The 144,179-nt window shown below is 39.2% G+C and overlaps 3 protein-coding genes across 6 annotated transcripts in view; 1 reads left to right on the forward strand and 2 right to left on the reverse strand.

Moving 5' to 3' along the window:
• Nucleotides 1-6,544: 6,544 nt before the first annotated feature.
• On the reverse strand, nt 6,545-45,580 carry PTPN21 (protein tyrosine phosphatase non-receptor type 21). Of its 2 annotated transcripts, XM_074150014.1 has the most exons (20): nt 45,154-45,543; nt 41,227-41,600; nt 30,251-30,420; nt 28,495-28,592; nt 25,963-26,030; nt 25,450-25,520; nt 24,283-24,370; nt 24,016-24,104; nt 21,626-21,713; nt 21,251-21,330; nt 19,974-20,075; nt 19,275-19,335; nt 18,674-18,758; nt 15,699-17,164; nt 13,263-13,400; nt 10,665-10,886; nt 9,405-9,533; nt 8,662-8,896; nt 7,982-8,142; nt 6,545-7,156 (listed from the first exon to the last, which is right to left on the reverse strand). In XM_074150014.1, exons 2-20 carry the CDS (start codon nt 41,404-41,406, stop codon nt 7,028-7,030), a joined length of 3,660 nt encoding a protein of 1,219 aa, XP_074006115.1. In that variant the 5' UTR covers nt 41,407-41,600; nt 45,154-45,543; the 3' UTR covers nt 6,545-7,027. The 2 variants fall into 2 exon arrangements, with proteins under 2 accessions (XP_074006115.1, XP_074006116.1); XM_074150015.1 differs by lacking the exon at nt 19,974-20,075 and having other exon boundaries at nt 45,154-45,580.
• Nucleotides 45,581-50,176: 4,596 nt separating this feature from the next.
• On the forward strand, nt 50,177-75,093 carry ZC3H14 (zinc finger CCCH-type containing 14). 3 transcript variants are annotated; one of them, XM_074149938.1, is made up of 17 exons: nt 50,177-50,307; nt 51,198-51,240; nt 54,490-54,604; nt 58,587-58,627; nt 58,979-59,174; nt 59,529-59,949; nt 61,793-61,953; nt 63,028-63,128; nt 64,180-64,335; nt 66,363-66,437; nt 66,883-67,039; nt 69,377-69,600; nt 71,161-71,281; nt 72,125-72,261; nt 73,277-73,371; nt 74,098-74,204; nt 74,771-75,093. In XM_074149938.1, the coding sequence occupies exons 1-17, from the start codon at nt 50,272-50,274 to the stop codon at nt 74,775-74,777; spliced, it is 2,193 nt and encodes a 730-aa protein (XP_074006039.1). In that variant the 5' UTR covers nt 50,177-50,271; the 3' UTR covers nt 74,778-75,093. The 3 variants fall into 3 exon arrangements, with proteins under 3 accessions (XP_074006039.1, XP_074006041.1, XP_074006040.1); XM_074149940.1 differs by having other exon boundaries at nt 59,529-59,697; XM_074149939.1 differs by having other exon boundaries at nt 50,186-50,307; nt 59,529-59,703.
• A 10,724-nt stretch (nt 75,094-85,817) lies between these two features.
• Nucleotides 85,818-144,179, reverse strand: part of EML5 (EMAP like 5) — a 97,736-nt gene continuing 39,374 nt past the window's right edge. Inside the window, exons 10-44 of the mRNA XM_074149590.1 lie at nt 142,079-142,291; nt 140,099-140,266; nt 139,460-139,566; nt 138,953-139,071; nt 132,201-132,387; nt 130,116-130,221; nt 128,625-128,718; nt 126,923-127,023; nt 124,771-124,973; nt 123,749-123,860; nt 122,557-122,684; nt 120,655-120,796; nt 118,720-118,872; nt 117,707-117,838; nt 116,610-116,698; nt 115,634-115,810; nt 114,514-114,715; nt 113,681-113,807; nt 113,522-113,536; nt 109,751-109,759; nt 104,546-104,624; nt 103,337-103,466; nt 102,644-102,742; nt 100,577-100,597; nt 97,524-97,697; nt 95,746-95,954; nt 94,044-94,201; nt 93,196-93,310; nt 92,528-92,716; nt 92,154-92,326; nt 90,713-90,875; nt 89,789-89,892; nt 87,930-88,083; nt 86,611-86,711; nt 85,818-86,285 (exon numbers count right to left, since the gene is read on the reverse strand). Coding sequence (XP_074005691.1) covers nt 86,249-86,285; nt 86,611-86,711; nt 87,930-88,083; nt 89,789-89,892; nt 90,713-90,875; nt 92,154-92,326; nt 92,528-92,716; nt 93,196-93,310; nt 94,044-94,201; nt 95,746-95,954; nt 97,524-97,697; nt 100,577-100,597; nt 102,644-102,742; nt 103,337-103,466; nt 104,546-104,624; nt 109,751-109,759; nt 113,522-113,536; nt 113,681-113,807; nt 114,514-114,715; nt 115,634-115,810; nt 116,610-116,698; nt 117,707-117,838; nt 118,720-118,872; nt 120,655-120,796; nt 122,557-122,684; nt 123,749-123,860; nt 124,771-124,973; nt 126,923-127,023; nt 128,625-128,718; nt 130,116-130,221; nt 132,201-132,387; nt 138,953-139,071; nt 139,460-139,566; nt 140,099-140,266; nt 142,079-142,291 — 4,490 coding nt within the window. The 3' untranslated portion in view covers nt 85,818-86,248. The remainder of the gene's footprint in view (nt 86,286-86,610; nt 86,712-87,929; nt 88,084-89,788; nt 89,893-90,712; nt 90,876-92,153; nt 92,327-92,527; nt 92,717-93,195; nt 93,311-94,043; nt 94,202-95,745; nt 95,955-97,523; nt 97,698-100,576; nt 100,598-102,643; nt 102,743-103,336; nt 103,467-104,545; nt 104,625-109,750; nt 109,760-113,521; nt 113,537-113,680; nt 113,808-114,513; nt 114,716-115,633; nt 115,811-116,609; nt 116,699-117,706; nt 117,839-118,719; nt 118,873-120,654; nt 120,797-122,556; nt 122,685-123,748; nt 123,861-124,770; nt 124,974-126,922; nt 127,024-128,624; nt 128,719-130,115; nt 130,222-132,200; nt 132,388-138,952; nt 139,072-139,459; nt 139,567-140,098; nt 140,267-142,078; nt 142,292-144,179) is intronic.

A 144,179-nucleotide genomic window follows, 5' to 3' on the forward strand; every position in this document is an offset into this window, starting at 1 on the left:
GTGGCTGGAAAAAAACAGCTACAGTTTAGAGCGATTTAGATTTAGGGGAAATTTAGGTCTCTCAAGAGACCTTTGCCCCAGGTCTAAAACCAGTATAAATAAGAAGTCTGATCAGAACTGCTGGGTGGTTTTACCATGTGCTTAGGATCCCAAGAATCACATTTCCCTCTTCTGATTTTGAACCCATGTCAGATAAGAGAGCTTTGCCCACACTGAACACCGCACAGTACATTCCCCAGGATTTGGGAACTGATCAGACAAGTACATAGACAGCTGGTCTGTCACTATCTTACCTTAAGCTGATTAATGCCATCAAATTGAGCATACCTAGAAGACAAATTTTAGTTAAAAGCTCTAACTATGAGAAGTAAGTCTACAACCAACTCTTTCCTCTCTCACATGCTTTTGAAAAGGGTTTTTCAACTTTCAGAATCTTTTCACCCCTCCTCCACTTAAAGGTTACAGGGAAAATTGAACGTTCAATAACAAAAATAGCTTCAGAAAATGCAAAACATTGTAAACAAAATGATAGGGCAGAAGGGGCAAGACTTTCCTGCCACAAAGATGACAGGTATTGGTATTTGACAGCAAAAGTTTTATCTTCATACTGAGATTCAGGACAGTACCTGCAGTGCTTCAGAAGAGGAACAGCCCCTTTGTGTACAGAAGGTAGAGTCCCAACCTAGGACTACACATGGAAACTACGTTCGCTGCTTTTTCTTTTAATAATGGAACAATAAAAACTCAACAGTTGCTTCAAATATTTATTTCCATGGCAAAAATAGACTATAATATATTCATTTCACATATATTACATTCAGTAATACAAGCTTTTCTGTCTATGAAACACAATTTGTACATTGTTTTACAAACCAATTTAAGTTTTACAAGAATTAAAGCTGCTTTGATTATACATTTTTACAGTATTGGTGGCAAGACAGCAAAAATAGACATGTTAACCACTAGCTTAGTACTAGAAAATAATACTTCACGTTTGCTACTGTTTAAACAAAGTCCCATTTAAATCCTTGCAAACTGGCTCAAAACAAAAACGAAGCCAGACCCTGCGTTCCTCTGACATTAAGGACTCAATCCTACAAAACTGCTGAAAGGACTTCGAACGCCCACTGGCTTTAACCGAAGGAAGAGATTTCAGCGATGCGCAGGAGGTGACACACTCACTGATTTGCCAGGTCAAGCCTCCCAAATTTCCATCAGAGTCCCCCCAGACCAGCCATACAGAGGAGAGGGACGTTGGGGATTTCAAAGCCATTTAAGACAGTATCTTTGCAAAGAGCACATACACCGGCCTGACAGACTGGAGGATTTTACATGGGTTTTCCTCATCAAGTTTCCCACCATTCTAAAAAGCGATGGCATTTGCAAAGTCTTTAAAGTATTTTAAGAGCCTCCATATTTTACCTAAATATTTCCAAATGGAAAAACAGCATTTAAATTCCCTTTATAAAAGTCAGGCACCTTCTGAAACTGTGCTCATAAAATTAAGATTTTGGTAGTTCGGATTGCCATGTATCTGATCCAAAATAACTTTATGTTATCTACAGCCTTGCTCTCTCACTTGCCCCAAGCTGGATCTATTGGAAACTCTATTCATTAGATTCTTTGCATTTGATTTCCATCTTCGTTCCCTAATTAGAGCTGAAGAATAGTCTTCCAAAGAACAAATACACTGGAGGTTATTCTTCACCACTGAACGCAGCATCACGTGGAAAATTGCAGAGAATAGAACCAAAGGCCATTTAGCAACTGGTTTTTGAAATGGTCATTGAAGTTAACAAAGCCTTTTTTTTTTTTTTCAGCCCCTGTAGACCTTAAAGGAACATATGTGATGCCAACAGAATGCACCAAGTTAGATGGTCCCCAACAGGATCTTATTAAGAAATATTTATTGGGTTTTAATTATTTCTTTTTTACGCGCTTGCAACAGCTGTTTGAAGTTCAAGATTCTTCCCTTACCCTAGCACAGTATTATATTAATATCACTGTATTGCAAACGCTGCGCTCCAATGTAACTTCTAAGCACGTGTTAAATTCCACATTTCAAGGACCTAAATTTCAGCCCAGCCTTAACCTGGTGCAATTCACACCTACTGTAAACTGGCTGCATTCACAAAGTATTTAGACTTTCAAATCATCTCACCTGCATCCACTCGAAATTATCACTACAAAACTGCACGTATGCCTATTCCCCCTGCACTTTCCATGTGTAAAACCAGAGACCATGCTTTGAAAGCTCTGACCTTTAATAAATAGAGACTGAGCTGACAGATTGCATTAAATACATTTGGAAAGGATATGTAAAAATAACAGAGCCTCTGAAAAAAATATTTGGAGTTTCAAAAAATCACATTTTAAAAAGCCAGTAAAAATAACACCTATGACTACATATTCACTTACCCTACCATGCCATGAAAAACATACCATATGAATCAAACCCTTCTAGCAGCTCAACTGTGGATACAAAATGTTCCAAATCCTCCTCCAAATGCCTTCAGCCTTTCCTCAAATCCTCAACTCTCCACTTCCAACATTTTGTCCTTTCACAAGAAAATTTCTTCTGAACTATCTCAGCTACTTCTCCTTTGAATGCTGTAGCTCCATGTGTGCACATTCCTGCTGCATTCTTTTGGTTAATTCTTGTAATCTGTATTTAAATTTAAAGCAGATATGTGAGTATTCACGCTTTAAGGGCTCAAGCTTTCATTGGCAATCAGCCCGTTTTAATTTCTACAATATCAGGAAGAACTGCAGGAATTCTGTATCTTGGAGGACTGGACTCTGGCTTTACATGACTTCGCAGTATTGAAAAAAACACAAAACCAAACCCTAAAGCGTGGGGTTCTTAACAATTCAAGTGTTGCTTCTTTTAAATTAATAATTTAAACTAGCTACTGAATTATAGTAAGGAGTTCGCTACTTTTAGGTCCAGGGTTTACTGATAGTAAAAATGAGGTCTGGTTACACAGCCAGCTCGTATGATAACCAACCCTGCAGTGCCCAAGTTTGGTCCAGAGGCCATTGAAATCTATGAGCCGCCCCTCTAACAGCTGCTCCAACAAGGAAAATGTAGCAGCAGCCTCAGGTAGTCTTACTTATTAAATTCAAGAAGGTATTTTTGGAGAAAACTGCTCCAGATGTCATCCGCTTCAAAAAAAAAAAAAAAAATAAAATACACAGCATTACAAGAGGAGCCAAAAATACATTTCTCAGAATGCCAAGATTTTTTTTCCATTTTAGTACGCATTTAGTTTAAATTTACTTTTATTGCTTTACTTTTTTTTCTAAATGTTGATGGGAAGTCAGAGCAGCTTGTCATCCCAAGAAGCCATAGGAACTCTGCCTTGCTCACCTACTTTGAATTAAATGTATTTCTAGATAAAAAACATAGCACCCTGCACTTGTAGTTTTCACCATTCACGTGTGCAAAAGGCATCAGTCTGAGCAATACTGAGGCGTAAAACTCTTCCTGCTTTTCACGGGGGACAGCAGAAAAGGGAGAGCGCTCCTGTGCGGGCTGCAGGAAAGCTGAGCAAAACTCCCCTCTGTGCCACAGCTTCTCTGCCACAGAACAGGGCTCTGATTTACATTCCTAGAGAAGAGCTACTCGCCCGGGACTACAAAGGTTCCTGGGCCAAAAAATCTCTCATTAGACCAACCAAGACAGAAATCAAATGTGCAGAAGCCCTTACTACACTTTGTGGGTTCTTCTCCTGACTCTTCATAGAATTTGATTCTAGAAAGCGTTTTCCACCTCGCCCACAAAAGACAGTCCAACCTGTCTCTTGACAGTATATAGCACCTTTATTTATCCCTGAGAGCTCTGATATCCCTAGAGATCAGCATCATCTTTGCCATTTACTGCAAGAATGTCTTCATACAACTTTTCTTACTAAAAAAAGCCAGTTCAAATCTTGCATAATAATCTGGTTGCATCCCCATAAAAACAGAAGCACATTTGGCAAAATGGACAGGCTTACCGTGGAGTTTTAAGCTTTTGACAAATAAATCCACCTCTGACTCACACTGTGGCTGGATTTGGACAGTGGATGTTCTTATAATGTCCAACACCTCAAGAAGCACTGAGCACAACTACAGGTAAAAAAGCATCCCTTTTCAAGGCTCAGGACAAAGTGCTAAAACCTGAATTTTCTTTTAAAAGTTAACTGAAAATCTAAACAATGGTTTTTAAAATTAGCTTTGTTACAGGATGTTGTGAAGTTTCTTTTCATTTGGTATTTTTAGAAGAGAAACTGCTCGTTTTCAATGCTGACTTGGAGCCATAGGCTTCCATATAAAAGCAACCCTGCTGTCTGCAGTGGGAAAACTCACAGGAAGTCAGCGCGATTAAGGTCAAGTCTATTAATGCAAAACCAGACCGCTGATGGACAGAACTGAAAGCTGAAGTGGAGGAGGTAGCAATGTTACGCTTAAAAAAATAAATCTAGAGTGTGACTACCAGATTAGAGAGCAAGCGCCTCAAACTAAACACAGCTTCTTTCAGCAAAACAGAAAAGAAAGCCAAAAGACACATTTCCTCACCCACCTCAAATAATTCCATAAATTTTGGATTAAATGGTTTGCTTTAACTGTTCCTTTTAATGCTTCACAGCTGACGTTCTGCCCCGGTAACTGATGAACAGCTAAAAATTGTTGCTTGAAGTTGTGGTTGAATCTAAGTTCTTTAAAAGCTGCTTGTGTCAGGTTATGAAGATCACAGTCCAAAGTTCAGAAATGGAAATGCTACAAACTGCATTTTAGAGCCTACTGTCCCATTCAAAAATATCGCTGTGAACGGTGGCAAAAAGTAGCAACGTTTCCAAAACACAGCAGGATACAAATAGCTAAGAATACGTTTGTTTCTTTCAATACCTCTGCTAAAACAGATGTGTCAAACTGGTTTTTACATCTGGTGGTTAACATTTCCTATGCATTTTATAGTTACAAAAAGAGCCTTCCCTCCTCCCCCCCCCCCCCAAATCTGAAATATTCAATCTTACTTTTATTGAGAGTAGAACAATTCAGACTGCCTGCAACCAGACCAAATGCAGTAGATTAATAGAATGTACTTTCAAGTAATACATTTTGTACAGAATGACGTATTAGCACAACATCATTTGGACCGTGGGTTTTTTTTTTGTGAAGTGGAGGAAATTGAGGCAACCTATTTATTATTCTTAATTAATGTTTTGGGAGACGATTATTGTTTTGAAGGGGCTTTAATTATCCATAATAGCTTCCAAACCCTTCTTACAGCTCAGAAAAAAATGGCATGATTTCACCAGTGATAAAAATGACTTTCAGTCTCATTTCATTTCGCTAAGCAGGTATCAAGGGAAACGGACATTTAAAAACATGCTTGCAGACTGGTCTACCATAGGGCCTTCTTGAAATTAAACTGGAGATCTAGAAATTAACAGCTCGCTTTCGAATAGGGATTTTCAACCCAGCATCTCAGAACACTTGTAAAGGCAGGTAAAACCACACTGTCCCCATTTGAAAACCACAGACAGAGGATTATTTAGGGATACTGTCATTAGACCAGACCCAGGGGCCAAAATGGAAACTAGCAAAGGTAGGACTCATCTTCCGGTCTGTGCCACAGCCACCTACACAGCTACGAACATACCCACATCTCCAGTGTCACCTCTAAGAGCTCTGACATTCTGCAGGTAAACAGCTTCTGGGGATATTCTTCACTGCAACACTGCACGGCATTAGCCAAATCTGTTCTAGTACTGACAAAATAATCTGAAGGATTCTCCAGAGACTTCCAGTGGTTTAAAGGCTTTCTTGACTGGGAACAGAAACATTTTTAATGGTCACCTTTGCACTGTGTAAACCAGCAATCATAGCTGCCACACTCCTCCATTATGTTTCATACCATCATTTCCGCTTTGCCACTATGCACCTTCTCACTCCAATTTTGGTTCTCTCACTTCATCAACTTAAAACTCTTCCTAAAATAACAGGTTAGTAATGGTATATTACTATATGAAACAATGCATGATTATAGCTTCTATGTTTAACTACATAAATAAAAGAGCAAAAAAAAAGTGCTTAAAACTTTTGCATCCACTTTGATTTCAGCCAGTAAAATCAAACTGTCCTCTAAATATATGAATAATACTGAATATGTACTTTCTCTCATCCATTTGTTTCCAAGAACCTTGCAAATAATTAGAATATTTTCCTCCTGCTTTTTGCAGGTAAGCATGCCTCCGCTCAAATGGAAGTTATCAGCAGTTAACATCACCTTTCACTTGTCAGTTCCTTTACATGGCACTGCAACTAACTACCAACAGCTTCCCCTAGTACTCTCTGCATGATTTTTGAAAAGTTAGTTCAAACATTGCCAGTCTTCTCTGAACACATTATGCTGTTCAAAAAGTTTTGGGGTTTGGTGTTTTGGGGTTTTTTTAATTAAAAATGAGTATAAAAATAACTGTCCTTAAAGCAACAGCTTAAAATATCTAAGAGCTGCTAATTTTGCTGAGTAAACCAGAGGAAACCGGAAGTTCATTTTAAAAAATATAGATGTATTGTTCTAAATATAAAATTGAAAGCAGAACAAAACTGCATGAGACCTTTACATTCCCAAGGAGCAGGTTTCTCACCCCACGTGCACCGAGAGATTTTAGCTTTCGCACAGTTAACAATTATGCTTTACAACATAACATTAGTAAAATTGTGCCGTGTACTTCCATTCCGTAAGACACTTATTTTTCCCAGAGTAACACCACCCTAAGGAACGTATGCAAGTACTACAGACCAATACAAGTAAAACCATTCCCTACGACTGCAGCTGAACATGGGAAGAATTTAGTCCAGTGAAGATCCTGCTTTGCAGGGACTGTTACACTGACTCACATTTAACAGTCACATACCAGCCCTAAAAGGTAACTGTGTGATTCATCGTATGAAGAAAACACCAGTGAGAGCAGATCTGCCTGGACAACTGATTTTCTTTCTGTAAACTCTTGCAGGGTCCCTCAGGAAGTGGCAGGGATTAAATAAGTCTAGAACTTTTGAGAAACTGAATGAGAACTCCATAGACGAAAGTGTACTGTGAAAGAGTCTGCACCATCATCATTCTCTGCTGCCTCAACTTGTCCAGCACTCGTGGGATGTCCAGCATCTGGAGGAAGAGAATAAACCATTACAAGTGACTGGTGAGCAAGAAGACTGGTTGGCACTTTCTCAGCGGAAGGTTCAGAGCGGTACCAGTGATCTAAGGGCAGAACCAGCTGCTCCAGTTTCAGCTCTGACAATTCATTGCCTGCACCTGCACTACACCACAGACCATGCCTCCTCCTCCGCTGTGAAACACACATCACATTATCACGGGGTCTTCACATTTTTAAAGGCTGCAAAAGTCTGTCACAGTGTTAGGACAGGGATGCACAACAAAAGTTTGTTGAGTCTCAGCTGGCATATGTTATATTATAAACAAACACGTTACAGCTATTCATTTCTGGCTAAAAGCTGATAGGACCAGGTTTTATTCTATTAAACTTCCGCCTTGTCCTCTGCTGAGACTGATACTGCAAATACACTCACTGAGAAACAAAATATTTAATAACAAGCACAGAGACTGGCCAAAAGCACGTTCTTGAATATTATCCATTAAAACTAAGGCATAAGCAAAAGTGGTAAATCAGGGCGAAATCCTGAAATATGCTCAGTAGCCCAGGGCACAGCTTGTTCCACTCAGTGACTCAACATCTTATGGAGTCAAGACTCCAAATGAGCATTCCAGTAGCCAGTGTGTAAGTGGGCAACTCTAGAAGATTATTCACTTCTGTTGAATTGCCAAGAGCTTTTTCAGCCATAGTTCTAAGGGCTCTGCCAAAGGACACATCTTGGGAACACTCAGATGAACAGCCATAATATTTATTAGGCAGGTTATTTACTCTTCCACTACCTCACATTATTTAAAGCACAAGGAAGAAAAAGAGATCACCTCATTGTGTTCCAAACAAGCAATCATGATTTCTGACAGAATGACCACTCCTGTTCGTCCCACACCTGCGCTGCAATGCACCAGTACGGGTGGATTGGAGTTCTTAGGATCCGCGGTGCTGTTCGTGTGGCGCCTCACTGACTGTATCTCTTCCAAGTAGGCTGTTAAGTTCAACAAGATAAGAATTATAAATTCAGGGGGTGAAGCCACATAAGCCATGCTGTATGACCACCAGAAAAGTAGTATTTAACATAAGCCATCCCACAGAAAAATGATGCACTCACAAGTCATATCCCAAGCAAAGCAGTATGTTAGATAATCTTTATTGCTCTGTTTGGCTTTCTTTGCCTTGTTCCCCTGCTCCCCACCAAAGGTAGCTTGTGGCCATCTTGGTGCTTCTGGAACACACTCAAATGTGTCGTGTGTGACGCAATTATGTTTTAATCCATATGAGCTTTTAGTAAATTATATATTTGGCTTTAGACAAAAACAGTCACTTTAACAAACTGGCAGGTGTATTCCTGCCAAAAATGTAATTCAGTATCTCTTGTTGGTGTGCAGGAACCTCTTACAGCAGAATGCTTGGCATAATTACCAAAAGCTAATTCCCGTGTAGCATTTTAGGAGGTATTAAAAAAAACAGAAACAACCCCAAACCAAAGCTATTAAATACAACTTACAGAGAAATCCCTTTAAATCCTCCGGGCAACCATGCTCTGGCCAGTCAGTGTACTGCAGGTGCCAAACTGTTCTCTCCTGTCCTGTGAGAAGATGCTTAATCTTCAAACCCGTTGTTGCATAGCAGCCTGAGTCCGTACGGAATCGTGTGGTGATCTTAAATCTTCCATACGTTACAGTGTTGTGTCTTGAACCAAGACGTGGCCAGTATCTGAAGCTTTTTTCTCGTCCACTTTCCTTAAAAGTAAAACACTTGCTGAACAAGAAGCATAAGAATACTAATACAACTAATGGTCCTATAACGAATGTATCTCTCCTCTATTAAGTCCTACTATGGTATTAAGGCTTCTCACTGAGTAAACCAATCCTAGAATCATAGAATGGTTTGGGTTGGAAGGGACCTTAAAGATCATCTAGTTCCAACCCCCCTGCCATGGGCAGGGACACCTCCCACCAAGGCAGGTTGCTCAAAGCCCCATCCAGCCTGGCCTTGAACACCTCCAGGGACAGAGCATCCACAACTTCCCTGGGCAACCTGTTCCAGTGCCTCACCACCCTCACAGTAAAGAAGAGTTTTCAAATTTACATCTTTCTGCCAAGGAAAGCAAGACAGAATGGCAAAGGGGTCACTAGAAATTTATCTTTGATTGGTCATCTTGTTGGAGGAAAGATCCCCTTCCTCTAACAGACCATAACAAAATCATTGGGGAATTTCTGGGAGAAACCTGAGTCAGTTTATACTCACTTCCTCTGCTGTCACCATAGCTATGATGGCAATCCCTTGTTCCCAGATCATCTGCCAGAAATCCTGACACGTGTTCTGCAAAGGGCCCTGCGTAGCAATGTAATCCCACTCTATGCCACCAACAGAGATCTGTAAAAAGAAAGGCATTAGATGAGTAATTACTGAAAACTTCCTTTCCCTGATTCTTAAGTCAGCCATTTGAAGATGCACAAACTGACAAAAGACAGTAACGCTCCAGGAGTAGGAGCCCATTGTGAGTATTGTATCTCCCTCCCATTTTTTAGCTGCATCTTGTCACACTAGATGCAGAAGAGACACGATGTTTAAAACTGTATAGGCACATAGCTAAAAAATGTATTTTATATCATGAGCATAATGTAAAAATGAGTAAATAAAATTGTATTTCTTTTTTATAAATTTAAGGTATTCTAGCCAATTCAGGTTTAGAGAAGCTTTCATATCCTAATACTGTAAATGCTATTATAAGCACTAAAAAGCCAGAATTAGCTGATGTTTCCTCAAAAAATAGTATCTTACTTGCTTGAGAAGGGTCAGAAGAGTTACTCAACCTTTGTGAATGAGCCGAAGTATAGAAACTATGGTACCACGTCAGTGTACAAACAGATTTATTAAATAAAAGACAGCAACACAACTACAACCACTGCTTGGACAATCTCAACTCTTTTCAGAGAAAGCACGAAGCCAACTGGAGTTGCACTTTAAGTAAGTAAATGCATTGAAAATGAATGAACTGCCTTGAAGGTTCTTGAAGTCACCCTGCAAGTTCTTCACTTTTTTCAAGAGACTTGAAAGAGCTACAGCTGGGGAAAGGACGTAACTGAAGATTATAAAAGAGCAGATTTCCCCTGGCTCCCATTCCTCTGCCACTGCAGTTCAAAAATCACAATCATTGCAAAGCATCCCAGTTCGTTATAAAGCTATTTGCCTTCTTAACTCTGGGAAGAATGGGTGCGCCTTCTGTTAGCACCAATCCGGAGATATGAGACAGAGAGAGAAAGAAGACAGCCAATCAATACAGAAGCAAAATGCAGAAAACCTCTCCAATAATTAACCCTCCATTATTTTAGATAATGAGGAAAAATAGGTTCCCCCTCTCCCCAAAGAAACCTCTGCAGAGGAAGGGAAAGAGACAGATGAAAAGATTCTCTCACTTGTCTGACCAAAGTAAAACTGATAACTAAATCCATTTTTAGTTACCGCATGAACTGGAAAATACTTCTCCAACGGTATTTCTCTCACCTTGATATGAGACGCATTGATGTAACCCGTGTTATTTTCTTTGGTTGGGACTAGCTCTACTCTGGTATCATCATAAGGAAGGACGTCCTGGAACCGGTTTCTTTCAGCATTTTCAGGAAGCCGAGCTATTGAGCACTCACCATCTATAAGTCTTTTTTTCTGAATGCGCTCATATTCAGTAAACACCATCCCCTGCTCTAACCGTTGCTCCAGAACTCTACACTGAAAGACAGAAGACAGATAACCATACACCGTCACATTCTAAGGCGAGTCTATTTTAATAGAGAATTCATGAAGGAAAAAATGTATGTATTTTCCTCTCCGACATACTTTTTCAATGCTTTTCTAGCTATTAATGTTTTCACACACATACCAGAATAAATTAGAAGCAACCCTAACCCGCAGGAATTTTGTTCAAGTGAAAACTAAGAAGTCTGTTATACCTCATTAGGTCACAAAGACTATGAATACCACTGGTGAAAGAAAAATTATGTCATAGTTTCTATAAAGACAACCCAGTTGGGCAAAGAAATATTTCACCAAACCAGACAGCTATGCTATGCTACGACCACCTTAAATACCTCGGAACAAGAAATACTCATTAATCCTCCTGCTCAATATAGCATGTTAGATTACATCATTTGCAAAGGTCTCCTTTAACCTTGTAATTAAAAAAAAAAATAATAAAATAAGTCAACTTTGTCATTTGGATGGAGAAAAACTCTGAAAATGTAAAACAAAACACTTGCCTCAGGCAATGAGCTAATAATTTACCACCAATATTCCATTTTCTTAGGCTGAAGATACTAAACTTTGCATACAGCAGCAAAGCTGTCTTAGAACCTCTGGCTGCAGCCGAGGTATATACCTAGGATTTTTTCTACTAGTATATTTGAATCTGGTTTATTTAATAAGCTGCTCCCCACCCCGATTTATTCTTTCAAAACTGAGTTCTTTCAAAATCATAAGACACTTCTGGAATTTCAGCATATCTTTGCCAACAATAATTAGAGGAATAGTATGTAAGATTTCAGCCAGAAAATTTCATCTATGTCACATGTCCCCAGCCTCTCACAGCAACTGCTCCGCGGTATCAGGTCAGAACAGTGTCTTGTATCAAATAACCTCAATGCCAAATGTTACAGAGGAAGGGGTAAAACCTCAATCATACGCAATTTGCACGTCAATACATCAACTGTACAAACTCCTTTATTATCTTTAGGCTAAATTCCCTCATAATAACATGAAGCTGAGCAATGAAAGAGGCACTGAATAAACTTTGAAGTCATCTTCTAAAACAATATCTGCAATTTAGACTTCCTTTCATGCCTCCCATCTGCTTTGCATTGCCTCTCCTCAACTGTTTTAGGAATTAATCCCATTTCATGGTATCTATTCTGATGTCTGTAAGTAAGAGGAAATAACCAACACAGGTACTAAATGTACAACTGTATCTCAATAACACAATTTTTGTCCCTTAGCATCTTTAAGGGATGTATACATAGTTCAAAAAGAACTTCAACTCTGTTGAAATCAACAGTAAGATCTCCCTGCTATGGATCTCACTCCAAGCCTTCAAACTCCAAGACTGAATTTCTACTGTGTGACTTGCAATTACTCTTCTTGGCCTGTTCCTTAAAACTGCAGCGGGAGAGCAGGACTGTTCCTTTAGGTTCTAATCCCTGCCCAGTGACTGCCAGCAAACTGAGCTAGAGGGGGATCTGCAGTTGAAGACACCCAACCATGCTCAGAACCAGATTCTAAAGAGACCACTGGTCGCAGGATGTACAGTAACCACAACAGCCCTTGGTGCACCTCATTGCGCCCTGGTCAGACGTGTGATGACAGCACTGTTCTACATTAGCCTTCACAGGCTGGACACTGACTGTATTTCACGTTCCTGTACCTATTTAACGACGTACAAGGCACACTGAAGTATATTTACTGATGTTGTTTACCCTGACACAAGCAGATGGAGTCTTCTATTTCTCAAAAAATGAGCCTCAAATTCTAGAACCTGATGTCCTCTGAGTGATCTGAGATCTTTTACTGAATTTAAAATTTCTGCAGATCACACAAGTTCCATCTATATTTTCAGGGATCCATCTGAGGAAAACAGATAAACACAATCTCCACAACCTGTACCCTGGTGATGCACTTTAACCACAAAATTTATTGTAAAAATTGGAGGAATTACTAATAATTACAAAGAAGTTCAATCTCACACTCAGAATTTTAATTTTCATACGTTTTCAGTGTGGAAAACCCCAAAATTCAGAGAGAAAACAAAGATCCGGCACAAAAATGTATCAGTATCAGTAGATACTAGTTAATTTGTTTCCTTTATGTTCCAAGGGTAAACTATTATCTGAATCAGTCATCTAAAATCTTAAAGAAAAATCTGAGTTACACCCAATACTTCTAGGAATGTCCTATGCATCAGAAGTTTCATTCTTCATTCTGTTTCTATTCTTGGTGTTTGAGTTACTTTGAACCCAACGTGTTTTGAAGTCAACACAAAGCACGACTCACATGCATTTCATTTTGAAAAGTAAATAGTGTAAAAGAGAAATCAAGCATTAAAAAACTTCAACATACCCGTTCATCATTTGTTGCTCTTGTTGATTCCTCCTTCCCCTCATCTGTCAGAGGCATTCTAGTCAAAGCTAGTCCATTTAGGGCAGCCAGCTTTAGAGGCCCTATTTTTTTTGCATCGTTTTTATTCTTTTTCATACCCTGCAAAAGAAAAGTTAAAACATGTAAATATTCTTTAATATCTAATGAAGTTATAAAGCAGAAACAAGACAAGTTCAACTAAGGAAAGGATACTTCTTTGACCCCTTCTGCAAACAGCTTTGACCTTTTTTTTTCTTTTTTGATAAGCAGCAGAGTGAGAGATTAGGGTGGTGGGACTACATTCCTCCAAGGACACAACACAAGTCTGTCTTCATTCCAGACAGGTTAATGAAACTGCACGAGAATGACAAATATTGCTCCCTACAAAGCTCACAACTGAGGGTGAGGTGACGATTCTGGATAACTAACATTCTTGGACAGAATTAAAATCACTTTCCAGGGCCAAAAACACATAAAAATGACTCCCTACTAGACTATTTAGTTTGCAGGGACTTTTCTTCCCTGCAAGCAGGCACTACGATGAGCATACACATTTCAGATATTTGGACAGTTAAACGTTTGTCTAAATTTGCAACAAACTGCACATGCAAAATATGAACACAGAACTGCAGACGGATACGAGCCCTGAACCAGATCATGAATCTAAATTATTGAAGTTACCATTCACTATTTGAGAAAAATAACAAAGGGGGATTTTTATGAAAGAATAAATTCAAATGATTCTTTTAAGAAGTGCAAGACAAAACTTCATCATTCCTGCAGTTGCTAAGTTTGGTTGTGAACAAAAATATACCAAAAATGTGAGTGTATATGCTGCTTGAATGATAATCAATGCTTTCCAAAGCTAAATGATAGTAAGGAATAGGAAGACAAAGCTAAGAGGATGAGACCACATTTGAAAGTGAACACAAACACAACAGTAAGAGTTCATTGAAAAGCAAAATATGCAAACATTGCTAGGGGCCGTCTTCCTTACCAGGATATTCGTCTCAATATGGTATCCAGAAAGGTGATATTCTCAATTATGGAATGGCACTTTTAAATGTTACTGAACTAGAAAGTATTTTACTGGACACTTACAGTGGAAAGTTTTAATATCAATTTCATTTCAAAGGTTGCTTTGAACATTTACAATAGCTATCAGCAGGAAAAGGCTGGGTATGATTTTGGTAGACACATCAGTGTCTGAAAATGTGTCTTTTGGAGATAAAAGCACTAAGTGACTAAATGTGAACAAGAAGGAGAAAGGTATCACCTTTTTTTCCTATATCCACACAACAAATAGGAGGAAGGAGATCTAAAAAAACATACACAATTATAAAAAGAATTGAAGCTGATGAAGGTTCATTTCATTGTGTTCAGCTCCATGTATAGCAACTCTAACAGACAAAAAAATTGTGAGAGCAGTAACTATTTAAATACACAGCTTTTGAATCATAAGGTGTAAGTTACTACAGCAGTAGAATATAGATGGTAGTTCCACTGCAGTCCAATTTGTGCAGAAAACTTTGACACTAACTCAGCCAGGTAAAGTTAAGAACAATCAAGTTTAAAAAGCAAAATAATAATAAAAATGGTCTTCCTCCATTAGCAACTGAAACATGCCACAGACTATGTAATACTGAGAAAAAGTTTCAAACAAAACGAGTGGTAAAGACTGCCAGGGAAACTGTACAGTCCCACACAGACCTTGATGTTTCTGTGAGGTGGGAATTACAGGGAAGGTGAAGAAACTTGCAGTTGTTAACTATTTACTGCTTCCTAAGATTGGAGTAGGAGAAAGAGACGTGGCAAGCAAGAAGTACCTTTAGTGGGATAAAAACAGCTTGAAGAGAAGGCAAAAAGGAAAGGATATGAAAAGGGGAAGGGATGGAGGAAAGAAGAGAATGCAAAGAAAGAATTTCTCGCGTAATGTGTCAGGTCTCCCTCTTAGGTCAGAAGAAGAAAGCAAACGAATCAAAAAAAGTAAAAAAAAAATCAGCTTTTTCAGAAAATTTTTCAGTGCGAGGAAGATTAGAAAGCTGGCAGTGGAATGGAAAGAGTTGCTTCTGTTCCAGGTAAGAATAGGTAGGGCAGAATTTGGGATCTAGAACTGACTTTAAATTCACTCACTCTACAGTTGCCAGCCAGGTTAGGTGCGTTGATGGATGGAGGCTGCAGAGCTGGGTTTGTGTGGGAGGACTATACAAACAGAATTCAGACACGGCAGAGGAGTGGATAAAAGATAGCTAAGCAAAGTTATTTAGGGAAAACCAGAAAAATAAAGATCGAGCTTAAGGTAGCTTTTAATTCACGTGTTTTAAAAGCATCTCAGGTTGATTAAAAAAAACCCCAACTTCAAACAAATTCCCCCACGCAACTCCCACTACAGAAACAAGAGGAACAGTATCCACTTACACCTAACGGAGGAAGGCCTTCCACAATATTCTTCTTCCCAGACAAAAGATCGGACACGGGTCTCTTCTTTACTGAATCTTTCCTTACTCTGTATCTCCCTGATGTTGTAAGATCAGATTCTGACATGGATGGAGTAAGCAGTCCTTCCCCTCTTCTCTGTACCTGGCTTTCTACTAGTAAATGAACAGGGCTCATATCTTTCATTCTCTTTTCTGTCTCTGTAATATGTAATTTAGGCTCAAGAATATGCAAAGGGCCAGCAGATGAAGCAACAGAGCTATAAGGGTAGTTCAGCACTGAATCATGAGAATAACCACCCATAACAGATGAAAGCTGGGTTTGATCTTCAGGGAGAGGAGAAAGACTTGTACCAGCCTTGTTTTCTTCTTCAAATTCTTCTTCTTCCTCGCTACTGTGAATCAGCATAGTGGCATCCGAAAGGGTTTTCTTATGATCACAATTCATACTTTCTTCTTGCTCGCTTTCTTTTTGCTTTGTCCTCTCCATCAGAATGTTGGGCTGTGACCCTTCTGAGATAACTCTTGGAAGAGCCACATCTGCTGCCGAAGCCGACATGGTCCTCTCTTTAATTCTTATCCCTTCAAAGCTGGGAGTCAAGCCCGCAATTTCAATGCTGTTCCTCTTCTGCAGCTGAGCGTGGCGTGCCGAGGTTAGAGGCTCGCTGACTTCCTGTAGAGAATGTGCCACCGGCAGGCTGTCTTCTTGAAATGTCTGGACAGAATGGTGCACTCGCCTTGTGATTAGATCTGGATTGCTGCTGCTAATGTAGATATGTCGGGAAAGGTCCGGAGTACTATTTGCAGGTCTTGGGTACGGGTACGGGGGAGGCGGGCGATACACTTGGGTCTTCATTATATTTGGCGCTGGATAGTCCTGAGCCTGGAGCTGCACATTTGTCAGCTCAGGGACACTCACTGCCCCAACAACTGGGCGCTTTTCAGCAGGATAGGGGTAGGGGGACTGGCTGTGAAAGCTGTAGTTCAGGTTAAATGGGTAATGGTTAGATTGTGGGGAAGCAAAGTGAGCGTGTTCTCGTATTTCAGGTTGGCTGTAAACTAAGGCATCAGGCCTGCTGTAAGCATACGAATTGCCGATGTTAAGATTTCTCATAGAATGGCTCTGCCTATCCGTGTGCACCATTCCCCTGTTGAGCTGCCTCATCACAGTTTCGTAGTCTGGCGTAGGGCGATAAGAAGGTGGTATTAGTGCGCTGTGTCTGTGTGATGGGACGTAATCAGTTCTGAGGACATCGCTTCCAGTAATGCTCGGGTTGGAGGACATGGGGGATGGCTGCAAGTAATGCTGCGGATTGTTCAAGGAGTTTGTGCTGTGTGCGCTGTAGACACTCCCATTACGGATCCGACCGCTGTAGTCGTGAGGGGCTCTATCCAGGCTAGTCTGAGAGTGGCAGTAGTATCCATTCTGATTGCTCACAAAGAGGTTATCTGAAAGTAAAGTTTAAGAACAACCTTTATGTCCAATATACCAAACAAAGATACCTCTATTAAGACATAGTTAATCAATGTTTGAGACTATCAAAATCCCAGTGTCCTGGGATGAGAGACAAAGGACTAACTTTTCTTCTAATGCTAGGGAAAATTGCACTTTTAGAAGACTCTAGTGTCTGAATTTGTGAAAATATTTACATTATAGCCAGCCAGGCTCTGTGGGATTCAAGGTTAGTGTTTTCGAGCCTTGCCAGGGGCAGGGACAAGGAGGAGCAAGGCCTGGGCATTTGACCCAGGCTGGTCAACAGGATTATTTCATACCATGAACGTCACATTCAATATAAATTAGAAAAGTTTGCTGCGTAGCTGGCTCTCTCCCTGATGGCGGCGATCCAGACAACTCCTTGCCCCGGTGCCGGAACCCCGAGGCCTTCCCTTCCTCCTGAAGCCATTGCGCTCCCAGTGTCCGACATTTGCTGTCCCCTGCTGGGAGTGCACAGCTTCCTACTGATAAAATTGGCTGAGTATAATTCCTGTATATCCTATATCAGTATCGGAATTAATACTGGTTCTTTAGTATTATTGTTAATTATTTAGTCTTAGTCTATTAAATCTATTTATATTTCAACCCTTGTGTTTCTTTGTGTTCCCCAATTCCCCTTTCTGGGTGGGGAGGTGTCATCAGGTGATAGAATAATTGTCTAACGACAATAGATTGTTATGGGTTCTCTCAAACCATAACACCCAGTTATTCATTCTTAGCTATGTATTAAAATGGGAAGGAAAAAAAACCCACCCCAGCTTTTTTGTTGTTGACACTCAAGGTATGTACACCAAAATAACCTACTATGCTCATTTAGATGATGCAAATTCCTATTGGAAAACATCGTCTCAGTTTAAGAATTATTTTCTTCTGTTTGGGATAGGTTTGCTAAGTTTCAGTCCAAGTTAGACAAAATCCATATCAATCTTAAATCACACTAATTGAAAGAACAAACGTCACACCGGGGTTTGCACTAATCTAATGATCAGTTTGAACAGCCAGCAAGAAGAAAAAGCAAACAAAAAAGCACAAAAAACCTAAAACCACCCCCACAACAACCAAACAAAACCCCCCTCACTCCTCTTCTCTCCCTCCAGGTAATAACTAGATATAGTACCGCAAGACCTTAATAAAAAAAAAAAAAAGAAATCAAATTAACTTAATTAACTTCTCTTCAGAAATTTTGGAGACAGTTGAAACCACCACCATATATTGTTTGCACATTAACATATATCTGCTCTGATGGGTAAAGAAAATGATCTAATAGTTTATACATCCAATATGCATTTAATAATTTAACCATTACTTCATTGGATACACAATTTGCAAAGCTCCAGAAGAGAACAACTCAGTCATTTAGATGCCTTTCATTATCTAACTGTTCAGGTTCACCAAAATAATTGCCACACTTATGTTAATGAATTTGCTGACGTTTTCTTTGTAAAAAAATTTAATGAGCTTACCTTGGGAGGATGCATATGGTTCGGTATAATGACCATTGTAATGCAGCTGAGGTGGTGGAGGCATCATATAAGGCTGAGGCTTGGGCTAAGAAAGCAAGCGTCTTATTGTTAGTTAAAAACACACGATTTACTTAAAAAATAAGTCTTGAAGATTTTTTTATATATAATGTATAATATTTTATATATATATCATATATAATGTTCACAAAGCCTTAGTCTTAAACCACCTGTCTAAATTTGCAATATAAGTTTCTCCTGTGAGGTCATACAAGAAATAATAAAAAAAGAAGGAAACAAAACCAAAACCGCATATCACCAACCCAAGACTGTCTCTTGTCATCTGACATCTAGATGAGTCTCCTAGAGACAGGGCAACCAAATTAAAAGTAGAAGTGTTTAAAATATTTTTCATCGCAATTATTTTAATTCCATTACTCAGATTATTACACAGCAGCTTTTTCTACACGTCAGAAACAGTTCCTTGCATACTAGACTCATCTTTTTCACTGCTCCTTCTATTGCACTGAAGGAAACTAACGTCTGATTCAAAGTCAACTGAAATCCATAAAAATGCAAATATAGAACTATTTGCTCTCCTTACCATAGACATCCTGGACGAAGACCGCCTCCTAACAGGGTTCACTGTAATGGGCTGGGTTTGTCTACAGAAGAAATTTTATGGTGAGAAATGATTCTTAACAGCACCAAGATCAATTTCAAACCTTGGAAAGTGCTCCCAAGTCCAGTTAAAAATCACTCTAAATTTCTTGGAGTTATATAGTCCTCCCCAACAGTCTCAGAAGAAAAGAGCTCTGTGCGTAAACCACCATCATAAGATAGTATCAGCAGAATCACAAAACCAGGAACAAAATACCTCAGTTATTTCTTTGCCTGCTTTCTATGAGGCATAAAAAGCAGACATCCTTGAAGCACTGCAGCAGGGCAGAAAAAGCAGCAGAATAACCAGGAACTAGCTCCAAATTTGAACCCCATATAAAATCTCATACCGTAAAGTTGCCTGTTCTACAAGACCAGGCATAAAACTGTTTACAGAATGTAACGTTACGGATGTTACAGAAAGCATGACTATACTGCATGAGCATTTGTATGTTCTAACATTCAAGCTAATGGTAATAAATTTTCATAATTTGTTGGATATTCTCCAGGATGTAAGGTTTGGAAACCTTAAGCTCCTTTTTCCCCACCCTACTCCGCATCTTGACAGAGATCAAAAGACAGCAAAATAATAGACATGCAGGAACTGATGGATTTCAGAAAGAAAGATGATTTTTCAGCTCACCCTTTGGGAAGTGAAGGACGAGAAAGGATTGGAAAGCGTGGAAGGGAAAGAATGAGGGAAGATTTCTGAGAGCCCTCCTCAGGTGGAGAGTCCAGGGAGTCTCTAAAGACAAGGTATGTACAGATAAAGAAAAAAAATCCCTGAACTTAATACAGGCATGCATAGGACAATTTTCAACAGCAGGATCAGATGAAAGGGAATCTTAGAGTAGAGATAATCAGTAAAAGGTTTTTTTGAGGACTTCACTTATCAATAAAACCATGTTGTGGTGAAAGGGTTAAAATAAGTAGTCCTAGAGACTGCCGTTCAATACAGAATTATGGGTTCAGAACGTTATTCAGATAGTAAAGCACAAGTCCCACAAATGCACTACTACCAATATTTCTTATCCCTCTCAAAAGGCATCCAGGTTTACAAGCTTAGAGGTATAAGGTCTACTTTATTCCAAATTAATCTTACTCTTCTAAAATAAGTGAACATCAAACACACTAGCGAGTTGTCTGCAGTACAAAATATTCCATTATCTTTCCACTGGCCTCAGCAAATGTTGGACCAACCCCTCCATAGCTATCTTCTTCTGTACAAGGTAGAGGAATGGAACATTTGGGAATCATGCTTTTTTATGACAGACTATTCACTGGGTCTAATTCTCTATTCTTTGACTGAAGTAACTTAACTGAAGGAAAGCTGTAGAGTAGCTCAAATTCCAGTCCTTGATTTACAAGTTGGAGACCAGCCCATTTAAATTTAATTTGATGAATTGTATTAAATTTACTTTGCACTGGTGCTACTTGAGCTATACGGATTCCATGGATATCCAAAGGACCACATACCTCTCAGCTGTCAATCCAGCACATTTCAGGAGTGCTTAACATACACTTCCCGCCCTTTTAAAGGCCTCTAGAGTGTCCTTTCAGAGCAGTTCACCCAGACCCAGGCCAAAATCCCAGTGATTCCAGTATCTCACAAACATTCTACCAATAGTAGCCCCCAAAGCAGCTAAAGTCGGTCACAGCACTGAGATCCAAGGGCAGGGGCCAAACACTATTACTTGTGGTAAGATTTCAGTGTTTCATATTGTCCTCTGTTGTAATGCAGAACATGTTTGAGAAACTGGTGATAAGTATTTTCTCAAAAAAGATTAAGAAAAAAATCCCAAGTCATTAATTATTACCATCTAAAAAGGACAGTAAAGACATTAGAGAGGTTATGAAAGATTTCACTTCCCAGTGGAAGCTTCAGGGGCACGAAGAGTTCTGTGAATGTATTCTACTTACAGGCTGCATTTATTTAGTCTGTAAAATTTGTGTCTTGCCACACACATCCTCCACACGTATTTTGCTGTTTCCATATCTTCCTGCCAAATAACAAAACCAAAATTTGCACATTAGGCCAAATACGCATACCCTTCACTTGCTTTCAGATTTCAGACAAGCCACTGAAATTTTTAAGATTAAATTAGCATTGACTGATTTTGTTTATTAATATAACTTCATTACTGTCACCAGGTTTTCCCTAAAACTGTACTTTGTGGAGCTGAACATGCACTCTAGCCTAACAATTTTATTAGATTTATGAAAGTTGAAAGTCTTAATTTGTGTTTTTATTTAGTGATGTCTTAGTGAAAAAAAGACAAGTAAAAATCTACTCACAGTTTGGAATTGGATTGTCTCTTCTTTGTTTGCCAGCTCTAACGCGAAAAAGGATTTGTTGTGGGACATGTTGGCAATATCATGCCACCTGCAGACAAAAGGGATAGAACATGACTGGCAAGCTCTGATTTTTAAACCACAGAAAATGCAACTGAAGAATAGTACCACCACCAAGATACGCATAAAGAACTGAGGACAAAATCATCAATCCATCTGAACAAGTTGCAGACCATCACTTCCATGCCCATTAAATGACTGCTGAAATGAAAATATATACGTGGCTAATCCTTTGAAGATGCACAACACGTACTGTAATAAGTTTATTACTTGCCTTCCACTTGAAATTCTTTCAAGGGTTCTTTATTTATTTATTTATTTATTTTTAAATCACAGAATCTTAGTGGTTGGAAGGGACCTTTGAGATCATTGAGTCCAACCACGTTAAAAAAAAAAAAAAAAAAAAAACACACACACACACAAACAAAAAAACACAACACACAAAACCAAACAAACAACAACCCCCCCCCAAAAAAAGAAAAAAAAAAAAAAAGCACCCACCAACTAAACCCCACACCCACAACCTCACACACAACACCCCACCACAAACCAACAATCCCAGGCACTAGAGCATCAAATCAAATTCAGACAAATTTATTTCTCAGTAAATTATAATGCCCTGAATGCCTGAAAGCAAACCATACATTCTAGGGGGGAAAAAAAATAAAATCTACATTAAACAAAGCCATTATTAAACATATTTTCTAGAACTCCCTTTCATATTGACAGATGAGAAGAAGTTAGACTGCAAAAAATATAATACCATATATTATTCAACTTCTTGTTAAATATAAATGTAGTTTGATCCATTAGTATTACGTTAGTGTAAATAAAGCTTTTATCATTGATTTATTAAAACAATATTCTGCAGTGCACAAACATCGAAAAAGCATGATCTACATACAGGACTCTAGAGGTATTTATACAACTTCCATTTTCACAATATAGATGTGGCTAATAGCATTTTCTGTACCGACTCACCATCATGTGCATGAGGTAGAGAAACATTCATGTCCCCATTTGGATGTAGAAAAAAGACCCCCCAAATATAAAGCCTTGGTTCATAGACATTTACAGATGCAATTATGAAATTACTTGAACCGATCTGAAGTGTAACCCAGCCTTTGTAAATTGTACCAGTGGGTCATTTGTCTATGATTTTTGCCACCCAAATACTGTGATATATCTATCCCTGGTAGAACTGCCCATAGTTATACAACAAAGAAGTAACAAAGCAGAAAATTAGATCCTGGAATTGGAATATGAATACTTTCTGATGCTCCCCAATGTACATATTTTTTCTTATGTTTACACAGACACTGTACTGACAATTCGTTGGGAAATTATGGTAAATGTACGGACAAAGCATTATTCCTCTCCCCTGTGTGCCTGGAAAGTCAGACAGCAGAGCTGTTGTTGCTTAATTCTGCAAGAAAACAGAGTAGGGCACTTCTACCACTCTACAAGAACATGGCATCAGTAGCAGAGAGAAGAGATTTTTGTGAAGGACAGTTAACAGTATTGAATTTATAAATCCTATTTAAAAAAACCCAACACTAACAGAAAGAAGCACAGTTGCTACTTTCACCACGAGTTCCAGTAACTGTTGGACCACAGGATTTCAAGATTCTGTTCATATTCAGCCAAAAATTCAATTCTAGATGATTAAAGTTCACTAAGAATAAAGCCTTTCTTGCTCTAGCAATACCTACAGATTACTAAGACTCATTAAAAAAAAAAAAAAAAAAAAAATCTTGAGATGTATTTTGTTAAATATATTCCAAATTCTGTCCCAAAATGCTGAAGCAATCCCCCTTGAAGTCAGTGGGAAACAGGTCATTTCACATGAGACTGAATTTAACTGTTAGGTAATTTGCAGACATGCCTATGTCGACAATTTAACTACGAGAACATTGAATAATAAACTAACACAATGTATGAATCCAAAATAATTAAACTAACGTTATCATGTGACTGTCCTCTATTTCTTTTATATAAACTGAAAATTTCTAAGTAAATTGATGTCCCATCTCAGGACTTAAGATGCTCTATGTGCAGAGAATTGCTCATTTTTGACTCAGTACATGTTTTGCAATAGAATGTATATTAAATTTTCATCTCTTAGAATTAATCTGGCTTAATGATACTCATCCTGCAGTCAATACACTGAAAAATTCCCATGAACTTCAGTATTCACTGTTAGCGTGACAACTACAAGACTATAGTTCTGGTTTATCAAATGATTAAATACAGATCAAATCTAAGAGTCATTCGTATCAGTGAGGAACACTCGTAAAGTGCACAAAGATATTTTAAGAAACAACAATACTGACCTAAATACAACAGGAGGACGACCATTTTTGTGTTTCACAAAGATACCATCAAGACATGCTCCAATGAATATGTCACTTCCTTGGCTGTCCTGAAGGAATTATGCAAATACAGAAAATAGTCTTTGAAAGCAAAGTTACATGAGAAGCAATTACTTTTACAATTCTGGTGGAGAAAAGGGGTGGGGTTTGGTTTTTATTTATTTTGGCAGGAAGTAATCCTTTTTACGTTGGGAAAGCAAGCTGAGACAAAGATCAAACCCTGTTTACCTTTGCAGGATAGGTCTCTTCACCATAGCCCTCCATTCTCTCTACTTCTTGCATATATAACATTTCCGCATCAGGAGGAGTAAGGCCTCTATAAATGAAAACAACGATCAGCTAGTACTGCCAATAAGAAAAAAATCACCTTTTTTTTTTTACTCTGCCTGACACTGTCAAAGCTTGAAAAGCATCCCCAAGACATCCAGGGATCCAAATCATGCTGGTTTCATCTCTACCAATAGCTGATATATTTGTCTCAGCCTTTACACTTTGATTCTAGTAACTTCTTTCTCTCAGGCATCTCTAGGGGTAAACGGTAACAAAGACCAGTTAAAATTATCATCTCTGCTCGTGGCAGACAATTATCACTTTCTTCTTCAAATCCATCATTGTCACCGTATTTCCTCACTTTATCAGAACCATTACTCTGGCACATGTGTTCAAGACCTGAACTCCTCCTATCACAGCAGACATGTTTCGGATGCTCCACATTTCAGGGAAGAAAGTCTCATTTTCTAAATGCTGACCAAGTTTTAAATGTAGTGGTTTGAAAACATGATAAAGACAAGATCTGTAGGTAAAGGTAATTTTTTTTTTTTTTTTAATTAGACCAACTGGCAGACAGCTTTCTCACAGACCTGCAGTAGTTTCACGGGGATTAAAAGCTTGTATTTCCCCACCTACCTCAGCTGCTCTCAAAAAAGACATCATCTCTACCTGCAAAATCCTGTCATGCTCCTTCCTATGTCTCTCAATACTTTTTCAATCATCCATCTTTCCGTTTCTTTACTTTTTCCTAATGTCACGCAGATTAAGTTTTCTTTACTGAACCTTAACCATGCCATCTTTTTACAAAAGCATTTCAAAGATAAATGGATTTGAAATTTTCAAACTGTTGTTTTAAAGCAATACAGGCAAAAATAATCAGTATTACACACACAGGAACAAACATTTTTCACTGATGAACCGACAACGTAACTTTCCTTCACCTTGGACTACTGCATCTTAGCTACCCTTACTTAAGATCAAATTCTTGCAATTTTCATGCAAACGTACCAGTGAAAAACTGATTTAAACGGGAGGTGAAATTAGTCCAACTGTCTTCTGAGATTCCCAACTTCCTGAGCTACTGAAGCAATCACATTAAGCAATAAAGAGCTTTAGAAATGTTACCTGTACTTCTGATGTAGCAAGGCAACTTTCTGTGTCGCTTCTTCCAATATTTTTTCTTCTTGTAGCCAACCCTTAAGTTAAGATAGCATTTACAGAATGAAATACAAAAAAAATTCGGCAAAATTAAATGATTATAGTTTCTTTACACAGGTGAATTGACCCTCCACTCTAGTCTTGGAGCTTAGATGCTGTAATATATACACAAACAAAAAGCACAAACACTGTTTTGAAGTGGTTTTACTCACTTTCCCATCTCCACCCCAACCTTCTTTTCAGTTTGTAATATACAATAACATTGAAAAGATCTTGGAACATCTTTGTTCCTGTGTAACATAAGGTATCATATCGCACTCCAGTCTCAAAAAAAACTTTAATGAATCGGACAATCTAGGGAGCATTAAGCGAGATGAATCACAGAGTCTTTAATAATAATTTGCATATACAAATCTAAAGAAAGATTTAAATTTAAATTTATCAACTTAAGAATTTAAATTTATTAAAGTAAGTACTTACCACTGGAAACAAAGCAAATCTTTGTAGAAACTCCTGAGATTCATACTGATCATAGTCTCCAAAATCAGCTAAAAAATAAAAAATTTCTTGGATTCAAACATTTGTAACAAAATGATTCAATACCCAACTAATTGCAGCAGGATCTCCAAGTAGCAAATCTCCATCCTATTGAACTACGATCTGAAAGTAAAACAACGGAACAAACTAACCAGTAATGCTTATGAAGAGGAAAGGTAAAACACATCCCATCTTTTTATCTTTTTCAGAAAACTTGGTAACACTCCTTGGGGGTAGGAAAGAAGAAGTGATAAAAATCAGTGTTGCTCCAAGTTCCTTAGTTCCTTGGGGTTTTATTTGTTTGGTTTTTTCAAGTGCAGAATGGTTGAGGTTGGAAGGGGCCTCTAGAGATCCAGCCCTAAGACGGGTCAGCTACAGCAGATTGTCCCAGAGCCTTCTATGGTCAAGTTTTAAAGACAGAGGATGGAGACTTTACAACTTCTCTGGGCAACCTGTTCCAGTGTCTCACCACTCTCTCAACAGAAAACTTTTATTATGCTTAAATGAAATTTCCTGTATTTCAGTTTGTGCCCATTGCCTGAGAAGAGTCTGGCTCCATCTTCTTTAGTCTCTCGTGCCAGACACTGAATTCCTTGCAGTAGAGCTCTGGCAGCACAAACACTGCACAGAGCAGCTGGAGCACCCTTCCACTCTCAGGCCTTCTACAGCTCCCTGCACCCAGACATGCAAAAAAGTGGGACATAGAAGCTTTTCCAGACTCAGAGGCAGGCTCAGAAGGGACTTAATAACAGTTTTGATTTGATGTCATGCCAAAGGGCATCCCAAGGAATTTGCCTCTTGTTCTGTTTCCAGGAAAAAAATAGCCAACGTTTCAAAGAAGAGAAATAACACAGGCTAAATTGGAAAAGTTATGTACTGGTCTCACAGGAGAAACTGTGGAACAGCAGTCTGTACGGGATGGCTCCCAAAAATATAAACACAATCCCCAAGTATACAGATCCTATTTACATTACCATAGATTCTCATCCATAATAGTATAACTTTAGAGACACTCAGGAACCAACTTTGTATTCAGCCTTAACAATTAATATGCAAGTTATTTATGATGAAAGGGGAGAACTTGCGACACACTATACCAACACAGCACTTCAGATAAAGAAGTGTTTAGAGTTAGGCTATTGTAATTATTTCAAATACAGATCATTCTTGAAACCAGTTCACTCGAAACAGCAAACAACTGCTTCTGTTCGTTCATCAGCTAAAATTAACTACCCTACCTGGTATAAGCTACTTCAGTCATCGAGGCACATTAATTTAGAACCTGCGTTTTTTCCGAGTTGTTTTTTCACCGCGTTATCAACACATACAGTTTCTTTCTTATACAAGACTGAAAAAGGAATGCAAAAGCTAAAAAGAATAAATATATTCCATCTGGAAAGAGGATTATATTGCAAGATTCCTATAAACAACTCACTGAGCAGAGAGATACTTACACTGCCCAAAGATATGAAAATAACAAAGCAAGATTTTGCCAGCTGAAGACCATTAAATCCTGGCTTGGATTAAACAGATTCACTGTTATATAAACAAGGCACTAATATAATTCATTCTACTGTGCTGCTAACCACATTTTCAAAAAACATAATCATTGTCTTTAATGTGATACTACCAACACATATAATTAAAAAAGACAAAAAACCTTAAGCTTTATGTACTGCCAATGATTTTAAGTCCCTTTCAATTTTGGCAGATCTACAATTGCTGTTAGATATACTGGAGTGGCATTCACCATGAAGCAATACACAAACACATTAAACGAAGCTGTTGCCATTAAAAACTTTTATTTTGAGAGATTTAAGATCAAACAAGCACGCTAGCAGGGAACACCAGACATGATCAGTACAGACAGACTTAGGACTGGTGGTTCTCTGGTGCACACTCTATTCCATCCGACCCCAGCTAGGGAAAATAAAGCAGCCATTTTCATGTAGGTGTCACAGAAATGGGGCTTCAGGAGCGATTTGAACATAGGAATTGTTAACAGTCTTGCATATGAACTTGAAATAATCTTAGGTGTTAGGATATTTGAGAGAAAACATGGAGATACAAGTACTACTGTCCATTCAAATTTGCTTATTTATTAAAACATGTCTCTTTCTCTTGTTACCATGCCAGAATAAAAAGTCTTGATTAACAGAAACAGATGAAAGGTCTCTCGATGTAAGCAGACGACTATAGCCCCCAAAGGAACTGCAGTGTCTAAACCCAACTCCTGAAAACCTGTGTTAGATACCTAGATCCACCTCTGAGGACTGCACAGAAACAGCAGCAAGTTCAGGGCCACTGATCCCACCATTCCCCCTCCTCAGTCCATACGACAAAGTTCTCAGGAGAAAGCCTTTCATAATCTACTGAATTGGGTCTTTGAGTGATAAATAGAAAACATGCAATAGAAAATACATTGCCAAAGTTTCTAATGCAACATTAGCTAATTGGCACAATTGCTTTACTTACCCTGAACAGCTAAACCAGCCAGATGTATTGCTTGTTCCAGTGTGCAAGGAATGTTGCCCTCCAAGATATCTTTCTTTAATTGCAAATAATACTGATACCTACATAGGAAAAAAAGAAAAAGATAACATGGGCTTCTTAATTTAAAGAGAGTGCAGATGAATATGCCTGCATTTCCTGTTCCTCTCTGCATTCCCCAGGTCATGTGGAGGGGAGTCTCCCTCATCATTCGGAATCACTATTTCATGGTCTTTGTTAGCTCCTCCCTTCACTTTCACATATCATTGCAGAATCAAATACCGCTACCTTTTAAAACAAAGAATCTCCACGATTTCCATCTACTACCATGCCCTCTCTTTTTTTTTTTACCTCTTGCTTCCTTAATATCTTATTATCTCCTCTTTACAGTGTTCAGTACACTTCTGCAGTATTGCTGCATTCTCTTCCAATAGATCTATCATTCCACAACCCTTCAATCACAATAGTGACTTCCATTTCTGTGTTACAACTTCTGAGTACATTTTGTTCTCACTTTAAAGGCACCTTTTTTTTTTTTTCCTTTAATCTGACCTTTTCCTGAGTCATATCTTGTACAGGCAACCGCTACCAGCTGTACCATTTGTCCAGTCTGAATCACTATTTTCTTGAATTCTGCTGCCCTTTGTAGCCATCCACACAACACCTTATCTCGAGCCCAAAACACCACAAAACTCAAAAATGCCACTACAGCTACATAAACGTTGCCAAGAAGGGCATTTTTCTTCTGTAAGTCTACTTTTACAAGCTTCTTGACTTCTTCATATTGTATGTTAACTGTTGTGAAGTAAGGTTTTAATACTGAGAAAGCACGTGGAAGCGCGTGCTGCAATTCATTCACTGATTAGAAAGGTCAGGTAAATTCCACGCAAATTTTCATCAGGCTAAAAGACAGCTCTCTTCCCTCACTATTTAACAGCCTGTTAAACACAGTGACATTTTATAACTATTTTTTAGACTTTTCTGGAATCTACTACAAAAAAAGCAGTATAGCATACGACAGTAGATAACAACCTCATACAACACTTACAAAACCAGCTGGGACTAAGCCCAAGCAATAATTAAATCAGAACAACTATACATATTAAGACACTAGAAGCCAATGTATAGGCCCATAGGAATAACTGGCCAGTATATATGCTCAATTTTACTTTTCCCCTGCAGCCAGCACCACTTAGGTGACCTTCCCCAGATTCACAGTGGAAATGGATATGAAAGCTCCCATCCATCTTCAGTACTCAGTGATACACAAAAAAACCCACAAGCTGCAGCTTAGCGTGTAGTTTGCCAATGTATTGTACCGGAAGTACAGAAAGTACTGAAAGCAAAATAAAGGAAAGCGTGGCTCAATAAAACCTGCATGTGCTTTGTGCAGGGTGGATGTCCCCAAAAGCAGCATATGGATCTTCGAAACAAAAAAAAAATTGGAGACAAACGTGAAGGAACTAAAACAATTAAAAGTCTGACCATCCAAACATGTCTATTACTGAAAACAGGTTTGAATCGATTCCTAAGATCACCAAAACGGTAGCTGTTTGCTTAGTTTATCACTTATTTTAAATATTCAAAAGGAAAACAAATACACGGTTTGAACATAATTTCTGCCTGAAGTAGTAATTTCCATTTCTATAGAGGCGGGGGAGCGGAAAGCAGAAAATTTTTAAATAAACCATACATTTCAGAATGCTGAAAGCAAAGTTATAGACACATGTATAAAGCTTACCTGGTAATCTCCTGCTGAAGCTGAGAAACAGTAGGCACATAGAACACTACTCCAAAATACACGGTTGGCTCCAAGGCGTATTTGTCCAGCTGCTTTTTCAGAGGCTTGTCCAAATCTACCCATCTGCGCTGATTCTGCTTATTATAATACCACAGACTGAAATATGTAATCTGAAAAAGAGGCATTTCCATGATGAAAAAAAGTTAATATTGCAGTATTAGATAAAATATATTGTATGAAAAACTTGCTACTTAGAAATAAAGGTTTTAAAATACTGACCGAGGCTGAGTTACTGAAAACTTAGAGAACTGGGTAGACAGTATCAAAAGCAGACATTACTTTCAGATGAGCAATCCACGTACATAAGGTCCCCCAGCTAAAACATTAGCAAACCTACTCTTTATTTGCAAACAGTCCCTGATCCTGTTGTGGCAACTCACAGATGTCAGTAGTAAGCATTTGTGTGACAGGAAAACTAAATGAACCAAGAAAGGCAAATAGCAAATGAGATTGGACAGCAGGAGAGCAAAGTATGGCTTCTCTGGGGATGCGGCAGGCAGGCTCCCATGGGATGCTGAAGGACAAAAGAGCACAGGACAGCCGGACAGTCAAAGACAAGCTCGTTAAAGCACATCTATGGCTCGTCCCACCAGCAAGAAAATGCCCAGATACCGCAGCAAGGTACCCTGCCTGGGCAGGCAACTCCTGACCAAGCCAAAACACAAATACAATATGCACTGGAACAGATTGCCCCGAGAGGCTGGAATGTCAAAATCCCACTGAACAACATCTTGAGCAACACAATATAACCTCATTCAAATTTCAATTTCTCCACTATGTTTAAACTGATTAAAATCTGCTCCTAAAGTACGTATTTCATTCAGTTCTGGACCACCAAACAGATGTGGACCGGAAAATACTCATGTTGTTATCATAGCAAAACAAGAAATCACAACTACAAGATTTTCAGTTGAGGGAGGGAGATAAGAGAATGCTACAAATTAATAATTAAGCCTGTAGGAATTTACATGGAAATTCTCCAAGTACCTGCTACATACACGTTACTATATGTAGAAATACCAACACCTTTAATCCAACACTTTATTTTCATATGTTTTTAACTTACACAAAATAAAGCTATTAAGGATGAAGTCTTATAAAACAACAGATTGTTATTCATCATAATGGGGTTTTTTTACATCAATAATTTCTATTAATTAGACTTGGAAAAAATATCTACCTAGCAACAAAGTATTTACTGTTTTCACAGAAGCTGTAGCATTTTGATGGTTTGGAGCACAGATTTGAAATCACGGAATCACGGAATTGTCAGAGGTGGAAGGGACCTCTAGAGATCATCTAGTCCAACTCCCCTGCTGAAGCAGGATTGCCCAGAGCACATCACTCAGGACTGCATCCAGGTGGGTCTTGAAGATCTCCAGAGAAGGGGACTCCACGACCTCCCTGGGCAGCCTGTTCCAAGGCTCTGTCACCCTCACCATAAAGAAGTTTCTCTTCATATTTGAATGGAATTTCCTATGTTCCAGCTTGTGCCCGTTGCCCCTCGTCCTATCACCGCAAACCACTGAAAAGAGTCCGGCTCCATCATCCTTCAACCCACCCTTTAGGTACCTATCATTCATTCGTGGTGCATCACACTGCAGATGCTCATGCCCTTCACATTCCCTCTCTCTGGACGGTGGGGGCTGGAGGCTGTGGGTTATCTTTAGTCACTCGCAGCCTGTGTTAACTGAAAAGTTCAGAAACAGCAAGAGACTGGGTCAGATGTAGTATTCATATTGGACCTCAACACCCACAACAAACTTGACAACCGCGAAGGCAAGCAATTATTGAGATAGTGGGAGCTAGGAAGCTTAATAGCATTCATCAAAATGAAACGAAACCCTGCTCTTCCAAACATAAACTCTCATAGAAGCTGCATTAAGTAGTATGTAAATGCTTCAGGCAATAGTAGCAGAATGAAGATGCAGGCTGACAACTCCACTTGAGCACAGTGGAAACGAAGCTTATGGGTCAGTGAAAGAGGTGTAGCGGCTATTTGGCCGACACCACAGTACATCACTACACCAATAATGCGCCAAGGAGAAACAGCTGATAGCAGAGAAAGGCCACTTCGGTATTTCCCTGTGAAAACTCACCTATATACACATCTGAAAATTCATATACCTACATCTTCTCAGATTATAGTCTAAACAGGATGAAGAGTTAACCCCCCTGGAATTCTAGCTATCCCTTGAGGCTCCGACAGGCTGAGTATGGGTGTAACAATCACAGCATGGGCAGGTATGCTACATACCAAACTTCAAGGACAGCAGTGAAGTCAATGTTCCATATCAGAACAGATCATTAAGTAATTTGGGGCACAAAATTCAAGGTGTAGCATTAAATTAATAAAACCATCCGTTCCATACAAGCATTTTTTCTGGGAAATTAGACAACTGGAAAATTAGAGCCAATTCCAAGGCATAATGTTCCTTCGCTGTTGCATACTGGCGAAGTGTACTTCTTGGCCCCTCTCTAACTTAGCATCAACACAGTTTTAAGTGGTTGATGGTGAGTTTTGGTGGGTTTTTTTTCCCCAATGTTTAAAAAAAAAATGCTCTGAATTAAAATTACTGTTATCATGTAATTGCAAAATCAGTAATGAGGAGACCAAAAAAAAAAGTGTTAGGATGAAGTCTGACCATTTAACCTTAGTTAAGATCCCTTCTGCACACTCTAACACAACTCTAATCCTATTTGATAAAAGGCAGGCTGTAATACAAAAATTAAACTGAATCAGAACCGTTCATAGAAGAAACAAAGCAGTTTTTCCAATATAGTGGAAGATATCTGGAGAAAAGGCAGAATGCTGATAAAATAGTTGCTAGAATGAAATTGTAGGATGCTAGAAAACAGTTTCATGGTTGAGAAAGTTTAAAAATCACCATAGAGAAACAGACCATATTCCCACATCAGAAACGGAGTTCTCTTATAAAGTAAAACCTAAAAATTAAATTTTTCACAGGTGGACACTGTGTGGTCTTCACTTCACTGAATTCTGCAATCCAAGGGGCAAATTTAAGAAGTCACAAAAACTTCCAGTTTCAAGAGGACAAAAGGAACATGACTCTGAATACAAATACTATAAACAACACTGTTTTCTAAATTTCTCAGTCCAGGTGCACAAAGTTTGCTGACACCTAAGACAACATTTGCTTTTCTGTGCTTCAATCCACCAACAACCATAAGACACAGGGTGCGGTAGCCCCCCGGCACCCCACAAGGATATTGAGAAGCCAGTATCTTAAGATTCCATAAAATTTTAGGAATTATAACAGTAGTATGGCACAAACTCCATTAAGAAAGAAATACTACGTTCACTGCAACATCACAATAAAATGAAAGCCAAGCAAAACACGATGGACCAAAACCTGGCATCTGACTTGTATGCAAACCTTTCACTTGACTTCAAGAGCAGAATTTGACCCCGTGAGTTCTCAGAGGAGCTTATGCACCCCAACATATTCGCAGTGGTTAAAATAGAATCCATTTTTATTCATTGCTAAAAGATTTTATTATTAGCAGCTCAGGACAACACCCAATTGTAAAAACAATGTCATGACATAATTCTTAAAATATGCTAAGCTGTTAAGATTAACACTACTTTGAGGTTCATTTATTTTAGTGACTTATTCATGACCCAACCCCTTTGAAGAAAATCAAATAGAAATAAAAAGAAAATATAATTTCTGCAGTTACCTTCTACCTAGCTGCCTTCTGTCACTATGGACAAGAATAGCGAACATTTTTGTATAAAAGTTAAAGAGTTACCAGGAATGCAAAAGTACCAAAAGCCCAACACAGTATTACAGCTCCCAAGTTGGTGTGAGTGGACTGACTTCATCTAAGAAGTCAATCAGGCTTCCTAAGCCAAGCAGAGGAGCTTCGTCAGGTACGACTGCCACAAAACTGTAGACAACTAGACTATATCTTTTGGTACGATGTATGACGAAAGTCAGAGAAGTGGGGCTGATCGGTCTTCAGAAGAGACTAAAATAAAATGTCACTGTGGACCTGAATTGCTGAAGAGCGGGGTATATTGAAGACGGAGCCAGACTCTTCTTGGAAGTGCTCACTGCAAGTATGAGAAGCGGTGGGCACAAGCTGCAATGTGGGAAATTCCAACTAGATCAGGAAAAAAATTTCACAACAAGACTAGCCAAACATTGGAACAGTTAGCCCAAAAAGGTGTCAAATCTTCATCTTTGGAGGCACTCAAAATCACTCAGGCAATCCCTAAGCCACCTGATCCAAGCTGGCCTTCCTGAGCAAAGGGTGGGATCACACAACCCTAAGACTCCCTTCCAACTCCAACTATTATGTGATTCTATGTCACTATAGAATTGGTGCTGACAAAGAGAAACAGCTTACTGAGAAATTCCTGGATGTAAATTAAGTAACTTTTTTTTTTAAAGTGTTATCTTTTATATCTTCTACAAAACCATTAAAAACTGAGTTTTAAATCTTAAAATTCTCATGTTTCCACATCTATTGAGTATACTTGGCTGTTCCTCATCTGTTCTGTAATTTGAAATGGAATCAGTGAGATAGTCCTTCTTCCCTGTACCAACTGCCTGCTACTAATTAGCTACAAATGATTGCTGTATTTCATTTTATTTTCCTTAATATGGATCAGTCTCATCCCTAATATAATGCCACTTTAGCTCTAATCTAAACATCATTTGTATGTATCAGTTATCCTGATTAGCAGTATAAAAAAACAAATGTTTTAATATAGAACCTGAGGGTCTATTTTGGTCACAGCTTACACTCTCTAGAAAAGAAATACAAATAACAATCAGATACTAAATGTGTGTAATCTCACTTGAGGTTAACAGCACCTATTATGATGCCCAAACTTGACTATGTCTTCCATCTTCTGGCAATATAATATAAAGTTATGCTCCCTAGGACTCTGAGACAACACTATTACTACCATGTTTGGGGAGGAGGGAGAAAAAAGAATATTAAAAAAAAAAAATAAATAAAAAAATCATTCTCTATAAACCCTCAGACTAAAGGCAAAAAAACCCCCAAAACCAATCACTTCTTGTTGATGGAAGCAGGGAGGAAAACAGACTTTACCACACAATCCCCTGAGGCATAGCAGCGTTCAAAGTTTACTTCGAACCTACGTATTTAATTATGCATTTCCCCGCTAATTTTCATAGCTTGTATTACAAATCTTACAGAATATCTCACAGGTTACAAATAGACTGGAAATGAGAATTGTCTTCTAATTGTTAATACGGTGCCTTCTAATTAATACAATCTGCTACCTGCCTCAAGGGGTACAGTGACCTGAGGAATCACCATCCTAAGATGTGAGACAAGAAATTAAAAGAAGAAAACAATAACAGGGTTTACAGAAGAATGCAATCAAAATATGTTTTCAGGCTTTTCCTCTTTTACACTGGTACATACAAATAAAACAAGCCATAAGCCTTTCCTGAACAGAGTGCTGAAAACACCTTCTCGTTACTGAAAGATAAGTGCTGCAATTGGACTTACAAAATCCCCGTTAGCGCAAAGGCTCCACTGGGTCTACCTTTATTATATGTTTGGACACAAAACAGCTCCTGCCATCAGGATATCACAGTTTATTTAAGCTGCACGCAGGAGAACTGCGTCAATAATCTTGTACTCTGCATGACTGCCAGATACCGAGTGAAAGCTTTACCCTGCATCCAACATTAAGAACTACAGAAGGACGCAAGAGGCCCTGAAAATTCTCCAGAAACTCCACTCTTATCACAGCAGACAACCTCCTCCACAAATCTTCCCAATCTCTAGGGGAGAAAGGATCTGGAGCAGCCTGGAGTGGCCAGTGTACAAGATCCAAGGCTTCCTGGAAGTGGTGGAGAAAGAAATCTGCAAGCCTTGCCACGTATCAGCCTCTGCAGACTGCCACAGCCAATTCTTTTTGCAGAAAAAGGAGGACCGCTGCCTTGCCTCATAAAAACCCCTCCCTTGAAGCTCCTCACTTTCGGGTACTTTTGCTTATACTATTTTTGTTGTTCTAGTACGGAAAAGATCTTCAACTGTAGCTGCAGGAGGGAGCATTTAGCAGGGTAGCTCTGTACGAATACAGAGAGGAGTCAGTCTTAAGTCTTAGTTCTTTCATTATTTAAAACTTTTTTTCCAACACACCACCCACAATTATTTACTCCTAACTACTCCAATATGGGTTTCCCAAATGCTATTTAAACAAAGCAATTGCCAGCTATAGCTTAAAACAAAACAATTGCCAGCTATAGCTTAAAACAAAACAGCGGGGATAAGAAGTAAACAAACAAAATCAATACCTTGCAAGGTTATCTGACACATCCTAATTTATTCTAATTAAAACACCGCACAAATCACAATCCACTGTGTTATACACCCTTCAAATATCTTGAATAAACGATCTTCTAACAGGCAATTAGACAAAGGTAAACTGCCTAATTTACAAGCTGAAGAGCAATACCTTTGTCGTGCATACAAGACATTATATCCCAATCAGGACAGATTTTAACCTCTTGCAGTTATCAATCAACGTGACCAAGAAATGTGAAAACATAGGTTGTTTTATTTTTAAATTGCGTTACTTTTTCCCCACCACTGACCAAGGCCCTGGGAAAGACGGATTTACATACCTGCTTTTGACTCGCACCTCACACAGCACTATATTAAAAGAAGTACCACGTTCCCATTCATCAGAGGCTTAAATTCTCATTGCTTTACAGTGGGGAAAAGCAAAATTTCAGTGTCGTCTAAAAATACTAAACAATAAACTAATGTCTTTGATTCAGAAGTAAAGAAAAGCTGTCAAAATTAGTCTAAAATATACAGCAATTCACAGACATTGTGACAGTGACAAAAATACAATTAGGTGTTATATTCAAATTCTGACCTAACTTTATAAAAAAAGCTAAAGAAATCAGGGGTTAGGCTTCTCACGACTGCCTTCATGGAAAAACCTTAATTTTGTGCTGCTCAGTGTGGTAAGACCGAGTGCAAATACTATAACTGAATGTATAGCATTTTTCCTTGAGAAAAAGGAAGAACTACAATAGTTGCACGGAGGCAATTACTGATTTTTGGCCAAGTGCTCTTTCCTCCAATTTATCTTGGCTCCTAAATTACAATTGCAGCATACTTATAATTAATGCATGTTTTAGATGGAGTCACGTTTGTTTTTCAATATATTTTAAATTAATTAGATTACACACTGAAGGTCTGCATTTTTTTATACACTTTTTTTTGTTTTTATACATTTTTTTATATGTTTACTGATACATACATATGTAAGGATATTTATGGTTGCATTTGGCCTTATTTTAAAAACGCCCTTTCTGAATGCAAAACTCACATTTAAGAAAGCACCAACCTGAATTAAAGGTATTTTTGTGTTTTCTCCAAACACTGAGATGATACTTCAGAACGCAAAGTTTTACAGCATAGTTCAAGCATTTCTGAAGCGCTATTTCACAACTGCAAAGTTATTCAGGACCCGCATAACTTTGATTCCTTCTTTCCTATTCATGTCCGAAACAAACACAGGAACTTGCAGACTCTCCACAGAACTTCCCTACCATTAATTCTTGTATTTGGGCCCAAATCTCTACCAGGTATCTGCAGTTAAATCAGACTCTGCTTATACACAGTAGCAGAGTTTGCCCCTTCTTTCTGGTTAAGAAGTGTTATTAGAAAGCAGAAATAGATGAAGATCCAGCAAGAGAGGTAAATCAGTTGTAGCATCTCCTGCCAAACATCCTATAGATATCTAGCTGTATTAACATTTAAAAAAACATTTCTATATTTTCAAGTATTTAATTTGTATACTCATGCCCTAGACGCAAGATAAGCAGTGCTGCAGACACTTTTTTAGGTAGTTAACAAACAGAGCTCTCAGCAGTTTTTCAGAACTTGCAATTCCAGAATGGTTTTCTGCAACAAATACAGGTTTTTGCATAAATCACGTTTGGTCGTAGTTCTCTCAGGATAAAAGACAGGCTGCGCTACAAAGGGTAAGTAACTTATGTTCCCTTTGGCTTCTTTCCCCAGCTCCTCAGTTTGAGAGAGCTGGATTACATACCCGCTTGCTGATGAGTCACATTCTAGGAATACCAGAAGATATTTTTTCCTAGTTTAATGCATTTATTTCACTTCTCTGTACAGTCTACCATTCAGTAAAAAAATAAAATTTTCAACATACTTAAGACTTCCTATCCCCTAGCTGTGTCCATACAAGTACACGACTTGGAAATTGAGAAGTACTAACTGGAAAATCAGAAGAAAACCAGTGTTTAGCCCCACAAAGCGTAATTTGAAGACTACTAATTTACATAAAGACCTGTTAAAGCAAATATCTTAAAAGAAGGCACAGCATTAAAAGTAAGCCACTCAATTCACCATCCAAATTCAGTAATTGCAGACTGTACCGGAGAGAAAGAGACATTTACAAATTTTACCATTCCATGTATTAAAAGGCAGCGATCCCCCTCATACCTGCTGCAATAAACTCTTTTGAAGGTGCACGGGGACCGCACGCCACATCTGCGTGGCCCATATACAATAATCCTGAACTGATGCCTCGGTTTTCATAACTGCGTTAAGTCTCAGTATTCAAATAGCCAGTCACACTTTCACGTTTAACACTTCGAATTCACACTCACTCCTTAAGGATGTTTAGTGCATTAACAATAAGCAACATCTTACAGAAAGTACTTAGTACAGTATCAAAGACTAATGTTGGTTTTGCAGATTTAAGCAAAGTGCTCAGCAAATTTTTTCTTTCTGAAAAGTTTCTACCAAGCAAGCAGTCAGGAATGATCTAGTATCTGCCTGGCAAACGTGACTATTTAAAGGCAGAACAACATTTTTTGAATGCAAGCTCTGGAAAGTAATTTATATCCCTACTTTCCATTCCCTTTTATTGCAACACATTTTCCTGCCAAAATAATCCATGCAAGAATGCATGACTGAAGGAATCTGCTCAGAGTTCAATAGTGTACTGTCAACTCCCTTAGTCTGATATATGACTCTTAATTGAGGCAATTGCCATCTTGCTCTTTTTTTTTTTTTTTTAAAAAAAAAAAGAAACAGGTTTTCAGGACTAGCTCCAAAGAAAGATAATGAAGAATAGCAGAAAAAAACTGTACCTTCACCGCTCTGTGACTAGTTCAATAAAAGCTAACAGTCATCATTCAGGAAGACAAAGCCTTTGCGTTTTGCAAACCAAATATAGTTAAAAGTCTTTACCTTCTGTTGACTTAGCAGTGACATCTGAAAGTGGATAGATAAAATTGAGAAACTCCATTCACATAACAATAACTAAATTCTAAATATATGATATCTGATGTTTTCTAAGTTAAACACTGAGGGTAGGAGTGTAGTTAGATTCTCCCTTTGCTAGAAAGGGCAAGATAAAAAAAAAGAAGTCATACTGTTGCACAGAATTGTATTTTTCCAAAATAAAGGTACACTAAAAAAAAAAAAAAATACTTGGGAGAATCTGTAAGAGTGCATATTGGTATTGAAAACAACCACACTAAACAAACACTTAGAGATCAATGGATTCACATTGATTTCATTTATTTATTATTCTCCAAACAGAAAAAAAAAAAAATTCTGAAAACAAGTGACTATATATAGCATTTCCTACTGAGAAACCCAACACTATTGCATGCTGTGTACAGTAGTAAATGTTTGCAGGATTGAGTCCTAAATTTATTTGCCCAATATTTGAGCAAAGTTGTAAGCTGTTGCCATTGCTCGACAATGAAAATACAACATTTCAAAAACCCATAGTTATTAGACAAAAATTATTTTCACGATAACTCTTATTTTGGTTACCCATGTCTGGGGTTTTCATCCTGTATTTGAATCCCATATTCAAAACACCACTATATGGCAGATCACATCATAGAGCAAAAGCATCTTTTTCAGAACAACGTTAGAACACTACATTTTTATTAAAAGTTTCCCCTTTCTTGCCTCCCAAAAGTGCATATGCTGTCAGTTTAAGGAACTAAACCTTTTAAGACGCTTATGGGAAATGTCAGTTTACACAGGACTGACAGCATTCAACGACTAAAATTGTAATATAATTACATTCCTTCAAATGTTGGTAATCTATGTAGATTTCCATAAACAACATTGTGCAGCTCAGCAGTTCAGAAGTAATTCGCTCAATACAGGAGATGTACAAATAATCACTCCATGTGTAGAAGAAGAGCGGATTTCAGTTGCAAAAGGCTCCTTCAAAATATGAAGTAAGGAATTTTTGAGGAAAAAGTCAGGTTAGGCAGATATATACAGACTCAACTAGCGCAAACCATGTTTCCTCATGAGGCCAGCACTTGATCTAAATGACGATATGCTTACTCTGAGACAGCGTCTGCAAACATGTTTGTGGTATTTGAACAAGCAATACAAATAGCTGGTCCCTGGTACACTTATCACATTTTTTTCTTTAAGTTCTTTTCACAGCACTAATCCATCAGAAAGTAATACACACACACAAATAACACTCTTTCATATCCTTAGCTAAAAGTTGTCTCAAGTCTCACGGTAATTCTTAACCAAATTGCTTAGGCAGAAAGTTTTTTGTTGTTTTATGTTTTGCCTTTTTTTTTTTTTAAACAGCATTTTCAGCATTGCCAGGTTTAAAACAGTCACTTTAGTTATCACTCCAAACTTCTATTCACTGCCACTTCTCACATATCCTCCCCATGGGCATTCCATAGCTCTACAATGTAAGTTTTGGACCAATATGATTCCCCATCAAGAAAGACCAGAATGTGAAGAAGCAAGGGGAAACAGGATAGCTGCTCCAGTAAATAAACCGATTGCCCCAAACGGTAAGAACTCACCACATATATCAGCTAGCACCAGAGACAAAGTCCAGCTTCACCAGACAGTTTGCTTACCTCCCGCAATTCAAGCCTCTGAGCCACCGCTTCCAGACTTTCCTGGCCCGTGCTTTCCACCGACAGCGTGAACTCCACAAATTCATTGTTGAGCAGCTGGATACGAGCCACCAAGCAACTCTTGCTGGATACTGTATAACGTCGAGTTCGTTTCAATTTTAACCCAAAAGGCAGAGGCATCTTCTTTTTCCCTCACAGATGGTTACTGATAAAGAGCTACTACCACTGGGACCTTGTGAGGGGACAAGTAGCTATCTCCTCTCAAAAGGTAAGGAGCTGTAAAGTCTCCAGAGATCAACCACCAGCAGCAGTATCCATTAAAGACAAGCAAGTTTTCCACCAAGAGACAAGTAGAAGGGGCATCCACTGGAACCCTAGCAAGGAACAAAAGAGAAAGAGAATAAATACAAGAATCAGGAATACTTTGTCTGAAAGGGGAATGGTAACATGGGAAAAATAACATGTTTATTTTTTCTAAATGTAAATAATCAGTCTACTTTTCCAAAATGCAGAGATGTTATGCATTCAAATACTGAAATAAGCACCAGAGTTTCTGGTTTTTCCACAGACAACACCAGTCTTTGGCAAGACAGATTTTTCTTTTAGATTTGCAAGTGAATAATGAGCATTCATCAAATGTGGCTTCAACGTCTTAAGAGTTAAGTATTTCTAAACTGAATCAGTATTTAAATGAAACACCTCTACGAAGTCCAAGTTGCCTAAGGTATTTCTAATACTGAACAAAGCCATTTTCTTTTAAGAGCAAAGCCAGCAATCTGGCTTGTTTTTCAGAGCGGCGTGCAGCCTCAGCCGCTATCTGTTGGATTAAACAACAACAAAAAAGCCCTATAAACGATTAACACAAAAAAAAAAAAGGCAGGCAGGAAGAGAGGCATTAAAGCTCACACCTTACCCACTTCCTACCAGACAATTAAAATCCAATTCCTCTAATCGTCCCTGAATTACATTATTTCTTATGTCGAACTGCCATACAATGTTTCAGGTTACTCTTTGCCACACCGAGAAAGCAGGCAAGCTCTGAGAACCACTTATTTTCTAATTTTTCTTGAAAAACATACATATTCCCAGCCGAAAGGCGGCCACCCATCTCCCCACCTTTCGCAAACACCTTCGTGCCTCCTCTCCGGTCAACTCCGTAACACTCAACCTTCGCCTTTCTCCTCCTCTCTGAGGTGTTTTCTGAACCGCGCGCACCCTAACCTGTGAAATTCCTCATTATCTTACTAGTGCTGGTTTTCAGCAGCACATGAAAAAGAAGAACATTTTCTAAATACAGGTGGGTGGGTTGTTTGGTTTTTTTTTTGCTGCAGAAGCGTGCGCGCTGAGGACAGTCGCTCCAGCCAGCAGGGGCTACCGCTGAGGAGGGCGCGTCACACACGGGAGGTAAAAGCCACCATCGCCTCAGGGAGGGGGTTTCGGTGCCGCCCTCACAGCCATGAGGCCCCCCCGGACCCCGCGTTAACACCCCTGGGCCGCGGGCACCGGGCTGGGCCGGTGAGGGCCGAGGGAGAGACCGGCCCTGGGCGAGGGGGCCGGGCCGCCCTGAGGGAAAAACTCCCCTCCCTCCTTCCTCTCATTGTTAGGCCCGGGGAAGCTCTGCCTGGGACCTCTAGCGGCAGCCCCTGAAAGGGAAAAAAAAAAAAACAAACAAAACAACCGCCTCCTTGTATTTTCAGGCTGGTGCCAATTAGTAGCAGGGTTTACAAAGGATAATTTGATTTCTGAAGAGTCTTAGAATGATCAGACAGGAATCACATGAGGATATGCGTTTATTTGGGGTGGGGTGGGGATCTGAAGAAGCAGTCTTCCTAGCGCACCTGTTTTTAAACTCTGAAGGTGTAACTATGAACAAATAGCCTCTTACTACTTGTACATTTATATACATACCTAGAAATTGAATGTTACTCGACGCAACCGTAAACTCTTTTGGTTGAAAATCTCACATCAGGCTCCCTTGTAAGCAGCAGGGCAAATAAGAAAGGGAGGCGGAAAGGCACCAGAGGCCTAAAACGGGGAGAAAGAGGAGGCAGCGCGGCATTTTTCCTCAATGACATCTTTGCAACCCTACTCCAGAGAACGACCATAAGCCTACTTCAGGACCACGTTTCTAATAATCTGGAAGCGGTTCTACCGTCCTACACAATCCCCATCCTCAACAGATAACTGCCTACAATCTTAATTGAATCAAAAAAAAACCCCGACCCAAACACTAATTTATTTTTGGGTGCAGCGGCGGAATAAATAACAACTGATAGCAACAGGTTTCCCTGAAAAATTTCAGGATACGTGGGGACTCCTCACTTTATTACTCGCTCTGCACTTTGATCCTCCAAATCCCGACTCCCCAGAGCAGCATGCAGGGAACGCTCCGCAGACAGAAGCTTTTAGTTTCCTGCCCACTGCCAGCAGAATCTCGCACTGGGTTTATTCCTGGCGGAGAAGCTTTTGGCTGACTGACCTCAGCTCACGTCCCCAGGGCCTGTTTTCCAATACATTCTGTGCGGAGTTACGCACTTTCTTCGGCGCTACAGCAATGAGAAAAAACCAACTTACTCATCCTTTTGAAAGCTGCAATCAGAAGCGCAGCGGTGTTTTAACCTCAGTTATTATGTAGTACCAATACGAAAGACATTCAAACTTCCATCAGGCCATTAGAAAAGTATTCTAAGGGCATGGGAAAAAAAAAAAAAAAGAAATTAAAAAAAAAATCACTAACCAGAGGCTGACCTGACAGGGGAAATTCCCAACCCATCTAATGCTGACATAAGGCAATCGCGGACTGGCAGTTAGTTCGCTCTGCAGACAGGTAGCAATGCAAGCATAGGAAGGAAGTTTAGAGCAGAATTTTCAGAACGTGCCAGGAGTGCTTTTCAGGTTATGATCTGTGGTTTGCATTTATTGCTCTACTGAACATTTACCCTAAACGACTTCATTTTAACTCGGTACACGTCTGACCTAATCTTCATTACTTCTGAAACACATCTACAACAAGGAAAACTTAACTAACTTCCAATCCATGTCACAAAAGACCAACTAAAAAAAAAATTCCTGACATATAATAAATTAACATTGTAGAATAAAGGCAAGTTTGATGAATAATACTGAGGAACCACTCAGTAACTTCTGCTAGCCATGTGTGATTCTTGCAAACACAGCTGTGCTGGTTTTATTCAGCAGCTGTGCATTCTGCAGTGCTAAGTGCTCTTATATTTACCTTCTGCATTACTTTAAATTCAGACACATCTGCATTGTTATAAAGTTACTTTAGCAAAAAGAAACTACACACTGCCAGGAGTTACAAACCCAACTGACAACCTCTACAATAACAAACCTTTATTTAGCAAGCCTGGAATTTTCAAACAACTGAAAATGTAACCAAACTTTGTACATTTATATTTCAACACAAACATCTAGTTTCAAAAATGTTATATTAGAATTTCAGCAACATGGCTGCGACTGACACATGATTATTGAGCACGGTAGTATCCTTCTTCACCTACACCTCTCACTCTCCCCTCAATAATCAGCATTTTATTGTCCCAAGATTTTTTAAACAGCCTGCATGAATGACAGCGTGCAAAATAAAACTAAAATATACAACGCCGAAAAAGGATTCCTATTATTTCAAATGCTTAAAATACATGTATTTCTTTCAGAAACATTCAGGGAGCCAAAAAAACCCAGAATACTCCACCCTCCCCTTGTTTTACCAGTTAATCTTTGACATGACTCTTGGACTGAGAGAGCAGCAATAAGTGCCTATCTCAAACCTCCCCTACCTCCAGAAGCACAGTTCCACAGCCTTTACTTTTCAAAAACTAAGTGCTTGAAACTCCTCAGTCTTACAGTGCACAGCAGAGAAGATCACCCACTATTTTTTTTTACTGTCTGCTGTTTTCCCCTTACCTTTTGCAGCGATCCAAAGACACCGAGTCTCCTTTCACATACGTGTAGCCAAAAAAACCCCACAGCTCTCCAAGACTTTTTCTCCCGGAGCCATCTCATCGGTATTCCTCGGGAACTGACTTACTGTGTTCCTCTCGTCCGAAACAGCTGCTATCTCGGCTAACCCACCTTCTTCTCAGATCACTCATAGTGAAAACATTCCTCACTTCCTGTCTCAAAAAACTTGCTCTGGATATCATTCCACTGGGTAAAGAGCTGGGGGTGGAAGAAAAATATTACAACAAAATAAACCTGTGCCAGCCAGCTCTTCAGGCTGCCTCCTTCATGTGACGCTGCGCTGCATGAGCACAAACGGCGTTTCTCGGGAATATTTTCAAATCGCCCGTCTCTGTGTGCCTCCGTGTGTGTGCATTTAATTTCTTTTCCTGGAGGCGTTCCCCTCGCTCTATCCATGCGGAAGGATACGCTGAAAGAATTAAAGCGAAGGCCCGTATGCTTGTAGCCCATTACCTCAGAGAGTTGGAATGCCTGGCAGGGAGAATGTCAGCAATGAACAGCTGCTTCTCTGGCTACGGGGGCATTACAGAAATAGGGGTTACAACAAATAGCAGGCAATCCTTGCTTTTTTTAATCATATGATCATTTATTTTAAGCCTTTCCAATTAAGGCAAATCTCTTACCAAAAAAAATACGTTGGTCTTATTTTCACGCAGCTTGGAAATGTTTTAAAAGCTTAATCCGTGTTCAATACCAAATGACTTAGGCACATACATTTACGTCTGCAGCTACAAACAAAAATAATTGAAAAGCTTCAGCTGTTGGTAATATACACAGCAAAAAAATGCAGATTAAATTAAAAAGAGTCTTTCAGCTCTTACTTGGATTTAAAACTCCCAAAGGTGTCAGTGGAAACTGTGCTTTTAGTAACAACCATCTTAGCAAGCATTAAATGCGTATCAGTTAAGTAATATTGTGTTTAAACAATGCAAGCATCGTATGAGGGGCTGCACTCCAGCGAGCCGGACAAAAGCATATACAAACTCGCAACAGGTCTGGGATGAGGGAAAAGGTAAAGTGAGGGTGCAAACGCTGACTCATGGCTAAAACTTAGAAAGTGTTTTGGTAACGTAAAGCGCACAAACACGCTACTGTCTGAGCAGGTCCAACCTGCAGATCTGCTATGCAAATAGCTTGTTACTCGGGAGGACACTAATCTCAGCTGAAGTATGTAGGTAATTTTGTACTCTGATGAATTCTTCTGAGTTATTTCTCTTAGACACAACAGGCTTTCCTCTAATCAGGGGAATCTCTTTTTTTCCCTCTCCCATACATCAGCCTCGGTTACGATGAGCAGCCCATCAGCCAAGGAAAGAACTCATTCAGGGGAATTTTTTTACATTGAATAAAATAAACTAACTTCAAAATGGACTAGGGAGATACCCTTTTTTAATGGTATTTGCTACAGGCCAGAATTATGGTTATTCAACAGAGAAAACTGGCCAATGCAATGCATGACAAACCCAAGCCATGAAAATTCAGGGTAACAGAGGCAACCCTTCCTATTTCTAAACAATTCATACTGGAAACAAGGTCTCAATTCTCTTATCTGTCACATTTCCTATTCTGAACTTCGATCACACCCATTTCCTGCCTGATTCCCTGCCTAGAAGTTGCATTTATTACAGTTTTCTTACTCTCCATGTTACCCCTTACTGTGTTTTCTCTCTTTGCATTTCTGTTAAAGACAACACATCATCTGAAGAGACAAGTAGGGTATTGTCAATATGCTGCTTTGCAGCTTACATTTTCTCTTTTTGAAGCTCATCAAACATTCCAGAATTAAATTTTTACTTCTGCTCCCTATAATCCCAGTTTGAATCCTAACTTTGTGTTTTTCTGCGCTTTCTCCAATTCACCCTATCTCATTTTTTGCCTCATCAGCTCTCCATTACCTGCTTTGCTCCAACCATCCACTCTAATAAATAGGACAAAGAGACCAAGGCATGCATGAACATGTGATGAACTCTGATATGCATCAATAAGACACAGCGTGATTGCCTCAGGGCGCTATGAAGTGCTTCTGCTTCTCCCCTTTAACCCCTGCTCAGGACTGACAGTATGCGTGGGTAAAACACCTGCACCTTTTGCTGTACTCTTTACTCTCTTGTTGAAGATTATGGGAGGAAAAGACTAATCATAGAATGGTTAGAGTTGGAAGGGACCTTAAAGATCATGGAGTTCCAACGCCCCTGCCATGGGCAGGGACACCTCCCACTAGACCAGGTGGCTCAAAGCCCCATCCAGCCTGGCCTTGAACACCTCCAGGGATGGGGCATCCACAAATTTCCTGGGCAACCCGTTCCAGTGCCTCACCACCCTCAGAGTACAGAATTTCTTCCAAATATGTAATCTAAATCTCCCCTCTTTCAATTTAAAACTATTACCCCTTGACCTATTGCTACACTCCCTGATAAAAGAGTCCCTCCCTATCTCTCCTGTAGGCCCCCTTTAGGTACTGGAAGGCCATTATAAGGTCTCTCCGGTGCCTTCTCTTCCCTAGGCTGAACAGCCCCAATTCTCTCAGCTTATCCTCATAGGAGAGGTGCTCCAGCCCTCTGATCATTTTCGTGGCCCTCCACTGGACCCGTTCCAACAGGTCCATGTCCTTCCTTTGTTGAGGACTCCAGAGCTGGACACAGTACTCCAGGTGGGAGTACTAATATCCTACAGCTGAATGTTGCAGCCCTTCTAGAAGTACAAAGTTTCTGCCTGTTGGGTTGAATCCTGCCCGCCCATGGTGGAGCAGGGATGAACCTACTTTGTTCTTATTGACATCTTCCCTTCTGGAACAGTTTTGATTCTTTTTCCATCCTGGTCCACATGCGTGATTGCAGTTGAGTGTGTCGGCCAACGGGGTGAAGGTTGACGGAAGTATTCACCTCGTTCCAATTCTGGGAACTCTCTCCAGCATCGGGTCTTTGCGCCGGCTAATAGTAAGGCAGAAAGGTGGAAGTGAGCCAAATAGGAAGCCGAATCAGTCACCCTGCTGGCAGAAAAGCCGTAGGGATGTATGTGCTCCTCAGCCTAGCGCAGAGTTACCCATTTGTGAGGAAAAACATGGGCAGGGTAATCGAGAAACTCTTAGTTAAAGGGGCATTCCCAGGATGCTGAAACAATGAAGAAGTCATGTGGAAAAGTATTTCTTTAGTGATTAATTTAGTGTATTGCAGTGTGTCTTAATGTTTAATTAAAGTACTAATTTAGTGATTTATTCACTACCCATGCAAAATAGTGAGCTCATGAACTGAAAAGTCAAAATACCTCTGATTCTATGAGACTCTTAAAGCTGCTCTCTGAACAAATTCACTTTATTCATCGCTCCTATGTTCTAGCCTGAAGCCTCCCTGTTTTTTCATCATTCCATTTCTTATTTGTGAAAAAGCAAGAGATGCTTCATCATGTATTTCTTGATGGTACTGGAGAGAATGGAAGGTGCTAGAAAAATGAGCGTACGTCTATTACATGCTTGAAGCCTGAAATTTCATGTTTGCAAGATTCATTTTTACTTACAAGGCACTGTAAATTGTTCAGCCACATTCTACTAAGTAACTAATTAAGGTAATAGAATTTTCCTAGAAGAAAACAGGGAGTTTTCCTACACATAACGCAGTGCTGAGCTTGAAGCTGTGAGCTCCTGTTGTTATTCACAAAGCATACATTCTTTTTCTTACACACAATATTTCTTTCTAAAGTAAATCCGTTAGTTGCTTATGAAATAAACTCAACTCCTATTTCTGTCCTTCAATAATTATTTTTCTTGTTCCGATAATAAAGTAATACAATGTACTTTAAATCTTAAGAGAGCAAAATGTGTCTCTTGAAGGTTAAAATGGAATGTTGTAATTAAGCTAATGTATTACTAGTTATATCTCACTGTAACTCCAGTATATTATAAGTATAGCCAGGCAAACAGCTCAGATCATTAGCAATAATTAGTCCAGGCTATCTCTGGGTGATGCTTGGTTTATATTAGGAGCAGTGATACAGGAAGAGATTAATCCAGCTGTTAACTACAATGCCTGGAGTTTATTTTACCCCGTGGCATTACCTGTAAAAGAGCCTTTATCTGTGGGCTGGGCTTTCTGTGGTGTCAGCGCTCGGTAAATCAGCTGAAGCGAAGCTGGGACGCTGGGGCAGAAGATAAACGGTTTGGCTCAAACACCGCTTCCACCGAGCCCTTCCTCCCTCTGCAACTGATCCTGGGTAGCAATAAGGCTCGCAGATGCAGCAACCTCTTTGGAAGGGGAAAAAAAAAGCACGTTGTTTTAAGCCTTGTCAGTCTAACGTGAGGTCACTCAACTGAGATTTAACAGTAAATTTATAGCATAGCTTTAGCAAGGCATTAAAAGCTACTTTGATGCTTTGTGTATTCCTATACAATAAGGTATTTGTTTTTTTAACAAACAGGTATTCAAATCTTCAATTTTTGTACTTTTTAAGAAAGAGGACCAATATTAAAATAACCTCTTAGTTAATCTTAGGACATTTCACACTTACCCCAAGCCACATGACAGGACCTTATAAACCAGTTTTATAAAAACCAGGAATGAAGAAAGAGGTGACTTAAAAACCAGCTGAACGTGACACTTGCCGAATTAAAAGTGGACCCTCTGAAACGCAACTGCTTAGAAATACACTGAAAAGATAATTTTTTTTTCCTTTACTCTAGAGCCAGACTCCGGAGCGCGTTGTGGCCGCCCCGAACTCGCCCAGCAGGACGGGCCGCAGCCAGGGGCTCAGCAGCGGTTTGCGGTGAGGGGCGGCCCAGCTGGGGCTGCACGTCCCCCTTCTCCCCGCGGCCACCGCCTCTCAAGGGGCCAGCGGGCCACCTCGGCCCCGTGCCCGCTGCGCGGCAGGCGCGGCCCGCCGGCCGGCGTGGGGGCGGCGCGGAGGCATCGACGCCGGCCGGCAGGGGGCGCCGCAGGCGGAGGCCGCGCACTCCGCGTCGCGGCGCTCCAGAGGCGGCGGGGCCTGCGGCGTGAACGGAGCCGGGAGGCCGCGGTGGGAGGGGAGAGGGGGCACGGCGCGGCGGGAAGGGACCGGGGCGGCGCCACCACCATGGAGATCGGCACCGAGATCAGCCGCAAGATCCGGGTGAGAGAGAAGCAGCCGGGGCGCTCCCTCTCCACCCGCGGCAAGGGCTTGACCCCGCTTGCGGGAGGCAGGCCCGGCTGATGGCTGAGGCGCCGGCTTCCCTCCGGCCTCCCGTTAGACGCGAAGGTGGCCAGGGCGTTGCGGGCCCCGCACCGCCGAGCCCCCTTCCGCCGGGGGAGGGAAGCGGCGGGGTGAACCCGCAGCCGGGCCGGGGTTACCGGGAGCTCCCGGCAGCGGGCGGCCTTCGGCCCCGGGGCTCCCCGGGGAGGGTGATGAGCAGGAGAGCCGTTGTTTTGGGAAGCAGAGTCGGGGTCCTGCCGTACCCGGGGAGGCAGCTGCCTCCTCTGTCCCCGGAGCTGGAGTTCTCGCCCTGCAGTGTCCCGCCGGGGAGGCAGGCCCGGCACCGGGGGCTGCCCGGGAGAGGCAGCAGCCGTGGCCGGGCGGTCTGGTGTGAGCCCCCGTTACCGTCAGGTCCCATCAGCTGCTCCCCCTCAGCAACCACGGCTTGAAAATCCTGGCAGGTTTTTCTTTTTTCTTGCTGAGCCGGGAATGACCTTTTATTAAACCACCCTGGGTTCGTTTTCTTTGCACCTCATGAGCCCGGGTTGTCGCTGCTTAAAAAAGGACAGCTGGGACTTGGAGGTTGTCTGGTAGCACCAGAAACTGGGAAAATATAGGAAATATGGTAGAGACTGTGAGATTCCTGGCAGTTCTTGCTATTCTGCTCTCAGTCCCTCACTGTTAGAACATTTATATCAGGAACAGTAGAGAATAGGAAAAGTAACCAATATCTTTAGTTAATGAGAAAAACTTTGCTAAACCTCCTACCGTTTTGCAGTTAGAAATACTTCGTTGCTCCATCCCTTAAATGCTGTTTCATTATTTTTTAGGGTGCTATAAAAGGAAAGTTGCAGGAGCTGGGGGCTTATGTTGGTAAGTTTTATCATGTGTTTAGCAATCTTCTTTAGGCTTCTTGTTGTTAGGAAACAACCAGCTAGTTAATGGAACAGCATATTTACTCATTATGGACTGTGTATAAAAGCTTTAAACTTGAGGTGAATTATATGAAGTTCTGGACTATTATGAAAGAAAAGGACTTCACAAAATATGTATAGTCTACACGTAAGAGGCAGTACGTGGGCATCTGAAAGGAAATAGCCAAGAAGACTAAGTCTCCCCTTTCAAGGAGAAATGGTGGCAAGAGATTTGAAAGAAAAACACAAAAAATGATGTGTCTGTGAATGAATATTTAAGGAAGTTTCTTTGAAGCACAAGGAGAAACATTATATAAAGCAAGATCCTTGCAAATTTGGGAGCAGTTATCTGGGACCACTCTGAGGTGGAGTTAGTGTTTCATAGGCATCTTTTCAGCAGACTTTGGAATTCAGGGTAAGACATTTGTCAAAAGTAGGAGAAAGGATATTACTGTAAGACAGAGATAGGCTGACTGTTTTGGGAGGTGGAAAGGCCATGTCAGGAACATTATGTAGGACAAATCTGCAAAATGTGAGAGCTTGACTGTTAAGGGGAAAACTAAGAGCTACATTAAGCTAGCATTGGTGGAACAGATTTAACTGAATCTTAGAGGCAGGGTGAGATTTTTATTTTGGATTGCGAGGAGATACGAGCAGTGTGAATGTCTATGTTTTTCTTTTTTTTTTTTTTTTTTTTTTTCCCCGAATCCAGGACTGAATGGGTATTGCACTTAAGAGCACCTGTTTTTACAGCAGTAAAAGCTGATAATCTAAACCAATGTTCTGTTGGAAGCAGAATACCTCAGTCCTGCAACTGCCTTGTTGTTGTCTGTGATACTTCTTGGATTTCAGGTGAAGGAAAGGAATTAAGAGCATAGTTCAGAGATCCCTTGAGTTGCAGGACTAAGTTCCAAGTCTGTAGTTTGATCTTGAATTCATCTTATTTCCTATGTAAAGGGGGAATTTTGTTTATGGAATCAAAATGTATTGACTCTATAGAAGGAAGTTACATACTGCTGATGTTCTGAACTTAGCAGGTGCCAACAAACCGTGTTTAGAATTTTTTTCATTGTAAGGCTGTCCTTTTTTCTCTGTCTCAATAGTTGTCTTTTTCAGTAACTTGGTTTCGGTTTTTTACTATCCTTCCAGGTTTCACTTTCTCAGTCCTTGATCTGTGTTTTCTTTTTCCTGCATTTCTGAAAAAAAAAAAAAAATCTTTCTTATCTCTAATACTAAGATGCCGGTAGAATACTAGTAATCTTCCAGCTATGGCTGAGTGTGCTTTGTTTTTCTTTTCTGTCTGCTTCCTGTATTCAGAAGGTAGTTCCCAAGATCAGCGTACAATGTCTGCACTTTATTCTCAGTCACCTTATGAACTTTAAATAACTCTGTGTTCTTTATTGCCAAGTCTGACTTCCCTTGGCTTCTTTTTTGTTTTTAAATCACTCTTTCGAAATTTCTATCATTTTTCAGGTTTCTTTTCTTGACTAGAGTATTTTGGACAACTTTTCGAGTAATGTTTTTCTAAAACTTTCTTCTTTTTGCTAACAAAAATCGGTTCTCCATCCTTCTAGACTCTGTGAGCAAGAACCGCTCTTTTGTTTCTTTCTAACTGCTAGTTCTTTTCTTTTGAAAAGTCTTCTACAACAAGACACGTTGAAACTTATTTGTTGTGTAGAACTTACAAAGGAAAAATTTGTATCTGTGAAGCAAAATAAAGGTAGTTAAATATTCATCAAGTATCAAAATTTTCAAAAGGCTGCAGTTTTGCATAAAATTTAAGTTGATATAAGCCAACAGTCGCTGAGAGAAGCAGTTGTTTCTTTCTTTCCTTCTTTTATCGTACAGTTACAGGTAATTGTGCTAACTTATGTTTTGATCTATGCTTAAAGTATCTTCTTCTTTACTTTATCATATGTTGAACTGCCTGAGAAGCTTGAACAGGTTTAAAAGTAGGTTGGCCAAAAAGTAAAATGTATTCAAAGTTCTGGGTGTCTATCCATCTTGTGCAACTTGTGGTTTTCATTGGAAAAAAAAAAAGCAACAAACCAAAAAGTTAGGATTTAGACTGGGAATGTGCTACATTGGAATGCTTGAATGGTGATAGTGGAGTGCGGGTGCAACGTATGTGTTTAGTGCTGTGGTCTAGGGTACAGATTAATTAGTTACCAGGTACGTAGAGAGACACAGAACACAGAAGAAAGGCAATTCCTTTGATTTATTTTTTGATTTCTATTTGCAATTTTTAATTTTGGGTTTTTTTTTAATGGTGTGTACAGACTTGATGAAATGAGTACAGCTATATTGGTGTCTTGGTTCAAATGCACAATTTGAAGTGGATTTTCTAAGTACCTTCACTTTCTGTTGTTATGTTCGTGTAATGGAGTGCCATTAGAGAGCATGAGATGTTCGATTAAACTAAATTGAAATATGTGCTTAAGAAGCGTATCTAATGCCCTCGAGCCACAAATACGCCATTCAGTCCTTCAGAGTAGACCAGAGCTAGGCCAAAGCAAAAAGCTGAATACCAAACTCCCCAAACCCTTAATGGATTAATGTCACATTCTGGGCACCTTCTGAGCCATTCGGATGAGTAGGGTTACCCTGTGTGAGCAAACCAGCAAGGGCATGGATTTCTCACTGTGTAGGAAATTGCATACGTTAGGGAGTTGGAGAATCAGGCTTTTGGGGTGGCTGTTTGGTGTCAGGTTTGGGGTTTTTTTTGCAGATGGAAAATCTAGAAGTTAATACAGTTTTGATTTGTTTAATGTACAAATCAGAAAGGGATATTTATCTGTTTGGTGTTTGTAGCTAAAGAAAATTTGACAAGGATACGGTGCTATATTTGGCAATATTTGAAATGATGAAAATTGTAGACAGTTTTTAGTGTTCAAGTAAAAGGATATAGACAGCAGAGTGGCTTTCTTTTATTATGTTCTTTTTGTGTGTTATTTATTCACTTTTTAAATACTTTGATCTTATCTTCAGCTTATGCTCTTGTGAAGTTGACGATCTTTTATTCCTCACTTTTAGCTGAAACTTGTCTTGAACCTCAGAGGAAATGGAAGTCTTGTTAATTTGCTTACCTAATTCTCTGCCTGCAGAGTCTCTATAGTAAAACTGGGGAAAAAAAATCTGGTTACGCGTTTAAGGATGTCTGTTATGTCTTTTATTGTACTTTAAAACAACATATTTCTCTTTCTATTAGATGAAGAGCTCCCTGATTATATTATGGTTATGGTGGCCAATAAGAAGAGTCAGGAGCAGATGACAGAAGACCTTTCCCTTTTCCTTGGAAACAATACTGTCAGGTTTACTGTCTGGTACGTTTGTAAGCTACTTCTCACACCTTTTACCGATAATCAGGACTGCTCTTTATAAGTGAAACATGAGAATTTAAGAAGTTATTATCTTCCCATTGTGGAATTTACATTAATCAAAACTTTTACTGTGGAGGTCTAATAAGTAAGTTATTTTTAGTGTGTCAACAGTTAGGCTATTGCAGTGGTAGTTAAGTGGCAGAGGACTGCAGCGCTTGTATTCTTTGTTTGCTCATAAGTCCACTCAGATTTCTGAATGAAGTGTGAAACGCTCAGGTAAGTGAGGGCCGTATGTTGACTTAAAAAAATTATTCCTGCAAAGGAGACTGTGGGCATGAGAGAGTTTCACACTGTTCCACACTTGTCGCTAAATTGGAGAGATACGGATTCAACGGGTGGACCGCTTAGTGGATAAGGAATTGGCTGGATGGTCGCAGTCAAAGAGCTGTGGTCAACAGCTCAATGTCCAAGTGGAGACCAGTGACGAGTGGTGTTTCTCAGGGGTCAGTACTGGGACCAGTGCTGTTTAACATCTTTGTTGGGGACGTGGACAGTGGGATCGAGTGCATCCTCAGCAACTTTGCCGATGACACCAAGCTGTGTGGTGCGGTTGACACACTGGAGAGATAGAATGCCATCCAGACGGACCTGGATGGGCTTGAGAAATGGGCCTGTGCAAACCTCATGAAGTTCAACCAGGCCAAGTACAAGGTCCAGCATGTGGGTCATGGTAATCCCAAGCACAAATACAGGCTGGGCAGAGAATGGATTGAGAGCAACTCTGAGGAGAAGGACTTGGGGGTGTTGGTTGAGGAGAAGCTCAACATGACCCGACAATGTGCAGTTGCAGCCCAGAAAGCCAAAACTGCATCCTGGGCTGCATCAACAGAAGCATGGGCAGCAGGTCAAGGGAGGTGATATGCCCCTCTACTCTGCTCTGGTGAGACCCCGCCTGGAGTAGTGTGTCTAGCTTTGGAGTTCTTAGCACAAGAAGTAAGTGGACCTGTTGCAGTGAGTCCAGAGGAGGGCCATGAAGATGATCAAAGGGCTGGAGCACCTCTCCTATGAAGACAGACTGAGAGAGTTGGGGTTCTTCTGCCTGGAAAAGAGAAGACTGGGGAGACCTTATAGCAGCTTTCCAGTACTTAAAGGGGGTCTGCAGGAAAGAGGAGGGGGGACTCTCTATCAGGGAGTGCAGCGATAGGACGAGGGGTAATGGTTTTAACTGAAAGAGGGGAGATTCAGATTAGATATTAGGAAGAAATTCTTTGTGAGGGCGGTGAGACACTGGAACAGGTTGCCCAGAAAGCTGTAGATGCCCCATCCCTGGAGGTGTTCAAGACCAGGCTGGATGGGGCTTTGAGCAACCTGCCTTGGTGGGAGATGTCCCTGCCCATGGCAGGGGGGTTGGAACTGAATGATCTTTAAGATCCCTTCCAACCCAAATCTTTCTGTGATTCAGTGCAGTTAGATGTAAAACAGTTCTTCAAAGACAGACTTCTTTGCTTTATGCCAATAGCGCTTCACATTGCAGTTGTGCACGGGAATTACTGTTTCAGGACAGATGAGCAGTGGATCTAATTCTGCATAGTGTCTCTGACAAGGCTTAGCACCAAATGCTTACGTATTCCCACCTCTCAGGCTATTTATTTATTGCCGTCACCCAGCTCTACAAAACAAAAGTAGAACCCCAGAATTACTGTGAGCAGGAGAAATTAGTAACAGGTGAACTCTTTTCTAGATTCCTGACAGCGTGGATGAAAATGATGCTTTGCTGCAGAACAGCCTTAGCCATTATATTTCCCATGCATTTTCTAGTACTGAATTTGACTTGCAGTATAAATCTTTAATTAACTCCATGTTTCAGAGTACCCAAACAGTTATTTCACTCCAGAGACTTTTCTTGCTTTCAAAGTTGTGTGTTTTTGTCAAGTTAATCTTATTTCTGAGTCCCTAACTTAATACAGTTTTGAGGAACATTATTTTGTTTTGTATAGATAAGAGAAATACTACTTCTTTTTTTTTTCTTGCTTTTTCAGTTTGCTTCCTTTGAAATTTTCATACTGACTGGTTACATTCACTTCCAGTATTTCATCTGTGTGATTATTCAAGTTCCCCTTTATTTGGTTAGGAGCTTCTGTGTTATTAAATAGCAGAAAGAAACATTTTAGAAGTTGGATGTGTTACAAAACAATGAACATTGACAAAAAGTGAAAATTAGTTCCAGCTGTTACACTTCACTGTATTAACTGTTTAAACTAATGGATTTCCGTGTGACAGAGTTACTTGTACGGATAGAATTTGAGTTTGCTTTCGAAGTTTTCAATTTTTTCCTGACATTTGTCAAAAATATAAGAAAGGAGCGCAATTAATCATGCACCCCTTTTCTAAAAAATACGCAGGCATTTATGTTCTTTATTCCCTCTTGCAGCCTGCTTCAGCAAAGCTTTTGGTTTTCACCTTAGCAATAAGTCGTGCAGTTGTCTTTCTTATAGTTTTGGGAGTCAGTTGGACAAATTAGTGAGGTTTACAAGTCGATGAGAGTAACTCCATTCCTAGAGTTTTGACTGAATCCTGATATACAGTCAGAAATAACAGTAAAATGTAGCAACAAACACTTTTATGGCTTTGTAAACGAAACTAAAATTTAATTGAAAAAAATAATAGCAATGTAGAGAAAGCAAATTTCAGCAGGGAAGAGAAATTGATTATTTTTTATATACATATATTTAGAACTGGATATCAACTATATGTAGATATTATATCTCTTGCTGGTTTTGACAACTGCTTAAATTCCAAATGTGATGAGGCTTTTAATATCAATTCACTATCCACCTTTGTTTATAAATACAAATTCCATGTCAGAGTGCTTTATCAGGTAACAAGTTAGGTATTAGTTAAAAGAATGATGGAAAAGAAGACAAGACAAAACCTATGCAATAAGCTGTAAGAGGACTGGTGGAAAAAAGTTAAATAGCACTGTAGTTGGGAGTTTTACATGCTTTTATTTCTTCTGAAGGCAACCCAGAATGTTTACATTCTTAAACATTGGGTCTCTGGCTAAATACAATACTCAACAAGGCCTGCCTTCCTTGGTTTGTAGCTGGTAATTCAGGGTCAGCTGGCAAAGTGTCACAGCAATTCAGTGGCAGAGCTGGCAGTCCTGCTGCTCGGCCAACACTTCTTATTCTGAACCAAGTGTCAGGTCACAGTTATCTGGAGGTCAGTGTGAAAACTGATAGCCATCAGCAGAGCTCAGTTGACGAAAATTTTAAGAGCGTTCTAGTGAAAACTCATAAGGAGGTGAGTGCAAGGCTTTCTTGTATTCACATGCAGTCTTACTTTTCCCAGTTTTCAATATGTTTTTGTTCCTCGGCTCCTTACTAGACTTACAGTCTAAGTTATGGAGATTGCCCTTTTTCACAGGCAAAGGGCAAATTTTGTACCTTGCTGAAATGTTTTTGCTCACCAACATGTCTCAGAGAATATTGTTGGTATATAAGAAGCATGCGGAAAAAATCCTGAGTATGTTAAATGCTGTGAATTGTATATTGTTTAGGTTTGTATTTAGAATTATATTTAACTCTGATGTGTAATTAAAGTCTCGTATAGGAAGTAAAATTTTCAGCTATAGTTAGGTTTTTTGAATCACCCCTTTTGAAGACATTTAACTCATACCATTGACTAGTGAAAGAGTGGAAAGTACTGGCTTTAATTATATAAACCAACTAAATGCCAAAAGTAGATGAAGTGATGAATACGCTACCTGCATGTAGGAAGACTCTTTGGAGGCAGGATACTTAAAGCCTCCCTCTTGATGTTAAACACATGTCAGTTGATGGAAAGTCTTAGATAAATGAGGTGCTTGTTATAGGAGGGGAAAGGCAGTTTGTTTCTGAAAGATGATTATTCTGAATATAAGTTAAAGTTCTGTTATTTCTCCTTTTTCTCTTTTGCTTCCTTCCCTGTCCCCCGTCTGTTTCAGGCTCCATGGTGTTTTGGATAAGCTGCGATCTGTGACTACTGGTGAGTAAGAAAATTAGTTTTGAGTGAATGTAGGTTTATCTTTTCTGTGTTGTGAGTCTAATGAGTTTTTAAAAAGATCTTAGCTGACTCTTTTGTTAATTTTCAATTTATATGGTCTTTTGGGACCTGACTCTTTAGAAAATTGTTTTATATTTTGTGACAAAGAATTTATTTCTGACTCCAGAACTTATTTCTGGGTGTTTCTTGCTGATGTTTTCAGCTGAAACAGCTTTCAGCATGTTGTGTCTTCAGATCTGCGCGATGTCTTGTTTGCAGTTTCTTAGCTACATTTACTGCAAAATCTCTATTGCTGTCCTGTGATATAAAAATAAAAGGTGCCTGTCTCCACAGAACCAACTAGTGTGAAATCTTCAGAATCTAATATCTTTGAGAGCAGCCTCCCTTCCAGCAAAAGCAGTTCATGTGTGAGTGATGAGAGGAGGCGTGAGGATACCCTGCCACCTCTTGCAGTTTCCAGCACTCGGACTGAAAGAAATGATTCAAGAGTTTCAACGAGCTCCCAGGAGCAGAGGAACGCTGCTTCACGGTACGGCTTCTGGTTACTTACTAACACACAGTCCACATTCATAGTTGTGTGACGGTAGTAGCCGTTTTGAAGAGCACAGACACTTGGAAAGATCAAAGTAGTTTTGAAGAGTAAAGCATTGCTACAGTTTGTTGCCTAAGAAACATTACATCAGGAATTCAGTTCCATTTCTTTAAGCAACAGATGGGTGTAGGTTAATTAATCAAAGCAAAAATAGAGATCAGTATGTTAGATTTGTATAAACAATAATACCTTCATGATTCTTCCCTGCTGACTTTGTTCAAAAGACAGTTCTCATTTTCCAGAACTTTATTTGCAGATGAGTTAATAGTTGGCAATTTCTTATTTTATCAGGCAGTCTTGTGAAGATGGTTCTACGTCCCGCTTAACATCTACAGTCAAGCCTTTGAGGGAACTGTCACCTTCTGAAGCTGTAATTGACATTAAACCTGAGCCAGATGATCTAATCGATGAAGACCTAAACTTCGTCCAGGAGAATCCTTTGTCACGGAAGAAACCTATTGTAACTGTAACTTATGGTTCTTCTCGTCCTTCCGCTGAACTTTACCGACCACCAGCTAGCAGGAGTGCAGATGGCCATGTACATGTGCACAGATTGTCACAACAGGGCACCTTACAGGGAAGCCGGCAGTTAGACACACAAAGCTGCAGGTCTTTGGAAACAGGCCAGCTGTGCAATCCAGAAGCATTTGGCAGCTTAGCAGAAAGTTACAGACCCACCTCCAAACTTAGTGCCGATAAAGTAGGCAGTGAGGTTGGTACGATCTAAACTATTGGAATGTTTCACACTTGCAAGGAACCTAGGTTCCTGTGTACACTTCCAGTAAAATCTGACCTTCCAGAAATCGAAGGACTTTGGTCAGTGATGCCAGTGATACCCGTTCTTTGGGTCCACTGATAAAAAGAGATTGCATAGTTTTACATCATCACCTGACAGGTTGCTGCATCTCAGAATTAATTGGCTTATACATCTTCATGCCATATTTAGTTGGACTAATAGGTTAGCACATTGTTACGATGCACACGATGAATCAGAAATAATAATTTTGATCTCGAGATCATTGGAACACCATGATCTTCTGTAAGCGCTGTGTAAATCTCCAGCTTTAAACAGTTCTGTAAATCAGTATTTTGGCGATGCTGTTTATTCAGACCTATGCTAGATATACATTAGTCTCTCAAGCCCAAATATGTTGCTTAGGATTATTATTGTTATTACTATTTAGAACCATGGCATTTAAGAACTCTTTGGGGTGGGTGTTGTAGAAGGACAAACTGAAAGGTGATTGCTGCCCCACGTGCTTCGGAGGCCAGACTGAGCTAGGCAGGGTGAGAGTCCCAGCTGATAGTTTTAAGACTATCCATATGAATTAGTTGAGCCCTGTGTGAGAGAAATGAAGGTTGTTCTGGCTGCTGGTGTTATAATGAAGCAGGGATTTTACATACCTTGTATTTCAAGTGCACCTGTGTTTGTTACTGCTTATATAGTTCTCTGCTTTGCTGCTACTTCCTTAGTTCTGTATAAAGGATGATGAATTTTATTCGGAAATCTAGGATGCTTTACAAAGATAAGTGCCTATGTCTGTTTTTTAAGACAGGGAAGTGAGAATGAGAATATAGTGGTTTGTTTAAGGTGGTAGATAAGTCATTGATGAATGACAGTCACACCTTTCCTTGGAGATGTTAGAAAAAGGTCTTGTGATAATTTTCTTGTATTACTATTTCATGAATAATATCTATAACTCTGGACCTTTGCTGTATTCTGCCTTCTCATAGACAAGTTCTTCTGCTTTGGGAAGTTTTACCTTTAAAAAGATCATTTACTCAGGTATTGAGTTTTTTTACTGTATGAATCTTCTGTATCTGTGAGGTCCAGGTCCATCCCTGAGAATATTTCTGCTTGGAGGATCCAGGATTTAAAGGTTACTGTGTACAAACCTGGCATCCGGATGGCTGGTTGTGCTCCTGTGTAGTTCAGTGCTGAGCGATGGTTCCCACAGGAATTATTGACGTGTGCTTTCTCCTATGCATTTACTCAGCCTGGTATTTAAATTTGTCACTACCGTGTGCACTGTGGTGGTGGTGAGTGACTGTGTCAGAAGAGGGACCTTGGGCTGCCTAAACTTGGCCATCCTGGCCCTGCATAGCCATTAGCGTCCGTTGGAATATGTCAGTTTGATAGAAATTAATCCTTATGCTAATCTGAAATTAAAGTTGATGCAGAGGAGAAAGTCATTATTACTGATTTCATTTTTCTCTATCAGACTTTCAACAGATGCATCTCCAAGGGTAGTGTGAATTTCTTTGGAAAACCCTGCTTTGTCCATAGATGTTGGATAAATTGTCCGTACTTAAGACCTTTTCTTCTCCTTTTCTAAAAGTTATTTACAGTTAGATTTTTAACGAGATACGTGTCTGATTTTCGTATTCTCTAGTTCTGTCACTTGTTTCTGCAAACAGTACTGGAGTCCTAGGCTCATGCAACTTGCATGGAAGTTCTCCATCTTCTGGCTATAGGTAGAATTGCAATATTTTATTTGCTGGCTTATTAATACATGTTTCACACTAAATTAAGTATTTTGGCTGCTCTGTTGTAGGAAGAAAGCTCCCGGAAGAGACGGTTGCCTGTTGTAAGCTCAGTAGTCAAAGTGAAAAAGTTCTGTAATGATGGGGAAGACGAGGAGGAGGAGGAAGACTATGGATTGCGAACAGGAAGCATCTCCAGCAGCGTGTCTGTACCTGCAAAGCCAGAAAGAAGGTACTTAAGATCTCAGTGATTCTACGTGGTTTCCAGAATGAATTTAATGAACAAAAGCTTTGAAAGTGGAAGCTGGGCAAAACTGTTTGCAGTTTTGAAAATTAACAGACAAAATCCAGTATGTTATTTTTATGGTTTTTGTGCAATCTCAGAACTCTATGGGTGAGATGTCTGTTTATACTCCGCTTTTTCCTCCTGATTTTGTAACCTGTTTTTGATGTGCATAAACTGCAACAGAACGTGAAATCTTAAACTATTTGGGAAAAGTTTAGTAGGAAAAGAACATTAATGTTGGCACATTTCAGACCAGATATTTAATGTGGTAAAATAATTTTCCAGGATTGACTTTTAATGGCTTTGTTTTTATTTTGGGAATAGTTTTCAGACCAATTATCACTTGTTCTTTAAGGTCATTTCAACTTTTCAAAAGACTTGAGAGAATCTTTCCTTTTTTTCCTGCTCCCTAATTCTGTCTGAATGTCAGGTGTCAGTCAAATTACACCAATACTTGGTACCTGATTTTCAACAATAAGAGGAAGAACATTTAAACTAGGGAAGAGATGGTTCTACTGATCTACTGCCAGCTTGTTTAAGATGGTTTAAGCTAGTACACGTTATTGAATTTATCTGATTTAAACTTCCTTATTGTTGATGGATGTTCAAAGACAAAGAGAAGGCTTTTTTTTTTTTTTTTTACAACTAGTATATTTTGGTAGAGTCAGTTTTCAGCCTACTAGTGCCAGCGCAAACACAGTAACAGGCATGTGAGGGGCAGAAGTGGGAGGAAATTGATGGCAGAGCTTGTGCCTTTCAGTTACAGCGTGGTTTTACAGCAGCTTCTGCTGAGAGGTGAAATGCCTCTGGACTTCTATTTTTGAGAGTGTTTTGTGGATCCCCATCCACTCAGAGAACAGATTAACAAGCTGAAAAAAATATGGATAAAGCGATTTGAGCTGATGATTTCTATCAGTATTACGCATAACTGTGTTAACCTGTTGAAATACCTTTGATTAACATGGATACAGTTGGTGTTGCAATTCATGTACAATTAATTTTTTTCTTTCTCTCCCTTAGACCTTCGTTGCCACCTTCAAAACAGGCCAATAAGAATTTAATACTGAAAGCAATCTCTGAAGCACAGGAATCAGTTACAAAAACAACCAATTATTCCACTGGTAATTAGCATTATTTTTGTTTGTGCTAAGCTATAATATTTCCAAGCCCTGTTTTATAAATCCAAGCTAAAGATAGCAATTAGAGATAAAACAGAATGTTAAATAGCGCATGTCAGTGATACGTGTAAGGGATGGTGTCCCGTGAACGTTACTTTAATCTTCAGTGGTGAATTATGAAAGCATAAACATGGGAGGAAAGAGTTACTTAAAAGACACTAACCAAGGTAGTAAGTCTATGGAGTGTATTGATACAATATGGAAGCGTGAGAAGTATTGTGAAGTTGGTTGTCTACAGCATACAGCCATATACAACACACCAATGATATATCAGTTTATATTCTCTTTTAAATAGTGAGGCTGCAATGTTAGGTCAGTGGTTTTAGGTATTGAGTTGCAGTCGATGCAGCACCTGAACAGCAGCCTGTGTGTAGGCGTTCAGTTCTCTTAGCTAGGAGAGACTGCTGCTGGGGAAGGGCGAATCCAGCTGTTATCTTCTCTGCTTTCATTTAATTGGGTGTTAATAAAGCCAGTGTTGTCAGCAGGAAGCATTGCACGTTCCCAGGGAAGGAGCAGTCACTAAACTACCTAAATCGTGGCTTTTATGCCATCTGGAGCAAAGCTATCCAAAATCTCTTGCCTGCTCTCTTTCTCAAAACCTGCAAGCTAACTGTGAGAAACATATATCTTCCTTTTACGTTAACATATTTATAAAATATGTTAATACATAAGAAATCAGCGAATTAATTACATGTAAAAGTGGATGAATGAATACTTTGCTGATGTCGTTCTAATGCTTCTCAGGCTGTTTTGTCTTACAAGTAGGTGTTCTGAGGTGCCTCTCATAGAGCGTTCTATGCACATGCACAAGTGTGTTTTCTCACTTAAGGATTTTACAGGTAGCTAAAGAAGCTTTTTGTGGAGACAGATGCTTGGGATTTTTGTGTGTGTATGTAGGAATTTCTTAGAGTTATTTTAGCACCATATCTAAAAACAGTAGCGTTGTGCAATTGGGTTGTATGTAAATGATTTACCATTGGTTCTTTATTTAAAGTTCCACAGAAACAGACTGTTCCAGTTGCACCAAGAACTCGAATTAGCCCAGAAGAATCTCAGTTAGAAGTAATCCATGTGCAAAACAGATTGCCTGCTCTGAGTTCTCAACTTCAAGTAGAAGAGCCAAAGGAACAGACAGTTGAAGGAATTCAAGGTCATCTGATAATATTCTTTAAAAATTTATACCAGGGAAATGTCATTTTACAACAGGCTGAGCAGAGAAAAGAAATAATTTTAATTTTTAAGTCAGCATCGAAAGTTGCGTGTGGAAATGCCGTGAAACTCAAGCAACTTTCTGAAACCTGACTATGTGTACACATGCACCATCAGACACATACACACAGAGGAGGTGACAGAGCATTCTGGCGTATCACTGAAGAGTAATGTTGCATAAAATGCAATAAGCAAACGTATCCATTTATAGGGGGGTAACTTCTCCTTTCCCCATCCTTTGCATTTTTTTTCCCTTACTATCTTGTAGGAGTAATTCTGTCACAAAGCTTCAGGTGGGAGAGTTGAGACACTCTACATTTGGAATAATTTTGCAGCGTATGAAGTGTTACAAGATTATTTCCGACATATTGTTACCACACAAATAGTTCTAATGTTTTGGATTTTTTTTGTGTAAATATTGGAGTACTATATTTGCTGTTACAGGACAGCTGATAGCAGGATAACTGTGTGAACAGTACTCTTTGTTTTTACTTCTGTTATGAAATTCCTGAAGGAAAATGGCAGAACATTTAAAGGAGATCAAAGGGCCAATGGAATCCTGGGCTGCGTAGGGAAGAGTGTGGCCAGTAGGTCGAGGGAGGTCATTCTCCCCCTCTACGCCGCACTGGTGAGGCCGCAACTGGAATACTGCATCCAATTCTGGGCTCCCCAGTTCAAGAGAGACAGGGGACTACTGGAGAGAGTCCAGCCTAAGGCAACTAAGATGATTAAGGGATTGGAGCATCTCCCTTATGAGGAAAGGCTCAAGGAGCTGGGACTCTTTAGCCTGGAGAAGAGAAGGCTGAGGGGAGACCTCACGTATGTTTACAAGTACCTAAAGGGTGGGTTGAAGGATGATGGAGCCAGACTCTTTTCAGTGGTTCCCAGTGACAGGACGAGTGGCAACGGGCACAAGCTGGAACATAGGAAGTTCCATTCAAATATGAGGAGAAACTTCTTTATGGTGAGGGTGACAGAGCCTTGGAACAGGCTGCCTAGGGAGGTCGTGGAGTCCCCTTCTCTGGAGATCTTCAAGACCCACCTGGATGCAGTCCTGAGTGATGTGCTCTGGGCAATCCTGCTTCAGCAGGGGAGTTGGACTAGATGATCTCTAGAGGTCCCTTCCAACTCTGACAATTCCGTGAAAGAACTGTGTGTGTGTGTGCCTGTGTTGCATTACAAGGAATTGATGAGAAGTGAGTTGATGGAAAAACAGTCCTGTAAGAAGTTGTTAGTTTACTCTTGCTAAGTGTTGGGATACTTAGACTGTTGAGTAAAATTTGGTTTGAGTAAGATCTTTGTTACATCAGCTTATGGTGATTTTTAAGGAATGGTAAACATTTGTTATTAAAAAAAATTTTTTTTCAGTCTCTTACTTATCACATAGGTATATTTGGAATCTTTCTGCTAACATAAAATAGTTAAAATTTTATCTGTAAAGTATGTAAGAAGCAGCTTTATCAGTCTTTGAATTAATATACAGAAATATTTATGCTAAATATTTTTTCTCTTTTGCCATTGAAATGGAAATGACAACTTGCTTAGAAAACCTCCAGGAAGCAAAATAAATTTTTTCAAAGCCCAAGCCAAATGTAGAACAGTCCTACGTTTCACCTCTTTTAAGAAGACCGTAAAGTAGTCCCTTGCAGTTAGTCGCTTCCCTCTGTGCATGTTCTCTGAACAGTCAGCATCTCTACAAATAAGAAGGAAGAACTTGGCCTTTGTAAGTTGCTGTACCCCCAGACCTAGTTCATGCTGAGCAATGATAATGGGAGAGACTGGATTCTCTTCAGTATTTAAATTTTGCCATCCTATCTGGCTGGAGAAAACTCGTTCCTATTTCTGAAACAATGAGATTGGCGTTTTTTTGTTGTGTGTTGGTGTTTTTTATCAAAGTTCTTTAGTTCTTTAATCTATAGTTTCCTTTTGACATGCAGTAAAATATGCTTCTAATTACTGGTTTTTTAGGAGCTGAACAAAAGGAGCTCTCTTCTCGGCTGCAGATTGATCCTGTGATTGAAGATACCTTGCAAGTGACTCAAGGTTAAGTCTTGTGATCTTTTATTTTCAAACTGAACACCACTGGTCAGTGAATGTTAAAATAGAACTTCTTTTTCAAGTAATTATACTGATTTCTAGTATTTTCTAGTTTCTATGTCTCTAAGGAATAGAAGTGTTACATCAGCAGGTGTTCAAAGTCTGAGAGATTTGGGGTGTGTGTTGACCCCTTCAGTGCTGTTTCAGCACATCCATTCCAGTAACGTGGTTTCCTGGTCTGGCCTAACATGGCCTATGGCTCCTGTTGATCCACTTCTCTGGAATTAGCAAGGAAGTAAAAATGTTTTCTGGAAGCTACTAGTAAGAAATCAAAACAAAATAAAATTAGCTGGTGGGCCATTTAAATTGATATTAAAAAATATGCTGTAAGTTAAGAGTACAACTACAAACTTATTTTTCTCTTTTTTATGTAATTTTTCTCCCATTTCAGATTACTACGATGCAGAATCTATGGTCCACGCGGACACTAGGTCATTTATCCTGAAGAAGCCCAAATTATCAGAGGAAATGGTGCCACAGAATCAGCAACTGGGGAAGAGGGGCCCAGAGGCAGTACGGGTACTCTCAGGGCGTCTGATACAGACACGGTAAGAAGTTCTTTCTTTTAGGACTTTTATTAGTCAGAATGCTTGTTTTGTGGTTTAGATGGAGTCATGCAGTTATACTTGTTCTTGTCAGTCCAGTGCTAAATCGTAGAAAAAGGACTGATATATACAGCAGAGAAATTAAAAATGGGCAGAAAACCTCCCAGAATTCCTTCTAACTGGAAGATAATTCCCACGGTCAACTGTAGCTTGAGTGTGTCTTTGATTTGTGTCGTGGTTTGGGCCGACTTTACCAAAACCGGACCGACAGATGGCCCTTTTCCCCCCTTCTCCCCCCCAAAAAAAGAGGAGAGAGGAGGAGAAAAAGATAAAGGAGATTCAGAAGTTTAGAATGAACTAAACTACTTTAATGAAGAATTAATATTAAAATAAAAATAAAGAAGAAATAATGAAATAGATACAATATATACAAAACCGTATCAAGCTCCCAGGATGACAGTCACGTCACCGGCAGGCACTGGGGAAGTCCCAGACTGGACTCAGCAACGAATGGGAACTGGATTCCAGCTGGGGAGTCAGGAACACACGGATCGGGATCAAAGGCAGATGAACAGACAGAGTCCTCTCTGGACGTTGGCCATTGCAGGAAGGGGGGCTGACCCTTTGATCCCTCAGCCTTTATACTGAGCATGGGGCAGATGGGATGGAATACCCCAGTTGGTCAGGTTTGGGTCACCTGTCCTGTCCACTCCTCCCCACTGATGTGACCCCTCTACGTTCTTTCCGTTTCCGACCCTCTAAGGGGGCAAATAACGAAATTGGCCGACCTTGGTTGTTACAGCAATAAGTATAAGCAAGGGCCTCCCTGCATACCATTCCTTGGCATGGAGCACAAACATTGGTCTGATCATTCTGAGAACGAGCAGTTTTCTCCACAATATGCCGTTAATTTCAGAGAGTTAGAGGAGGCCTAGCTAGGATGTAAAGTTACAGAACAGAAAATTGGTTCAGTTTTACTTCAAACCGGGACAATTTGCAAGAATGAAGAGGAAGGAACCGAAAAGTACTGCTCTTTTTTTGTCATTCTGAGTTCTAAAATCTTAGTTTAGGAATAATGTTGCTTAAATTGCCTTTAGTTTTATGGCTGCTTTGCCCTGAGATCACACTTCTTAAGAAATGTCTTTTAAGGCAATTTGGAGAACGGTGGATCCTGAGCTCTCGGTGCTGGAGGTAGAACAGCACGTTCTGCCTGCAGGTGGCTCGGTACCCGCAAGCCAGCAAACAAGTGGCCTGTGGGACAAATGATTTAAGGCTCCTTAAGGGTGAGTTTGGCCAAGAGAAGTTTAAAGGTCATGTTAGCTTCAAATGATGTGCTGCGGATACATTTTCATTGCTCCAGATGAGCGATGGGCAGTGCACAGTCGTTTTCCTCACTTGTTAAAGGCCTGATATTTCCTGCTGCCAAATAGTTTTATGTATCTTACCTGTTGAGGGTTAAAAACCACTCGGAACAGCGTGATCTTCATCACAGTGGGCTGCTGTGTTTGAGAAACTGTCCATGCTTCCTTTCCATGTGGCTTTGAACAGCCTGTGTTAATTAAAAATAAAACCAACAATGAAGAAGCAAACCCAAAAGGATGACCTCTCAATGTCACAGTTGAAAACTGTGACTGTGCTGCAGGAGAGTGGTACATTTTTGCGTGTTCTTAATGTGTTGTTTTTCCCTCCTCTTAAAGGCATTTTATGCTGTAATTGCTTTTAGCCTGATTTCCTGGAGAAGCAAAGTTTATACCATCACTGTTTGTCAAAGTTGAGAACTCCATAGTGCAATTCCAAATGTTTAGAATCCTGTGGGGTTCAGGAAGTCCCTTGGGTGAAATGGGTGGGACAGCAGAGGACTGGAGAAAACATACAAAAACATACATGTTCTTATACTCCCTCTTTTGCCCACATCAGACACGGGATAGGTATTTTGGAGGAGACACCCGTTTTGTGTGTTAAAAGATCTGTGATGACAAGAATGGTATTTACCCTTACTTTTTTTGTCTCAAACCCCTAAATTCTTCAAAACATTAATCACTATTTAACCGTGTCTGTAAATGAACTTTCAGATTTATGTGTTCTGCAGAACAAACTGCAATGCGCCTGCCAAATTCCCTGCTGAATGCCCGTGAACGCTGTATTTCTTATTAGTGCCTCAGGGAGGCGAGAAGGCAAACTGTTAATTGGAGGACATTATAGCAGTGTTAAAAGCAGGTTTGTTACTGCGTGACTCTCCATAGATCAGCTCGTACGACTTCTCGTTCCTAGCGCAGCTCGTTTTCACTCAAACCTCTCCAGTCAGAAAATCTATTTTTACTACGTTTCTTTCTTTGACAGAGACCAGCTGGCGCAGCCGGAGAAACCTGCCAGTCCCAAGTTCATCGTGACGCTGGACGGTGTCCCCAGCCCGCCAGGATACCTTTCTGATCAAGAGGAGGAAGATCTTTGTATAGCTGAAGGATTAAAGCCGATTGCCCAAAATCTGTGTGTGGGCAAAGGACTGAAAGGCCTTCGAGCGCAGCAGATGCAGGTTGTAACCAGGCAGCTGGAGAGCTGTGACGGTAATTCCGCTTTCCAACAGGTTCTAACCTTAACGTGCTGGTTTGATGGTGGATAGAGCTCTTGGGTACATCCTTGCGAAGAAATCAAAGCGATGGTGTTTATACTTCAAACTAGAACATTCTTTAGGCAAATTAAGTGTGATTATTTCAGTGGGGCCATATTTTTAGATGCCGGTAAACTGGAGCAGTACAGCACATGAGTAATTCTCTACGCATCCCGGTATTGGTAAAATTTGGGTTTTTTTCCTTTGGAAACGTGGTTTGTCTTCATTGCCAGAAATCCGCACTTCTGGGTGATCCATTATCATTTGTCCCCATGCTGATGGACAGGAGACTTTTGCAGCAAACGTTTTGCTGTGCCTTGAACTTTAAAAAAATACTTTTAAAAATGGTATTAATGGTTCTTTCTAGATTAGTGATATCAAAAGGAGCCTGTTAAGGATAAGGTGTTGGTAGAGTCCAGTTGCTAGAATCTCTGAAAACAGAACTTAAACAGTGTACGATTTCACTTGAGGGTTTGTCTGTTGAGGATGCCTTTTGAATAACGTGGGAAATCGCTTGCTGAAGCGTATGTTTGAATCGTTTTGAATGCTGACACGGCGATGAAAAATGTAGAGGCTACTCTTTTGTCATAGACCTGTTGAATATTTGCCTTAAGGTCTTGTTTGGATTAATTTTTTATTTTTTTTAGTTTTCTTATGAAAATAAAGACCTTTATTTTCCATAGTAGTGGTGCATCCAAATTTTCTGAACTAAATAAACACTATTATTTGAAGCTCTACAGATAACTCTTAAATTTCATGGATCCAGCTGTAAAGCTGCAATGCAGTTATGAGAGACCAATGGGGGAAAAGTGAAAGATCTTTTAAGTTCGTGTTCTTTCAATCTCCCTGGCTGCAGAAATACCACACATAAAGCTTGGAATTTCTTAAAATATTTTTTGGATTGGAGTCTGGATTCCAGTAACTGAAGTGAATGCGGTGTCTGTCCGAGCAAATTACATGGAAGTGGGTCTTTTACGGTGTGTGCCCCCATGTACTAATAAATCGTATCTGATTTGGTGTAAAAACTGAGGTGGAGGCTTTTTTTAACTTTATCCCTTGAAATAGTTTTCTCGAGCCAAAAAAATGTTGGAGAAAGGCAGCCTAGCTCTTACTAACATGTGGCTCAGCAGAATGGTTGTAACTAAGGTTCAGTCGAAGAATCCTTGTCTTGTCTGATCAAGATGTGGTCTGTTTGGATTTGCGAAGAAAATGAATTTATTTTGCTTGTAAACAGTACAAGTTTGATCTTTTATCACCTAAAGGCAGCTCTCAGCCCAGTATTGACTTCTTTCATTTTGTAGTTTTAGAAATTTTTTTCAAATTATATGCTTGTGCATAGATTTTTACTTTTTACTGTCATGACTTTCTGATTACTAGAGGCTTATCAAGAATTGGGTTAGAAGGAGAGAGAATAGGAGATACTCTGAATTTCAATTATGTTAATGCCAAATTGCATATAGAATCATAAAGGTTCCAGCTTTTTTTTTTTTTTTCTTCTTTTTTCTTTCCTTCCCAGTGGACATGGAAGAGTTGAACGTGCTGCAAAAGCAGGAGAAGGTGCTTGAACGCTGCAAGTACTGGCCTGCCTGTAAAAATGGAGACGAGTGTGTGTTCCATCACCCCACGCTGCCTTGCAAGTGAGTGCTGCAAAGCTCAGCCGCTCGGCACGTTACTGTTTTATTTCGGTGCTACAAATTTCCCTTCTGCGTTAGGAAACCTTCCGAGGCGGTGTAAGTCTGTGAGGGTGGGATCACTCTCATTACTTCTGGTTTCCTCCCATCTCCCGCGTGTCAGAATCCACTGATGTTTTGAATAAGTAAATGCACAGCTGGGATCACGCCGGGGAGAGCTTCGTTTACAGACAGGCTGGTGGTTCTGTGTTGCTTAGAGATGTGGGAATTGGTGTCTTCTGAAAATAACAGCTGCTTTTCTGCCGGCTGTCAGAATGCTTTTGAACATGGTAGGGTACCATTACATAGTAATGCAGTGATTTTTTTATTTTTTTTTTTTTTTTTAATTTATTTGAAAGCAAAGGCTAACTCTTGAATGGGCACTGTGCCTTTGGCTTCTCCCCCACGAGCAGCAACAGTCTAGGAAACCACATTCTGTTTTGAGATAAACGTTACCAGATTGGGTAGCTTCATTTACTCACACATCTGAATTTTCCTTTCAAATCCGACATAACTAAATTCAAAATAACACTTTCTCTTTGGTGAATGAACGGTGTTACTTAGGGCATTAGCTTGCTACTAAACTCCACTGAGCGCGAGGTGGCTCAGTTACTTATTGCAGTATTTCACCCCAGGAAGATGAATGGAGACGTTTTTGTGTCCAGCTGGTCCCCGACACCCGCTGGCCGCCTTTGGGAAGTCACCAACACACGAGTCCCAGCCCTGTTGTACTTCTGCCTTTCGTGCACAACAGCTGCCGGGGGATTCTGCTCTGAGAATGGGCTTATGACTCCATTTCTTTTCCCTCAGAGTTTTTCCTAACTGCAAATTTGCTGATAAATGCCTGTTCATCCATCCAAACTGTAAATACGATGCAAAGTGCACTAAGCCAGACTGTCCGTACACTCACGCCAGTCGCCGAACCCCCCATTCCTCTCCTAAACCAGGTGAGCGCCTCTTGTTGTTTTTCTGAGCTTTAAATGAAAGCGCGAATGGTATTTTTTGGAAGGAGAAAGCGACAGTGGTGAAAAAATAACTTTTTGCTCGATTTGACTTAATTTTATTGCAACTCTTAATGCTAGATGAAGAGGAGTAATACGGTGTCACCGCAAAAAAATGTTTCGGAAACGTCTCTGAACGCTTTTACGCAAGAGTCCACACGAAACCTGTGTGAGGCCGAAGCGGTGACTCGCACAAATCGTCCCTTCTTCTGCAGGGATCAGCCAGCAGCGCACTTACGCTCAGTTTTCTTTCTTAAATTGGATACACCTTGTACCAAGAGCTTGGGACACAAATTGAAAACAGAGGTTTCTGTCTCTATATGAACATTATTTTTTTTTTTTTTCTTTAATGACACTGTAGGAGTTAATTTTGTGTAACGATGAGCTGGCTTCCAGGGGTGAGGATGCCGGGTGAAGGCCGTGGCTGTGTTTGGAGTAGGGGTTGGTATTCCCGAGCCTTGGGACTGTGCCCAGGTTGGGGGGCCTTTACTCCTCTGCAGCCACCATCTTTGGGAAGCGGTTTAGCCCTTTAGTCCTGGCGCGGCACGGTTTTGTTGCTTTGCCAGAAGGCAGAGTACAATGTGCCCATCTCCTGTGTCACTTCCAGCAGCTCCTCTGTGTTCCTGGAAAGTGCGCTCCTGCCCTTTTCAGTCTCCTCGGCTCAGCCTCTGACTTGCTGTGTCTACATTGAACATGGGAATTTCTCTGCCTCCCGGGATCTCCGTTTGGTTTGCTGCAAGCATTGCCGTGACCAGGGCACCTTCTGTCCTGACGCGGTGGAGAACCCAGACTAATGATTACCTGATGGTCCTGTTCTGCCCCAGGATGAGATCCACGTGGTGCACTGGGATAGGCTTCCCGTATTTCTTGCAGGATTGATACATCTTGTGTGGAACTGTATTAAAAGAGCGATTCCTTGCGATGCGGACTGACCTCCTGTTCTGTTCTTTTCCGCTCTTAGCGCCACTGCCCACGCCGTCTCTACCCTCCAGTAGTCCGCTCTGCAAGTTTTTTCCTGCTTGTAAGAAAATGGAATGTCCTTTTTACCACCCGAAAGTAAGAATTGTCTCCTGTCTCTTCCTTTCCTTTCTAGAAAAATACCTGAAATGGATTACTTTGGGTCGGGAAACGTCACTACCATTTCACGCTTTCTGCTGTTACTTTTCACATTCTAATTTTAGCTCAGAAAGTACAAGAGACTTCTGTTCTAGGGAATTGTGTCCCTGCATATTCTTATGCCAGTAAGTTTAGAATGATTAGAGCTGGAAGGGACCTTAACGATCATCAAGTTCCAACCCCCCAGCCATGGGCAGGTACACCTCCCAGCAGACCTAGTTGCTCAAACTGGTCTACAAATGAAAACAAAATGAAAGTTTAGTGCTTTCCTGAGCCCTAACAATGCTGAAATGCAGCACTCTGTTCCCAGATATTATTAGCCAGATGCTGGGGCTTTTCCTCTGCCCTTCAGCCAGTGCTGTGTCCTGCTCCGCGCTTGTACCCACACAGCACTGGACTCTGAACCCTCTAAAGCCTGGTGTGGTGGCACATTTGGAGCATCTAATTCATAATTCATGCTTTTGGGAAAGGATTTCCTTCTGTCGTTGGGTTGAACTGATTGCACTAATCTATGCAGCTGTTGATTCAGTTACTTATCAGATACGTCATAATAGTAATACAAATTAATTGTATTTCTTAACTGTATTAATTAATACAAATGTAGCTTATCGAGGCGATGAGCCAGCCAACTTCACGTAGCCTCTTCTGAAGTGCTTTCCCTTCCAGCACTGCAGGTTTAACACCCAGTGTACGAGGCCAGACTGCACTTTCTACCACCCAACTATTGCCGTGCCCCCGCGCCACGCGCTGAAATGGACCCGGACTCAGACCAGGTGAGATGCTTTTCATTGGATCTTTCTTAAGTTTAGGTTGTATTTATTTTTTTAGACTTATGTCACCGGTGTAGCTGTACTCCCAGGAGTAACGTGCGTGTGATGAACACCGAAGGTTGCGGGAAGAAAGGTGCCAGTTACAGGCATCGTTCTTTTAAAGAGAACTCTGTACTGTTTGGGTTTTGCAGCAGAAACATTAACTAACGTGACGCAACACTGGAAAACCAGGATCTGGCAGAGTCACCGGGAGCCTGACCCGGGCAGGTTGTGTTTCCCGAGTTTTATTTGAATAAAGCTGAAAAATCCAACATCGGCTCTTCTTTACTGTTCTTTTATCTTATGCCCAAGCCGCCTTTTCCACAAAATATTCAGTATTTCTCACATTGGCCTGTCTTAAAGACGCTCAAATCACGTGAGCCTTTCCCTCCAGCTCATCTCAGCTGCAAAGTCTTTAGCGGGGGCAGGAGGCAAATGGCTTCTCAAATCCCCTTCACGGCCCCGGGGTTGGGGCCGGGGGGGACAGGGATTGTTCCTCACGTGGATTGTTCTTCTCTTTCCCCCCGCAGCGAATGATTGGGAGTCAACTCCAGCGAATGATTGGGAGTCAACTCGGGACTGAGCTTTGCCCCCTCCGGACAGTCGCGGGAAGGAAGATGAACCACCAGGGGCGCGGGCTGTTTAAAAAAAAAAAAAAAATTCATGCATTTTGAACTTTTAATATACGTTGTTTTCATAAACTGAGGCTGATTGCGTACTTGAAATGGCTCTAATTTTCCAAGTTTGTAAGTTTGAGCAATTTTACATTTTTTTTACGCTGTAAGAAAAAAAAAAAAAAATGTCTGCATAAGAAAAGTTTTACTTTAAATTCCATTAAAAACTTTCAAAGCACATTTGGTGTTCTCTTTGGGTTATGTTTTTGGAGAAGGAAGTGGATCATCAGAAGGTCTTCGGAAGCTTATTCCTGTATTTGGATCACACTAGAAGTACTTTCTGGTTCAGCAAATGTTTGGAACTGCTGACCCAGCAAACAGTGAGCGAACTCTTCCTCCGCTCGCAGGGAAAAAGAGAGTAAAGGGGGTGTCTCTTGGGTGGTTTTTTTTCCATGATAGAGGGAAAAAACAAAGCCAAGGGAACAAAAATGCTTCGTAAGAACAACTAAAACAAAGATCCTGTGCTCCATTTAAAAAGCCTACGAAATTAAATACCACTTCACTTGAAAATAACTGATTTCAGATGTCTCTCTTTGTACCAGGAAGGCAGAAAGTACCGCTCTGAACCTCCTCCTGAAGAATCCTCCTTCTCCCAGTGCCCCCGAGGGCTGGATGTTCTCTGCCATTACCTCCTTTGAGCCAGTTCCTGGGATTTACGCTGCAAAAAATAATGCCGGGAAGGCGACCACAAAGATGTTCAAGGGGGATTATAATGATGACAAAGTGTTGAGCAGTAACATAAATGCACTTTTTTATTAAATCTTTCATATCTTTTGGGGAACTACATTTTCACAAAAATATACAAAAGAATTTCTTTTTACAAGTATTTACATTCAATATCAGAAAACAATGTTAGCTACATATTTTGAACTTAAATTTGACAAATATAGTCTTGAATTCTGAAACTGGACACTCCAGGAAAGTATTTATTATTTCTTAATATTTCTTTTTTTTTTTTTTTTTTGGTGAAATAAAAGTACTCAAAGTTCATATTCAAATTTAAAAAAATCTTAATGCAAAAAATCTGACATTTAAATTTTTTTTATATATATATATAATATATATACTTGAAATAAACATACAACATTGTTACAGGGATTAGATGTTCATGGTGGAAACCAAAATGGAATACACTTAAACCCATGATCCTTATTACAGTAATACATGACCATACCTTTGGACTAGTTTAAAATACCTCTTTTTTTTTTTGTCTTTTTTTTTTTAATTTTTTTTTTTTTTTACTTTTTTTCTTTTTTTGTTAAAGCAAGAGGGATTATCCGACACACTCCATAATGAAACACAACAAATCTGAACAGACGACTGGATTTTAAGCTTAAAGAACCTACGCTCAAATATTTTTTCTAAGGTGACCTGAGGAGGAGAGGACGGAGCGATCGCTGCGATGGATTTCCAGGTGAAAGACTGCAAAATACATTATTTTATTTTTTTTTTTCTACAGACTTTTCCACTGCCTTCAGAAATACCTGCCCCCGCGAAGCTCTTTTCCTTTCCGCTGGGAGACGAGGAGCTGAGAACTGGGCCGGGGCAGCAGCAAAAGGAGAGCTACCTGCGCTTGCGGGACTGCAACGCCTTGCGTGTTTGACGCCGCCCTGGGGTACCCTGGGGAGCAGAAGGCAAAGCGCTGCTTTTTCTCTGCTTGAAAAAAAAAAAAATAATGAAAAAAACAAAAAAATAACCAAAAAAAAAGTGAATAAAAGCCGATGTATTTTTAAAGGGAACGCTCCTAATGCTTTTACTTCGATCGTGACGTTATTTTAAGTGATCCTTGTGGGCTTGAACCTATTCTTACAGTGAAATTTTACATTAAAAAAATGCATTACCTTTCCTCACAAATTCGTAAAACGCAGCTTTCCCGTTACTCAGCAGACTCTGCTGTATGCCCGTAACTCAACCGCAAAGGCATAAACGAAGCTTAATAATTACCAGATACTGCTTTAAAAAAAAAAAAATAAAGAAGCTATTTTGCAGCTAAAAGCACAGCACCCTGACAGGTGGTAGCAAGGAAAGGGAAAACAGACCAGAGATGTGCAAAGTACGACCCAACAGCACCAACGTTGCACAAAAGTACAGAAAAGAACCCATTATTATTATTATTATTATTATTATTTCATGCAATTGTGTCTGTGTTCATGCCTGGAGTTTCTTTAGAAAGTCTATTTATTAAATTCCCCAATAATACAGGATAGAGCGTGTCCTGGGGGCGAGCGGTGTTCGAAAAAAATCACGGAGTTACGGAAGTACCAGTTACTGCTCCAGAGCTCAACATCGGGTATCCAGATTTTAAGTAAAGTGCTGGAAAAAGGTATTTAACAACTGCTTTGCTTCTTGGGAAGACTAAATACCCTATTTTATTTTTTTTTTTTACCTGCTGGGCATGGAAAGATTCCCCCCCCCCCCCTCCTCCCCAGCCTCAAGAATTTGCAACTGAGAAAGCGAACAGAAAATTCCTTTTCAGGAAGGTGACGCTCTGTACGGAGTCACGGTGGTACCAGTAAAGCTGTGGTCAATGCTGGGTGACCGGCTTTTACTGGGGGGACTGGGAGGAAGGGGGATGGGTTAAGGGCTCCTGTGGGAAGTAAAAAAAAGAAGAGCAACGGCAAAACCTAAGGAATGAATAATTGGAGGATATTACTTAAAAAACATATTTTTCATCTCCCCAAAAAGGCTTATAACCCTGGCAGGGACTGAAACTAAACCACAGCCCCCCCCCTCGGCTGCTGCCCTTTGCCAGAACCCGCCAATGCGGTACTTGTTCCAATAACCTACATCTCACAGAGTCACAGCATCTTCTTGGTTGGAAGGGACCTTTGAGATCATCGAGTCCAACCAACAAAAAAACCACCAAACCCACACCACCAACACCAAAACAACCAAACCAAACCAAACCCCCAACCCAACAACCTCGGGCACCAGAGCATGCCCTGCAGTGCCATGTCTACACGTTCCTTAAATACCTCCAGGGATGGCGACTCCACCACCTCCCTGGGCAGGCTGTTCCAGTGCCTGACCACTCTCTCAGTGAAGTCATTCTTCCTAATATCTAATCTAAACCTCCCCTGCCCCAACTTCAGACCATTTCCTCTGGTCCTGCCATTATTCCCTTGGGAGAAGAGGCCAACACCCACCTCTCTACACCCTCCTTTCAGGTAGCTGTAGAGGGCAATGAGGTCCCCCCTCAGCCTCCTCTTCTCCAAACTAAACATGCCCAGTTCCCTCAGCCTCTCCTCGTATGACTTGTTCTCCAGACCCCTCACCAGCTTGGTGGCTCTCCCCCCCGCCAGCCCCGGCTCCTGCCCCAGCCCCACGGCCCCGGGAGCTGCGGTTACGCACAGGGACGGGAGGGCAGCGTTTGGCCCCCGCGAAAGAGGAATTGGGCTCACGAAGAACTGGTAAAAGCACAAATGACCCTAATTCTCTCCTTTCAAACACCTCCTGCGTCCGGCCCACTGAACAGTGAAGCGGGTACAAGTCGCTGTCTTGTAAGAATGTAGAATGGTGTGAATCGGACACAGCTTACATCACCGCAACAAACGTGACAATAATTTTAGGGGTATTTTTAAAAAACAAAAAAAGTTTCTGGTTTGTTTTCAGTTTGGGTTTTTTTTTTTGTTGTTTTTACGAAAGCTCTCACGTGACATCTGTGCCCAAACTGAGCAAGATAAATACTAGCAAGGGCAAAATCACTTTATAGCCTCTTGAAGTTACCTCCCAACAAGCAACAGGAACTCAGGAACCTCATATTTTGGCTTTTGGAAGGGAAACCCGAACCCACCGAGCGACAGGAAGGCGCTGCCACTCCTGTCCCACGCTCCACCGTCCTCTAGCGGGTGGGGAAGCATCAGTCCAGCCACTTGTGCCCAGATTTTACGTTCCTTACAAAGAGTTGCTACAGGCAAAAATCCAGCTCGGTTGTCTAAGCAGCACCTGTCATGAGTTTGGATTTTTTTTTTTTTCACATAAAGTTTACCTTAGGTCAATTATTTCCTTATTTTGTAATGGTTTATTATGGGATAAAAATCAAGAACTTTACTAATTTATTTCTACTCATACGTCTTGAAGGTCATGGAGCAGGTCATCTTGAGTGCCATCAAAACCCACATAATGGGCAACCAGGGGATCAGGCCTAGTCAGCATGGGTTTATAGAAGGCAGGTCCTGCCAGACGAACCTGATCTCCTTCTATGACAAGATAACCAGATTATTGGACGAGGGAAAGGCTGTTGATATTGTATACCTGGACTTTAGAAAAGCATTCGATACTGTCCCCCATATAATTCTTGTGGAAAAACTGGCTTCACACGGCCTGGATGAGCATACGATCCGCTGGGTCAAGCAATGGCTGACTGGAAGGTCCCAAAGAGTGGTGCTCGATGGATTTAAATCCAGCTGGCGGCCGGTCACAAGTGGTGTGCCTCAGGGCTCAGTGTTAGGACCATTTCTGTTTAATGTCTTTATTGATGATCTTGACAAGGACATAGGGTGTATCATCAGCAAGTTCGCAGATGACGCCAAGCTAAGCAGGAGTGTTGATTCCCAGGAGGATAGGGAAGCTCCGCAGAGAGACCTAGATAGATTGGATCATTGGGCCAAAATCAATGGCATGAGTTTCAACAAGGGCAAGTGCCAGGTTCTGCACTTGGGCCACAACAACCCCAAGCAGCGCTACAGGCTTGGGGAAGTGTGGCTGGAAAGCTGCCTGGAAGAAAGAGACCTGGGGGTTCTAATTGACAAGTGGCTGAATATGAGCCAGCAGTGTGCCCAGGTGGCCAAGAAAGCCAACGGCATCCTGGCTTGTATTAGAAATAGCGTGACCAGCAGAAGTAGGGAGGTGATTGTCCCCCCTGTACTCAGCACTGGTGAGGCCACACCTGGAGTATTGTGTCCAGTTTTGGGCACCTCAATCCAAGAGAGATATCGAGGTGCTGGAGCGAGTGCAGAGGAGGGCAACGAAGCTGGTGAAGGGCCTGGAAGACAAATCATATGAAGAGCGGTTGAAGGAGCTGGGACTGTTTAGTATGAGGAAGAGGAGGCTGAGGGGAGACCTCATCACTCTCTACAGCTACTTGAAAGGACATTGTAGAGAGGTTGGTGCTGGTCTCTTCGCACAGGTAATTAATGACAGAACGAGAGGGAATGGCTTCAAGCTCCAGCAGGGTAGGTTTAGACTGAACATTAGGAAAGAATTTTTCACAGAAAGAGTGGTCGGGCATTGGAACAGGCTGCCCAGGGAGGGGGTTGAGTCACCATCCCTGGATGTGTTTAAGAGCCGTTTAGATGTGGTGTTGGGGGATACGATATAGGGAAGAACTTTGTAGTGTAGGGTAGATGGTTGGACTCGATGATCCCAAGGGTCTCTTCCAACCTGGATGATTCTATGATTCTATTCCCAGGCCGATGTTACATTCACCTTCCCTGACTCACACGCCTGTATTTGGAGGCCTAAGGCAAGGAATGGCCAAGCTCGTGTACGATGGGAATTCCCTCCACAGGTCCCGGAATGCCCGGCTCTGTCACACGGGACAAACACAGGCCTTGGCTTTAACGCCCGTCGTCTTAAACGTTGTGCACATCTGGGAATGTTTCAATAGGAAAGAAATGGAAGAGGCAGTAATTGGATACGGCTTCGTTATGGAGAATGTTCTAAAGTATAGTCTTTCTTTGGTTTAATATTTTTTTTTTACAGAATGCATTTCAGCCCAGTTGCAGGGGAAACTAAAACAGGGGTGAATCAGAAGATGCCTATGAAGAATCCACGTTTGGTTTGTGTGGGAAAGGGGAGTAGCATTTTCAAATAGATCCTTAAACTCTCTTACCTGAGCTCTCAGTACTACACAGAATTTTTATATTTACAGTGTTTCTCCCCGGCCCTGAGCCTCTCCTGCTCCCCATCCCTGAGCCTCTCCTCCTGCTCCCCATCCCCGAGCCTCTCCTCCTGCTCCCCGGCTGTGACCCCACACAACCAGCCACAGAACACACAGAGTGTTCTCCATCTGAATCAAGCTGTTGCCAGAAAGTGCTATCACCACCCCCTGCTGGTTCTTTGGGCCTGCCTTTGCCTATTTATGAGCATTCCTTCCTTCGTTTTCCTTTCTTTTTCCTTTTCTCCGGGTTTATAGTTCCTGGTTTCCTGTTACCCTTCCCTCCATCCTACGCTCCAGAATTTCAAAAACAAGTGGAAGTTATGAGAAGCCCCTGTTGTCATCACGCTCAGACTTTACACCTTGTTGTTTTGTTTTACAGTGGGGGCGGAAAGAGAACACATACTCCATGCCTTTTTTTTTTTTCCTTTTTTCTTTTTCTCCCAAGCAGGAGTGAACTGGTTGGAACTGGTTGTAAACTGGTGGTTTAACAGTTAACAAAAAAAAAAAAACACCACAGATGAAGGTTATGACTGGTTTGCTGTTGGTAACCTGAGGAGGGGATGGTGAGTTACTGGTTCTGGCATCAAGTAGACTGGAGAACCCCCCCCCCCCAAACCCACCTGCTAAGGTTTAGTTACTTAGGAGTGATTTTGGCACGGAAACCTTTTGTGGCTTTTATGCATAATTATACAACTATTCTTTTTTCTTTTTTTTTTTTTTTCTCTCTGCAATGAGATGTGCAGTTTAAGCCTGAAGTCAGAGTTCATCGAAGAGCAGAAGATGGAGACAACCAAAGAAACAGGCCGGGTCTCGCCCCAGCGCAGCGGCGGGTGCAGGGACCGCAGGGCAGGCGCGGGCAGGCTCACGGACCTGCCCACGTGAGCAGAAATCAGACGGTGACTTTAGGAAACCAGTGCAGGTTACAAGGAAGCGTAAGAAAACCCTAAGAACAAAAGAGTACGCAAATGCGATGCAGCCAGTGATGTTAAAATCACTGATGTGGCAATTAATTTTGCAATATTACTTCTTGCAATATTACTTCCCCTCCTGTAGCGTCTACAGGATGATTCACTTTGTCCAATACGCTGATGACATTTGTCTATAGCTTCTGCTAATAGAATTTAAAAAAAATAATGTAATAAATCTTTAAAGATTAAGGCTTGTCACATCCGTGACACTGATAATGAAAACGGGAAGCATGTCACCTTGCCCGTGTAAGAACTGTATCCGAAAGCAAGATCCTTTGCTCGTCACGCTCCTACCCCCTGCACAGCGAGTCCGATGAGGGATTCCACGTGCAGGTGTCCAGAGGGAAACCCACGTGGGAGTGGGGACCTGAGCACGGCTGGGGGCTGCCCAGAGGGCAGGTGCTCGGGGCTGGTTGAAAGATGGGCACCCTTCGCCTTGGCAAGTCAAAGAGCAGGATTTGTGCCGCAGCCGAGAGGAGCGGATCATGGTTTTAATTAGACTAAGACATTCCTAAATGCTATCAAAGTCCTGCTCTTGGTATTTGAAGTCCTTTATTTTGATCTAGTTCCCAGATCCAGGAGGTCCCTTATCTGCAACGTGTCTGCTCTCTGATGGTACCGTCCCAGGTCAGCGTTAACCCAGCCTGTATGAAGTTCAGAGTTACTCTGAAATGGATCTTGCAAATATTGAAACCCTGATACTGAGCGACGTCAGAAGTCACTCTGGATGAATGCTCTCCTTCAGCTGACAACAAGTGACAAAGCAGCCTTAATTTTCTGAAATGCTTTCTTCATCTTTAGTTTTACACCATCTCTTGCCTTCCCTATCAAAATGAGAAAGTCATATATGATGATTGCCTCCTTAAGAATAAAAAAAATGAAGATTTCAAGTCTAAATCATTCAATACGTTTGGCTAATTTGTCCTCCCTGACCTGATCTCAACTGTGTTCCTCAGTTCCCACACTATGGCAACTTTCAGTTCTATAAGTGTTTATTTTTCAATTTTGTTTGCCCCTAGGAGCTGCATTTTCCTTCTCTCATTCTCTGTTTTCTAACCACACTTCAAGAGCTTCCAAGGGCACTTTTTTTTTTTAAGTGAAATGTCATTTCACTTTTATTGAATCAGTTCTCTAGTCTTAGTTCTTTTATCACAAAAAATATTGCTGACCTTAAAGATCCCACAGACGTCTGTTTGCTGCTAGCCAGAGAAAGAGTTGGAAAGACAATTAAGAATTAAATCATCCACCATCAGTGATTAAATTATACAAAGAATTTTCGCCTCCCCTTCCTTGGTGCTGTGTCATCACAGAAAAGGCTGTCTCCAGCTTCAGCCCGAGCCCTCCTGCCCACGTCTCTCCTCCCGATGCTTCCCAACAAGAGGCTCTCACTAGTCCCTCCACATCCCGGTATCATCCCTGACCTGTCCTACAGGGTTATTCCATCCTCCCACCGCAGCGGCACTCCAGTCTCATCCACACACACATCCTCCAAGCACCGGGGACAACGATTAGCAAGTTACTACAGTAGCATTTAATGTAAACAGCGAATGAGGCACAGTAACAAGCACCATCACGGACAAAAAAGACCAGAAGCCCCACAAAAGCTGCCATCTTTACCCACGCTCACAGCCAGCCGTTCCCATCGGCAGAGGATCGCAGCTTCTCCTACAAAACATGCTCTGAACTGCAACCGAGGATCTACCCGTTCCTCTCCTCGGCATTCCCGACCCTTCCCAGCTGGCTGATCCCATTTTCCCTGGCAAACCACTGACCGGTTTTCCAGGGAAAACACTCGCTACGGATACTGGCTGCAGTAGGAGGGACGAGGCTGGTAGTTGTGTTTTTCAAGATCTCCTCAGCTTCCAGCTCCCATCCCAGCCCTCGATGGGAGCGGTGAGGTTTAGAGGAGGGTACAGAAGCCGGGAGATGTGGAGGCTCAGGCTTTCTCACCACAGCCACCAGCCCCGTGTCCCCAAGGGCAGCCCTGCTGTAATCCGTCTGTCACCTTCCCCCGGGCACCCCACCGCTGGCATCTGAGATTCCTCGGGGCAAAAGCACCAATGGACAAATTATCAGTGGAGAGGCACAGCATTAACGAAGGGATGGAGGGGAGGGAGGAGAAGAGGACATGACCAGTGACAGGGATCCAAGGAGCCATCCTCTGGATAGCCCACATACCTCTTTCATTGCGTGAAGGCCTATGGAAGGATCGTGACTCTGGGAGACGCTTAGCCTGGGATTTTGAGGAGAAAACTCAAGGAGGCAGAAAAATTTGGACTTGGATCTAGCAGTCTGAGTAGGACAGACTATGAGGGAGCTCTTAACAGCCATCCACCGTGAACCGACGAAAGGCAACTTTAAAACAGGGGCAGGACAAATCTTACTTCAAGCCAAGAAGTCCCGCACAGATGTGTTTCATAAGGGAGAGAATCCCAGCTGGAGAAGAGCATATGCTGCAACTCATTTCTCTGGCACAGGTAAGATTTAAATGCCAGCTACTAATTTCCATATAAAACAGGCAGGCAGGCAACACGGTTATGAGACAGATCAGCTCTAACCTCGGTTCTCATACGCAATTCCCCTGAAGTCAAAACCGTTCCAGATCTCCCTCTACACTCACGACCAAATCCACGGGAGTTTTTGCTCCTGTAGAGGCGCAGCTGCAGGACCGGCACGACTTTGCTAAGAACCATCCTGCCGGGAAACCTGATAATTGTTTAGTTCATCAACTTCTTTAAAATAAGTATTTGTTATAGCTCCATATATAAAATATATTAGCTAAGACCGTTGGGTATCTAGCTCTGTATAGCGCTTAACAAGCATTTTTGGACCTAGGAGAAGTCTGGCTCCTTAACTTCTCTCTTCTCTTCTACATGCAAGTCCTGCCATTCCCTCCGTACCCACCACGCGCACAAGATGCTCACGAGATGAGGTTTATTTCTTTTTTTACTTTTATCTGGTGTAAGAGAATGCGAGAGGTGAATAATTATCAAAGCCTACAGACTGCCCGAAACAAAAGCCAGAGAAAAAAAGAGCTTTACGTTCACAGCAGAATGTCATGATGAGAGCAGCGCTGCTAATTAGTGACTTCCCTTCTATGTTGCATGTAAATTAACTGCACTGATTAAAAACCAGGTTCAGTCTGTAATGCACCTCAATGGCGTGACTTAGACAAACAGCTGACGAAATCTTCCTCGCTTGTACCCAAAACACAGCTCTGTTCAGGTTTTCGTTACCACATAAGTATTTTTTCAACTCAGAGTCTCAGCTATGTGGCAGGACAGAATAAACGCACTTGCGCTGGAGGTGACAGCAGGTCCATTTAAAGAAGCATACAATCGGACACTTTTTACAATCGGGAAAGAAATCCGGGTAGAGACCTCTCCCAGCTAGTCTTAACTCTGTTAAAAAGTTCAAATGTACAAAATATAACGTTTGGAAAGTTTATATTCTCTCTGAATCCCCGCCCCCCATGATGCTGAGAAAATAAAATCGATTCATATTGCTATGAAATTCTATTTTTGCAACTGGTGACACCCCAAGCTTTGTCGATTATGAAGACTATAAAGCCCTCGTCCTAGAGTCCACGTTTCCAGCAGGGAGGCTGCCAGCCCAGTCAAGCAACACAGCAATGACCTCTCTTCCACTGAGAATACTTTTATTCACAAGGCAAAAATTGGGAGAGTTAGACTTTTAGGTTGTGGGCAAGGCACTCGCAAAGTGAGCAAATCTGGTTTTGCTCACAGAAACTAATTTAATGTTTAAGTGCAACAAAAACACTAAATTAGCCATGAAAGATCATGCATATCCAACGGCTTTCACCAGACAGGACTGTGACCCAGGCCTCGAAATACAGAAATATTGTGTAAGTGCTAAGGAATCAGCTCTCTTTTTTTTCCTGCTTCACCAGATGATGTTTCCTTTTGACCAGTCAATAGAAATATCATTTCCATTATAATAATGAAACATTTTTTAAAATACTATATATTTAAGAGTTAATATATGGTTTCTTTTGGTAATAAAATATGGAATACTCTTTTTTTTTTTGTTTTTCCCCCGTGATATTCAGACCCCAAAACTTAAAGGAGAAACATTCATGCTGAAAATAGATCAATGTACAGCACTAGGTCAGAAATAACGTCTCTTGATTAAAACCCCAGCATCTTACCGTGAAACTGCACATTGATTAACAATTCCCTTTTTCCTTTCATCCACGCATTTCATTTTCGACATCTGGCAGTGAGTGAAATACAAACCCGGATTATCCGACGCTGAAGCAAATCTAAGGGCCTCAGCGTTATTTGTTACGGTCCGTCCCTCTGACGGACTGGAGATACTGGTCTTTGGGGAGCCCGAGCGCCCCGTGTCTGGGGTCAGCACCGTTTCTCACACATGCAGGGCACGGCAGAGCGCCACGTCGCAGTCCTGGGTGTTCCGCGCCTGGCACCTCATGCAGCGTCCTCGTTGCAAGGCTCCGCGTCTCGCTCAGTGAGGCATATGCACACATTTCCAAACAAATAAGCTGTGGTTTCAAAAAGACAGCGAACAGGAGATTTAAAAGACTACAATATTGTTAAAAGAGATGGCTAATACAGTCGAAAGAAAAACTTCAGTAAAAGTATAATGCTCTGAATAGAGATGTTAAATTATTTTAATTAATTAAATCTCAACTGTTCATATTAACAGCTGGGCTATTCATTTGGTTGCAAATATCCATTTCCTTATATACAGACAAAAAAGCAAGCGCACAGACAAAGAGATGAAGCCTCTGAGCTTGAGCTTTACACTGTTCTGGACTGTCCACGTGCGCTGCTGTACCTTTGGACGCCAAGGGAAGGGATACGCACCTGCAGTCGTCCCCTCCAGCACTGACCACGTATCTGTCTCCGCTTGTAAATCGAATATTCGTTAAGTGGGCAGAGTGACCTAAAAATCGCTTGTGTTTTGCCTGGAAAAAAACCCAAACAACAATAAAATAAAATTTTTAAAAAAGAAACAACAATAAAACGAGGGTCTAAATACTCTACGTCCTCCTAAATCATGGTTTTATCTACCCTTTTATTGCATCATGTATTTATAGCCTTCAGAATGTTATACAGGTTTTCAAACGTGAAAGATCTCCCAAAGGAAAGCTCCTGTTGAGCTGCAACACAGATTAAATTGTCACCAAACGAGACAGCACCTGCAAATTGGGAACAATGCTCAAGCTAACACAATCAAATGAAATATAGCTTGTCACGGATTAAACTCTACATTTTGTATTAAATCCCTAACACTGAAAAAATTATTGTCATCTTAAGTTGTGTAAGAAGTTTACACTGTGCAGTCTCAAATCCTGAAAATTACCAGTGCTATAGTGTTAGCGAAAAATCTGTAAACTCTTCATCCATGGAAATACACAGATGGGACTAAAATTACCAGCTGCCTTCCTCATCTGCCAAAGGGAGGCTGGAGACGTGGATAAATGCAACTAAGGGCTTTGGGATTTTCAGCCTGAAGGCACGGTGCTGACACAGCCCGGCAGACAATGCTAACACCTACAGGAGCTTACAGCAGGAGCTATTGCACAAAACGGTAGGAAAACTTTGAGGGGAAGCGTTCCTATGAGTCCATAGAGCTCAAGTTACATAGATGCATTAAAAAGCTACAAATTTAGAGAAGGAAACGTTTCAGAGAATCGTAGAACGGTTTGGGTGGGAAGGGACCTTAAAGATCATGGAGTGCCATGGGCAGGGACACCTCCCACCAGACCAGGTTGCTCAAAGCCCCATCCAACCTGGTCTTGAACACCTCCAGGGATGGAGCATCCACAACTTCCCTGGGCAACCTGTTCCAGAGTCTCACCACCCTCATAGTGAAACACGTCTTCCTAATATCTAAATCTCCCCTCTTCCAGTTTAAAACCATCATCCCTCATCCTATTGCTCCACTCCCTGATCAAGAATCCCTCCCCATCTCTCCTGTAGCTCCTTCAGGTACCAGAAGGGCTATAAGGTCTCCCTGAAGCCTTCTCTTCTCCAGGCTGAACAACCCCAACTCCCTCAGCCTGTCTTCATAGCAGAGGTGCTCCAGCCTCTGATCGTCCATCATACATCTTCTAGAGAAACAATATAGGACCGTAATACCGACAGTACTCGTAACGACACAAAAAAAGAAAAGTTCTTACAAATTTTTCAGGACACGGGAAGTCAAACAGTTTGACCATGCCAAAGTCATCGCCTGTTACAAGATTGATTCCCGAGTGAGAGACACAGGCACAGTTTACATCGGCTTTTTCAGCGTGCCGGGACCAGATTCCAATCACTTCATCCCCTAGAACGCTGCAAGGGAAGAGCAAGAGATCCTTTGGAAAAGTACAGCAAAAACAACAGAGTAAGGAAATAGAAAGCATCTAATATTGTAGCCGTTTTTTTAAGAATGTAATTTTGTAATTTTTACATTTTATTCTTACACATCTCATATAGGTTTTACTCTGTAATTAATCTTTATATCACTCCATAATTGCTTCTGAAACTGATTCAGTGACATAATTCTCCAAATAATGTGGCTGATGACAACACTAAGACGCAGAGGTGAAATCAGCAAGTACTAATATTGTCACATCTGCCAAAAAAATGAATAAAGAAAGGACAACTAAAACCAGAATGTCAGAGCATAAGCATGAGATGAATAAGTTTCAGCTCCTGGAAAATAAAAATATATATATTCTCACTATAATTATGTTATGTTGATTCTGTAACATTTTCCTATCAATTAGATGAAAAGTTTCCTTGAGCCCAGTGAAGATTCTTCATTATAATCAGAGAAACCGTCCTGAACAGAAAACATAATTATCTTAAGATTCCAAACCAGCCATTTATAGAAAATTTCCTTTGTAAAGCCTTGTGAAAAGTTGCTTTTTATTCAGCTCAGCTTACATGTATGTGGATATTTCCAAGAATGCACAGAAACAAGCACTTTATAATTTGCTAATAAGTGGGAATAATTTGCTGATAATTTGTGGGAATAATTTGCTAATAATTTGGGAAATTTTCTGTAATTTTTCCCCCCAAATCCAGTGTACTACAGTCAAGAAGGAGTGATTTACTTCAGCCATACTGAATTGGGTCAGAAAACACAGGTTTCTTGTTTACGTATCAAAGAGGTGACAAAACTGGATTACCCAAACAGAAACCAGGGAGCCACCAAAATGAGATTTTCAGAGCCCCCCCCCCGAAAAGCTCATCGTTTTCGTCACGTCTTGCAGGAAATAGTCAGGATTATTATTGTTTGAAGTGGTTCATATGTGGAAAATTTTCAAGTATTTATTCTCGATTTTTGTCTGAGGTTGCTAATCAGAGGACAATAACTAAAAGCAGGCAAAGGAGCCTGAAATAAGGCACAGGAAATCAGATGTGCATAGAATATAAAATAAATTATTTAAATGTGAAATATAAATAAAATATGGTCTCATTCTTCATGTAATTTATACGTCTATTTTGAATGAAATATATTAACTTTAAGGTATTTAAAAGTACTTTTGTATACCTTTTAATATGCAAACGTTAATAGCAACTTTAATATACAGATACCATTAGTGTAATACTGTAAATAAAACTTGAATTATCACAGGCTTGTGTTGCCTTTTCATATATTGATATGTTTTAATTTTTTACTCTCATCCCCAAATGGCTTTTTTGAAGCAAACACTGCAGTATTCCAGGTAACTGGCAGAGTGCAATGAAAAACTACTGAGACTGCTGGAGATGTATCAAAGGAAGCCAGAGACAGACAGCAAAGAGAAAGGCCGACACAAGAGAGATCAGATCTTATCGGATGTCCTCACGGGTCAAACAGCTCAAGTTCTACTGAGGGAATCTCCTATGTACTGTCTTCTGCTGTGCTGTTCTTGCCTGATGCGTTGCCAGAGCAGATGGGTGCGTTAAAAGAAATTATCTGACAGAATGAAGGGATGAAATATACTTTTAAACAGTAGGCGCTTCCCCTGAAAGTTACAAGGTGTAAAGGTGCGACTCATTTATTTACCTTGTCCAAGTAGCCCACGTTATTCTGTCAATCACAGCCTGGTCCACAAGCTGCTTTCCTGAAGGCACTTCATAGACTTGCCTTTTGTAAGACCCAGTAGAGACCTTTGAGATGACCACAAAGAATTTAGAATCCATGAGCTTGTTTGAAAAGATGAAAACGTAATTCTAAAGGGCTTTGAAAAGCATTTTCTTGATAGTTATCTTTTAGTCTGTAAGTAACTTAGCTATTAAAACTTGCTAATGAGTTGAAAATTCTCAACAATCTATACAAGTGTAAACCAACAGTGAGAAAACATAAGAAATCTTACATTTTTAAATGTTTAATTAATAAAAAAATAATTGAAACATCTCACATTCTGCACGTATTAATTCTCTCTCTATATTGTGTGTGTTAGTATGTATATGTGTGTATAAATAAGGCAAAATAAACTCGTATCTCTAAAACTGACACAAAGATACTCCTCTCAGCCTGAAGGTGCTGATTTGATAGCGAGAGCAGCTTATTCCTCCTCTCAGATGTGAGTGAAATATAGGAAGCAAAGTACAGCCACTTTATTTTGATTTTAAGAAACGTCTTGAGCCCTGTGCCTGGGAGCTGGTGCTCCACCATGGTTTTGGTGCTGCTCCACAAATGCTTGCGCTGAAGCGATGAGTAACACGACCGTCCTGGTCAGGGATATGAGGAATTCACGGGGCCCTGGGGCTCACAGACTGACAGAGTTTAAGACAGCCCGTCAGCATCACAGAGGTAAAAACGCAGGGAGACACATTACAGTGATTTTGAAATCTGTTTCTCGTTCCTACACTTAATTCTTGTATTTAATACAGGGAGAATATTTTTTTAACGTAAGGAGAATACTTGCAGAGTAGCTGTCGTGAGTATGTTTGCCATTCAGTAACCCGAACAATTAACGACTGATACCTGGAGATAAGAGCTATCCGCAGAGAAGTCCATCTGGATCACAAAACTCGGGATATCTTTGCAATAGCTGACTCGATTTAGCGTGGGACCCAAAGTCAGGTCATAAAAATCCACCGCATTCTCACTGGAACCAACTGCCAAGTAACGAGAATCTGGGCTAAACCTGAACAGGTAAAAGGTTTTTATGAACACAGGTTGGCACTTACAACAGATTCTAATATTTGAGAAGCACGGGGAAATCTGCATTTCAAGGATCGGCTGTCCAGAACTAAAAATGGGGGCAGAGCATTTTGTCTGCTAAATAAAATGACTTCTGAAACAAACTTTTCAGGGAATGTATATGAAGTAGAAGGTCACAATAATTTTGGTACAGCCGTCACATATGAGTGAACTGGGAACACCTCTGGAAGAACTCTGTTCATTATCTGATCTCATTACCATCTCAATGGAATAACAGCTTTGCGACATGCCCCTGGTGACTACGACTCTCTAACAATATACTTACAAGGCTACAAACTTGAAAAATTAAATGCTGTAAACGAAGAAAGGCCAGACATTCTAAATGAAATGTACTGAATAAAAAGACGTGAAATCAAACCTTTCATGTGCCCCACGTATCTTTGCACAACGCTTTCTTCCCCCCAGTTTTCCTTTCTAGTCTTGAAACTCAGTAGCCTCCTGAGCTGAACAAATTCCTCACAGCCCCTTCTGTGTTACCAGGGAAGTTGCTTTATTTTTATTATCTCCAAGACATCCCTTGGGACAGCGTTCTGATTCCAGCAACCCCCTAACTCCTAACAGGGCTCTCCTGCCTTCCTGCCAGCAAGGTTCCCATTTGCTCAGATTTCTCCCACTGATGCCACTTTGCTCTCCAGAAGCCTCCCTTAACTGGTCACGGTCACTTTATCTCACAGAAGGAAGAGTCTTGCCCTCCACTCAGGAAACAGAAACCAAGTTTCACTTGTGCTAACTCCTTTCTAACAAAACACAACAAAGAGCAAACTGACTGACAGGCATTTCCACTGCCTCTAACAATCCAGTCTTCATCTGTAAAATTTTGATCTCATTTTTACCTCCTACACATCATCTCGCTCTGCTCCTTTTTGCACTTTCTCACCCGGTTAGGACGGTCTCTTCCTATTGTCCGTTTACTTTCCCATTCACCCTTCGTTTTAACTAATCCCTGGAAATAGCATCCGACGCTCCCCCTGTGGTACTGCCTGGTTTCTGACTGATTGCTACCTCTTGTATCTTCATGTACCTCCTCCTTCCTTTTTATTCCTGGTATCAGAGTGATCACACAAACCCCACATTTCACTCACTGATTCAAGCTCTCTGAAATACTGCAATGCTCCTGGGAACATAAAATTGTATTTTTAAAAATCGAAATAATACAGATTTCTAAAATACTACAACAGACAAAGGCATCACATTTTCTGACCTGATATCTTGAATCGCTGATCTTCTGTCCCTTTTTTTCCCCCAAATTTTTAGAGAGGTCACAAGTAAGATAATAAATTCTCCATTTTTCATGCCAATAGCCACCATATCACCTTCTGGGCTGTAACAAACAGTACGAGCTGCATGTCCTAAGCTGACTTTGTTCAGCATCTTCTGTGAAGAAATAAAAACCCAGAAGAGTAAATGTTTCCATTTGTTCATATTTCAAAAGTACCTTATGCTGTTTGTTACTATCAGATGGATTATTTTCAGAATACGTTAAAAAAACCCCAAGTTTGAGTCATCAACACCACCAAAAGTCTAGGATTTTTAAATTTTTTTTTGCCAGAACAACAGCTATTCTCCAACACCTACCTTTTCAGCAATATCCCAGAGTCTTACTGTGCCATCTTCTGCAGCAGAAAGGAAAAAGTCTCTGGAAGGATGCGTTGCCAGGCCCCAGATTGGTCCATCCATATGACCATTAATTAGAATGTTACATGCAGCATTTTTCTCTCCAACTTCGATTATCTCGGCATTTCTTGTCCCAACGAGAATTTTCCCCTTGAAAAACAGTAAAAGAATTACCTCTGACATAATGCATTAACTACTTGTGATGAACAGTAATAAAAATGTAATCTAAAGCTAGAGTTCTGTCAAGAAGATTTGCTGAAATCAAGTAATCAAATAATCAAAGATAATTTATTTTTTAAACTGCCCTATGATTTATTGAAGTACAAAGCTATATATAAATCATGATGCTAGTTGACTTATTGCTTGCGAGTCAGACATTTGAAGTGTGAAAAGAAAATAGAAAAGAAATCCTTAGTTTGTCTTTAATAAAAATATACACGGAATATTATCCTAAGACAGATCTCCCGAAGTAGATTTTTTTCTGCTGTAAAATCAGTTTTCGACACCTTCTAGCTCAACCTTTAATTTCAAATACTAATTATAAGAGGAAGTAATTTATCATATATTTAATGCTATAGATCAATCCACAAATTATAAACTTTATTTTAAAGCCACGATGCTTTCCTTACCTTGCCTCTGCAAACAGAGCGAACACAGTCCGTCAGTTGTCCCGTCTCTAGTCTGAAGGCACGACATCGTTTCAGCTCTTGATCCCAGAGCTTAACTGCTCCTCCTTCCTTGGAACTAGGAAGAAATCAGGAACAACCATGAGTATAAAGGCTGGCACAAAAAAAGACAATTAATGTGTGAAAAAACTGCATTATTTAATGTAATGTACTGTAAACGAGGTGTTTTAATATGTTTTAAATCATTAAAGATTCCATTTGTTTTTACTGAATACGCTGAGCCTCCCAGCTAGGCAAGAAATGCTGACTCAAAGTCCTCGTACAACTTTACAGAACGAGTTGAAGGATAGTCGCTGAAGCTCAGTCTGAATTAGTAGCTTTCAGGGAATTTGTCTGGTCAAAGGAACAGTTAAGTGTGTGAACAAACTCCCATCTTATTGTTAAGACAGGCAGGGATTATCAAAATATAGTTGAGGGAAACAGGAAAGATGCGTATTTTACTATTGTGAAATAAATGACAAAAGATTTTCACTTTTGTGAAAATGACACTATTAAGATTCTCATTCATCCTCCTTGACTTCAGGTTCTTCAGCAGGGCACCCAGGTCAGGATCCTGGTGCCTCTGGGCATTCTCTTATAATAAATGGAAAAAAATAGGTACTTGAAGCTCATGTGGGCTTATCTGCCCTTTAGAACTGGTACTTTTTTTTTCCCTACCACCTATTCAGGGATCCAAAAGTGACTATTCTTCTGGCTTTGACGTCTCAGCTGCCTAGTGTTGGATGGGATGAATCCAAACCACTTTTAAAGAATACATGTGCATGCAGAAAAAAACAAAAAAGACGACTCACGGCCTTTCTTTGCCTCCTGTAACGATCAAACCATCTCTCAATGTGGTATACATTGTGAAAACAGGTCCGTTGTGAGCTTTGGCCACAATTCGTATCAACACATGATCTTTCCAAACACAGACATCTCCACTGATAGTACCTGTAAACGTCAAGTTATTCTGAAAAGGGGAAAAAACATACTCATCATCTGATCCTGAGTAAGGCAGGAGGAAAAACATTCAGAAATAAAGATCATCACCATTTGCATTTCGGTTAGATTGCTTTTATTTGCTGCTGAGTAAGAGCAAATTGTGGAAGGGGTAATAAGAACCTGTAGGGATAAAACAATGAGCTTTTTTCTTGAAGCCTGAAGCATGCTTTCCTCTAGCTAATAGGCTCCACGCTGCAAGAAGAAATGCAGTGACTTGAAGCTTCAGCCACAGGGTCATCTACGTTCTCAGCCTATCAGGTGTGCAAACTGGGGTAAAAAAAGCAGAAAACCAAAACCAGTTTTGACATTCCCCACAAACAGGCAATTTGCACCCCCTTGCTACGTACATTATGCTTGTTTTTGTTTTTGTTGTGAGGAAGTTACTCATTGGATTACAGTAACCAATAGCTTACGAAGAAAACAGTTTGACTTAACGCAGAACTAAAAGCTGCCTCTTCTTCTTTACTTCTGCTTCCTGTTTTTGAAAGGTAATAAAAATAAACGCAATTACCTCTAAAATTTAAGGGCAACGGGTACTAGTCGTTGAGCAAAACTGTTTTAGTAACTTAAGTGAACAATCCTCAAATCCAGTGCCACGTGTAGCACTTTAGGGTACCAGCACACAAGCAGAGATTTGGCAAGAACACTTTCCTTGACTGAGGTGGGTTGATGTTCTACGTCCTTTTTTTAAGGAGTATGCGTGGGGATGCCCTAACAAATGAGTAAATAAAAGAGGACTGGAAATGAGTTTGTAAGCAGATCCTCTGATCATCCTCCCAGCGTAACTGTTGGGCTGTTTCCAATTCCTGTTCAGGAGCACCTGAACTACCTCCTTCTGAGACAAAAACCAAGGAAGAAAAGCACTCCCAGAACTGATCCCTACAGGAAGTATGGAGAACACACCAGGTTTGGCTTTATTCAGTTTGCATAGCTTTTAACAAAACCCCTGCATCCTCAACCAACCTCATACCATACTCCAGGTCATTCATACAGCCTGATTTTCATGCTGAAGAATGAAAGAATTCATTCTGAAAGAATTCAAGAATGAAAAAATTTTCATGCTAAAGCCCTCCCTAAGGAAGTTCCCAGAGGTTTCCCAAACCCCAGACTAATGGCTGAGCTGCGCATCTCATAGTTATCATTTGGAAGGTATCTTATTGCTTTGTAGGACTCTCTCTTAAATCAGAGGTACCTGAAAGAGAGACACACCACTCTGGAAAAGTCTCATGAAAAATTAAACCACAGGCCAGTTACAGTTCCAAAAATCAAAATGACCTATATTTGCTTTTTTGAAAGCATACAAATCCATAATCTTTTTTATTTTCTGTTCTCCAGAAAGCTGGAATTAGTTCTAACCAGCAGGCAAGTAGTAGAAACGCTAGCCTGAGTTAAATAAAACGACTGACATACCCATCAGCAGGTTCGAAAAGTCTCACTGAACTGAATAAAGGCAGAAGAGTAAAAATAATTTTTGTTTGTATGCATTTTAAAATAGTTTGTTAAGGTACGTACCGCTCCAAAAGCTACAGAAAGCATCGTTTGCATTCGGGCATCTTCTATGGAGCTCAGCAGCCCTTTTTTACTGAGAAGAGCTCTTCCAGCCAGTGTCCAGAACCTCACGTGTTTCACTCCCACAGAAACAAACTGGGTATCTGAATCTGGTCTGAATTCTGCTACAAATATACGCTGGTTGTGACCAGCTCGGCTGGCAATTTTGGCACCTGGCAGAAAGAAAAGTGGACGTTTTGAATTTGCTGAGAAAAATATATACATTTATGGTTAAAAAAAAGATATAAAAATTACGGAGAATTATGAGTCATCCAAGACCACACAGGTTGGGAAGAAGAGCACAAACTGCTTCTAAATTAAAACTAAATTAAGATGCAGATTAAATAAGATTAATAAGACACAGTAGCAAAGCGTAGCACCTAAAGGGACCATCTACTTGTAATTTTTCATTTCCTCAGGAGTATAAAAAAGTTAGGAGCTCAGATCCAAGTAAGTTTCCATCTTCTCTTAAATTCCTACGACTCCTCTGAAAATCCCAAACTCTGGCCCAATTACAAGTGACTAATGAATGACTTCTCGCCAAATTTTGTCCAAAGTTAGAAAACTTTCTTCTTTCTGCACAAAATGCAGAAACCGATTTCGTTACATATGGTCTTAGATTCAAAGGTAACGCCTTTCCCGTCTCTTCAGAGCTGTTAAAATCAGACATTTTGGGCAACGAGGCTGGTGAGGGGTCTGGAGCACAAGTCTTACGAAGAGAGGCTGAGGGAGCATGGGGCTGTTCAGCCTGGGGAAGAGGAGGCTGAGGGGAGACCTTATTGCTCTCTACAAGTACCTGAAAGGAGGCTGTAGAGAGGCGGGGGTCGGTCTCTTCTCCCAAGTTACAGATGATAGGACAAGAGGCAATGGCCTCAAGTTACGCCAGGGGAAGTTCAGGTTAGATATTAGGAAATATTTCTTTACTGAAAGGGTTGTCAGGCATTGGAATGGGCTGCCCAGGGAGGTGGTTGAGGCACCATCCCTGGAGGTATTCAAGAGAGGAGTTGACATAGTGCTTGGGAATATGGATTAGTGTTGGGTGGTGTGGTGGTGTGTGTGTGGGTTGCGTGTGTGGTGGTTTTGTTTTTGGCTTTTTGTGTTGGTTTTTTTTTTTTTTTTTTTTTTTTTTTTTTCATTGGTTGGACTAGATGATCTTAAAAGGTCCCTTCCAACCTCTGTGATTCTGTGATTCTGTGATTTTGGTCCACATGAAGATCAAAGCCAACCTGAAAACATGCAGTACAGCTTAAGATACCAGTTCCGTCGCTGCATAGAGGAGCTGTACTGGCATCGCATTTCTGCAATTTGCAATTTTTTGGGGGATAATTTTAGGAGTACAACCACCTCATTAGTAATCAGATGTTAGAGAAGAGTAAGAACAGAGAAAAATAGAAAATTTCTTCTGGGAGCAAAACAGATGTAATGAAGAGTTTTTACCAAGCAGCAAAAAAATGACTGAAATAATAATATAAAAAAAAAAGACTACTATAATTTTCTTTAATTATTCTAACTGCAAATCAGTGAACTATCTTGATACACAACTACTACACAGTAGTCCAAAAGAAGATATATTTAGCAGTTACTAGAATGGGCAAGCACATTTATTTTACCTCTTCTTGTACAGCGCATAGCATTTAGTGTAATAATTTTTGATCGGCTGATATGTTTCTGTTACAATTGCTCTTGACTCAAGCCAAAGTGCCCTCTAACAATATAAACACATTCTACAGCCGCTTCCCTACCTTCCTGCCACTTCCAAATGGTAATGGTGTGCTCGGGATCCAGCCCTACGGAGAGCAGCAGTTTGCCCGTGGCACTGAAACTGACTGAGCAAACGCCCTTTGAGTGGTAGCACCGCAGCACCGACAGCGTCTGTTTGTTCATCGCGTCCCACACGTGAATAGAAGGAGCTGTAGCTACACAAATATACGAACACGCAATTAGCAGGAATTTTGAAATTCTCAAATTATTGGCTTATTGAAGCAGTTAGTGGTTTTTTTAATAAGACAAATAAAGTTGTTCTGGTCAGACAAAAAAAAAAAAAAAAAGAAAGAAAAGAAAGGAGATTTTGGCCTCCATTTGGAAACCAATTTACGGCCAAGAGCATCATTAAGTAGGACTGAGAAGTTGGCCTCATTACGCTACTGGAGATGCAAATTTCACTTAACCTGTTACTGGACTTCTGAAGCACAGCAGAAGCTCTGAAAGCAAGCTGTCTTCTCCTGCTTTTCTCCTAGTAAAACTTTGCTCAGCACATAACTCAAAAACCTTCATAAATATTGAGCAGATCAGCAAGAATGTAATTTCTTCATGGGGCTTTGGGATGACTGATAGCTATAGAGAAATTAGTTTACAGTGCAAGACCAAAATCTCCTTTTCTACAAAATGGCCATCTGTCTGAAATGCATGCTCTCTCAGGAGAACGTCAGCTGAATGACCAGCTTGCTTAGTGATGTAGAAGAATTAGGGTATTTCATTTAGTCTGCGTTGTTCAGATTGCAAGCTCTTTGCAGTTGAGAAACGTCTTCCCATGCTTCTAATGTACATGATTATTTCTATTACGATGACAGCTAGTTTTGTTTTTTCCAAATACAATGCCTTCACCGAAGATCTAGCAATCCATGTATAGTTTGCAATCTCTGAACAGCACTTAAGGCCTTTTCAGGACAGTAAGATTCTCTCTCAAACTTCTTTACTTCTGATCTCTAGCAAATCTGACTGCAGAACCTGGAGGTTACTGGTTATTGACGTAGACCCAGATTCACGTAAACTAAATTATATTGCAGCTCCATGCTTTGTGTTTCTAATCAGCTAAACCTAGTCCCTCAAAGGCACACACATGATGGGAAACAGTAGGCACAGGGACCTAGGTAAAATTTCAGCCACATGAAACTCCGTTTTGGAGCATAATTCCACAGCTGTTCCAAAACGGTCTTTAGAACAATCTTCCTAATTTCCTCTATTTCCCACTGGAATTTTCTCTCATGGCACCAACATGCTGTTATCATCACCTTTTGAGAGGTACTAAGCGCGTAGTATAGACAGGCCATTAAATCAGAAAGGGCAGGTGCTGACAACAACCAGCATGTCTCAAAATGTCTCAGCAAACCCCTTTCTGTCCTTATGGAAAACTGAGGTGAAAGAATGCTTTATTATGGCTCTGAGCTGTTTTTCCCTCTTTAGCACTCCCCTTGGAAGAACTCTGTACTGCCCTTGACCTGTGCACCTGCCCTATAACCTTGGGCAAAATTTTTCTTTTGTGTGGCAGACAGAAACTTGGACCCAGATTTCATGAATAAGAACTGACAAAATCTTCCAGAGAACAGACAGAGAACACAGACTCTTGGAGTCCTCCTGCTTGGTAGTGTTCTCCTAAAAGCCTCTGTCCTGACATTGTGTCCTGTTTGTTGAGTTCTCCAGCTGCTCAACACCTGCTCTCACATGAGAGATTTTTCTAAGGTGTCATCTCCTTCTGGGAGAAGTTAGATAAAGCTACCATGGGCTGGCAGGACAAAAAATACCTTCGGTAAGATGAAGCAAATCTATACCAAGTCATTATGGAACTTAAGTTTGCCATTCCAGCCTCTTACAAACATTACTGCTTCAAGAATCCCTTCATCAATGTAGACAACAGAAAACTGGAACTAGAAAAGCAAAAGTTGTTGGTAAGAAAGGTGCCAAATAGTCATCGATAAATTTTAAGTGAAACTGTGCAACTTTCTAATGAAGGCAGGCAGCAGCTTGGATTCCAGACTCATGGTCCCATAAAGAAGAAAAAAGTAAGAGCGTGTGGTTTCAGGCAGTGACAAGAGAGTTTAGTAATATACACAAGCTCAAACTGAAGTTGCAGTAGGAAGAAGGTGTGTGAGAGAGGGAAAGTCTCCAGGCATTATCTGCAGGACTAGAGATGTTCTTTCATATCATCACTGCTTCTTTTATACAGTTTAGAAGTGTGGGAAAAGGTACCTATATTCTTCCTCCCATCCTTAGAGCAAGCACAATTTGGCATATTTAAAAGAATTCAACACACATTAAAAATGCCATTGTACATTTGTTCTTCTCAGAACAAGCCTTAGATCCACATGAAGATTATTATACTTTCTAGGTACACATGAACACACATTTATGCATCTCTGAAGATGTGTCACAAGACAACTATGGCTGCTCAACAATGAACTCATTCACATGTGATGGTGATGAATTTTTAAGATTACAGTTCAAAAACCAACATATTAATTAAAAAAATTGCTCAGTGAAGACTGTCAAAGACCCAAAATGATACAGAAAAAATTAAACTGACACCATAACAAGCATTTTGGATCAGTGGTAATAACTGCATGACAATCATACGCAAATGTGAAAGGTGATTGGTTTTTTCACTCAGTCACCTAGGCCTCCTCAATGGAATTTACTTTAGAAATACATATTTAAAATTATACTCAATTAATTGCGTGTCTGAAACATGTTAATTGTCAGCCCCAACACGTCTATAAAACCTGCAAGTGTCCACAGGAATGCTATGGTAGCAGTATGTAATTAGAACTCACTGGGCAGCAAGAGGGGAATACGTTACAAACAAAAGTAGTTTTTAAGCGTGTTCTAACATTTTAATTGTTTCTATATTAACAGTTTGCTGAGCTGCTGTGGTTTATATTCAGTGCTGACAGTAATAAGACTGATACAGGGGTTTAATAAACTAAAAATGAATTCACGTCACTTATTGCTCTATAAAGCTGCAGACGGCTACTAGATAGGCTAACTACACCTCAAGATGTTAAAATTTTATTTCCCTTACCTGACATATCTGCTGAGTCTCCTGTAATGGAAAAGCAGCAGAAAAATAATTAGACCAGAAATAAGATAAGTGCTAAAGAAAATATACGCCACATTTAGTGTAATTTCCTCACACACACATCGATGTAATCTCTCTGCATTGCAGCAGCACCATTACTGCTTTTAGTGTTAAAGATGAACAATTACTGATAAAAAGCGGTCATATCAGAAATAAAAATTTGTGGAATTAATATATTTTGATTTCCATTTTGAGTTACAACACAAAAATCTAGTTTTGGTGTAAAGTTAGGTCTCTCTCTGCCAACCTAAATCAAAACTGTATTTTACATGTTACTGGTATTTTAACAAATTAAGTGAGAAAAATCCCGCCGATGGCTATTCCGCCAAGAAGTAATGTTTGAGTCTGCTCTTGACAAGTGGCAAATACACCCAATGTTCTTCTATAATGCTCATTAAGAAATAAGGATTATAAAGGTTCAGGTTCTGGGAAGTATTACCGAGACTCTGCCTAACAGCACTACAGTTTAAAAATACTTGAAATAATGTTTCTGTAAATCTTTTGAAGATTTAAATCATGCTGGTGAAGCTATGTTTGTGCCAGTCGCATTAGTAGGAAAAGTAGCAGCAGTTAAGTATGTTCTTTACAGAATGTGTGCTCCTTAACATCTGTTCAGAATCTAAAAATAGGCATTGTTTCAAGATATTTTGCTTCCAGCTCATTTTTCAGATTTAACTCTCTCCTTAAAAATATGTCTTATAGTTTAATTTTTAAGCGTCATCTGCTCCTGTTTCGTATGCCTTAATCCACATTACAAACAGTTAAAATTGTTCCACTGCTAGTTGATGTAGAAATGATTATGAAATAAAAAAGCATTAAGGGTCCTGTGCCGCTTCTTGGGTAAGACAAACACTGAAGAAAATCTATGCAAAGAACTTATTTTCACATTCTTCCCATATTTATATCATACGGAAAGGCAAAGATGGCCAGATGAAGAAATACGCTGAAAAAGCAAATTCCTAAAGACAATAAAAGGTTTGCAATTCTTGCAAACGTTCTTTGCAATCAAAGCAAAGGCAAAAATCTGTTGGTAGTTTTTTCCATTTAAATAAATTCCACTAATGATTTCTTTAAACTGATGTGAGGCAAGAAACTCATCAAGAAATAAAGCCATTTTAGCTAAGGAGCTACGACTATCAATGAGTCAATTTTAACAAGACGCACCCGAAAATCCAAAAGACAGAGGGAAGCAGGTAATAAACTCTGACAAACTCACCATATTTAGATGAAACACCTAAAACAAACCTACAGGAAATGAAATAAGCTATTCTGCCTAAAATAAACTAAGGGTTTTTTTGTATGCTATGCACTAAGGGAAACTGTGGTTTTGAATCTGCTGAGAAACAACTGAAGGTATGAAAACCGCAATTAGGTTGTAGGACTACAAAAATACTACTATTATGCGAAATTTAGAAACACAGGTAATAGTCTGGTTATTTCATAGATCAATTTGAATGTTGCTATGAAACATATATTTTCCCTATAAATCTAAATTTATCTGTAGGGATACACCATTACGGTTTTGGTTCTGCCTAGAATATTGCAACTGTGTATTATCAAAACATGAAGTTGGCATTATAAATCTGCCTGGTGAGATAAAACCTTTATAAAGTGACATCTATTTTAAGAATTCTGGGTTTAGTTGATGTAGAGATGAAGGATAGCTCAATTAAACTGCTTTGGAAGGGCTACGGCTCTTAGGAAGGCCTAACACAAGCTGATAGTTAAATAAAAAACCAGACCAATTTCATGGGGCTTAACATTTCTAAAAAAAAAATATTTTTTGCTAACACTCCAGACAGAATATAAGCTTAATCTTAATGCCTCAATGTTTTTTTGTTCAACTTTATTAAATTACACTCAAAGAAACATATAAAGAGGACAGGTAACTGAGTAACACTCATACAAACGGAGATAGCATAATCAAATATTTCTGTGATTTATCGTGAACTCACAAGGCCCTAATTGCATGCTTTATGTTAATTTCTTTTTACAAAAATACAAACATACCTACTTGGCCAGTTGCCACTATGTTGGTAAACTTGGGGTGCTGATTTACAGTGAGGCACAAAATATCATCGTTGTGTTCCTGGTAAAAAGACTGAGAGCCTGAAAACATAAAAAAAAGTCCAACTTTAATTAAAACACATACACATACAGACATGCTTGAGGTTGAAAATTTTACTTTTGTGTATTATGGTGATGTTGCAGTTTGGAGCTTAAAACCAAGAAACAAACTCCTAATTTTTTACTTTTATTTTAACACACAGGACTCACAAACTCTGAACTATTCCTTCAAGTTTTCTACATCAAGTTGCTTAAATATCACAGAAACAAAAGGCATTGTGTTACTCTTTAAAAGGTCTAAGTTATCTAAACCAAACTGGTTATTGGGAATGAATGTACGTGATACAGAGGACTGAAACGTAAACCAAATAAAAAATATTAACTTAGTCTTAGAAAAAACATTAAACAACAATAACGATCCCATTGTTCAGCTGTTTTAGTTTCTGTGATCATTTTAACAAGCAAATTTCAGGAAGCTAATATCAAAATAATAAAATCTTTACAATAATAACAACGACAATAATAATAAAAATTTTTCCACAGGCTTTTTTAAGATTTAAAGCATACCAGTTACTTCATAAACTGTAACCCCACGTGTGTGAAGAAACATTTTTCCTCGAGTGGGTTCTCTCCTACCTGTTGCCACATTATACAAGATGCCAATGGACGCAGTATGATATATCACATCAGCACCGTCATTCAAATAGTGCACGTTGTTTCTACAGTCCTTGCCTCGGTACCCAAACACAAGCTCCAAAATCAGGTCCTAAAAAAAGATATTTACGTCCATTAAACACTCAAAACCTTAAAGCAATGAACTTTACAATCTCTTCCAGGATTTTATTTTTCAAATATGTCCTTATGCAGTAAAGGGAAAGGAGTTTAACGACATCTCAAACCAACAGAAATCGAGATCCCGCCTTCCCTGTCAGCTTACATTTGCTGCTCATTCTTGTCGTAGGTGGTCATTTCATCCCATCATCTGTTTGGTGGATGCTGTAGAATATTTGTATGTGTATACACACACACGTATATATACACAGAGAGGCTCATAACACATGCATATAAATAAATAAATTACCATGAGCCAAGAAAACCCCAGCTCTTTTGATGCAGAAGATACTAAGAAACAAAGAATGACAAACACTGGTCCACGATTTCATTCCATGCAGCAATTAAGAAAGCTCAATTACAGCCTAAAACCTTCTAGAACACTCATGGCAAAAGGCCGTTACTATGCTACACCAAACACTTTGTTTCATATCATAGAAAATAATATCAGTTGATATGAAAAACTGCACTTTTCAAGGTTTGATGAAATTTCCACTTTAGATAAATCAAAAGTGAGTATATTTATTTGCATAGGCCGTGTAATGAAAAAAACCCAGGTGCCTGACCTAAAGGTGACATTAATAGATTTTTTAAAATAATTTTATTTTTGAAACTGTTAACAATGATGAATTTTAAACAAAGTTTTAAAACAATTTTTTTTTTAAAAATGCAGTAAAAGATGCATGTGTTTTTTTAGCAATAATACACCATTAACAATTCAGTTATCTAAGCAGCACATATTGCTTTCAACACACTGCATTCAAAAGGTTTTATTGCTACTAAGAATTAAGTTGTGCTCCATTTTGTTTGCAAGAAAAATTAATAGCAGGCTTTTTTTGATTTATAAAAAAAATTCTCTCCCACTTTTTTTACTCTCTATTTACTCACTATTCAATATTTCCATCTTTGATACATTTAAAGTGAATTAATCATTTACTGTGTCCACAGATGTGTTAATTTCTGGGAAAAAAAAATCCTAAGAGGAGAGAAAGAGGACATCAATATTTTTCTTACCTCTATAGGTCTCTTTTTTTTCCCAACATTATTTGTCTGGAGTTTCTCCGGCTGCGGCAATGCCCTACTAACTGGTGGTCTGAAATAAAGAACTGTGAATAAGAGAAGGCTGTCCGTCACCCATTCCATACTAACACAGCACCTTCCAACCTGCTACTGCGTACGGAAAACTTACAGCCCTGTCCTCCTTAACTGATACTTGTATTCATCTTTAAAAGAAATACCTCTGCCAAAGGGAAAAAAAAAAAAAATAAAAAAAATAAAATCACCTTTGTTTAACATTCTAGGTTTTCCGACAATTCTTCAACAATCCATGAGGTTAATGCAAAAGCTGTTTTACAATGAATGACCGCTGATATAATATTCTTAGCTTTTTCATGCTATATTCTGAAGGTACTTCCATCTTCTCTGTAGCAATTTTTATTGGATAAACTTTAAAGGCTTACCTGATTAGTTTAAACACTTGAGATAGAATCATAGAATCATCTGGGCCGGAAGGGACCTTCAAAGGTCATCTAGTCCAACCCCCCCCCGCAGTCAGCAGGGACACCCCCAACTAGACCAGGTTGCCCAGGGCCTCGTCGAGCCTTACCTTGAATGTCCCCAGGGAAGGGGCCTCAACCACCTCCCTTGGCAACCTGTTCCAGTGTTCCACCACCCTCATGGTAAAGAACTTATTCCTAATGTCTAATCTAAATCTGCTTTTTTTCAATTTAAAGCCATCACCCCTCGTTCTGTCATTGCCGGCCTTTGTAAACAGACTGTCTCCAGCCTTCCTGTAGGCCCCCTTCAGGTAGATAATGAAATAATTAATGAGAAATAACAGGAATGAGATAATCATTCCTGTTCCCACATGCCTTCAGCAGGCCCTAATTCTTCCTATTTTTGTAACAGTTCGTAAAGAACTAACTTCAAGTACAACTTCCCATTCACTCTTACATCATCAGAAACAAGTTACTGATCAACACTTAGTTGGAAATAAACCATCACCGTGCAAATGCATGAATATCAGCCATAACTTACGTTCCACTGTTCTGAATAGCCCAGAATTAATATGAAAATTATGCCTTTATTTCTAGTAATCTGCAGGAGCATTGGTTAGTGATTCTGTACGTACAGCATACGGGGCCAGAAAAAAAAATCTGTAAGTTTGACCCTTAAGAGGAACAATTAATTAAAAAATAAATTCTACGTATAGGTTCACTGAAATCCAGGCGATTTAATCCAGTAGGCTGCGTGACAAACTAATACCACATATAAAGCAACAGGTCAGCTCTCTTTCACATTCCCTTTTTAGTATGAAGTACTTTTAACTCCATCTCCGCTCTTGAATGATGACTTTGATGCAAAACAATCACTGTGTCTTTTCTAAGACCAACAGACTACGGCTTGTTTGTACACTGTAAATTCTGAACTACATCCAAAGTATTTTTTCAGTTATTCAAATAAAATACTGTTTTCTGAGCTTTATTCCTCCTTTTCCCTGCCTAATTTTAGTACAATTTATAGACTGATATCGTATCAATCAAAAGATTTGTACGTACTATAAAGTAAATTATAGTGCAACTATAAAGTGGGTTCTGAAATACTTCAGTTACTTCCTCTACGCTTAGAAGCCTGTAAAGTATCTATGGAAAAACAAAATTAGAGAAGAAAAGCAGAGGATGAAAAATTCCTGTCTGGTAAAGGAGTCTATCAGATGCCTGGATCACCCAAACATGATAAAGTTTATTAAAACTTGCTATTGTGTTAGATAGGGCCAGAGGAAGGTACCTGAAATATTTAATTCAGCACCATCAATCTAGATTTTATGACATAAAATTTTTACAACAGAAAATCCAAATCCAGATCTAAAAAGAAATACTACTTTACATTGGATAGTTAAGACAATGAGTCTTCTCCCAGGAAGGGAATATGGGCTGTATTAAACAAAGTCTTATCAGAGCAAAGTATGAAATAATAATTTAAAATTAAAAAGAAGATTCAAGCCATGAAGGAATATAACTAAGACTCATATTTCATATTCATTCATAAATAAGTGCAAATTAAAACAGAGAACACTAATTGAAGTACGGAGAAAGACTTTTATAACTTCACAAAGAATGGCAGTCTGACACTTGGTTTTTGCTACTCCAAAATTCTTACTCTTGGAAAAGAGACTTCCAATAAACCGGCAGCAAATGCAAAAACTGGGGACATCTACCATATAGCAACATGGGTCAGAAAAGGAGTCCAGTGTGGACGCACACTAAAGGTCTCCTCGCTCAGAGGAAAATATTAAAAGGCAGCATCACTTAAATAGAATCCTTCAGTCCCGCTTGAAATGCGTCTGGTGGGAATGTACCCCCGACTTCATTCTCACAGGTCCTCAGTTACACATCTTTTTTTTCGCCTCTCGGCTCTTCAGTTACAAGGAATTCAGATATTCCCCGAGACAGAAAAGGAACGCATTTGAATTTCTTTTTCAGTTACAGCCTGGACTTAGCTCACAGCTATTAGCGTTCTGTCCTTTGGTCTGGGAAGGTGGAAAAGTATTCTCATAACTTTGGGGAAAAGAGAAGGAAAAGCAAACCAAGCACGGTCTGGGCTGCCCACAGCATCGATACAAGCATGTTGGTCAGTACGGGAAGACAGGAATACATCTGATTTCTGTCAACAATCCCAACATCCAATTTCATGACTGTTCTTGAATCACTACTGTCTCTCAACCAGCTCTTTCTGGGTCTTATACCTGATGCAAAATTCCTAGCCTCCCCAGCTATTTTCTAGGTCCTTTCTTCTCTTCTGTCCTATCACCACCGACTCCTAGCGTCCTCTTATCTACCCTGTCATATTACAACAACAGTATCATTAAGTATGATTAAAATTCTCACTTTTTAATCTTTGAAAATAAAGATACTACACTTTTATTTAGAAGTTTCTCAATTATCAACAGAAAAAACTCCCAATAGGTCACAACGTTGATCATAGTTAATACATATGGAAAGAGGTCATCTAAAGTTTTGCAGAGGAAAAAAAATCTTTGGCCATATTTGTTCCCCACCTTTGCAGTAGATGAGCAATTTCAGCTACAAATACACTGATCAAGACGTAGCAGGTATCTCCCAGTGCCACAGAAGCCTTCTTATCACTGTGCGCCACTCGAATCAAATCCAATCAAGTAAAACTACTGCAAAGCATGAGCAAAAACTGAAAGGCACGGATTCTGTATGGGGAATGGGCTTTCTGAAAGCACCTAAGTGATACAGAGAATAAAAACCTGCCCTTATTCATTCAAGTAAATGAAGAGACAGAGAGAAACTAGTACAGCCCGGGTCCAATTAAAATTTGCTGGGCTGGGTGTGGGGATATCAGACAGCTTCATCGAACACCTGAGCTAAATTTACATTAAGAATCCCTCTTCTCTCATAAAGAACAGCTGCTTTTTCCAATCCCTTTTTTGAAATGGTCACAATGGCTTCCCAAAATATTAATAAATAAGTTAATACCATATCATGGTATTAACTATTAATACCATACCATACCATAGTATTGTACAGTTAATACCATACAAAAAAATAAAGTGAATGTACATTGGTCGATAGAGCTTGACTTGACAATTTCTACTTAGCTATGTTATCTCACAGGTCACCTAAAGCATTTATACAAGTAGTCATCTATGAAAGATTAACTCTATATAGATTCAGAGCAGTGGAACTGGAATGCAAATTACAAGCATGTAAGTGTTTTTTTTTCCCAATTAAGTTTCAGGATGACAACTTGTGCATTTAAAAGCAAGAATGTTGAAGGACACCAGAATACATTTTCCAAGTGGTTTCTTTTTAAAGGTGCGAAAGCTGAAGATATTTTTCATTTGCTATTTAATGCGCAGGAAAGTGACTAACGGCACATAAACCACACAGAGGTCACACACCTGCACGTGTAACTGGCTGCATGCTCAAAAACTGTGTGCAAAAGATGGGAAGGAGAGCTTGAGTAACATTTTGGGGTGAATGAGCATACGGATGGGGTGAGTTTGAACACGTGGAAGGAAAATTCCAGCCATCTATCATAGGGGAAATAAATACCTTAAACCGACACATTATTTTCAACATGAAAATAGAATCAGTATATATATTTCAGTATTTCTTGTTATGAGATCATGAAAAAGGAATACAAGCATTTTGAAGTAGTTTGTGAAACAAAGAATCCCTTTTTCATGGTCTTAGACATAATTTTAATATTACTGATGCTGTTACCCATGTTGTCTTGTATGACACTGTTGTATTTCACTCCCTACTTTTATCACTGAGTTTCTGAAGATCTTAACAGAAAAAGGGATGGTCTTCTGTGGTTACTATGAGCTGCCATCAATTTTTTGAGTTCCATGATTTCTGTTTTAAAAATCCAAATGTTATTTTAGGCATGATTTCATAGAGCAAATTACAGCTGTGGGTACAGAAGAAAAAGTCCCTTCCTGTGAGGGTCACCCCAGCTGCCCCTCGTACTTTGGGGGACTTGCAAAGAACTTAACAATTGATTTTGCACAAGTCTTTAATGTGAAGTGACTTTCACTGCCCTCCCCAAAAGGTCCTGGTAAGCATTAAGTAGAGAATTAATTTGAAAAGTGAGGAGTTCTTTCCATTTACTTTCAGGAAGATTTTCAGTGTCACTTGTGAAACTTTGGAGGTCTGACTTCCATTAGAAGATAATGACACCTGGTAGTTTTTAAATACTGCTTCTTGACAATGATTACTCATAATTATTTTCAGGTGTCCTATGAGTAGTAAGTGCCATTTTGTATGCAGTAATGAGGATATAAGTAATCTACTATTTCAATAATTTAGCAACGCATACACCTTGACATGTCAGGCGAGACTGTCCCATCAAACATAAAACAATCCATTTTTGAGGTGAACAGCTTTCCACTAGGGACTGGAGAGAGTGCTAATCTCCATATTTTAATAAATATTATTGAAAAATACTATTAGTAAACGGAAGTTAAATGGTCCATGTAGTTAATTTTATATTGGTAGGTAAATAAATACCTAGCTTGTTGTATGGAACAGAACTACAATGAATATATATAAATTTATAATTTATAATACAGCAATATTCTGAAGAGTGATAGGTGCCTGGCATAGCACCCAACATGACAGATGGCTTTTTAAGGAAAATGAGAGATGACAATAAAATACGGACTAGATAGCAAAATAAAAGCATTACCTGGAACCTCTTTTCAGCAGCAGGTAGGAAAGAGAAAAGGATTACTTATACAAGTTTGGCTGAAAACTCGGGTGTCAGTGAATTATTCATAGAAATAATTATTATTGACTTTCTGGCTTGTTTACTCCTTTTTATAACAAGGGGATTATTCACAACTTCATAGGTTATGTAAATCTATTCTTTGTACAGACAACTTCCATTCACTTAAATGGGAGCTTTGAACATGTGTTGGCATCAGAATGTAACTCTTAGGAATGATTCCTACTGTAAACAGAAAGAAAGCAGAAGCAGACCCAAAACCCTCTGAAGCATATCAAGTGTTTAAAGAGCTGGCAAACACACCACCTGAATTACTCAAAGAAAGGCTGCACAGGTTTAACTTCCCAAAAAAGCTGATGGGTAGAATAATCAACTCGCTATTGAAGACACATGCTGAAGTCCACTCATAAAAATACATTCAGTTATACTAAAATACAAGTATTTCAGCTAGTCAAAAAGTGTGGGGTACTGAGCACTGCTGATATATAATGGTTTTTAACGATTATTTAATTCAGTTTATATTGTCTGAAGATATTTCAGCATCTGTTTCACGAATTTGTTGAACTGGATGGGTTTTCTCAGTCACGTCTGACGCCTACTCCTATACTTTGACTAGCAAAAAATAATTATTAACCATCAGAATACATGGGCATGTAGAGATTATCTCCTAATATTTGTACTATGTATGGGCACTTTTCATTAGTCTGATTAGCAGGTACACTTCCTTTGTTTTGATTTGCTTTTCTTTTAAGAACTACCAAGCAATTCCACCGCGGCAAAGAAGACACTAGTTACCAGTCTTTTTCACTTAATGGCGAAGGAAAAATAATTTTTCTCTCATCTGTTAGGGAAAACTTCCCAGAAAATTAAGAAAACAGTGTTAGCAACTCACAAATGGAATTTTTTCCTCCCTCAATGACAATAATCTGTTTTACTGAATCTCTTCTAATTACTTCCAACTTTATTCTGCAATGCAAGACTGGCACACTATTTCTTCATACAGGAAACAGCCAGACCTTTTCTCCCAATAAAAATCAAGTGTATCTTGAACAGGTATTACAGTCAGTAACATGCAATTCCTCAAGGACTACAGAATTCAAATACCTTCAGATATTTTTCAGAATAAGTGCTATGCAGGGGAAATGAGAGTTTCACCAAGAACGGAACACAGTTTTCTCTTACAATTTCCCCGAGTCCACTGAACCAAATGTTTATATAATCAGAGGAAAATTTTTAGCTTTCATTTGGTAGTTTCAATTCTTTTATTTCATGATTTAAGTATGGAACAAGATTTTCCACATGGACCACGTGATGTATCTCATTATTAGCTGGCAAATATTTGCATATGTGGAGATACGATTGGATGCCTAATTGGTCCAAGGCATATTTCATAAAAAGTTTTTGTGCTGTCTTCATCACCGAAATAACCCAGAAATTTGGAACTGTATTCAACTTATCTAGAAATATGTCTGTGTTTCAGTTACCCTTTTCTTGAGGTCTATGATAAATGCATATTGTTCACGTAACTTCTTAGGTTCTCTGGATAAAGTCAGTCTACACAGATCAGAACCCCAATACAAGTTTTCCCACCCCCATCACTGGGCCATGTAATTGCACCTCTAGGCATTTCTTCCCTGGTCACGTCTGATTATTTCAGTTGAAAAATGAATAGGTTTTTTTCCTTGCATTCAAAACTGGAGATTACATGGTAATCTTGATACTTTGGTAACTGGCTTTCTGATTTCCTCAAAGACATGAGCTTTAGCTCAGCTTTGAGAGGAAAAAATAATTACATCACTCTGGTAAAGGGAGGCCATTCCTTTCCATAATGTTGTTACGAAACACAGTAATACAAGTAACTAATGACAATTAAATTCTCGCTTGTGAAGAATGAAATCTCCAGATATTTTAGGGTTTTCAATCTCAAGGTTAACGCCCTGTACTAATGTATGTTCCGATGTGCAGAAACTGATTCAGAGAAAGGTCAGCTTCAAAAAGCCCTACTTTCTTTCTAAAACTGTTTAAAAAAAAAAAGTTAACATGAAATTTAAACTTTCCTGTAATCTAACTTATTCTGCAAACAGGGTGAACAGAGAGAGGGAAGCCGCTAATAGAAAGTCCCTTGTTATAATTTTTCATTTTGATTCCTGGCTTCTCCCCATTCCCAAATCACACAAGTTGTCAGAACGAAAGGAGAGGATAAAGCTAAATTTTTACAAAAAGAACTTTGGAATTTGTGCTATTTACATTCATGTCACAAGTCACTAGACTGGCAAGCAGAAAAATCTAATTGCATTCTGTTCATTTATCCAAAATATATGTAAGATGTTTGTATAAAATCTCCGAATTTCTTTTGGTGGCAATTACAAGGTGATAATTGTGAGGTTCACATAAAGGAAGCCTCATTTCAGTAGCTCCCTCCCTCTTTCAGCCCCTTGGAAATACAATTTAGGTTTATTTACTGTCTGTATCAGGTAAAAAAAAAAAAATCTTCATTTCTGGATCAGTGAAGGACTAGTTTGTAAATAGTTTGTTGGCTCCTTTCCCATTAGGAATGCACAAGGATCTAAAATAAGTTATGTGGTTTTGGATATTTCTATCAGCATATCAACTTTTACAGCACTCGCATCTCTTATTTTCAAAACACACCTGTGCCTCTTTTATTTTCTTTCAAATACTGAATTGCTTAGATAAGATTGTTACAAAAAAAAAAAAAGTCCCAGAAAAAGTGGGGAAAACCATGTTTGTCCTGAAGGAAAAAATAAAGGAATCGCTGCCTAGAAGTATGAGCAACTCACATATCAAGTTAATGTGTTAGCCATAAAAATGATTAAGACACAGGAATATCCACTGCTCTTAGTCCAACTGTGCTGTTGTGAAGGGAAAAACAATGTGGGGTTTTTTTTTAACTTCTGCTATTGCCAGGAAAAAAGGTAATTTAAGAGCAGAACCAGAAACTAAGAACAGGACACTACCTCTGCTGGAGAGCAAAAATAATCTTTTGTTCAGATTCATGTTCTGGGAATTGCACTTACATTTTGAATTAAGGGTCACTGGGAGAAAATTATTATGCTGCACCAAGAGCAGAATCCCATGTTCCATACTTCACAGAGAAGTTACCTACCCACCAGACTGCAGCGTTTCGCAGCCTCTTCTGCTTAGGGTCTTTCTGAGCCTAGGGATTCACTCATTGCTTTCTGCAGAGCTTTAGCAAAAAGGAGTTGACACTGTTTTGACAAGTCAAGCTGCAGCCAAGTCAACGATGCCTCTCCCAGCCCTGAAGCTTTATTAGCTCCAACACAGTGGGGCAGATGCGGCAATACTTCTCATGCAGCCACCTCAGGCGTCTCTGCAACGTGCTCCCTGCACTTTCTATTCCACGTTGGACCTCTACACCCACACTGTGATATAGTCTTACTGAAGTCCACAAGAAGTTAGGCGAGCTCTCTGACTACAGCTACTTAAATCCAGCTGTTCCTTAGCCACTCCGAAGTATTGAGGAAAAGAGGATGAGATCTGATAATCTCTCCCAAATACTGGATTTAGCACCCACTCATTTCTACTCAGAGCTGGGCTTATTCATTGTCCCTTATCCCTCTTCTACCCATTAACAAGCTGCTATTTAATAGCAAAGAGTTAGTCTTCACTTCTATTTCAAAGTATAACTACTTTCCCAAGCAGCTTAAGTTATTAAAATGCGTTTGATCCTGGACTTTGTGTAAATGAACTTACCTCACTACCCCCTGCCTTCATAGGAAGCCAAAGAGAAATAAAAACAAAATAAAAATTAATATTCTTTTAAGTTGTATATATATTTGAATATAATTACATTTTACTAATAATCATATTTTCAGATTGCTTTTTCGGCTAGAATTGTAATTTAGCAATTACCTTTCATCTAAGGTTGGCTCCTTTTGTTGCAGATGAGGCTTAATTCCAAACATTGGTCTAATGTTTGTTGATAAGGCTTTGATGGTGTAATTAATTTCATTTTCCCTTGTCACATCACTGTCATAACCTAACAAAATAAGAGTGTACAGTATCACAGCAAAATAAGATACCAGGAAAAAAAAATAAATTCATAATTTGTGCAGGTTTCAACAATGTACTGGACTACAAGAACAATTATACCATGTATTATAATAAATTAATAGGACAGGAAGAAAGTAGCTGGGAATCATGAACACTCTTAATAAAAGACATTCTAAGAAAAAAGTTCTCTAGAGTATCTTTGAGGAAAAAACTATTAACAAAGATCCAAGGGACATTCAAAGCTACCCCATTTCTGCTTGGTTGGCCTTAACTCAGGGTGACTAACAAAGGACCTCGCTACACGACATCTGCTGCTAAATTCAGAGAATCACAGAATACCAGGCTGGAAGGGACCTCAAGGATCACCTGGTCCAACCTTTCTTGGCAAAAGCACAGTCTAGACAAGATGGCCCAGCACCCTGTCCAGCCGAATCTTAAAAGTGTCCAATGACAGGGAATCTACCACTTCCCTGGGGACTTTATTCCAAAGGCTGATTGTTCTCATTGTGAAAAATTTTCCTCGTGTCCAATTGGAATCTCCCCTGGAGTAACTTGTACCCTTTACCCCTCATCTTTTCTTCGCTACTTAAGCTTACAGCAATCAACTTGATTATTTCTAAGTTAGCAGTTTTCTGTTAATAAAGTCTTCTTGAGATAGCATAATCCAGCTAGTTTTATAAATTCTTACTGACCTCCATCTTCTTCAGAATCTAAATCAGACTCTTCACTGTCACACTGTCTGCTATCCCGATGTCCTTCCATCTCGTAAGTCCACAGCATTAAAGATGTGTCTGCTCCTCCAACAGTGACCAACAAACTGTCATCATAGGTCCAACGGACATTTGTTACATGGGTACTGTGAGCAACGTACCTCTTAAATTTACCAAACTTTCCCTAAAAAGGGAGAAGAAAAGGCACAAATCAAATTTAATCAGTCTGCTAGATAAAACTGAAATGAGTTGCCAGTGCCCAACATGCTCTTAAGTTCTTTACAGTTTATATTTCAGCTGTTTTGCATTTGTATGTATCACATGATTTGCCAAGTTCCTCTCCTATAGCAACTTCACAAAATGTTAACCATATTTCCATACCAAGCATGCAAGAATATTTTTATAAACAGATTCCAGCAATAAACACTGGATCATTTTTCCTAAAAGAGAAAATAATCTAACAGATTAAGAATAAAATGCACATAGAATATCTGGAATCAACTTGTGCATAGGTTACCATCCCTAAGGTGGTAAAATATTAAAAATTGAAGACATATTTACAGATAAATAACAGGGAACTAAAAAGGTTCTAGAAGAGCAGTAAAAATATAATGTGCTTCTGGAATGGCTTTTCTATGATGCACGTTTAAATAATATTAAAGCTCTTCATCTTAGAGAAAAATGACCGAGGTTGGACAGAACAAAGTTCTATAAAATCATGAGTGAAATGAAGCTGAGGAAGAAATATTGTCTTCCAAAACAAGAGCTTAAGGGGCTAAAAATGACACTGATAAAACCCACACTGAGGATATTAATGCCAAGATATTATCAGACAGTGCCCGTTCCATTCCCAGGTTTTTTTCCACGTATTTGCCTCTGTCGGTGACAGAACACCAGAGGTGGCTCTTTAGCCTAAGCTGGAATGGTCATTCTTACTAGCTGAAAGTTTAATGCATTTCAAATTGCGCTGGAATATTGAATGCTTTCTTTGATCATAAGGACAAAAGTATAAAAGCACTATTTTGTTCTGAGTGATGAATTTTTACCATTTTGAAAAGGCAGTTTTATTCACCTTCTCTATGAACAGCTGAAAATTACTTACTTTAGCAGGGTATCGAAACAGTTTCACAAATCCAAAATCATCTCCTGTGGCTAATACTTTACTGTCACTAGTGAGGCATGAAGCAGTTACATCTGTGACTTCACCAATTATTGGCCAGATTCCTTCACAGCAAGAGCCCAAAACACTTGTCCATGATGCCCAGCCAATCTTTTCTACCTATAAAAACAACCTGTTTGAGACAGAGCACACTTTTTCCCAGGCAGTTTTCTTCCATATATGATTTCAAGAAAAAGTCCTTGCACCACCGATAAATCACATCTAAAAGATTAACCACTTTCTGACTATTCAGAATTTTATTTAAGATCCTTAATTTTACCTCTATTAACTTCCAGTTCCAAAGCCTCTAGAAGTATTTTAGAAATTTTGACCTTACCTCCCCTTCCAGCCTGGAGAAAACAAATTACGTTTTTCAACACTGCCTTTCAATCTTATAATCAATATTACTTGAAAATTATCCACTATCACTCTCTGCCCTATGACTATGCCCTATGTCTGAGAAAACAAATCAATATTATAGCTACAGTATACTTCACTTGCCTATGTATATTATGTATACTATACTGCATTGTTACGTAAAGACAGACATGAGGTCTTCCACAGCAAGTTTAGGGCAAAGTAATCTGCAATCAGTTTCCAAAGGTGTTTAGGTATGAAAAGAGGCATACAGAGGTCCAAGCGAGATTTTCATGACTTAGTCAAATGGCCATTTCTTAACAGAAGAGACAAATGTGATATCCCCTACGTATTTTATCATTGTGATTGCATTATATAATTGAACAGACTGAAAAAAAAAAAAAAAAAAAAGGGATAAAGAATAGCAAGTGCCTGAACAGAAGCTTTTTCAACAGATGAGTTAAAATCATAGTTTTATACATCATTCCCTCTTATGTGGAATAGACAGTTGTACCATAAATCTGCTTTGCCATCAAGTTCAGAAGGCAGTCTATGTCCTTACCTCTAAACTAGGAATTGTCTGTTTCTTCCCACGAGGAGCTTCGAAAAACAACTGCTCTTTAGCACCAGTGTTGACTTGCAAGAGCTTCCCTACAAAACATATTACATGTTGTATATTAACATTAAATAGAAGATTCCATTAAAAAATAGTTATTTTGCAATTTTTGTTGCTAACAGCATTACACAAACCATTTGTTTCCAATGGAAAAAGCTGCATACATAAACAGTGGATCTGGAAGTATGGGCTTCTGAAGATCTGAGTCCTTTGACCCCTTAAATTCACAGTCCCTCTTCCTCTCTTTGAAAACTGTAATAATGCATTACTTTTCTCTCCTGTTTGTGGTTGCCCCATCAGATGGTAGACAAAATGTATTGGGTCTAATTCAGAGATTGTTTGGGACAACTGGCTGACCAGTACGTATGTGCACTTGGGACTGAGAAGCAGATACGCTGCCTGGCCAGTGGCTGCTCCCCAGCAACTGACTTCTGCTTGCCTTTATCCTACTTCTCTTCTGAGAGAAATTCTCATTAATGTTTCTGTTCTCTTCCTGTTCTCAAAATTCTCAGATGAAGCTAACTTATAACACTCTTTCAAATTAAACTGGACTGTTTCAAAAGTGATTATGTAGAGGAATAAAAGCAGAAACTAATAGACTGCACAATTGCACTGCTTTGTTTTTTTATGAAAAAGGACTAAAGTTAGTGTTTAAATTAACCACGGATTTAGACCCAGGAAGACATGAAATCCAGGCTTTCTGCTATTTTTGACAACACAGATACATATTCCTGAGCTACATATGCAACTGCATTATGCAGTACACTGTTCAAGAAGTACACGTCAAACAATAAACACAAAAGATGTTAAAAAAACCCAACCAATCTATAGAGAAAATTTATATTACTTCAAATTGCAAAATTCTAAAAATAGAAATAGTAGTAAAAATCATGGTTTTATATTTATTTAGATGCTGCGAGCATATTCATAAACCAAAGAAACAAATCTGTCAGTGATACCATAAATTCATACTGTAGATGTACTACATTTAGTTTATAATGCAGTCAATCTCCCAGTGGATATTCAGAATGATTGCTACTTACCTCTTATGTCCCAGTCCATGTGTGTGATGTAGCTGGAGGCTCCCTTGCAGATTCCTACGCGTTTACTGCTCATTACATTGTAAATATCTACAAAGTTGTCACAGGATGCCACAGCTAAGTACTTTCCAGCTCCTAAAGCACATCAGTGGAAACAAAAGACATTTTCAAAATGCTGTAGTGCTCCGTGTATTAAACACAGGCTGGAATTCAGCTATAAGCAACTCAGATTTCTTTAAAATGAGCTTGCTAATTTATACACAGTCCCCAACAGACTAATGTTCACATCACAATCAAAATCAGTATGAAATATACAACCACGATATCATTACATTTTCAAACAATAAAAACTATCTCAGGAAATTTTAAACTTTTATTGCACTCAGAGAGCACTAAGGCTTAGGTAACCAGAAAGTAATGCTGCATGAGAATGGGTATCAGTAATTTGCATCCAATTTCTACTACAGAAGAATATTTTCACTGAAATAGTATTATTAGTTTAGGTCATACACATATCTTAGTTTAAGACATACACATTAGTTCAGGTCATACTCCTAAATAAGAGCCGTACTGTTTAAAAACACCTAGCCTCACTGGGAGTGCTTAGCACTGTAGGGGGAGAAAAAGAAGAAGAAAAAAAAAAAAGACACCAGAACTTTCTGACACATCAGTTTCAAGCACTCTCATTAGCTAACAGCAACCTCAGAGGAGCCAAGCTTATGCAGCTCCTAAAGTGGAACCCTTGGGATTTAGGGAGGCTGCTGGATGCTCATGATTTAAAATTGACTCTTGCATTTCAGGAGGTTACTATGAGCAAACCTATTCCAATAATCTCACCGTTAAATAAGCAACATAAGACTTCACACAGTATTTTTCAAAATGTTAATATTAGTCTTGCTGACTTACTCGTTACATGTAAAAGAGCACTACAGATCTCTACTTCTTTTATCTTTTAAAGGTTACAAAAGCTTGCTTGAACAACCTTGATATAAAAATCTTCATTTTAAATCACCTACCAGGAGAAAATCGGATCTCGGAAATAACATCTTTCCTGTGCTGGAAAGAGACCAGATCCTCCAGGGTATCTGCATTAACTATCAAAAAGCTTCCATCGTTGAGACCAACAGCTAATGCTTTTCCATCAGGAGAAAAGCAGCAACACCTACCTCCTATGAGGAATACAGAAACAGCATTCAGGTACATTTACAGTGCATAATCCCTCTTTTAGATTAATTTTTTCCAGTAATAAAGGAAAGCTATTCTTATAGTATATAGTCCAATGAAATTTTTTAAATGCTGCCAAGATAATTTCCAGGCTCTGTATCTGTGAGAGCACACAGAAGCTACTAACAAATCCCAGAATCTTAGATTACATTTATTTGCATATTAATTGACATATGTTATACATTAGTAACACAGATTAATCACTACTGTTTACCTATTTTTAATATTGCTCTCCTTCTGGTGACATTGTTACCATTTGTTCTGGTAAGGAGAACACAGCAGGAAAAAACCTTCTGGACTCACAGAATCCAGTCATTTGCTATCACTGTCACTATGTCATATAATCCTTCTGATAAACATGTCAAGTTTCATTTGAAAAAACAGTTTAATTTCCAATTGAGATTTATCTATGGTCAGTTTATATAGATCTGTTTCCATGCCAGAATTTTCCATTAGCATAAATTTGTTTCCCTACTATTTGTTCCTCCAATTAACTTGTAGACAGTAATCCTTGATTTAGCTGACTCCAGCACAAAGCTTCTCATTCGTTATCCTTTAGCTCCTCCTTCTCCATACTCAACTTTCACTTTAATTTCATTCAGCTGAACACAGATGAGAAGTGTATACCAAAAATACTCTGATTAGCCTCTTGTAAACTACATGCATACCTCATTATGTCCTGGGAAAAATACCTCACAGGTAATCGTCATCCAGCCATCAGCTAGAACATCCTGAACCTTCTGCTCCACAGTTACTCCTCAGCTACACAGACATTTTTCTTACAGTCATTCAGTCTTGCCTTTTTTAATTGCCAAGTATTATCTCATTTGCATTACTGCAATCTGCAGAAGCATACAGCTCTTTCTGTATAGTACTGCTTAAGATCGCCAAAGCATCTCAAAATGTGTCTCATCAGCAAATTACGTTATCACAGTCCTTATTCTTCTGCCAAAACTACTCTTAAAACTATTAAGAAATACCAGCTTTAAGACTTGAGCAGACCACAAACTTGAAACTTTCTTGGTTAAGCTCTGCTTGTGCCAGCTTATGACTCTTCTTACATTTACCTTATCGATCCAAATCATCTTCAACTAAGCTTCCTATCAAGTTTGGACCAAAATGCTTTACTAAATGACAAACAGATAAAGCCTATTGTACTCCCTTGTCTAGCAAAGCATATATACACCATTAGAAGCTTGTTAAGGCTAGTCTGGTCTAATCTTAAAAAAATTCTCTTTATACAATGTCACTTGCAACAGATTTTCCATCTGTCAAAAGAGAAATTAGTTATACAGTAGACAATGAGTAAGAATTTTATGACTGTTCTCTTTCCTTGACATTCCAGATTCTTCTAATGGTCAGAAGGAAGAATTCAACATTACTCCTAAGATTTCTTCCAAAAATTTCTAGATTCAAAGTCCTCCGCTGTTCAAAAAAAGCTTGCAATACTACAAGCAATGTGGCAGAATTATGTAATTGGCTCAACTTTTATTGTAATTTCACTGACTTCAATATGTTACAATTGCAAATAATCTTAAGAACAGTATTACATAGAAATCTTTCCTACAGATTCATTAGCTTAAGGGCTACATAACTCATGAACACAGCTTCAATAAAATAATTTGAGCAAAGAAAGGAATTTATTCAGTCTTGCTTTTGAAAGATTCATAATGCTAGTAAATGTCAACTGAATTCAGTTAAATATTTTTTCATACTAAGCATCTTACCCTTCTTCAATTTGCGAACAGCTAACATACAATGGCTAGGAGATAAATCCCATATTCTTAAGGTTTTGTCATCACTTACAGTGGCACAAATAGGTAAATGAGGATGAGTAGCTAGACCCCAAACTTCCCCCTCCATGTGACCCTGAAAAAACACAATGAATCAGATGACTTTGTATTTTAAACTGAAATATGAAAAAATACATTTAAAGAAGTTTAAAAATAGAAAGAACATGCATATTGTTAGAGGATAAAAAAGAAGTATCTCAATAGAAAAAAAACTTCACCCTACTACATACAAGTAGAAATGCAAATTACAGTAATTATCACTAGAAAAAAAAACTTTTCCCTAAGAAATAATCCTCACACATATCTATGTGAATGACAGTGGGATCAAGTGCACCCCCAGCAAGTTTGCCGACAACACCAAGCTGAGTGGAGCAGTCGACACGCCTAAGGGATGGGATACCGTCCAGAGGGACCTGGACAAGGTCGAGAAGTGGGCTCAAGTGAATATCATGAGGTTCAACAAGGCCAAGTACAAGGTCCTGCATGTTGGTCAGGGCAACCCCCGGTATCAGTAACAGGCTGGGGGATGAAGGCTGAGCGCAGTCCTGATGAGAAGGACTTGGGGGTACTAGTGGATGAGAAGCTCAACATGAGCTGACAATGTGCGCTCACAGCCCAGAAAGCCAACTGCATCCTGGGCTACATCAAAAGAAGTGTGGCCAGCAGGTAGAGGAAGGTGATTCTGCCCCTCTACTCCGCTCTGGTGAGACCCCACCTGGAGTACTGCGTCCAACTCTGGAGCCCTCAACACAGGAAAGGCATGGACCTGTTGGAGCAAGTCCAGAGGAGGCCACAGAAATGCTCAGAGGGATGAAGCACCTCTCCTGTGAGAACAGGCTGAGAGAGCTGGGGTTGTTCAGCCTGGAGAAGAGGAGGCTCCAGGGACACCTTATTGCAGCTTTTCACTACTTGAAGGGGGCTTATAAGAAAGATGGGACAAACTTTCTAGCAGGGCTGTTGTGATAGGACAAGGGGTAATGGTTTTAAACTAAAAGAGAGCAGATTTAGACTAGGTATAAGGAAGACATTTTTTACGATGATGGTGGTGAAACACTCGAACAGGTTGCGCAGAGAGGTGGGAGATGCGCCATCCCTGGAACATTCAAGGTCAGGTTGGACAGGGCTCTGAGCACTGTGATGTAGTTGAAGATGTCCCTGCTTATTACATGTGGGTCGGACTAGATGACCTTTAAAGGTCCCTTCCAACCCAAACTATTCTCTATGATCCAGATTTTTATTTACCTTAGATCCTAATATAGTCTTTAAAAAAAAAAAAAAAAATCTGTATCTTTACATATTGCACTGGCCACTCAGTGTGAATTAAAGATGCACAGATTTTTATTTAAATATGAAAGAAAATCATATGATGATATGATGTAAAAATATCTGGTTTGTAGTCAGGCTTAAGAAATGCAGCCTGTTTGGTAACTGAAATGGTTTTTACATAATTACAAAGAAAACCTAAAAGTAAATCTCAAGGAGATAGCTTTTAAAGATAATTAGAGTAATTAGTACTAGGAAAAAAGTTAATAAGGAATTTGGTGGAGAATCCAGTGTTACACACAATTTTTTACCTTTTTTTAAAAAAGAAAAAATGGAAATACGATCTTGGTCTGCTTTAAAGGATGAACTTGTTGAACAAATTAGTACATGAAACTCTGATCTGTTTGGCTCATTAAAGAGTCATAATGGTCCAGCCTGGCCTTAAAAAACTATGAAGTGATAGTAACTCACTAACTTCACTCAAAATTAAAATGCTTGTTATTTCACAGTCTTTACTTGAAAAATAAAACAGTGTTTGTGGTACAGAATATTTGACTGATATTTAGCACGTACCTGAACCAGCAGAGTTATTGGTCCACTTTTATCCACCTCCAATATTTCACCATTCTTTGTGCCCACTAAAATATGACCATGTCCTAAAGATATGGCACGTATAGAAGGATTATCTTCTAAGAGGAGACCTAGAATGTTAGAAGACAGAATATTTAAGTATGCCTTAAAGAGAATTTTTCACACATATGCACATTATATTCTCACTGTAGAAAAAGATACTCAGTAGTAAACAAGTAAAAACATGGAATATGTGGAATATGAAATATGAAACATGGAATATTCCATGCATGAATATATGTTTGAATTCTTTTGGAAGTATTTAGCAATTACCCAACGGACACTAACCTTTAATCAGCCTGACCTGCTGACAATCTTAGTGAAAAAAAGTGCATATGAAGTATCAACTACACTCCTATATTGCTAGCATTTACGGTACCTTAAGTCTAGCTTTTTACTAAACAGATATGAGAATGAGATACTCTGTAGTAGAATGTTTTAGTTAATGGGTGTTTTCATACATGATTTTTGAAACTCAAATCACATACATAAGAACACAGGAAATGTAATTTTAGCAGGGGGAGGAAGAGCAGGAAGGAGTTGCTATCCAGAACATCAAATAGGGAAAACAGTAAATCAGCACTAAGATCAAGAATAAAGGAAGAAATAGGAGTAACAGAGGTGAAAACGTTCTTACGTAATTTCAAGAAACATATGCATTTACAGAAAATTAAGTCATAAAATGTACTAATCCCTTGCAAAACTAACCACAATTCTGAATTCCAGTCCTCCTCTAAAACAAAAAATCAGACAAGATACTTCATGATTAGAAATATAATTGGCCTTTTGGTTGCCACTTTAGAAAAAAAAAAACAAAATGAGCTGGGTGGTAAGAGACTCAAGGTTAAATCAATTAATTCAGGTAGATGATAAGGTAAATATTATGATATACTCCACCCAAATGTGCAAACAGTCAGTACAATATACCATTCCCCTCCCAACATACAATATACCATTCCCCTCCCAACAATAAGTTCCCAACTTATTTAGAACCAATAAAGCTTCTAAAAAATAGTTTTTAGTATTCATCGTGTCGAATGTGGATTCCCTCCTACTGGGGAAAGCATTTGCACAAAAAGAGTGTTTTAAAGAAAATATTTTAAATAGAATAAAAATAGGATAAAGTCTGTGTTACCTTTAGACCCAGGAGCCAAAGCTGCCCTTTTGATGGCATAGGTTTTGAGACAACGTTCAAAGGTATCGTCCCAGAGAGCTACTACCCCATCCTTTCCTCCAGTGACAAATCCCTGGCAGAGGAGGGGAAAAAAAAAAAAAATCACAAGTTACAATCAATTATTACTTTTCTTTAATTTTTCACAGATTTCTGTCAATACTGAAAATGGATTATATACAACACTGCAATGCACAGAACTACAGATGTTAGAGATGAAAAGATCAGGAGCAACAAAATGGTTGAATTCTCCTGACGAAGGCAGCACAGATCTGTACGGTCCATGTACACAGGCTGGATTTAAAAGTTCTAAACAATAAGCTTCTACCACACGAGAAAAATAAATTTAAGTGACATACCGAAAAGTTTTTCTTGATAGTTAGCCTCAATATCCGCTTGGCTATATGTAATATATATACTATACTGAAAGCCAAATATTAGAAGGTGGAGTAACTTGGTCTAACCCAGCAAAACACAAACACATAACTTCAAACATACAAGAAATCTAACTGGAACATCCATTCACATTAAAGCACATGCTTAAAGGTTTTCCTGAGTAAAAGAAACTGAGAATCAGGAGAGAGAACTTCGTGACCTACAGACTGAATGCTTCTACTAGTAGTCAGCAATTACACCACAAAATAGTAAGAGTATGAGCATCATCTTCTTCTCTCACATGCTCACATATCCCATTAAATTCACGGATGCTTAAATCAGAAAGTACTTCTACTCATTGTAAAGTTATTATTATTTCTTTAGTAAGAGACCATGAAAATTACTGAATAAGATGTCAATGGACCACAAAAGTTTGAGAAACAGCATGTTACATAACAATTAGAGACTTGCATAAAACACTATTTTGAATCTGGACCTCACAAAGCTTTTTTGTAATGAAAATAAAGCCAAGGGTTCCTGAGTTTAGGAAAGGCCTAACTTCATAGACTTTTTTTGTCCAGACATCAAGAAACAATGAGCAGTTTATTTACTTTTTCCAGCGCGTGCATGCTGAACACAGGACCATCATGTGCTTTGACAGTTTTTATGAGAAACACATCTCTCCAAATACACACATCCCCCGTGGAAGTTCCAGAGAACGCCATCTCTTCAGTCCAGCCATAGACTGCGCACATCATGGTATCGGTTCTTCCCAGTGCACCTATGCAGCCCTTTCTCCCAATGAGCCCTCCGCCTGGTTCAAACCAAAAACAAGTCGTCAGATCTTTGCTCAGAATTGTTTTCCATAAACTACCCAACCTTACCCAGAGCAACAAGTCTTTGTCTGCTGGTTCACCCACGCTCCCTGAAAAATCGAGCCTGAGAAGAGTTCTCACAAAATAAAACTTCTGTACTATGTGGCATCTTTCAAGACAAAAAACTCACCTTTAACTTACTGTTTGAATCTGGATTTGAATATGTACATATAGCCACACAGACTTACAAAGAGAAAGTAAACCCGCATCTAAACAAAAAACTTAGTATCTACCACACAGTACATAGGAATTCCTAATGAAATTAAACTGAAAGAAAAAAAATGTTTAAAACTTGACATCCCATCCCTTTCACAACACATTTTCACAGAATCACAGAATGATATGGGGTTGGAAGGGACCTCTGGAGATCATCTAGTCCAACTATCTCATCCAGTGAGATGATTTCTAATTTTATTTTAGAGGTTTGCTATATTGGCCTCTGGATAATAGAAATGTTACAGCTACATTAATTTTAAAATTCTTTAAAATACCTTATCTAAAATCATTTGACCGGTATAACACAAAGTAACTTCTGACTAGAAAGTCCAATTTATATTCTCACAATCCTCAAGAGAAACTTCATGTGGTGTAACGCAGAAACCCCTCAGGATCTGACACTTCAATACCATTCTCCAACTTCCAGAGGCAGGATCTCTGAACCTCTCTGCTATCACTCGGCACCGATGAAAATTCAGTCCAAAGCATATACTTTGGTGTCACTTCTCCCACCAAGTGCACCTGCTCTGGTGCAGATTGCCCAGGCCTGGCATGTGTTAAGGTGCACTGATATCCTACACACATTAACGCCCCTCAGTTTGTTTCCCGGTGACTGCCCTGGCCGTGCACCATTGCAGTTTCACACAGATGGGCTGGAGCATTAGAGATGTTTGATTGACTGAGCAGTATCAGAAAAAAACAAAACAAAACAAAACAAAACGCAAAATGCCAGGCATTTTAAACAATTTCATTTCTTTATTCAAAATCACCATCTCTAGGCTTTTATCATAGTCAAGATTTCTTCCTAAAGAATTTAGAGTAATTCATTCAGTAAATATTCTGATACACTTTGTTCTTTCTATAGATAGCAAGCACAATTGTTAAAATTAATAATTTCTATAGACTTCAGCAGCTTGCTCTCAGGCAATCTTGATTAATTTCTGTTGGAGCCAGAATTGAGAAAACCAGTATCATTTTTTTTCATCACAGACTTTCCTCTCCACAATTAATCTTTATCAAGGATTCGTGTGAGTCGATGTGCATAAATTCTTCATGAATAATTAGAACATTTGTAGCAGATAAGCTTGTCTTCTGTAGCACATATGTCTTTAAACACATTTCAAGGTTTGAAACAATGAAGTTCACACTAATATCAGGGAATGGATTTTTGACTCTTCAAAATTTTTCAAGCAGATAAAGCAAGCTGCTTTACCTCAGTTTTTAATTGTTAAGTTCAACAGAGGTATCTAAACAAACAGGTCTCAACTGGCACGTGTATCCTCTTCAAGTAGTTTCTCTGTGGATTTTTATAACGTTAAATTTATTTATGTTTGTGCCTCTTTATAACATAAGTGTTCTAAAGGTCACTCTTCCAAAAACTGCTCTATGATTTTAGGGCAGCTCTGTAAGATTTTCAGACGTGCTATATTAAAACAGAGAGCAGGAAATCCAGGGTCCTTTCTACTTGTGTAGAGCTTGTGGCAAATTGATCTTAAAAAGAATTCCCACTACTGCCATAATGCCAATTAAGATTATTTCTACTAGGGCAAAACTAACGTAGAGAGCTATAAAGAGAAAACAGTTGCCTTTAATGCATGAAACATACTGTAAGACATGCAATATTTCTACTTCAAGTAACAGAAAATGCTGTAATTTTGAAAAGTTTCCTTACCTGCTCTACGCCAGAATTTCATGTGTTTAATTCCAACTGTAATCAACTTGTCAGGCATATAAGGATTAATCTTAACAACAAAAATCTTATCTTTGCTTCCCCTGAAACGCAAAGGAAAATATTTTAAATAAAAATATAACCATTCATATCTTTAAATAGGTTTTGGTTTGAGGTTTTTTTTGCTAATGTATACCTTCTCTATCCTGCTAACATTTACTTCCAAAGCATTAACAATAAATTATTATGAGGAGGAAGAAAGTCAAAAAACTAACATACTGACTCCTGTTCTATTTTCATTACCCTTGTTTCCAAAGCAGGTGAGTAATTCTGTTACTTCAGAAATCCACTAGGTGGCATTTTCCTTGCAAAAGAATTAAGTTTAGGTATATGGCATTTAGACCTCTGACAGCTCATAATGAAACTGAGACGTGTAAAGTAGTAAATCTTATTTAAAAGTCTCTCATTTTGAAAATAAATTTCCATTCTCATCCATCTTTTCATTTATTTTTCTTTTTTCTTGTTAGAATAAAACATATGCTGCTATATCAATTTTAAACAGAAATTTCAGTTTCTAAAAACATTAAAACGTGTGTTAGATTTCTTACCATGCTTCTATAAAACCAATGCTTTGCTTCAGTCTTACAGTTTGAAAAACAGATTTCAACTACGTTTGTGCAAGGAAAGAAATGCTTACTGGTAGATTTTTTTTTCTTTAAAATGCAGAAGAGCTTCTAATCCCTAGTTTTTGTTCCCTGTTCAAGAGTGGAAACAATCTTTTACCTTCTGTCATTTTCAGACCACTAAATGAAGTAGTGGCAAAAAGCATGAAGTGGTTTCTTTCCAAACTCACACCATAACCTTCAAAGTATGGATGCTGGCCTCAAAAATTCTATTCAATTCTTCTAAGTAGGTAGGAGGAAAAACACTCCAGAAACTAAATCCTGTATAAACTGGTTAAAGTTTGATCAAAAAAAAAGAATTAAGTGAGATTGGTGGGTAAGCTGAAAAAAAATTGCTCTATTTAAAGCAATAGATGCTTAGAAAAAACAAAGTCAAGGTTTGAAAAACATTACTCAACATTAGAAATAAGAGTCTCTTTTGTAGATTAAAATTCTATTTAATAAATGTATATTTAATAATCTGTGCAGAGTCAAAGAAATTTGCAAAATATTTATCCTTTGGAGGTTACTCAGTCCAACTTCCTGTCCAAAGCAGAGCAAACTTCAAGGTGAGATCTGACTGCTCAGGACTCAACAAGGAAAAGGAAAGAACCTTGAAGGAAACAGTTCTGAGCAAAGCAACTGCAAGCTCCTACCCCAAGGAAGATGTGACCTCTGATGAAAAAGATCTGAAAAGCTGAGCATACATCTCCATCTCTGGTAGGGCCAAAAGAAGTGCAGGGAGTAAGTTTTAAAGAAATTATTTCAGAACACATCAAATAAACGTAAATGAACTTTGTCGTCTCTGTCATCTTGCTTCACCAGTTGAGCTGTCACTGTAATAATTCTTGTTGACTTTATCAGAGCTTCATTTTTTTCTTCCAAAGAAAGTTTTTAAGGCTGCACTAGATGTTTTCGCCTGTATCACTTGTGATAGAAACTGCTACTTTATTAGAGAACTATTATTCTTTAATACATGTATTTTGCTTACTGTCACTTGACTAAATCCAGGCACAAATCGTAAAGCAAAGTTAAATTCCTACCTCACTGCTGAAAGCTTTTCCCCTTTCTTCCAATCCCAGAGTACAATAGTGTGATTGTCATCTATTCCAACAGAAGCCAATCGTTTCCCATCCGCTAGAAAAATAAATTTATGATTAAGAGAGTAGATAGATAACATTATGTTGCAAAAAGAAGAAACCATATTAAATAATATTATAACTTTAAAAATATTGTAAGAAGAATGTACAAACAAGTAAGTAATTGCATGACGTGTACTAAGCACTTAGTGACATGGTTTAATGATTATTTTTTTTTTATCACAGTTAGGTTGATGGTTGGACTAGATGATCTTAAAGGTCCCCTCCAATCTAGACAATTCTATGATTCTATGATTCTCCTTAGAGGCATGCCTGTCGCCTGTTTGCTTTTAAACTTGAGTAGTCAGTTGGATGGAGTTTAGGACTTTAAGTTACCCGGTCTAAAAATGGCACTTAGATGCTCTGTGTTTGTATCAAATCCTTTGTTCAGGTAGTTGCTGACACAGTTGCACAAAAACCTTCATCACAGGTTGCACTGTGAGAATTTTCTGTTCATTCTGAAAATCCCTGTTCGCTTCTAAATGGGAAAACATTGAAGCAACACCAGGAAGTTTATGAAATATCCTAAAACTTAGTCATAGTGTGAAGTCTTTGAGAAGCTCTGACACGTATCCCGCATTAACCTCCAAGAAGGAAGTTATTTGTGCTCACTCATGATCAACAGCTTTCTGACATGTATCAGTCTTTGAAATTGCTAGGCATCTACGCCAAAATTTGGGAAATGAGATTCACATATTGAAAAAGGAGGATAAAAGAAATGTAAGAAGCATAAGAGACTCCAAACTCCTCATCTTTGTGATTACACATCTTCACTGTGAGTTCAGAGATCCTATCTAGTAAATCCAAACCATTAAAGAATGAATAGAAGCCAGTGGAGAAAAGGAAATTTAACACTGGTAGAGGAATTCAATGTATGGGGTGCAAAAATATCGAAAGATTTACCTGACAGTCTCTTATGTTAGTCTAAGGTGGAGAGAGCGCCTGGGTTTCTGCTCAGAACTCCGTAAGTGGACTTTTTGAATTTACCAGTGTGTTACCCAATTGGCTTACAGGATTTAATGAAAAATATTTTTTAAAAAAAAGGGTCACTCCTGAACAATTTGTTCAAAAATGTGCTCACACAGCTGTATTGCAGACACCACACTCCAGATCCATGCGCCTGCCTCATACAACCAAAGTAAATTCCAAAGCCATCAGCCCAGCTATTAAATGGCACAGAACCTGTTCTTGCATTTCCTGATGTGCAAGACTCCAAAGGAAGCTCTTTTTAATGAATGATCAGTTTAAGACAGCCTCTCTCGTTTGACATTGAACATTTTTAAAACAACATCTTCAGTGTAAAGGAATTCCCAATTGCTCATTAGCACTGATTAGCTTGTATTTTCATACAGAAAAGGAAAACTCTATATAAATAAAAAAATAAATACTTATTACCTGAAAAATCAACAGCACAGACACCGTACTGGTGATAGCCCTTTAATACTGAGAGTGGTTTTATTGTTTCTGTATCCCAAATGTGTATGGAGGAATCTCGACCAACCTGAAAGCGTACATATTTATAACCATTATTTTTTTTTTCATTTCTCAGTTACTTTACACAGTTGTTTAGAAGCATAGTATTGACAAATACTTTCTAAAGTATTGGAAAAAATTTACAGTGGTAAAATTTTCCTAGTATTACTTCTGTCTGGCTACCAGTTTTATTCCTTCTCCTGCTTTGCAAGTCCCACTCCCCAGCTGGCTCTTTCTCCCCTCCAAAGAACTTAGGGACATTAATCACAATAACTAGAGTCCTCTTGGGGTGGGAGGGAAGCCCTTCATTGATTGCGCTGTGGCATATTTATTCCACCAATTCTCTATCAATCATTCCTTGTTGAAAAATAAAAGGTTATTTTTATTGCTAGTATGTAAGCTACCCTATGTTTGAGAAATCAAGGTAACTTCTGTTGCTTTCTGGTGTCATTACAAGTGCCTGGAAGACAGATTCTAATGCACTGATACCTGTGAAGTATTGTCTAGAAGAACAGCATTAGTGCGGGTATTTAGAACTTGGTAAGAAATGGAATATAGATTCTTTTTTTCAACTATGTACAAACATGCCCAGAGAAGCTGTGGATGCCCCATCCCTGGAGGGGTTCAAGGCCAAGTTGGATGGGGCTTTGAGCAACCTGGTCTGCTGGGAGGTGTCCCTGCCCATGGCAGGGGGGTTGGAACTCCATGATCTTTAAGGCTTGTTCCGACTCTAATCATTCTATGATTCTAACATTATTAGTCAATATTTAGAAGATTATTTGCTATTCCAAAGGTTTTGCACCTCACTACACACAAAAAAGGGCTGCAAAACCAGAACACTCTCTTGTGTTTAAGCCCTGGGTAGGACTCAAGAAAACCAGGATCTATTTCTGGTATTGCCACAAACTTGATCTGTGATATTTTGCAAAGCTTTCCATAACGTCCACTATCAGGAAAATCTGAACCAGCGTTGCATGGGCACTACCACTTTATCTAATTTCTGCAGGTAAGGTAGCATACAGCAGTATATAATGTGTATGTATAAAACACTATACAATGAAGTGTATCTTTCTGTTGAAAGCAAAAGGTATTTTAAAATATAGTGAATCCAAGCACGTTTTCATTGACAGTCTTTACTACCCCAAAATTAAAGAGAATCAATTCTCATATTTAGGGCTTTATTCTCTAAACTGACCTGCAAATCTATATTTATATTTCTGTTAATTTACATTAATTTTACACAAATTAAGGACATTAAAAGCAAAAGTTTATTTCTGTTAATACTTTCACATCTTCTCCAATTTATTATTTAACAATAACAACAACAGTGATAATCATGATAATAAATTAAAAAAACCCTAGAACATAAAATTAAACCTTCAAGTCCTAGTGTATAAACATTTATGGGAAGAGGTGTTTGTCAGAAAACATGAGTGAAAAAACTGTACCTAAAATTAGTCTGGTGAAAGATAACGTGCCCTATTATAGGTACTTCAGCAACATACATACCCATGTTGCATGTACAAACAGTAAATAGTTTGGCTATAGGTGATAACCAAAAACATCATGTATGAAACTCAAATGCCAGAATGAAATAACAACTGCTAAATTCATGTTAGGTAATAATACATGAGTGCAATAAGAACATAACTAACTTGTCAACTAAGACACTAAAAAAAAAAAAAAAAAAAAGTATTTTAATTGCAAATTTCCTCCACTAGTTATCATGACGAAGGAACGTAATGCTGAATAAAAAATATGAATCTATTCTTAAATTAAAAAGAGGTTAAAAAAAAACCCCTACCAACTAAAGACTCTTATCAGAATTAATATAAAGAACTGAAGAAAACGCTTATGTTGCAGTTTTTTAACATGATTCCATCTGCAACACAAATGCAGTCCTTCACCTGAATAAATGCAGACTGGACTTCCTTCCTCCAAAACAGGCTTTTCTAAATTCAGTATTAACAACTTCAGATTCTTATTGCGGATAAAGACGCATCCTACCTGGCCTGTTGCCACGTAGTCCTTTAAGGGATGAATAGCAAGGCAAAGAATGTCATCATCATGACCTAGATAAAAGCGCTGTGTGTTCTGCTGTCGGTTGTACACCACTCCCACTGCCGCAACATGGTATACGATTTCACCCGTCTGAGTGTAAAATAAATTGCTTCGACAGTCGTAGCCTCTGTAACTAATTAAAGAAAAAAGTTTGTCCATTGCGGTCATAACCATAAATACAGAAATTTTGACATAAAATTATGCAAGATGCATTTTGCACATGTAAAAACTCAGGTTACTTACCAACTTCTGCTTTGGTGTTTCAAGATTATTAACATATTTTCCCAAAGAAACACCAATTTATCAATTTCATATACTATTCAGGCATTAGTACTACTAGCATTATTTTGAAAGTAGCTGCTATTTAATAGTTAGAGTAAGAACTAGTTCAGAAGAGGAAGTAATAGCCAGTAATTGTTCCAGACCACAAGGAGAATTCGAGCATGCAGCATGTAATTAAATGAAATAGCCAAAACTAACACTTTGGACATTTTCTACCTCTTACTGCTCAAAAACCAGGCAGCTAAAGTTTCCACAAGAATGTGGACAACAACATAAAAACCGAAAGTTTCTGGAAACTTGCTAACAGAAAACAAACGCATAAGTTTTCTTCCAGATGAGTTTCTTTTTTTGAAGGAAAACCTGTCTCCTTTCTGTACTGATGCAGCGACTGGCAAGAGTAGCCAGTTCCCAGCTGAGGTCTAGATGCACCGTCACAGCACACGTATTTCTTTCTAGGGGTGATTAAGAATCAGTACCCCATAAAAAACAAAGGTGGCATTTTCAAATAGGCTAGGGCCCTACTTTCAGAAGTAATTTAAGAGGCTCAGAAACCTAAAAAACATTAAACAAGCAAGCAAGTTTTAAATTAGTGTTTTTAATAATGCTAACCTTGGTAGTCAATGGAGATCACATTTAAAAACGCGTAACTTAAATTCATTCCCTCCTTTCTTCTGAAATAAACAATACTCCACATACTCCTGACACATTCTGCGTCTATGCTATTAACTCCCCAGCTAACCTCTTGCTGTTCCTTCTTCTGCTCTTACAGATATTCACTAAATCAACTTTTTAATTATCTTACAAAGATGCAGGCAAAATCTGATTACATCTCTAAATAGAGAATTAAATTTACAGGATGGGAATAACACTTGAATGTGTTTGAATTGGTCAAGAATGATCTTTATTTAGGGATCATAAGGCTCTACCCAAGTAATTTTGCACCCAACTTCTAATTGAACTAGTTGAAAAAAAGCCCTGAGGATGATCGGCAAGTCATTTCTGGCAAACAAAATAACTAATACTTTCACCATCAGCAACTCCAACCTAACAGAAGTCTCTAATGTTTATGGCATACTTCCCAAGATTTCTTTACTTAATGAAAAGCATGTATCATCAGAAAAAAATTACATTATTTTTAAGAAGAAAACAAATGCAGGATCTTTTTGCAGCAGTGCAGCTCTTTAAATGATCGCATAAGACAAAGAGGCATCTGTACACATAGCAGTAAGTGTCACACACAAAAGGAATGGGTAGCATTAAGACAATTACTTCATCTGAGACACTTAAAAGGTTTAAGACACAGAAAATTCAGAAATTATGCAGTCCAGGCTGAAATGTCTGTCATAAAATTATATGCAGATTTCCCTGCATACACAGTGTAACCATGTACTGGTCAAGTAATGAATCTTTAAGGCAGTTGACCAACCTCAGCTTAATGAATACTATTCTGAAAACTCCAGCCATGGATCCATGTTCACAGACACTAGACACATGCATTAGTGGAAAAAACCACAGCATATAGCTGGAGCAGATTTGAACACACTGAATTTCTGTTGGCTCACCTATGCTACATGCAATAGTACTTACATCAGATCATATGTGATTAGAGAAAAATTGCTAAATTAATCTCACAAAGCTTTTAAACAGACCAGCAGATGGTCCAGATCCATTTGTCCCCAGATACAGAACGTTGCATTTCCTCTTTTTGAAGTTCATGAGATTCCTCCCTGCCCAGTTCTCCAGCCCGTGCAGGTCCCTCAGGACGGCAGCACAGCCATCTGGTGCACCAGCCACTCATCCCAGTTTTGCATTATCTGTGATACTGTGAAGTCCAAAGCTGTGTCTCATTAGATCATGAACTTAAATAAGTCTCCCTCCAATCCACTGTTTAGATTGGTGCTCACAGGCAGGTTTGGTCCCAGCCCAGCAACTTTTCAGTGTCTGCTGAGTTACTGTCCCTTCAAGGTCTCTAGAAAAATCTGTGTCTTTCCATTAAGTCTGAGGCTCAGCTCTATGTCTGCTCCCTGCTCTTTTCACAGTAACCAACAACGGAGACTCCCAAATTCAAGTGCAGACTCTTCAGTCACGCTTTGCCCTCCCTCCATCCATACCCTTCACTAACAGCTTCCCCCAGCAGCAACACATGGGCATGTTTTGAAGCTGATTTCTGTCCGAATCAAAGTGCTGCCTGCTCGCCCTGCCTGGCTGCACCCTTCCTTGATGTTCAGTCACTAGTTTTTAAAGAGACATAACGCGCAATTATGTATAAAACTCTATGAAAAAAGAAAACAAAACACCAACAGTTTCAGGACATGACAACAGTCAGTGAGGAGCAGGGATTCCAAAGGCAGGCACAGCGCCAGAGAAGGTATCTAGACCTATCGTTGCCCAGACATCATTTTTCTGTCCTTCACTCTGCACTATGCTTTCTTAAAAATACTAGATTTCCTTTGCAAGTGCAGAATAATAAATAAATTTTCAAAAGCTGAATATGCACCCTAAATGAGAATATTTTTAAAAGCAGCTATGAAAACATGTATGCTGAAAGAAATAATGCTATAGAAATTCTGGACATTGAGCAATTTTTTACAACCTTAGCAGTCACTAATAAAAGTAAAAAGCATTAAGACAGCCAAAGGTCTCAGATTCTTCTACCTGCAACCTAGAAATTCAGAATTTTCCCAGCTCTTATCATAACAATTGCCTATATACCCTAAGCTAAGCACAGTGAAACTGCGTACGTTAATGCCATGTATCACAGGACAACCCAAAACCTCCAAAATGTATCTAGGATGCAGGAAAATAGTTCTTATTACTCATATTGACAACCTTTTATGATCAGAAGTTTGGATTTTAGTTCACTTCCTCCAGTTATAAAAAGAAATTAAATAGGTGTACAATCAGTTGCTTACAATTAAATAAAAAATATTTTACCAAAAATATCAATCAGTGCAAACAAAGACATTTTGTAACCCAGTAAAACACATCTGGTCTTTCCCACGTGCCAGGCTTCTAACTCCCTGATTACTGGTACTTCTCACCCGATGAGTTTAGACAGTCCAAGCGGAGATGAAAAGAAGTATGTCTCACTGTAGAAGATTATTCTCTGAGAAAGTGCTACACAGCTCCAATATAATTAATTAATTATTACTTAAGTATTACTTAATATTGTAAGTAATATACTATACTATACCATATCACTAAACCAATGTAGAATTGAGATTATTAGCTAATCGCAGAAAAAGCACGAAGAGAAACAATTCCTTTACATGCAGAAAACAACCCACAGAAGTAATTTACTAGTAATTTTTTAGGCATCATGATTTGCAACTAGAAACTAAATAATATTGAAAGCAAGCTCTGCATCATAGTTACTGGATAACATACAAAAAGACACAATGATCATAACACTGCACTCTGCAGTAGTTGATGTTTTCACATGGTCTCCAGCAACAACTAATCAATCCATCAGTCCAGGACTGATTCAGGTTAATAAGGCAGTAACGTCCAGAAGAAGAGATTGCTACCTCAGTGCTATGTAGGAAAACAATTTTGCCGTTACCAAGGCCATGAAGAGCAGGGACTGGGTTCAGTTTGAGATAAAGACATGTAAACGTAGATGTTCAGCTCTGTGATAGATATATTAATACCTGTATTTTAATCAACAGTGTTCTAGTCAATTCAGCCAATGGAACCTGCAGGGTGACTCAGCTGAGCGACCAGTCAGCATTTAATTTTACTTGAGCCAAATCACTCTTCATACTCCACTGATTGGATCTCCATTGACTGTAACAGAAGTTTAGATACACACATACACCACCTACTTTTAGGCACACAATTGTAAATTCTTTAACCTGAAGCTGGATCCTACCCACAGTTGCAAGTTACACATCTACAGCCAGCTAAGGGGGAACTTCACAAGTAGCGTCCTCTCTGGGAAAAGAGTCAATGTCCATCGTTTGTCTGATGCTCTAAGTGTTTCAAAATTTGTATGTTACTCTTCAAAGTATATATGGGACATTTCCAAACATAGTGCAACCCTCCCCAAAAATAAACATGGTGGAGGTCAGAGTCTTTAGCATAGAGATAATTTAAAAAAAATAATAATAATACTTCCACATGGCAATAGTGTTTTCTCAAGAGGACCCACCCATAGCCTGCTCCCTTCAGATGCTATTTGTAGGTATTCAGAGCCCTCTGGTAGAAATCCATGCAGGGTGTCATAAGACTCTCATTTAAGAGCATGAGAAATCCCATGTCATCCTGAAACCATAACCAAACTTGTTCTTATGATAAGGTCAGTTCAATGGATATCCTGAAACTCAAACTAGATTTTGCTTAAATCCTCTGAATATTAAAAAACAAAAAATCATTCCTGTGATCTCAGCAGCATAGCTTTGAGAGAATACAGGACTTAAGTATTAGATTCGCATCTTTATTCCCTGCCAGCAAAAAGAAAGTATTATAAGCATTGAATCTGAGAAAGTGGTTCCTCCGAGTATCTCAAAAGATGTAGCCTTTTTATGTTTCTGAACCACCACCAGTGTCAAAGACATGGCAGAAAAACCACAGGAATACTTAAAACCAGGCCAAACTAGTACACCACTTTTATAACATGTTTCTGATGATAATTGCATCGGACTGTTAGAGAAAGATGCACTTAAAGATTAACCTGTTAATAGAAGCTGCTTTCTCATCTGTATTAGTTAGTGGCTGGCTCACATACTCAGCATTATTGTTATTGTTTCCCCTTCCAAAAGAGGAAGTAACCAGAGGTCTAAAAGACTTCTTACAGGATAAGAAGAGATTTTTAAAAGCTCATCTTTCAAGGCAGTTGACAAATTAAAAACACAAAACCAACGTGCTCAAAAACAGAGAAAGGAAAAAGAGCTTCCTCTCCCCTAGTTCAAAAAAGCACCACTTTTTACACTTTCAAGGAACATCCAAGACATCTCCATCGCAGCTAAAGAAAGATGAAGCAAAGCAGACTTCCTGAATCAGAGAATATGCCTATTACTCACTTGGATGTGGGTCACTTTAAAGTTAACAGCCTGGACATTGAGAAAAATCTGTTGTTCAGCATGGATTCTTCATTAGTTTTCTTGATGCCCATTGGTAACCAGACAGAACTCAACTGGACATTCTACTTCTGGTCATTCCTTGATATTCTGGTCAAGCTTCACTTCTGTTGTGAAGGAAATAACAATAATCCCAAAGATCCAGGGCCTTTGCTTGTGCTACATCTTCTTCAGGATCATTTGGTTTGACTCTTAGACCAAATTTTAAAGACTACATACAGCTACCCACCTCAATGCATTTTCTAAAGAGAGATAAAAATCTTCAACTGAGAATTGTGGAGCATCAAAAATGGAAATAAAAAACCAACTCTGTACCAAGCTTCCCAGTTGTCATTACTTCCAAACCCATTCCTCAGATTCCATGTCTTCTACAGACAAAATTGCTGAGTTGAATGATAAACTATTCTTAGCCAAATAATTTATTAAGCATTCCATGTGGAGCTCTTCTAAAAATCGTTTAAGTGTCATTATAAAGATAGACTGTATCAGTAACTTCTCTGTGCATTCAGTTATCTCCACAAAGAAGTTGTATTCCTGCAAAGAGGTCTTTTGAAAGGAAAACACAATATTACCTGATTTCCAATGCCTTAATTTAATAAAGACTTTGGTTTTGCTTTGTATCAAGGGAATTTATATTTCTGATCATTATTCTAATGTAGTAACATTTACTGCCAGTTTGCTTTAAAACACCATATCTTTGTCCTGATGAAAAAGTCTTCACTTATGAAGAGTTACAGGAGACTACCAGTCCCAAAGACAAAATCATAAGATTTCAAGGACGCATCTGAAAGTCATTTTGTTGCTCAAATTAGTACCAAAAAGAAAATGAAACTGAATTTTAACACATTTATAGGACCTACTAAGAATTACATTTCATCCCTAAACTAACACGCGGAATGTGTAAATTGTTTCAGATTAGGTACAAACAGTTTATATTTTTTTTATTTAACAAAACACTGATAGAACCACCACTTCAGTACAGAACCCAGTCGTCTTCAACTACACCAAATTTCTGTCGTAGCTTCCAAAATAATACACCAAGGAGAACTATTATTTACCAGGTACTGAAAAATATAGGTGATAGCCAAATACCATATTTAGTCACCTCTATTCAAATAATAAATATCAGCTAAAGTTTCAGTGCAAATTCAGTTCAGAATTAGTCTACCTCAGCATCAAAACTTTCTAATGTAAATGTGTTTTACAGAAATAAATAAAAACAATAGATCACAAAGCAACTGACCTAAAAGTCTTTCATCAGATTATTAAATTATAAACACCAATTTGCAAAACACAAACAGTCTGCTTGTATATTTTAAAGAATCCCGGTTTTCATACCCATGAACAAAATGTAATCTTATACTGTTCCCCGGAGCTCGCTCTCGTCTCTTAGAAGCTGCACTTTTTCTTTTTTCTTTGCATTGCTCTTTAAGTTGAGGTAGATCTTCTTTGTAAACCTTTAAGAAAGAGCACACATAAATTAAAACATTCAAAAGAAAAGCATATTTCTGAGAATTCAGCCACAGTTATCACCCACAAAAATGTTATACTGACATCATTGAAAAAAATCTCTAATAACTGTAGCTGGTTATTTTATAGTATAACGTATTTTTAAATTACAACCAAAACTCTAATAGAACATGCTAGGAATATATGTAATCACTTTTTTTTTCTCTATTATATCTTAATGCTATGAATGCATCAGATAATAAGAAGTCTAAATGTTTTGGTCAGTTCCTGCTCAGCGCTCAGTCTCCCCAGTTTACAAATTTCAACAGGTCTTCATAAAAGACCAACTTAAACCCTGGGAAACATTCCAACTGCCATTAAAACTAAAATCTTTACCTGTCGACGATAGGTGATCTGTGTCTCTTGTTCAATTTCAGAGTCCAGCTCTGGAACATCAGACTGATCTGAATCTGATTCATCACTATTAGAATCAACCAGACTCTCTGCCACCAAAAAAACAGAAACAGAAAATGAAGCAACTTAAATTACAAACCAGAAAGTATTTAAAGGAACCGCTTAATGTTTCTGATTTGACAATCCATGCTTATATTAACTACAACATGAACTGCTAATAACTGACAGGGTGCCAGGATCAATTCATTTTAATCAAATGATTATATGCATCTTTTTTTTTCCAGTGACATCTGGGCATCCATTTGTTGTCAATTTAGTAAAGGATGATATGTACAGAATTCATAAATTCCTATCTATGATCCGAACTTTTAAATTTTCCCTTTGCACAGGGAACAGAGTGGTGAATTTTTTTCACAGTCTTGCTACACTGAGCATACAGGGCACGGGAAAGTGTCAGGCAATGCCATCAGGTACTTCACGCAAAGTTTAAAGAACACCAATTTCGTGCAAACTGACAATTCTGAATACTTATTTCTATACTTTCTGTCCTTTTACTTCTCTTTTAGCCTCTCCTCCTCCCATCTGATTTATTTTTTTTCCTTTTTTTAATAAGTTACTTACCTTGAGGTGCTATATGAAGAGAATCCTTCAGCTTCCGGTCAGGGACAAATTTCCACTGAAAGACAGAATGATCAGCTCCCCCAATGGAAACCACCCACTGGTGATCGTGCGACCATCTGACGTTTGTCACGTGAGCAGAATGACCAAGATATTTTTTAAACTTTGCTCCTAGAACAGGAATAAAAATCTCTTTCAATATACATGGAATAAATGTTTCAGAAGCAACTCAGGAAAACACATCAAGGAACCTTTATAAAAAGGAATAGTTTCATTAAGATATTCTAATTACTAGTGATATTTTAATTAACAGCGGCAACTTCATGCAGTATTCGCAAATTTTAATCTGTCTTTAAGAAAAACTTTTAAATTTGGATTCCAGGATATAATATCTTTAACAAGTCAAACACAAAAAGAGAAGGCATATGATAGTGCTGTATGAGGTGTACTAAAGGAAGATTTTTTAAAAATTTTATTGTATTTATTTTATCTTTGCAAACCAAGATTTTGCCAATTATTATTTCTACATTGAAAAGATGAAGTTATTTAAATGTTAAATGATGTCTATTTAGCTCTGTCAAAACATCCCCGTGCGTGTGCTCGTAGCACTGGTTCCCACTGTGCAATTTGAGTGCCAAGAGCTTCTAGTAATTCATATTCTCCCATCTTTAGCAGTACAACTACATCAAGTTAACGTTTTCACTGACTACTACATAATTACAACATGATCATCAGATCAGTTACTAAAAAGAAGTTCCTAACAGTACTCCATTATAGAGATTCTTGTGCTTTTCCTTTGGTTTTATAATTCTAGCACAAAATAGGATAAAAAGGGAACAAACTCAGTCTCCTTCAAATGGACAGAAGACTGTTCTCAAGAAGTTACTTCTGGATTACCTCAGGTTCCAATAAAAGCCTTATCACTTTAAAAATAAACCTGGAAAGATTGAAATAAAATGTTTTTTAATATCACCTTTTACAAAAGGAGTTGAAAAAACTCTTTTTGGGGCAATTCTTTAAGCACATATTGCTTGAAGACATATTCTAAGACCCATCACAAAGATCATGCAGTTGTAGCCAGCACTAAAAATGCAACGCTGCAACGGTGCAAATTTTGTTTCCCCTTTTAAAACTTAGAGATTTGATCTACTCCCCAGGCAAACTTTTTAGGTTAAGAGGACTCTTCTTAAAAGCTAGGGAACATCTCACAGGGCCTCCTCTGATCATCACCATGTCATCAACTTGAAGACAGAGATCTTTGCTATTGATAATTTGATAGAGTTCACCTTGAATGGTGTCTAGATTGGAGTTCTTCAAACAGCTCTGAAAAAAAATGAAGTTTTTCTTGTCTGAAAAGATACACATCTCTCCTTGGTTCGCTCAGTAAACTTGAAAACTGTATACCTTGCTTTAGGCTTCAGTTTTAAAAATTCCACGAGATTTGTTCTTCTTGCTAGTAAAATTTTGAGGAAAAATGTTCTGGTGAAGTTTTTAAATTTCAAATAACATACAGTGGCATACTCTGTTCACTTACTTACTGACTCTAATCATTTGGGAAAGTTTGTTCGTTTTTTTTTCCCTAGTTCCTAGCCTAAATCTCCATCACAGATCCAGAGGAAGGAAGAAAACTACTTGAAGACCAAGGTGAAATACTTAAAGAAATGTATCTCATAAAAGGGTAGATATTGCATCACCTCATGAAATTCTGTGGAAAAAAACCAAACCAAACTTAAACTATTTTAAAAAATAAAATATACGTAGAACTTCTGGCTATCTTATTCAAAATGCAAATAAAATACTGTTACTATTACAGTTGTCAATACACCAGCCTATTATTATTTACCAGCTTTGAGCTCAAACTAAAATTCTAAGAATAAATATTGCCCATTTATATAATTTTCAAAAAAACCAGTTTTCTAAAACCTTTTTCTTGAATAACCAAAATTCAAAAATACATGTTTATAATTGCACATAAAGTCCTACCTTTTCTTAGACATGGGTATCGAAACAGCTTTACTATTCCATAATCATCAGCTGTAACCATAACTTGCCCAATAAAATTTGCATCTACAGAATTTATATCATTTATATCGGAATATTTGGGCCAGATTCCATTAACTTCAAGGCCAGAAACACAAGTCCATGATGCCCACTGAACGCCTTTTAATTCCTCCTTGTTTGTTACTTCTTTTCCACCTAAGAATAAAAATAAAGAGCTATTTTTCAACATTCACTTACACCATTTTAAAGAACGTAAAAATTTTTTAAATTCTCCAGAATCAAATCCAAGTGAGACAGAATTAAAAACTGACTTCCAAAACTGTCATGATCTAATATTCTCTATTATGATCAGCAGTATCAGTAGTAAGCCTTCTCAAGACTACTTAACAGAGAACATGGGTTTTGTTCTTTAGAGCTTCTATTATTTCTTGTTATCTGTTTGAGGCTGTGTTATTTTCGAGTGTTTATCAAAAATACATGTAGCCATTCTAAGATAAAGTTTGGGAAAATTCTGTTGCTGAACTAATCTAGAAACCTGAATTATTTAGAGCAAAAACTGAAAACCTCAAAAAAACCCAAACCGCAAAAAACCAAACAACCCAGGTTCAGGGAAAAGTTTAACTACTATATCCCCCTCCAAAAACCGGAAAGGAACTCAAGTGCTCTGTTTGAAGATCCTTCAGCTCTGATGAAATAACTGCACTCTTTGCCAAGGTTTACCTTGTAATCTCTTTCAATCACTAATCCGTGTAAACGATGACTACTAATACTAGTTAAATCCATGACTAAGTCCTACAGATCTTGTATTAGGCAACTGTAAGTTCCTTACCCATTTATAGTGCAATTCCAAGTGTTATATGATGCCCATCATTATTTTAAAATATTTAGGAGATTCCCCTAACTTCACTAAACTTTTTTCATAAACAAGCTTTCACAATCCCACATTCTAATACATCAAGAAACTCCAGGCTGAAAGCTGCATATGTAACTCAAAATTGCTCATCTTGCGTGTTATGTATTTCACAGAATCACAGAATCACCTAGGTTGGAAGGGACCTTTTAAGATCATCTAGTCCAACCGATTAAACAAACAAACAAAACAAAACAAAAAACAAACAAAAAAAAAACAAACAAAAAAAAAACAAACCAAAAAAAAACACTAACCACCAAACCCAACAAAAAAAAACAAACAAAAAAACACACACAAAACACCACCCAACACTAATCCATATCCCTGAGCACCATGTCAACTCCTCTCTTGAATACCTCCAGGGATGGTGCCTTAACCACTTTCCTGGGCAGCCCATTCCAATGTCTGACAACCCTTTCAGTAAAGAAATATTTCCTAATATCTAACCTGAACCTCCCCTAGCGTAACTTGAAGCCATTGCCCCTTGTCCTATCATCTGTAACTTGGGAGAAGAGACCGACCCCCGTCTCTCTACAGCCTCCTTTCAGGTACTTGTAGAGAGCAATAAGGTCTCCCCTCAGTCTCCTCTTCCCCAGACTGAACAGCCCCAGCTCCCTCAGCCTCTCCTCGTAAGACTTGTGCTCCAGACCCCTCACCAGCTTCGTTGCCCTTCTCTGGACCTGCTCCAGCACCTCAATGTCCTTCTTGTGGTAGGGGGCCCAAAACTGGACACAGTACTCGAGGTGGGGTCTCACCAGTGCCGAGTACAGGGGCACTTTTTTTTTTTTTGTATTTGTTACAGTCTAATTAAATTCTCACTTACTATCTTTTCTTACGTATCTTCTGTCTCATTCAGTGCATAGGAACAAAATTGTGCATCGAATGAATCAGATGCTTCAGCTAAGGGAGTCACAAAAAGCTCCATGGAGCTATGAATAATGTACAGTGCGAAGCATATACATAGAATAACAAATGAAGGGACAATATATTAAGTGGGGATGACAAAAATACTTACTACAAATATCATGAGTGGGAAAAATACGGAAAGATATTAAAGAGTGTATACACACAGAAGAAACAAGTAAAACCTTGTGACAAACACTGCTTTTGACATACTATAGCCAGGACTACTTAAATTTGAAGCTTTAAGATATATGTATTATGTGCATATGT

Source organism: Numenius arquata, chromosome 6 (genome assembly GCF_964106895.1).
Source record: "Numenius arquata chromosome 6, bNumArq3.hap1.1, whole genome shotgun sequence".
Taxonomy (NCBI): domain Eukaryota; kingdom Metazoa; phylum Chordata; class Aves; order Charadriiformes; family Scolopacidae; genus Numenius; species Numenius arquata.

What these genes read in the sequence shown, in the direction of transcription:
- PTPN21 (XM_074150014.1), bottom strand. Translation starts at nt 41,406, where the DNA reads ATGCCTCTGCCTTTTGGGTTAAAATTGAAACGAACTCGACGTTATACA. An exon ending in AAGAGACCTATCCTGCAAAG is followed by an intron (nt 24,105 to 24,282) that starts GTAAACAGGGTT and finishes TAATTCCTTCAG; the next exon opens with GACAGCCAAGGAAGTGACAT. An exon ending in CTTGTTTGGAACACAATGAG is followed by an intron (nt 7,157 to 7,981) that starts GTGATCTCTTTT and finishes CTCTTCCTCCAG; the next exon opens with ATGCTGGACATCCCACGAGT.
- ZC3H14 (XM_074149938.1), top strand. Translation starts at nt 50,272, where the DNA reads ATGGAGATCGGCACCGAGATCAGCCGCAAGATCCGG. An exon ending in ACTGTCAGGTTTACTGTCTG is followed by an intron (nt 54,605 to 58,586) that starts GTACGTTTGTAA and finishes CGTCTGTTTCAG; the next exon opens with GCTCCATGGTGTTTTGGATA. An exon ending in CAGAGGAACGCTGCTTCACG is followed by an intron (nt 59,175 to 59,528) that starts GTACGGCTTCTG and finishes TTATTTTATCAG; the next exon opens with GCAGTCTTGTGAAGATGGTT.